This window comes from Salminus brasiliensis, chromosome 7, assembly GCF_030463535.1.
Source record: "Salminus brasiliensis chromosome 7, fSalBra1.hap2, whole genome shotgun sequence".
Classification (NCBI taxonomy): domain Eukaryota; kingdom Metazoa; phylum Chordata; class Actinopteri; order Characiformes; family Bryconidae; genus Salminus; species Salminus brasiliensis.
Genome location: NC_132884.1, coordinates 29702666 through 29824561, shown reverse-complemented (window position 1 = coordinate 29824561; position 121896 = coordinate 29702666). Strand labels below are relative to the sequence as shown.

At 40.0% G+C, this 121896-nt stretch overlaps 12 protein-coding genes across 24 annotated transcripts; 7 read left to right on the top strand and 5 right to left on the bottom strand.

The window, feature by feature from the left end:
- The first annotated feature begins 2869 nt into the window (after nt 1-2869).
- Nucleotides 2870-10445, top strand: slc2a11a (solute carrier family 2 member 11a). Of its 2 annotated transcripts, XM_072683095.1 has the most exons (12): nt 2870-3013; nt 3728-3826; nt 3915-4075; nt 4314-4438; nt 4536-4665; nt 4977-5125; nt 5322-5509; nt 6683-6793; nt 7128-7229; nt 8029-8104; nt 8943-9070; nt 9259-10445. In XM_072683095.1, exons 1-12 carry the CDS (start codon nt 2975-2977, stop codon nt 9475-9477), a joined length of 1527 nt encoding a protein of 508 aa, XP_072539196.1. In that variant the 5' UTR covers nt 2870-2974; the 3' UTR covers nt 9478-10445. The 2 variants fall into 2 exon arrangements, with proteins under 2 accessions (XP_072539196.1, XP_072539197.1); XM_072683096.1 differs by lacking the exon at nt 6683-6793.
- A 256-nt stretch (nt 10446-10701) lies between these two features.
- Nucleotides 10702-23140, bottom strand: patz1 (POZ/BTB and AT hook containing zinc finger 1). Of its 4 annotated transcripts, none has more exons than XM_072684543.1 (6): nt 21464-23139; nt 20783-20846; nt 20507-20678; nt 19929-20090; nt 17793-18005; nt 10702-13737 (listed from the first exon to the last, which is right to left on the bottom strand). In XM_072684543.1, exons 1-6 carry the CDS (start codon nt 22879-22881, stop codon nt 13280-13282), a joined length of 2487 nt encoding a protein of 828 aa, XP_072540644.1. In that variant the 5' UTR covers nt 22882-23139; the 3' UTR covers nt 10702-13279. The 4 variants fall into 4 exon arrangements, with proteins under 4 accessions (XP_072540644.1, XP_072540645.1, XP_072540646.1 ...); XM_072684546.1 differs by having other exon boundaries at nt 13599-13729; nt 21464-23140; XM_072684544.1 differs by lacking the exon at nt 19929-20090.
- A 1074-nt stretch (nt 23141-24214) lies between these two features.
- eif4enif1 (eukaryotic translation initiation factor 4E nuclear import factor 1) lies at nt 24215-34831 on the bottom strand. 7 transcript variants are annotated; one of them, XM_072684537.1, is made up of 19 exons: nt 34076-34831; nt 33210-33365; nt 32714-32787; nt 32458-32582; nt 32070-32338; nt 31706-31904; nt 31445-31605; nt 30650-30788; nt 30386-30559; nt 30013-30290; nt 28293-28373; nt 27967-28153; nt 27288-27373; nt 27071-27201; nt 26900-26975; nt 26223-26343; nt 25760-26095; nt 25428-25589; nt 24215-25327 (listed from the first exon to the last, which is right to left on the bottom strand). In XM_072684537.1, the coding sequence occupies exons 2-19, from the start codon at nt 33306-33308 to the stop codon at nt 25131-25133; spliced, it is 2895 nt and encodes a 964-aa protein (XP_072540638.1). In that variant the 5' UTR covers nt 33309-33365; nt 34076-34831; the 3' UTR covers nt 24215-25130. The 7 variants fall into 7 exon arrangements, with proteins under 7 accessions (XP_072540638.1, XP_072540637.1, XP_072540643.1 ...); XM_072684536.1 differs by having other exon boundaries at nt 33210-33362; XM_072684542.1 differs by having other exon boundaries at nt 30058-30290; nt 33210-33362.
- Nucleotides 25385-53405, top strand: sfi1 (SFI1 centrin binding protein). 3 transcript variants are annotated; one of them, XM_072684535.1, is made up of 32 exons: nt 25385-25618; nt 35947-36104; nt 36298-36369; nt 36495-36605; nt 36874-36968; nt 37192-37309; nt 38102-38204; nt 38829-38985; nt 40131-40292; nt 41432-41502; nt 41767-41859; nt 42352-42449; nt 43087-43153; nt 43409-43539; nt 43793-43874; nt 44581-44759; nt 44855-44930; nt 45271-45366; nt 45519-45595; nt 46003-46105; nt 46243-46339; nt 46843-47003; nt 47100-47174; nt 47372-47446; nt 49080-49256; nt 49374-49624; nt 49915-50010; nt 50795-51041; nt 51232-51307; nt 51435-51585; nt 51709-51811; nt 52969-53405. In XM_072684535.1, exons 2-32 carry the CDS (start codon nt 35965-35967, stop codon nt 53074-53076), a joined length of 3648 nt encoding a protein of 1215 aa, XP_072540636.1. In that variant the 5' UTR covers nt 25385-25618; nt 35947-35964; the 3' UTR covers nt 53077-53405. The 3 variants fall into 3 exon arrangements, with proteins under 3 accessions (XP_072540636.1, XP_072540635.1, XP_072540633.1); XM_072684534.1 differs by lacking the exon at nt 25385-25618 and adding an exon at nt 35463-35672 and having other exon boundaries at nt 51235-51307; XM_072684532.1 differs by lacking the exon at nt 25385-25618 and adding an exon at nt 35463-35672.
- A 347-nt stretch (nt 53406-53752) lies between these two features.
- On the top strand, nt 53753-63502 carry sxph (saxiphilin). Its single transcript, XM_072683094.1, has 17 exons — nt 53753-53860; nt 54934-55097; nt 55283-55382; nt 56446-56625; nt 57140-57302; nt 58275-58339; nt 58742-58899; nt 59007-59193; nt 59332-59480; nt 60129-60219; nt 60331-60381; nt 61069-61251; nt 61407-61554; nt 61655-61737; nt 62553-62737; nt 62981-63167; nt 63373-63502. The coding sequence occupies exons 1-17, from the start codon at nt 53806-53808 to the stop codon at nt 63414-63416; spliced, it is 2193 nt and encodes a 730-aa protein (XP_072539195.1). The 5' UTR covers nt 53753-53805; the 3' UTR covers nt 63417-63502.
- Nucleotides 63503-63710: 208 nt separating this feature from the next.
- Nucleotides 63711-69286, top strand: sirt4 (sirtuin 4). Its single transcript, XM_072684530.1, has 4 exons — nt 63711-63757; nt 65178-65650; nt 65960-66254; nt 67995-69286. Exons 1-4 carry the CDS (start codon nt 63743-63745, stop codon nt 68145-68147), a joined length of 936 nt encoding a protein of 311 aa, XP_072540631.1. The 5' UTR covers nt 63711-63742; the 3' UTR covers nt 68148-69286.
- Nucleotides 68440-70915, bottom strand: c7h1orf74 (chromosome 7 C1orf74 homolog). The gene has a single exon (XM_072684531.1). The coding sequence runs from the start codon at nt 70629-70631 to the stop codon at nt 69837-69839; it is 795 nt and encodes a 264-aa protein (XP_072540632.1). The 5' UTR covers nt 70632-70915; the 3' UTR covers nt 68440-69836.
- A 932-nt stretch (nt 70916-71847) lies between these two features.
- rft1 (RFT1 homolog) lies at nt 71848-77961 on the top strand. The gene is made up of 13 exons (XM_072684528.1): nt 71848-72122; nt 72237-72322; nt 72424-72543; nt 73984-74173; nt 74285-74386; nt 74475-74609; nt 75472-75550; nt 75633-75683; nt 75774-75904; nt 75996-76140; nt 77141-77246; nt 77345-77594; nt 77685-77961. Exons 1-13 carry the CDS (start codon nt 72060-72062, stop codon nt 77847-77849), a joined length of 1623 nt encoding a protein of 540 aa, XP_072540629.1. The 5' UTR covers nt 71848-72059; the 3' UTR covers nt 77850-77961.
- Nucleotides 77962-78955: 994 nt separating this feature from the next.
- mustn1a (musculoskeletal, embryonic nuclear protein 1a) lies at nt 78956-80874 on the top strand. The gene is made up of 3 exons (XM_072684529.1): nt 78956-79308; nt 79385-79517; nt 80689-80874. The coding sequence occupies exons 1-3, from the start codon at nt 79300-79302 to the stop codon at nt 80775-80777; spliced, it is 231 nt and encodes a 76-aa protein (XP_072540630.1). The 5' UTR covers nt 78956-79299; the 3' UTR covers nt 80778-80874.
- A 429-nt stretch (nt 80875-81303) lies between these two features.
- ruvbl1 (RuvB-like AAA ATPase 1) lies at nt 81304-86344 on the bottom strand. Its single transcript, XM_072683093.1, has 11 exons — nt 86091-86344; nt 85275-85361; nt 85016-85148; nt 83788-83939; nt 83595-83684; nt 82757-82906; nt 82573-82636; nt 82268-82466; nt 82030-82132; nt 81855-81946; nt 81304-81664 (listed from the first exon to the last, which is right to left on the bottom strand). The coding sequence occupies exons 1-11, from the start codon at nt 86229-86231 to the stop codon at nt 81505-81507; spliced, it is 1371 nt and encodes a 456-aa protein (XP_072539194.1). The 5' UTR covers nt 86232-86344; the 3' UTR covers nt 81304-81504.
- A 236-nt stretch (nt 86345-86580) lies between these two features.
- On the top strand, nt 86581-94639 carry eefsec (eukaryotic elongation factor, selenocysteine-tRNA-specific). The gene is made up of 7 exons (XM_072683092.1): nt 86581-87499; nt 89615-89822; nt 90165-90261; nt 90782-90946; nt 91528-92157; nt 93445-93601; nt 94265-94639. Exons 1-7 carry the CDS (start codon nt 87184-87186, stop codon nt 94444-94446), a joined length of 1755 nt encoding a protein of 584 aa, XP_072539193.1. The 5' UTR covers nt 86581-87183; the 3' UTR covers nt 94447-94639.
- A 15316-nt stretch (nt 94640-109955) lies between these two features.
- Nucleotides 109956-120044, bottom strand: gata2b (GATA binding protein 2b). The gene is made up of 5 exons (XM_072683091.1): nt 119363-120044; nt 117817-118143; nt 115924-116069; nt 111226-111351; nt 109956-111032 (listed from the first exon to the last, which is right to left on the bottom strand). Exons 1-5 carry the CDS (start codon nt 119613-119615, stop codon nt 110790-110792), a joined length of 1095 nt encoding a protein of 364 aa, XP_072539192.1. The 5' UTR covers nt 119616-120044; the 3' UTR covers nt 109956-110789.
- Between the last annotated feature and the right edge of the window lie 1852 nt (nt 120045-121896).

Genomic DNA, 121896 nt, shown 5'->3' with positions numbered 1-121896 from the left:
GAAATCTCAACTGTTACTGTTAACCTTTAGGCCAGTCTAATCCAAGCTAAGACAACTATGTGATCTAAACGTTCCTATATTTGGTGAATCCCCCAGTCTGGAAGGCTCCAGGTAGCTGCTACTGAACTTGGCACATCCACTTCTGCTCTATTCCTGGCCTTGGCATTATCTGTGTGTTACATGGGGCAAGCAGTTTACGATCCACCTCTGCAGGTTAGGAGTGTCACTAAACCCACTTTCTTTATTTGTAGTTGTATCTGATTAGAGTTAGAATTGGATATAGCCAACTTGTTTTCTGTTACATATAAATGTAACATAAGAACTACATGTAGCCTAGCCTATATGTTCTATAAAAGCCCTCATTACAGAAAACAACCAAAGGTAAGAGCAATTTTCTCAGTTATTTGATAAATTAGTTACATTAGTTAATTATTAATTAGTCAATTTCTGTATTCAATTCTAATGTCACACAGAAAGTTTGGAACAGTACTAAGTCTACCCAGGAATGGACAATCTCAAGAGCAAAGCATAAAAACCATCTTGGACATGACAGAAAATGCCAGGTGATGATCAACCATCAGAAAAGCATGAAGCAAGAATGGGATATATGGTGCAAGAATGGGACCTATGTCAGAAAAGCATGGTAGAAAACAGTGGAGTATATAAATACACATAGTAGATCATCTTGGGTCTGGAACAATGTGTTATGGAGAGATGAATCTAAAATAAAGCATTCTGGCAAACATTTGCCCTGTGTTTGGTGAAACCCAACACTGCTTTTCCAAGTGAAAACTTTATACCTGTAAATCATGGTCATGGTTGTGTGATGGTTTGGGGATGCTTTGCTGCATCAGGACCTGGACACCTTTGTGGTAACTATTAATTCTTCTCAGTGTCAGAGAATTCTACAAGAACATTTTAGGTAATCTGCTGAAGCTTACACACAGTTGGGTCATGCAAAAAGACAATGATCCAAAGATCCAAAGCACAGAAACAAGTCAAATTACGGATTTTAATTGTTAAAATGAGCCTAGAGTTGAGAAAATGTCAGGTGCACAGTTCATGCTCAAAGCCCCATAACTGTCACTGAGCAGTTCTGGTAGGAGGAGTGGGCCGGCATACTGAGACACCTATTAACAACTACACAGAGTGTTGGTTGTAGTTATTGGTGCTATTGAAAGAAAGGGGGCAATCACTTCTTCACAAAGGGGAACCCTGTTATGCATTATAAAGTTTTGGTTTGAGATGTAACATCTTTCAGTGTTTGATAATGTTCAAATTAAGGAATTCAGACAGAAGGCGAACTATATGCCACTCTATGTGTATTAGAAGTTGAAATGAAAGTGGGTGTGATTAATTTCCTGAACTTCTGTCATTTGAACCTTATGAATCCAAGTTTTTTGTTTTGTTTTTTAGTTTTGGGACATAGGACGGAACGGGAGTCCCAAGTCTTTTTTATTAGCCTTGGACCTTCAGTGCAAAACTAAGGATAGACACTTTAGACACAAAATATATCTCCCTGTTATTTATCCAGTTTGGTCGTGTGAAAACCAATATTACCACAATGTGCATCTCTAAACCCGGCCTAAAATCAGTCTGGAATCCAACATATAAACAAACACAGGCCTACAGTATATCTGAGGGGATATGATTTATTAGTACAGTTGCAGATTTGTCACAGTAAATCTCTCCTGCCACCTACTGGCTAAACAAATACACTGCAAAACTATTTGCAAAAATAACATTGCAGGGTAAATTCCTGCCTTTCTGTATTTAGTTACCTGTGTAATGCACAGTAGAACACGTAGAGTAACTACTGAACTAAATACACATGATCATGTAACATATTAATGGGTCTAATACTTTCAGTTACTGATTTAAGCTGCATCTAATTTGCATCTGTGCTTTATCAGTCCTCATGGGCAGAGGCAGGCTGTAATCTATTACATATCCACACATCCACTTCCATTTACTTAAGTGAAAGTTGTGTATAGTTCTAAGTTGATTAAAAGTATTATCATTAATAAAATATGAATATTTTATTTGTGTATTAATGAGGATATGGATGAAGAATGTCTTTTTATTTAGTTCTAATCCCTTTACATATATTTCTTATCCTTTTTTAGTTTAATTCTGATGTCCTGATTTGCTGGTGCTCACTTTAGAGCTTTAGCATTTTATTTCAGACCAAAATGGACCCCAGAAAGAAGAGGATAGTGCCTGACGAAAATCAGCTCCTGTGCTGATAGATGCTGAACTTAAGTTCCACTGCAATTCTGAATGCTATTCATTACTAGAGGTGTTTTGTGGGCCACATTTTTTTGGAAGGTACTTACTTATTTACTTACACATTATATAAAAGCAACTATTGTTACAATAATATATATTATTATATAAAAAAAATAATATAATAAAATGTTTTAAATTAAATGATTGTGATTCCCTGTATAGTCCATGGTCAAGTTCTCAGGTCAAGGCTTTATCATTACATTTGAAATCCAAGGCATTCTGGGTATTACCTGTATTAAACTTTAATTCTTGATGTCCTACAGCTTTCTTCATTAGAACCAGTAGTAATGAGTCTACCTCTGCATGGGGTTTAACACAAGAACAAATCACGAGGCTCGGTCCGGAGACAGGCTATGATGTCAGTAAGGTCAGTGTAAAACTAAGCTGCACTTCTGGGAACTGTTGAAGACTGGTGTGAAGACTACATATAAATGCCATCTTTACCACTTGGAGATGGAGTTGATGATCAACAGCAAGGCTACTTATTACGCTCTATCACACACCTAACTCTACATGCTCTCTACTTTTCCCCCTCCCTCTCTCTCTTTCACCCACTCTCACTCACTCACACACACACACACACACAGGCTCTCAAAAAGAGTCGAGTTGCAGTGCTGGATCTGCGCTTAGCTTGTTTTTGTTGGTGGTTCATTTTCTTGCTCCAGAAAGTGCTAGTCAGTCCAGCATGAGCTCGCATTGGCAGGAAAGTGCCAAAGAAGAGAAGGTGAGTCAAGGCAAAAGATGTATCTTGTAGTTTACAATTTGATTACATTTTAAGTCAAAACAATAATATATGCATAGATATACTTATATATTTGTTCAAAAGAACACAATGTACCATTTGCTTCTCTTACTCTTAATTGCTCTCTTACTTTTTCAGGTCTTAGCATTACTGAAAAACAGCCAGCTGCTTAATCTCATGTGGCCTAACTCAAACACATTTTGGGATTATTACATTGCAAAAGTTTTTAATACCTATCAATCTGTTAATAAGGTCACTGAAGGAGAGCTATTCACGTGTTCTTACTCTGTAGACCACTCAGGGCTGTGTTCCACACAGTTTACAGTGTTATAGTCATAGTGTGTTTAAATGGTACATGGTGTTGTAATGGCCAAGTAATACTGGCAGGAATGATCAAGCTTCTGAAAACCATGAATTTCGCAAATCACGCTGGTTGTTTTTCTATATTCTGTTGCTGTCATGCAAACCTTCTTAGCTTTTGATGGAAGTCAGTGTAAACACATTTTGAAGCATTTATATTATATATAATCATGAACACACATTTTGGCACAATGTATAGAATAACTGTCTGATCAAATTTTGTCAATTAAAAAAATTTTGTTTTTTTACGCGACAGCAGCGATATATATGGTTTTTGTGTTCTATTAATCTATTCTGGTTAATAGATGATTGCCACTCCTGTGTGTGTGTGTACAGGGCCACATTGGCACTCTGGCTTTAATGGTAGCTTCCGCTGCGGTGGGCGGAACAGTACAATATGGCTATAACCTGGCCATTATGAACGCACCTACTGTTGTAAGTAAGAGGCTGTTTGTATTTGTATGTTTTTGTATGTATACTATTTGAATGTCATATGAGCATCTTTTCATTGCTGTATTTGCAGTACATTCAGAACTTCATAAATGAGACGTTTCAGGAGCGCTGGGCAATACAGTTAGAGGTGTATGAGGTCACGCTAATATGGACCTTCATAGTCTCTGTCTTCTCACTGGGTGGCCTTACAGGGGCCTTGCTGGCCGGGCCCATGTCCATCCACTTTGGGAGGTACAGCTTCTACCTGTGTTTCAGAAGTAATTGCATTTTATATAGCTGAATATTGTGGATGCATTGTGCTTTGTAAGTTTTCCACGCTGGTGGTACGTACCTGTATTGTTTTTTTATCCTGTATGAGCTGAAATGAATTAGCTTTCATCTGACTGCATATTTTATAATAAGGAACGTGCAGCTTCCACACTTCCGTGTATTGCTCTAATAAACACTTTATTGCTGTCTTATTTTTAAGAAAGAAGACTTTGTTGCTGAACAATGTTTTTCTAATGTCAAGTGCACTGTTGGCTGTGACAAGTCGTGAAGCTCGCTCGTTTGAAATGATCATCATCTCCAGATTTCTGGTTGGCATCAATGCAGGTATATAGAATAGAAACCTAAATCTAATCTAGTCATACACTTACAATATGGAACAACAGGAAAATGCATCATGTAAGCAACTGCTGTTTGATTGCAGGTATCAGTATGAATGTGCAGCCAATGTATTTTGGTGAAAGTGCACCAAAACACTTACGAGGGGCTGTGTCCCTGTCCTCTGCTGTCTTCACCTCTTTTGGGTTGGTTGTGGGACAAGTGGTGGGTCTGAGGTGGGTCCAGAAAACAGGATAAACACTTATTGCACATATAAACATATAAATAGCTTTTTAATTGTTTACATTTTCCCAGGTGCCTAAGGTATTATCACAGTGTTTCTAATGTTGTAATTTAAATTAAATGAAAGGCTCAGAGAGAAATTCTCAGAGAACTAGTACTGGGAGCAGTAATCAGTGACAGAGCTGTAATGAATTTACTCAAGTTGATCCTTTTGTCCTTTAAAGCTAAATCTCAAGTTTCAAAGTGCATAACTGATCATCTTCAATATAATGCAGGAAACAGTGTCTTTTGCATCTTTTTATAGGGAATTGTTGGGTTGTGAGGCATGCTGGCCGTATTTGTTAGCCAGTAATGCCGTGCCTGGATTTATCCAGCTCCTCACATTGCCATGGTTTCCTGAGAGCCCCCGGTACCTTCTCATTGACCGTGGAGACAAGGATGCCTGCCTAAAGGGTAAAAGACTCAAGATTTGCATCAGTTAAAAGTTCAGTAAAAGTCAGAGAGTTACATCTTAGTCTAATGCACTAAACTGTATGTAATGTGTATGCATTCCATGTTCCATGAAGTACACACTTACCATTCACTAGACTTCAGGGACTTGAAATAAGTTTGAACCATATGCTGAAGCTGTGTGCTGTTTGTCTGGCAGCATTGAGGCAGTTGCGAGGCTGTGAGGTGCAGAGAGCGGAGCTGGATGAGATGCTGCAGGAAAAGGCTGAGGCTGAGGGCAGGAGAGCTCAGCAGCCCTGGGAGCTTTTCTCCGACCACACTATTCGTTGGCAACTCATCTCTGTCGCAGTGCTTAGTAGTGCCATGCAGTTGTGTGGCAACGACTCCGTGAGTGAGCCCAGTTCTCAACTAGCACTAGAGACTGAGAGTAAGGCAATAATGATAAATGCAATAACTGAGGTTTGGGGGGATGACCACATCTGAAAGTCCTCTGTCTTACACAATATTCAAAAGTATTCAGGCACCCCTTCTAATTAGTGAATTTAGCTCCTTTAGGGAGCACCTGTTACTGACACAGGGAATCAGTTGCACCTAGACAGCTTGTAAAATCTCCATAGAAATATTCAATGGGGAGTGGGACACTGTGGAGCAGATGCACATGAGCCTCACCAGGACCTGTGTTGAGCTGTGGAACAGCGGAACTCTGGAGTAATGGAGCTCCGTCCAATACATTGAGATGATTTTAGGATAAGTTGCTTTTGTGATCCAGAGCTAATCATCCAAACGCCAGTGCTGGAGGGGAAAATAGATTTTGATATTAAAAATTCTTTGGAAAACTTCTCCTCAATCAACACGATATGTGGAGAGTGTGGTCTGAACTCGCAAACCTAGGATGAGGCTAGAAATAATGGTTCATAGCATGTCATAACAGGGTTTTTTCTTACAGTGTAAATGTTTGTCTAGTAGTTTGTACAGTAATCTGGCACTGTTCTTAAAAAAAAGCAAAACCTGCAGGGAACAATTGTGTTGCACAATAGGACTTCACTCTTTATTCTGATGAATACAAAGAAGATCCATACATATTTTCTTCCAGTTGTAGTTCTTGGGTAGTTTGTAGTTTGATTGGTGTACTGTAAATGTATAAGGTCATTTGAATTATTAATGTTTTTTTTTAATTCTGTGTAATAGTCAGACGTCCTGCGGGAGGCTGTGAAATTTGAGATCTGGCATTAATATTTTATGAGTATTTTACAGTTCTCTAATATTTCTGAGAACTACATGAGAATACACCTCAAGTGTGACTGAAAAATCAAGAGACATAATGTTTCTTAATGCAAAACTCAATATTTAAACATTAAGTGATATTCTGACCTGCTGAGTAATTCAAAGCCCCACTGGCCTGTTACAAAAGACATAAGCAAAAGACAAGTGACTGATAATTAACTACATACAGACCACGGCATAAGCAGTGGGTGACCCAGTAAGCTGTGCAGAGAGTATAAATGGTAGGTAGGCATTTGGAGACGAAAAATTACACACACTTCATCCTTCTTTCCACAGATTTACTTCTATGCATCCTACATATTTCAAGAAGCAGGTATATCTGCTGAGCACACCCAGTATGTGACCATTGGCACTGGCACATGTGAATTCACTGCCTGCATTCTGTGTGTAAGTGTTTAACAGGAGTTAATCGGCTCTCGTGTTACGTAACTGTCCTTTTGAAGGGAAAAAAGGCAACTCCTGAAGAGCCTTGATTTCTGGCATGTGTGATTTCATTAAACCCAAATGTTAGACCGATTAATCAAAGCTAGACAAGACTTGCAGTTTCCCATGCCAAGTTTGTACATTTTACAGGGTCTCTAGGCTGCCACATTTAAAAGGTAGTTGTTGTGAGAAACAAGGTTGTTTAGTGCTGAATTTCAGGTTGGAGATTATATGGTATAGTTTCTTTGCATTTTCCTGTGTGTGTGTGTGTGTGTGTGTGTGTGTGTGTGTGTTTCAGAACTTGTTGATAGAACGGCAAGGCAGAAGACTGCTTTTGATGGGAGGTTACGCACTCATGACAGGCTGGGCTATAGTCTTCACTGTGGCTCTTTCATTTCAGGTATGCATTATTAAACCTAGATACAAAAGACTGTAAGCAGGACATTGCCCTTATCCGTACCAACACTCACCTACACACACACACACACACACACACACACACACACACACAGAGATGAAAAATTTGTGGTATCATGAATATACTGTAATACCATGCTCTGAGTGGTCACATTTCCAAGTACTTTAAGGGTTTGCTGCTGTGACTTCATACATACAGTATGCAACTGAATGTACACTGTTCACCCAAAGCCTTATGCTTAATCTTATAAACTCCACTGAACCACCTGGAATTAAAACCAGGTTTGAACCACTCGCTCCAATAACTTCAGAATATCTCAGCCGACTCATTGTTGTCCCTATAATTGCCAAATAATAATACAAGTAACAAAAGTCACTGAAATAAATGTCCAGTCTGGGTGTCTACATTTGTGCAGCCAGTCCAATAATCTTACAGAACTAGAAGCATTTTGCAAAAATGAATGGGTGAATATGTCCCAAACAAAAACTAAACAAGCATTATATTTTCATATAACTTTGTGTGCTTCATTAGAAGTTAGTTAGAGGAATGTTTGTTCCTCTAAATACTTTTGAACTAATCCAAATAGGTAGTGTGGGTCTTAAAATTCTTATTTAGTAGAAAATATTATTTTCGGATAGTTGATTGTTATTCATTTTGTTAGATGTGTGAGCTAGTGTTAATATATTTAGGTATGGAAACTAATGTACGAAACCAACAAAAGTGGTATTTCATAGCAAAGATTAGCAGGTATTTAGTATTTCTCATTTTTATTTGATCCTAGAATGTAGTGCACTGGATGCCTTTCCTGAGCATGGCTTGTGTCTTCACCTACATCCTCAGCTTTGGGATGGGGCCAGGTGAGTCCAACTTAATAAAACGCTACATGTCACAAATGTTTGTTTATTATAATAATAATAATAATAATAATAACAACAATAATAATAATGCAATCCACAATTAAATGTTCTATAAATGCACTATTCTATACCAGTTTAAGGGTTCTTCCTTTAAGATTTACATTATTCTTTTTTAAATGGCCCTTATCATGTTTTAGTTTTTTTTTTGTAATCCACTTATAAAGTGATTTTAGATCCAAACCCGACTGTAATTAAATTTTACATGACAATTTTACAAATTCTCTTTAGCCCTAAGAAGTAAACAGGCTGCTTTGGTCTTTCATTTAACAACATTCCTTATTACGTTAATGTACATGGGTGGGCCTAAAGGTGAATGTTGGTTTTTGTGACAAAAACAATGAATTTAGTTTTATTATTAAAGTTTTATTTTCCATATCTCAGACATATACATTTAACATTTTAATGTAACTTGGGAATGAATGCAACCTTTCACAATATTTTCATACAAAATTTAACTATTTTTAATTATAAAAAATCAGGATATAGTCCCTTTAAAATGTTTTTTTACACACACACACAACACACACATGTCATTTACACAAACATATTTTATCGTGCAGTAAATTGCACTATTCTAAAAACAGACTAACAAGTCAGATGTTATTAATGCAATAAAAAATCTGCTCCTTGTTTTACTGGAGCTTGTCAGGAAAGTGTGTTAAATGCATTTATTAAAGCCATTCATTGAGACTGCTGCTGTGCTAGCCAATATATGGCAGTCACAGTATTACTATTCAGAAATGGTATGTTATGATAATAGGGTTAATTCTCTTCACAGCTGGAGTGACTGGAATTCTCCCTACAGAGATATTTAACCAGACAGCCCGGCCTGCTGCCTATATGATAGCTGGTTCCCTAATGTGGCTTAATCTCTTCATTATTGGAATGATATTCCCTTTTCTTGTGGTGAGAACACATCATATTAAATGCAACTAGTAGCCTATATCATACAAATATATTAACCTAGGCAGTCTAAGCATCATTACACAAAATCAAGTGTCAGTATAGAGATTATCTGAATATCATTGTTTTCTTTGAAAATCTGTTATTTCTGTTAATTGTAATTCATTTCCCTCTGTGTGTGTCACTAACAGAAGGGACTAGGCCAGTACTGCTTTGTTCCGTTCGGCACTGTCTGCCTGATCACAGCACTGTATATTGGATTTGTTCTACCAGAGACTAAAGGCAAGACGCTATCCACGATCACAAACGAGTTCAACAGGCTCAATTTTCGTGACAGGGAGATGACAGACCCAAAGACAAAACAAGCTCATTACCAGCTAGGTGAAGTATGTCACTCTACAGCCTTATAGATAGCTACATTTAGGAATCCTGGACACTTACACTTTTGGGCTTTTCTGCTGGAGAGTGAGAGAGCATCAAACGTGGTCATATACAGTGCTCAAAGGTAGTCCTGGGACAACTCTCTTGTCGTTTTTTTTTCATCTGTTTGTTAGTTTAATTTGTTAATGAATTTAAAAGCTTTATTATATGTTGTCAATTAATACTCTGGGTCCAACTGAAAAATGAAAAACTAGAGCACTTTTACCTAACCCCCAATTTTGCTGCGAATAACAATTTGAGATACTAACACATTGCAAACATATCACGTTCAAACCAGAAGTCTCCAGTGGTACTCTTGGAAAGCCACCATCCAACACACCTGACGTAAACTTGATTTTGATTTGAAAAAGAAGGAGGTATGGGAAACAAAATACAACCCCAATAAAATACTAAATACTAACTTATGGAAAAGAGAGATTAGTATTTGAGCCACTAACATTTAAGTACTTTTATTTTCTTACTATTCCAGTTCAGTGAATACAGAGCTAACTGGTTTAGTTAGTAAAGCTGCTTGTTCTGACTCTTCTCATTTGAAATTGTGCAGTAATAAATAATCAGGATTCAGTGTGTGCCAAGACTACTTTTGAGAACCGTACACTTTCTGTGATGGGCTACAATCTGTTTGTTGAAAAGGAATCTGAAGACTGTGGTTTGAGGTGTAAAAACTGGATCTATGCTACAGAAATAAAAGGTCAATGTTTTTTATATTGATTTAGAAAGGGACAACCGAATGCTAGAAGGCGTTTAAATGTGTGGTGTTCTGATTTGGGCATCTAGAGCTTTTCTACAGACATGCCTTTTCCTTGATGTTTTACAGACATTTCTTTTGAAGTACTTTTGTACATTTCTTCTCTGAAGAATTCTGTTTTCTAGTACAACTGTATTTGATTTTTATTATATTTTCCCTACAGAGTGATTATTTGTAGTACCTTTGAATTAAACAATAAAATGATTTAACATTTACTTACAAATAACAAAAAAATAACAAATATTTTCACTCCAATGTGACTGTATGCGAGTCATTAGATTAACCTTTGAAACTGGAACTGTTGGCCTGGTGGTGGTGATATAAGCACAGAGCCAAATTCTCTATAGTCTGCTGAAGTGCATGTAGATGTAATGCTCATTGGGCTGTGAGTAAAAGGGCATGGTGGATAAAGAACCAGGATAAAGAAAAGGGACTAAAAAGAACATTTTCTCAAATACAATTTTATTTTATACTCATCTCTGTAGCAAATAAACAGAGACACAAAACAGTGTACAAAAACAAACATCAATAGAAAAGTATGCCTATATCCAAATGTCCAAAAATCAATGAAATTCTAGACATAAATCGCAAAGAAACAACTTCTTCGTCAGAGAACAAAGATAGAATCCCAAACATACATACAAATGTACATTTTGTTCTATGTGCATGTCTTTGTACAAAAGTGTCAATGCAAGTCACTTTGTCTGTGTACACAGTTGTTCTTAAGACGGTCCTTATAATGACAGATTTTCCTACCCATCGCAGTTCACAATCAGTACTGGGAAGGCACTTAGCAACATACGAATATACAAAAATGTAAGCAGAATTTGCACGCACACACACACACACACAAAAGAAAAACAGTGACTGAGGAAAGAAAAACACTTCCAGTGATAATGTGCCACACACACATAGAACATGAGACAACTAATCGGCATATTAAATCATTAAGCACTGCATCCTCCCCCAGGCCCACTTCCATTTGTCAAATAAATAAAAGGTTGAATGCACTCAATTCAGCCTGATAGGGCTGGAGTCGGGAGACATGAACTGAAAATGAAGTACTGATGATCTCTAGACTGTGAGATTCATTTTCATTTAATAAACAATCAGCTGGAAGGGGTCAAGGTAAATAGTAATAGCAATTTACTAAAATGCTTTTGTGAAAGGAACCTCTTCTCTATAGCTTACAAGAGAGAATGCAAATACAGAAATGAAATGCAAAACCAACAACTGTCTACCTTCTCAGATTACACATTAATTTATAAGCTAGTGTAGAAACAAAAACCATCAGGGGGGAAAAACCAACAAACAAACAAACAAAAACAACAGCAGTGTATATATTTTATATATTAGTAGTGACTGTCGCACAAACAACTTGTATCCCCAAGTCATTTAGGAGTATTTCTATTAGTCTATTAAATTTAAAGAAACCACCAGATTCTAATTATGTCAAAAAGTGAAAAAAAAAAGCCAAACATGGAAATACAAGGTTTCTGTGTGACAGTGACAATATTAAATATAAATAAACCAATGACCAAACTTTCTACACAGGGTATGTTACATTAGAAAGTCATTATTAGTAAGAGTGACGTAGTTACGTTCCCCTTATTGACCTTATCTCTTTCAAACACCTTGCAGCAGACCGTCTAATGACCTGTAATTACTGACCAGATACACATGCTCACAGTACTGGTATACTGCTAGTCCCTGGGGGGGGGGGGGGGGGGGGGGGTGCATAAAAGGAACAATTTCGATATGAAACAACAATGGCATACTGACATGACAATGATTGAAACGCACACAAAATCTGTTTATATGAGAACACACCCCAGAACTTGCACAAATGAAACTAAAAAAACAAAGAGTGGAGATTTGCCGGTACCAACTTAATACAACTTAGGCTCTTTGTCCGAAACGTTCCCACCCCCCTCTCTCTCTTTCTCTCTCTCTCTCTCTCTCAATACAAACATCCACTCCTCCAAGAAGGCCAAGGAAAAGTTATATACAAGGACCCCATTCACATAGATTAAACAAACTAACAATATTGGCCACAGATATATATACACATTTGTTACGTGTGTGAACATTATACACATATCATGATAGGAACTCTTTAAGTTAAGCAGGAATGTATTGAACCTCATAGGAAAAAAAATCTGATATATTAAAAAAAGCCCTCTGATTATATTACATTCTGAAGATAAAGAGACCTGGTGCACATCAATCAAGCACTCTTTCTCTCACACACACACACACACACACACACACACTCTTGCTGGCCTCCTGTCATATAGTTCAAAGACAAAATAGCACAGCACAGATCCAAATCTGAATGACTTTATAGAACCCATTTCATAAAGGAGACTGGGACACTAATATCAATAAGTTAATAAAATATACTCTTCATTTCTTGCAATATCTTACAGTCATACCTGAAATTGGTCCCTGCTGAATATTCAAAACTCACATGCACTGTTGTGTAACTCAAAACAATCCATCTGGCAAGAATCTACAACGCAAACTAAAATGATTCGATTTAAGTGATTCATGATTATCAAACTTAAAATGTGTACACACTCAGACAGGCAGGGCCATTAATTTTTTTTTTTTTTTTTGCCCACTAATGATCAGCCTCGGCAGCTGAAAGGTTGTCACACAAATTCTGTTTCTGACCAAAAAAGAAAAGAGAAAAAAGAAGCAGACTTTAATTGCTAATACTTTTGTCTAATGGCCTACGTTACCAGTGGCCTGACTTTATCTGGTACACCATTACAAACTATGACAAAGAATTCAGTGAAATGGAAAAGCTGATTAGCTGTATCACACCAACAGGAAAATAGAATGGAATACATCTTGGCAAACGTGTTCAAACTGTTCAAAGTGACAAAAACCAAGTTCACGGTAAGAAACGCAAAAGACAAAGTAGTCTACAATGACACTGATGATGAAAGGTAGGATTGCAGTAACTCTCAAATTTGTGGCAGTCCAGAAAGAAAAAATGTAGCTTTCTCACTACAGAGTCACTTGTCTCCTAAACCCATAGCACTGCTCCCAACCTCAGAGTCCACTAATGAAGAGGCAAAAGCTGACTGGACGATCTGAAACCCGAACGACTCGAGCAGCGACATGTTCTGTTGGGGCGAAAAGGGCGAGCCCAGATCCCCAAGGCTGGATCCTGTCCTGCCGTGTTTCTTATGCACCCGCTGGTGGTGCTTGTTGAGGTAAGACTTTGTGCGGAAGGTCTGGCCACAATCGCCGCAAGCAAACTTCTTCTCTGGGTCCGTTTTTTGCTTGGAACCGCATGGTGTTGCCGCTGGGCCATCAGCCTCCCCGTTAAAGATCAGAGAGGTCACCTCTAGTTCCTCACCTTCAGCCTTATGCTCGGGCTTCAGCTCCGTCCCGTTAGAGAGTTCCCCAAACGCAGTGTCTGAACCATCAGAATCCTGATGGAGGCATTTCCCAGCATTCTCCTGCCCGTCTGAGGTAAACACAGAGTGGGAAGGGGAAGGGCGAGTCATGATAAATGAGAAGAGGCAGAAGAGGATAGGGAAAGAGAAGAAGAACCTCACATTAGGCCAGACATACACATCAACTTACAGATCAACTGACATCTACATGTTTCCTCAGACCAGAACTTGCCACAATAGTTACTGGTGGAGAATGGTGAATGACTGTGAATTATCCTGGGATGGAAGTCTTCTCATTTGTATCATATATACAAACATGATGTTAGTTACTTAAATCAATCCCTTTACCTTTAAAACCCATAACACATATCTCCAAAACAGCAACTCTACAGGAGAGACTTTTGATGTAAGTCAATGTAAAAAATATTTGGAGCATTTTTACAGTGATTATAATATTTTCTCACTCTGTAAACTTGGTGGTGTGTTTGATGTAGAAAAATAAAAGTGGACAGAAATGAACATTGTTTCCTTGGACAGCAGCAATGGGAAGCTTGTAGATTTTCCTGTGATCCGCATTGGCCAACGATCACACTAGAAATGCTGATGAGCAGATAGTGGCCAGCCAATTGATATTTTCAAAAGCAACAGCATTTTAGCAGAGGCGCTAATCCAGAACTTTTCAACAAGGTGGTCACAGAAAACATCCCTAACCAGGACTAGAACCTAAAGACACGTCTTAAATCAAGTCATGATTGCCTTTTTAAACATTAATATGTGACTCAAACCGTCTCAAAACAGTCTCAAGCAAACCTGTGAATGTAGTATCTAGTGGGTAGACACGCTTTAATATATTACATCATCTGTGATTTTTAACAACATAAACAGAAGGCCACCGTATATACACTATATGCTTAAATGTTTGTGGACACCCCTTCAACACCTTGAAGTTGCACCCATTGCTGACACCGATGTGGAAATGCGTGCACGCAGAGCTGGGGGGCTACAGGTCCAAACACGGCAGAACCTCAGTCTCATTTCACCTTTCTGTTTCTCTTAACACCAGTCGCTCGAATTTGCTCTCTCATTTATCAATATTCATGTCAGTCAACCACAGCTACACTGAGCAAGTGGGCTACAGAACCAATTTCAGTCGGTGTACCTCCAACACCAGACGTTCAATCTGAATCCTTCTCGTCTTGATGTTCATAAACGGGGTTTCAGTCAGCCAGACTTGAATTTGTTCTGTGGTGAGCAGATTGTTATGTTGCTAATTAAGCTTCAGAGCGGTTTAACATTTGTTCCTGTCAGATTTATGACCATTTTGATATGGTATGATGGTTTATTTATTAGGGCTGCAACTAACGATTATTTTAATAATCGATTAATCTATCGATTTTTTTTATTAATTACTTGGATTAAAAATACATTTCCATGTCTTTATTTAAAAATAGAACATTACATAACAGACCAAATAAGTGCGTACAATAAAAGATTAAATTCTTTTTTTTTCATAAATTAAAAATAAAAATTATAAATAAGAAAGAAAAATAAGTGCATTGCTGATGCAAACACTGCACTGTTTGGGAGTGAGGAGTGAGACAGGATGAATTGCTTGTAGTTTGTATGTAGTGTCTTCACTCTTCTTCTTAAAACTTGAAGCTTAATCATTAATTACCACCACTGTGTACAAGTTACATGTTTTTATAAAGCACATTTAAACACTGCTGAAGCAAATTAAACTGACAAAGTAACACACACACACACACACACACAAACACACACACACACAATCACTGTCCAGTTAACAAGCAAAAAAACAGCATGTGTCGTGCTGTGCCGGTTCACATAGTGAGTGCACCGTTACATTTCCTCACTTCAAAACAGAACAAACAAAGAATATTGACTGTGCTCCCATAGTTTAGAGGATTTAAGCCAAACCTTCTTTTCTGCATCGGCCAGGTTTCATTTTTTTTGGAATGTATTTACTTCTTCCTTTTAAACTTATTTTGAGAGATTACGTCTCCGCTTCGGCTCGCTCTGTTCAACCCGCTCTTATTTATTTTTTCCAGAGTAGACGAAGTGCCGCAAGTGACGTATGCGGATATGACAAGGCAAGTAACACATAAAACGTGCAACACAACGAATCGATAATGAAATTTGTTCCAAACACTTTTAATAATCGATTATTTTATCAACTTCTTGTTGCAACCCTAATATTTATCAAATTATATATATATATATACAGTGGGGAGAACAAGTATTTGATACACTGCTGATTTTTCAGGTTTTCCCACTTGCAAAGCATGTAGAAGACTGTAATTTTTATCATAGGTACTCTTCAACTGTGAGTGATGGAATCTAAAACAAAAATCCAGAAAAATACATTGTATGATTTTTAAATAATTAATTTCCATTTTATTGTGGGAAATAAGTATTTGATCATCTATCAACCAGTAAGAATTTTGGCTCTCACAGACATGTTACTTCTTCTTTAAGAAGCCCTCCTGTTCTCCACTCATTACCTGTATTAACTGCACCTGTTTGAACTCGTTACCTGTATAAAAGACACCTGTCCACACACTCAATCAGTCAGACTCCAGCATCTCCACAATGCCCAAGACCAGAGAGCTTTGTAAGGACATCAGGGATAAAATTGTAGACCTGCACAAGGCTGGGATGGGCTACAGGACAATAGGCAAGCAGCTTGGTGAGAAGGCAACAACTGTTGGTGCAATTATTAGAAAATGGAAGAAATGCAAAATAACGGATAATCTCCCTCGGTCTGGGGCGCCATGCAAGATCTCACCTCGTGGAGCATCAATGATCTTGAGGAAGGTGAGGAATGAGCCCAGAATTACACGGCAGGACCTGGTCAATGACCTGAATAGAGCTGGGACCACAGTCTCAAAGAAAACAATCAGTAACACTCTACGCCGTCAAGGATTAAAATCCTGCAGTGCACGCAAGGTGCCCTTCCTCAAGCCAACGCATGTCAAAGCCCGTCTGAAGTTTGCAAATGACCATCTGAATGATCCAGAGGAGGAATGGGAGAAGGTCATGTGGTCTGATGAGACAAAAATAGAACTTTTTGGTTTAAACTCCACTCGTCATGTTTGGAGGAAGAAGAATGATGAGTACAACCCCAAGAACACCATCCCAACCGTGAAGCATGGCGGTGGAAACATCATTCTTTGGGGATGCTTTTCTGCAAAGGGGACAGGACGACTGCACCGTATTGTGGGAAGGATGGATGGGGCCATGTATCGTGAGATTTTGGCCAACAACCTCCTTCCCTCAGTAAGAGCACTGAAGATGGGTCGTGGCTGGGTCTTCCAGCATGATATCGACCCAAAACACACAGCCAGGGCAACTAAAGAGTGGCTCCGTAGGAAACATCTTAAGGTCCTGGAGTGGCCTAGCCAGTCTCCAGACCTGAATCCAATAGAAAATCTTTGGAGGGAGCTTAAAGTCCGTGTGGCCCAGCGACAGCCACGAAACCTGAAGGCTCTGGAGGAGATCTGTATGGAGGAGTGGGCCAAAATCCCTGCTGCAGTGTGTGCAAACCTTGTCAAGAACTACAGGAAACGTCTCATCTCTGTAATTGCAAACAAAGGTTTCTGTACCAAATATTAAGTTTCTTTTTCTGGTGTATCAAATACTTATTTCCCACAATAAAATGGAAATTAATTATTTATAAATCATACAATGTATTTTTCTGGATTTTTGTTTTAGATTCCATCACTCACAGTTGAAGAGTACCTATGATAAAAATTACAGTCTTCTACATGCTTTGCAAGTGGGAAAACCTGAAAAATCAGCAGTGTATCAAATACTTGTTCTCCCCACTGTATATAAAAAAGAGAATACCCCTCAACCGTGTATCCAAAGTTATAAATGTTGCATTTATATCACACTCCTCTGGTCACATGGCACAGGACATACTGGAATGTATTTGCAGTCTAAGTGTGAATGCACCTAAGAAACTGGCAACTTGTTATATTTCTGGTTTCCATTTAAAACATTTCACTCAAATAACTCATTCATTAGATGCAGCAGCCTACATTTTCTGTTGTGTAAGCAACATTTGTCTTGTCCCACGCCCACCCTCCAGCCGGCCCATACTGACCTGCGAGAGGCCCATGCAGTGGGAAGCCTGGTGCTCCAGCAGAGCGGCACTCCCAGAAATAGGGAGTCGTCCCTGGCTTGCCAAGGAGCAACTCAGGCTGCAAACCAAGAGCAGGAGGGCCTGGCTGGGGGAGAACCGGAGGCCCAGAAAGGCCCCGAAATGACCCCTCTGTCTCAGGAAAGGTAACCAGGAGCCGACGACTGGTGCAAAGATCTACACCATCAACAACCACCCCAACAATGGAGAGAGGAGGTGAGGGGTAGAGAGAGAAGGAGAGACAGAGAGGCCGGGGGTGGGGGGTGGGTTGCAGTCAGTACAGTCAGAATGATGATTAACTTCACATCAGCTCATGTGCTCATCAAAGCTTGAATGCCGTACCCCTTTGAGTACAATTCATGCTCAGCCTGAGCAAGATCATCACAGGTGAATGAATCTTTTTCCTTCATTACTTGCCAAGCCTGCAGACGTATTGTTGGAGCCCAACATAAGGAACTGAAGTGATGACTGTTGTACTGATGTAAAGTTAATAACTCAATTCTGATGTTTTCTTTCATTCTACCTTCAAATCTACCACCAACAAATCTAAATAATAAATAGAACCACACCAACACGTATGTCCCACATCAGAACCTTCGCCAGTATTGTAAAACAAACTTGTGCAATTTTGGTGAAGGTGTGGGGTTCACCTAAATAAAAACTGGCAATTCTGACTAATATGTTGTAACAGTGCTGCAGAACTAACTTTTCTTTCTCTAAGCTAACCATTTTCATCTTTTCACCACTAATGTTTATACACATCACATATCATGACACATAGGAAATCCTTGTCCCTAAAAAATTCTCAACATCAACAATGTAAGGTATTTAGCCACATGGCGCATTATAAAAACAACCAATTGAGTCTAACTTCTTCCTCTCTAATGTCCTCTCAGCATACCCCAACAACAGGCTGCTGGTTTCAATGGCAATAATTGTTTGAAAAAAGGTCCATTGAATCCCCCCCCAAAAAATATGACAAAAGACGTAGGCCTACACTGGCACATGCATTAATGGACTTTGCTGAGGAAATATTTGTTTAGCCAGCATGAGATGGAAATGACAGAAAGCAACAGACAGAATTGCCATGCTAACGTGAACAGCAATATACAGGGTCGGCTTCCATACTACACAAAACTGGTAGGGCTGCAACTATGATGCATTCTTTACACTGTGGAAAAAGCAACCAATGACATTCATTTCTGAATTGAAGATATGAAATTTCAGGTAAAGGGCATTTGTGTTACTGTACTTAAGTTCAAGTTTAAACTAATAATATAAGACAAACTGGGCTTCGAATTACGACATTGCAGCCTTACTTGAATGTGCACTTTGACTTTATACAGCACAAGCCAACTGCAGTGGTACATGTGGATACATGCAGTGTAGGCAGACCGGTCAGCCAGCTTTTATCAGCTGTTCCAAAATATTGTCCATGTTCCGAGGTCCCAGTCAAGCCTATACAGCAGGCTTTCAGTTGTACAATCAGACCTTTTTCACATTTTCATTGAAAAACTGACTGAATTTGGAACTTTTGTAGTACATTTCACCGAAATATAAAAAGTGCCTTCTGCATGACTGCCAGAATATTTGTTAGCCTCAAATACAAATAACTCAAAGAAACTTTGGCTTCACAGACTTTCTCTATATCTGACAGAATGTTGTGATGTCATCCCATCAAATGAATAGAGCTTCCAAATTTCCAAATATGCAACTGTTTGGAACAATGCTCCAATCAATCCATTAAAATGATCTAATATCCCTGCTAAAAAGCAACAACAAAAAACATTGCCTGGTCTGCTCAAGCTGGTTGATCAGCTCAGCTCCTGACCAGAGCCGGAGTTCCTGAGTGTAACTAAAATCCAGCTTTATACTATGCAACTGTATATGCAAAATCTGAGGCAGATGATTGTGACCATTTTGTGTCTTTAAAACAAAAGAGGGATGGAATTAGGCTGCACTGACAAATTAGCACAACAGTATGGTCCATGTATGTATGAGTGTTTGAGTGTGTTTACACAAGCAGATGCAGTATTTAGCAGCAGGGTGAAAGAGCGAGCGAGCGAGCAACAAGGACGCTGTGGAGAGAGGCTTGCTTGCCTTCCACTGCGCACTGGCGTCCTGAGTGGTAGGGGGCGCCGTTGTGTGTCTGCGGCCCATTGGCACGCGGCTCTAGGAACTGGTGAGCTGTGGAGGGAGGGAGCATGGACGAGCCGTGGTGCGTTTTTACATGTACCTTTAGGTAGGACGCAGTTGAAAAACCTGAGACCATTGGAGGAGCAAAAAGCAAAACAAAGGAAAGAAGAAAAAATACAACAAGTAGAGATTTGTTTTACATCCAAAATGAGAATCTCTTATTTTCTAGGAGATTATGATGTAAAAGATGAACTCCACTTAAACGAGGTCACAACTGAGCGAGCAATCCAAACGTATGTATCCGCTTGTAAGCGTCCTAGACCTTGAAGCCATCATTCAGTCAGGACAGTATGATTGTCTTGAGTCAGAAGCATTCTTGTTAATTAATCAAATTGATACCAATTGCTAGTAACATCTTCATATATATATATATGTGTATAAATTCTGACAAATGTCAAACTATTGAGAAGTGATAAGATTTTTTTTTTAAGAAAGCGAATACCTTAAAAAGTGCAAATTTAGTTGCGATTATGAGAGTTTACCTTTATTGCATATGCTGCAGTAGTTGTGAGGTCCTTCGCTGTGTTTTTTCAGGTGGTCCGTCATGTAGGCAGCCCGTAAGAACTTTCCACACACTTGGCATGGTATTTTATCCTCATGGCAGGCAAGGTGTGACCTTAGACGATCCCTTGTTGCAAATGATGCATTGCAAATCTGGGAAAACGGCATGAGAAAATACATGACATCTCCACTACTTTACATTTACACAAATAAAGTCACACTTTATACTTGTCAAGCAGTGGGTCCATGTTTCTCACCTGGCATTTATGAGGTCTTTCTGTGGTGTGTACCTGTTTTATATGTCCATTAAGATGATCTGGCCTGCAGGAAACACACACCTGAGTCACTAATTGCAAACACACATTAAACCGCTCACAAACCAACCCCATCACAACTGAACCTACATACCCATTTTCCAACCTAAATTTCTCTATTGTTGTGCTTCATTCGAAAGCTGCCAGGACTGAACACTATATGTAAATATCTATTAAATATAACAGTTATAATTCACCAAAGGGAAAGAGTGGAGCTAAACTGCTGTATATAGAAATGTGCAGGTGCATCACAACTAGCGGTTTTACAACTTCCACTTCTGAACTAGGTGGATTGGGAGTAAACCATAAGGTTTGAAAGTTGTTCACATTAAATTCTTATTTCATAAAAATGCAAATGATGTTTATAATATGGGCACGTCCTGATTAAAAGCAATAACTTGTGTATAGTTTAGATAATCTATCCTCCCCTAAGCTATCAGTCTGTCAGACTAGCAGCCTCATTAGGCAAAGTGTAAACAATGCAGTAGTTTTGTTGAGTGTATGTTTAATACAATCCAATAAAGCAAATCCTCTTTTCTTTGACGCTTCTTGCAGCCCAAAGCTTAGACTTCAGCCAACCAGAGCCAGTAAATCAGTTTCAGTGACGGGCAGGACAGGACTCACCTTGAGAACCCCTTCCCGCAGCTCTGGCACACGTACGGTTTCCCCACGGAGCCGTCATGGGAGCGGACGTGGTAAGACATCCTGTCCTTTCGCTTGAAGCGCAAGCCGCACACGGGGCAGGCGTACGGCTTTTCTCCCGAGTGCGACAGCTTGTGCCGGTTCAGGTGGTACACGTCTCTGAAGACTTTCCCGCAGAGTTCACAGCCCACATGCCTCCGCGTCCTCTCCCGCTTGCGGTGGCCGTCGGCGGCGCTGTGCGATGGCAGCCCGTTTTCGTGCGGCCCTACCTGTGCCTGGACCTGTGGGATCACCGCAGGTGCCATGTCCGCGGGGACCAGCTCCCGTCCTCCTACGCCACCGCCACCACCGAACGCTCCGTGCTCCGCCTCGTGGCTCCGCAGCTGCGCGGCGTCTGTAAACATCTTCCCGCAGACCGAGCATGCTAACAGATCTTCGCTTTCGTTAGCAGCGCCGTGGTGGCTGTTGTTGTAGGAGGAGGAAGATGAGGAGGAGGAGGAGGAGGAGACCGCTCCTCCTGCGGCTGCAACTGCTTCTTTCTTCGGTCTCCCCCTGCCTCGTTTGGAGCCCGGAGAACCCTCGCCGTTTACGGGGTTTCCCGAGAGGTGTGGCGGAGACACGGGTAACCTGCTAGCCGGCATAGCCGCGAGGGAGCCGTCGCTAATCGGCGCCGGACCAGCACCAGCACCGCCTCCACCGTCCCTGTCAACAACACACTGTGGCGGCCCATGATCAGCGAACACGGCACCGTTGGCCACGTCTAAATGCGGTGGGTTTGACAGGTCGTTGTTGGCGGCGGTGGCGCGGGGAAAGCTGTGCTCACCTCCTCCTCCCCGCGAAGGAGGGACGAGAATCTGCACGTTGGACTGCTTGATTACCTCCTGGCAGATTTCGATGACGGAGCGCATGAGCAGGAACTTGGCAGCCGTCATGAGCTCCGGGAAGCACTCAAGGCGCACTACGATCCGCGAGGTGTACGCGAAGTCCAGGATGTCGCGGAAAACTTTAGGGCTTATGGTGTGCATCTCCAGCTCCTTGCCCTCGCCGTCGCCCTCCGTCGGACAGCTGAACACCGACTCGAAGTACTCGCTGCACGCCGCCAGCACGGCCTTGTGCGCGGGGAAGCTCTCCTCGCCGACGCGCAGGATCACGTCGCAGAACCTGCCTCCATCTTTTCTCTGGCTGTTGAGGTTGTGGAGCATCTCAGCGCTGTGCTTGCTCACCTGGTATGTGTAGGAGGAATTCCACGGCTGCTCGGTCCTCTCCATACCGCCCGCGTTTAAACAAGGACCACTTAATGCATAGGACAAAACGCAGTGAGATACCCGGCGCCCGAGGTAAAGAGAAATCAAACAAAAAGAGCTATTTTTAACGGCGAGCACCCCTCTCCGCTTTAGCATCTAACATGTTAGCAGGCGAAAAAAATGGCAGCCCCCCAGCTTCCTGTGAACTTTACCCTTTATTTGGAGGGGAGGGGGTATCCGTCCTTGTTTTGTTTTTTTCGCCCTTAGGGAAAAACGAATGGATTAGCTTCGTGTCAGCTCTACACACGCTGGACGTACCTCGCCTGCATTAGCAGGTCGTTCGCTCAGTCGGAATGAAGGTTTATACTTTATGCGTTTTGCACATTGTTCATCTTCCTGGTTTCTAACCCCCCCGCCGGGCCGTTATGAATTCACATCCTTGTTTTCCAGTGAGCCCCCTCCCCCTTTCACACCCCTCCCCCAAAAGAGTACACCACCATTACAGCGAGTGCGCTAAAAGTGTGCGACACGGCAGCACTTTGTCTCCACTTTACACCTCGCCAGGTAACAGTAACTGTTGTATTAGACACTGTCTGGGAAATGTGGGATATTTGACGGTCAGTGGAGCTCATAGGCAGACACAGACTCCGCACCCCCCCCCCCCTCCCGTGAGCTCTATGAGGGAGAAAAACAAACCGACCCCCTCCCTGCCCAGTGCTCCGGGTCTGACACCCAGCTAAAGCCCACCAAATCCTCTCTACACACCGTTCATGTCAACGTGCTAGAAATCCATGGGTTGGCAATATTATGGATCTACAAGCCGCGTTTCCATTTCTTTCAGAGTTTTTCTAAATGTAGTTAGCAGTGCCAAGTATGCTTTAAGAAAAGGGATATAAAAAAAAAAACAAGGCATATAATAAGCAACAATATCTGATTGCTTATTTCAAATTAGGACATAGTAGTTGAAGTGGGTTTCGTTTTTCCTTAATTTAATGCCAAGTAAGAATGGGGCTCAGAAGTAAGATATTATCTGCTGCATTTGCAGTGATCCCAAAAATGGCATTCTCTAACAAATTCCAACCTCCTGGCCAATTTTACAGGGCTTTGGGTTAAGTACCCAAGGGGGGGGGGGGGGGCACACACACAGAGTATAGATGAACCAAAAACCACACCACACCTGTCAGTCCAGTCACTTTCAAGCTCCATTTTTGGGTTTCTGACTGGAAATCTGGCAGCAGGTCTCTACTTTATGAAAATTACAGTGGACCAATTAACTTCTGGGTCACAGATAGGGGAGACTGATATGGCTGAACTGAACAAGACACTGGAGATGAGAACTTCGGTTACTTAGTTTTGCAAGTTGAATAGAAGAAAACCAAGACATAGTTCATTAATAACAGTAACTTCAGTAATAAGATGAAGAATTTTCCCCACAACTCTACACCCAGGACTTTGACCCGCCTCCAAACAAAGAAACATACAAAAAACAAAGTGTGAATAATTTTTTATTGAACTTTTTTTTCTCCTATTTGTGCTTCTTTAAATTAATAGCACATCTCGAATCGAACCCCTGCCACCCTAAAACAAACGTGATTCAGAGCAGTGCTTCAGTGACTATGAAGGGTTTGAGGGAGGAAAAGAAAAAAAAACAAAAACAAAAAAAAAACAAAACAAAAAAGGCACATACACACTGCAGCCCCCCTTGGGCTCAGCTCTAGCAGGTTCCAGCTACTATTGTCCAGCGAGAGGTTCGCCTTATGGATCAGGTGAGCATTGTTCATCTGTCGGCATCACAGTCCAACAAACCAATAATCCGCAGTGCAGCCTATTCCCACCCGGTCAATTCTCGGGGATGAGGAATATGGAACCCCACTTCAGTCAAAAACAGGGTCAGTGAAAGGAAAAGGAGGAACAAAAGGAGAGGGAAAAAAAAATAATAATAATAATAAATCAGTGCCCCATTCTCTGCATTGCAAGCCTTCCCCACAGCAAGACAAGAAAAAGAACCCCCCCAAACAAAAAGCTATGTACAGGGTAAGGAAACATCCATTCCCATAGTCTGTACAATTCTGGCCTATACATTATTTCCTTCCTTACTGCAAATAAACTAAGATTCCAAAAAAAAGCCACAAAAAAAAAAAAAAAAAAAAAAAAAAAAAAACCCACCCTACATTACTTGATAGGACAATAGTGACAGGGAAAACCGCCATTTCCCTTTTTTCTCTCTCAACTTGTAGGCCTTTTCACAACTTCCATCAACTGCAAGGTTTGACAGTATGTAAAATACACAGGGCTCTGTCATCTGTACATTAAAGTAGAAATTAAAGTTCACATTTTTACCAAACTAAACAGGACAGTGGGGAAGGGAAGTCTTGCTTTACTTGACGATTGGTTGCAGGATGAGGTCACTGGCGGAACTCCAGTTCATCAACACTGATTACTTTAGCTGAAGGCATAGAAGGAAGAGGCTGCTGCAACACATCAGATCCAAACCACTTGGCCAGGCCTAGAGGTGGGCTCCCCCCTCTCCGCTGGGAATGGTTTGCTCGATGAGTGCCGTGGCTTTGCGATTGGGGTGATCCAGTTGTCCCCGTGTGCAGACCTACAGAAACAAAGGAGTCTTAAAATGGCAATTATGCTCACCACCCCCTACCCCCTCCATTTAAAAAAAAACCCCATCCCACACGACCACACACACTTACTTGGTCTTTGCTGCTGCATGACTGCCAACTGCATGTGTGTCGCAGGAGCTCTTGGGGAGATCAGGGGATGCCCTGTAGTGCCTAGTGGATACAGATGCTGGCCTAAGAGAGCTGGGGGCAGACCTTGTAACTGGGACAAATCAACAGTCTGAGGGAACACTCCTGTCAAGAGAATCAAATATCAACTTAAGGTACGAGTACAAAAAAAAAAAAAAAAAAAAACCCAGGTCAAAAACAACAACACATTAGCCAGTTATAAACTGTACATACCATACAAAACACAGTCTAATTCATACATAAGAACAATGACATTTAAGAAAAGATTTGCAAACCTGTTTGCAACAATGCAGGTCCAAGCTGCTGAGGCTGTATGCCCTGAGCAAGCATCCTTTGTACCACACTGGGATGCAGCTGTGGTGGTGGAGGCCTCACTATAGGAACATGAGACAAAAGGGGCACTGGGTAAATCGGTCTGGGGAAGGTGGAAGAGGCGCCTGGGGACAGCATGGTAGGAGTGTGGTGCCCAGTAGTGGAGCTTGGCCTGGGCCGCTCTGCTTCTTTAGAGTGGCGATTCTGTGTAGACACTGGAGTAGAACAGGCTTTTACTCCACCTGTCTGGGATCCACTGCCATCTACGCCTTCAAGGAAGGAGCTAGGGGATGGAGTTTCTTTTTTAACCCCAAAAAGAAATAAATAAAAATGTTACCATCCATTCATTTAAAGAGGGAAATGGTACAAACCTGCAATATCCACAGAATCAAGTCAACAAGTGTCAACCCAGAGTAGGAATCTTACCCTCTTGCGAGTTAGCCGTATCCTCTTTACTCCCTGGTCGGCTTGTTGGCTCATCTTTACTTTTCTCCTTTGACTCATACATTTTTCTTATTACTGAGGTGGGAGTAAATGATGGGGACAGCTGCAGAAGACAATGGTTAAGTCAGTTCAAAAGTAGTGCTCCAATTTAGCATAATTCAACATAAGGACAGCAAAAGTATTCAAATATAACTCAAAACTGTTTTCTGAACACAGTCTGGAGGCATGCTTAACTTCGCTTAAGCTGGTTAGAGTCGGACTACGGCAAGTGCAAATGATACAGGAGTGAGATCTACCCCCTTTATTCATATTAGTGGTGTGGGAAAATTCCCAGTTAACTGGAGGGCGACAGTTCATGGTGGCTAGGACACTGTTAGTTGTAGGAAATGTGCATGGAAGCATATCAACATGCTAATGTTTGCAAACGATATGCTGTACAAACTACCCTTTACATAAATTAAAAACAAGCTGAAAAGCATTCAGTACATGTTTACTCCAACAAAGAATTAAATTTTGTCTAATTTAATGAGCAAACACTGCAGTCATCTAAAACTCTGTCCAGAAGTGTCCAGAAAAGCAGCATAGGAAAGTCAGTACATATAAAGCATAGTTCAAACAGTACATATATTTTGGCCAAGCTGCCATCACAGTTAACTCACCATACTAGTGACAGCAGTGACAGGTGAATTCCTGCCAGGTGGGTGGGGACCAGGAGATCGGTTCAGCCTTGGCTGTCTATAAAAGACCAAAAATACATCAACGACTTAAGGGTTTCTACAGAACTTTAAAAAATGCCCATCTTCTCAGCAAATACCACATTAATGCTGTACCTGTTCCGGTAAGCTTTATCATGACTGTGTTTACTGTAGCCTTGTTGGTACGAATGGCGAGCATGTACTGCCAGATCCTGCTGAAACATCAAGGCATCCAGCTCTGCCTGGTCCAAAGATAGTGCCCTTAACTGAAACGGTGTTAAATGTTTTAAAAAGAAACACATTTTAAAGTCAGCAACATACAGATTGCCCAAGAATTTTTTTAAAGCTTTGCCTGTTGTGGAGTGGGTCCAGGACTTATGGCTCGGTGCATTTCAGGAATCTGATCGCCCAGTATCTGCTGTGGACCAACATGGAACCCTAATTGGAAGGGGGAAGGACAAAAAAAAAAAAAAAAAAAAAAAAAGCAGTTGTTTAGTCCTGGCCAGTGCTTACTTCAATTTTTAATCCCAATGTGACCAATTATACATCAATAGTTAACAGACAGCAACAGCCATTGGTTCAGAGTGTGTACACAGATTTGTTTTAAAGAAACCAGGAGCCGAACAGTCAGGTTAGTCAGACTGGGTCACAAGTTACTAAACAAATCAGTCTATAATGAGATTTTACAGCACATTTTACCCTGTGTGGCTGTATCACACAAACAAAGACTGGATCAGAACTGTTATTGGCTGACAAAGTACCCTGGGAGCCAAAAACACATCTATAGTGAAGTACAGCTTAGTAAAAATTAAGGTCTTGACACTTTGTGTCAAGGCTGTGTGCGCGCCAACATGCAATCTCCACATGTCAATTTTTAAACCACAAATGTTTCCATTGTCCTACAGCAACATTTAAACACAGTAACTTTTAACAAGCTATGCATCAGCAGCTTTGGTGTTTTGTTTTTACTCATTGCATAATTCATTCCTAAGGTTAACAATTTTCATGAAACGTGAGCCCAACACTTATACCTGTTCCAGGCTGCATGCAACCTGCATAGAAGTCTTGAATGGGTGGTCTCTGTGTGAACAGAGGGGATGAAGAGCCACGGTGGTGCAATAAGCCTGGGACAGGAGCAGGTGGGGCATCAGTACTCGCCAACAGACCACTAAAGAGTGGAGATCCTGCCCGTGGAGCACCCTGAACACCCAATAGCTCCTACAACAGAGAACATGTTGCAAAAGAAACATGTTGCATCATTCAGTTACCATAAACTGAAAGTTTATGAAGCCAAATTATTTGCTTGAGACAGTGTGCTTTAGGGAAGCTAAAGTGGTCAGATAAAACTAAAAATCACCTGGAAGATGTTTTTCTGTGGAGCAGGTACCTGAGCCTCAGATATGGGGCTTAGGATCACAGAATCTGCCACCTGCTGCAGCTACACAAAGAAAGGAAGCAGAGTCAGATATTCAACGGAGTCTAGCATAAACTCAGTGATGCACCCCAGTGATGAAGAAAAGAAAGTCATTGACATCACGTCAAACTCAAAACTCCAACTGTGCAGAGAACTAGTGAGAGCAATGTCAAACCTCTACCTCTCAAACCAGGCTTACACATGCACTCCAATAATGATGCAAAATTTTATTCAGCACTGTGTGACACTACTGCCTGAAGGAGTTGGCAGTGCATACAGAGCATCCTTTGGAGTCTGCTTTTCCTCATGTTCATTGCTTGGGTAACCAATACTTGATATGTAACTCACTTCATAATTATTTTGCAGACAGTAAGCTGTAGCCTGTTTTGCTCTGTTGATTGTCTGGTAACTCAAAGCATTTGTGCATGTATGGACATCCTAGTGAGATGATCAAACCAAGTGCCTTCCAGCTTGGCTATAGCCACCAATAAGTAAACATGAACACTTTCAAACATCTGACGCCACACTCCTCAATTTCTGGATTCTGCATTACAATTAAACTGCCTCAAGTCTAGCTTCAACACACCCAGAGAAACTGGATTACTGCTGGGGAATAAAGCAAAACAAGTCAATTATTATACGTGGGTTTGTACATCATAATGTTCCCATTGCCCTTAAAAAGGCAACCAAAGAGTCTAAGAAAACAAAACCTTGTCACTGTATAAAGTGTTTAAAACCAGTTTGTTAGGTAGCTTTGGGGAACGGACTTTCTATACTAAATGATCCCTGACTGAGTAACGGGCTGGACGAAGTGGCTCGGTGCAACTGGTTGCCACATAGCACAGTACAGACAGACCATGTGTGGTTTTTTAAATATAGATAGCTTATGCTAAACAATAAGAACACCCAAGTCATGACTAATGCAAAAAGCATGTCACTAGACCAGGTAAAAATGATTTTCCTGTTAGGTTAGCAACAAGTCAACAGGTACTTTTGGCATTGTGTAGCAGCTCTCCAAATTAACCCATCATTTAAAGCTCACTACAGATATTCAGGTACATTCCTTACTTTGGATTTTGAGATTTAAATTAAAACCAAGACCAGTTTGAATATTACTGTCACCTGTTAGATAAATGACCAACTTGCTCCCATAGACAGAACATGGTCCAATTCACCCACAAATGGCCTCAATGAAAATCTGTCTGATGTTTGATACAGTAAAGTGGCATTACCACCCTGTTCCACACAATCCTGTCCAACTGTGTGTAACAGCTGCTGAAAATCTGAGAGCTGGCTGAGTGGGCATAAATGGGTGGTGGGACCACAAAAAAAAAAAAAGTTTTAATTAAACTGGCAAAAGGTTCACTTTTAGCAAAACACACAGCAAAAATACCATCTCCAGAAATGAACGCAACTCAACAGCACAGTACAAATTTATGCCCATCATTAATCCAATCCAGGAGAATTCGGAATTAGGAGTCTACCAAGTGCCTTTAAGGCCATAAAGGAAGCAGCATTCTGTCTCTCAAATACACTTACCTGGCACCAGTAGAGAGAGACACACCCCTTTACCTGACAGAGCAGCACATGCTGAGCAGTACATGCTGACTTTTACATGATCATGCAAGCCGGCACATATGATCACGTAAGCCTTCACACTTACGCTGCTGCTTCCGGCCTTAGGGTGGGTGGGCAACGTTCCACTTGCCTTCATACTGCTGACCAGCTTATTGAAGGCAGACATATCAGGATCTCGAGGACGGGGTTTGACCCCAGAACCTCCTGTAAGAGCCTGTTCCAGATGTTCAGCCATGAACGGCGTCCCACCCCCTTGATTCTGCTGCTGCTGCCGGGGGGGTTGCTGAGGGTGCTCCGAACGAACATTAAGTCCCTTTAAGCCAACTTCCACCTCCTCCAAAGATAACACCACCCCAGAATTAGCTAGAACAGTTTATAAAATAAACACAGCATTAGGTTTCCTGTTAAGTCAGCATAAGAAAAGTAACATTTCTGATTATTGGACAGATCTGACTCACTGCTTTCCTTCAGACGGGCTTTGTTAGCATTCAAGCTGGACAGAAGAGGTTTTAGGTCAACCTTGGCTTTATGGAGCAGCTCCAAGATGTCCACTTTATCTTTGCGCTCAGTTGAAATGGGGGTAAAGTAGGGTGTAGGACCTTGACTAGGAGAGCTACTGCGTGGATCTACACCTGACACAAAACACAAATTGTATTACAATTGCAAAAACCTAGCAAACAGCACATATGCATGCAAGGGGTTCAAGGTCTGTATTCAGTCACCTGCTAGTCTCTCCAGCTCTTCATGTGGGGTGGAACGCAAGCTGCTGGAACGGCTACCAGAAGGACTCTGATTACTGGAGAACCAGCGGCTGAAACGGCTGGCTGTAACTGACCCTTCACTGAGCACATCTTCAATCATCTGAAAGATACAAAAAAAAAAAAAAAAAAAAAAAAAAAAAAAAAAAACCCACAAAAGACTTAGCACTTCAGCATAAAGAAAAATAGTCAAGAAAGGGTGGGGGAGGTGGGGTGAGGATGACACTTACATGATGATTCTTGCAGGCTGTATAGAGCAATGAGGGCAAATGGCGAGTGGGATTTTGGGAAAGGGGGAACTCATAACCGTGGACACAAAGGTTCACATCACCCAAACAACAAAAATCAGTTAACTGCATCTTTTATGGAGTCCACAGACATCACAGAAGCTTCTACAGCTTTTTGAGCAGTTAGAACTTGCATTCAAATTACACCTAACCTGGATCAGTGATGGGCATAAATTTGTATTACAACCTTAATCTACCAAGACATCCTCAACTTCCAACACAAACAGTTCTGAACCAAAACAAGTCATCGTACTTTCAAATCACAGTAGTATGACAGTTCAATGTCAACAACAAAAGCAGAAAAGCAAAGTAGTTGCACAAGTACACCGAGCATCCCACAGTGTCAGGTGGTCTGTGAGTGAGAAATCCCCAACTGAGAGGCCTCAGATGTGCCCAGTTCATGTACGTGTTTGCTTCAGCCATTCACTAGACCCCCAACACCCCCAAGCATGCAGTGCTCCCCATATCTTACCGAAGCCAGGCCAGGCATTGTCTTCTCAAGATTGAAGAACTCATTGAAGTCAAACTCTCCAGCTGTTTGTTCAGGCAGAACTTCAGAACGAGGAACCTCCTGATCAGCCCCTGTTTCTTGAACCAATTGTGGCTCCTCAGGAAGACCACCATTACATTCAACTGAAAGACAAGACCCATTTCAAAAGTTTGTCCCAAAAAAAAAAAAAACAAACAAAAAACACACATTAACAGGAAGAGGAAATCCAAATACTTCACATGCCTTCTTTCACCGATTCAGTCCTCTTTCTGGAGCGCTTAGGTCTCCGCTTGTCATCCTCTAGAAGCTTATCGTCAAAGCCAATGAGTTCAATGGTCTCCGATTGGCTGGTGGGTCCACCAGAAAACCATTCAGGCTCCTCCTCAACATAAGAGTCATTTCTTCTTCGCTCACTAAACACTCTTTTGTCTCCAAAGTCTCTCTGTAACAAAGATGTAATAGTTACATTAAGTAACTATTTAACCTACACCAAACTAATTCAGACCCTGCAAAAATTGTCCAATTACTGCAGTCTCTTCAAATCACAGAAAGAGCATCTCATCGGCATGCATAAGGTCAACTCATGCATGAGAACAATTCTTAATACCCTGAATCTCTTGTCCTTGAAGTCACGTTCTCGCTCACGTTCCTTATCCACTCGAGCATCCCTCTCAAACCCACGTGCCGCCATAATGCGGCCACTTCCGATACGCCGTGTACCTCCCAGACGGAGGGACTCATTCTCCTTGTTCTCAAGGGGACTGATGGGACGCCGAACAATGGAGGTGGGTGCCACTTGGCAGCCACCTCCAAAACTACGGCGCTGTGGACTAAGAACAACCTCCAAATCATCCTCTTTTAAACGCTCCCTTGGGTCTAAAAGGAAAATTATGTATAGAAAACATGAAAGATTCAGTTTGAAGGTTAATGCTTAAGAAATTGTCATGTTCTTCACACAATTATACAGTGCAGCAGTCCCACTGTGGAAAAGTTACCTGCAATTCTGCGTTTTAAAGACACTCTATCTTCAGCATAGTCTCTCTTGTATCCATCTACTGGGGAGCTGCGCTCTGAGGGGTAGAGTGAAGCATGCCACTTTTCAGGATCCCACACACCATCACTACAAAATAGAAATGACAAATTAGTACTTTTAAGGTCTTTGCAGCCTGCAGCCAGTCACATGCAGCAACACTTCAGATCAATCTGACATTAAGCCAAGTAAGTACAGGTAACAATCACATAAAAGATCACCTGTCATATTTCTCCGACAGACACTCTGGTCTCTCATTAGAGATTGGCAACTCTTTGATTTCCAACAGCTCTTCCTGTTATGAGAAAAAAAGAAAGCCCAACTTTGACTACAGTAGCCTCCCTGTTTAGGAATGCATAAAATGAAACCATCTGACAACCATGAAAGACTGAGACTTCAATTTCATCAATAACTCAAATCAATATTTATTGTACTATGGAAGAAAATGTTGTTTACATGATGCCTAGATACCAAGTAAGCATCCATGCTTTATTTATTTTACTGTACACAATCCCTAAACAAGTTAAATTTCTCAGTAAGACTAAGACAGGCAGATTAAGCTCCTGACACTATTGTAACAGCATCAGCATTGACTTATGCACATGTACTCCTACATTTATTAGGACGCCATTTATGGAGGTAATGACTGGACAGCACAGGCAACAATAAAACGTTAGTTTTCTATTTGGAGATTAAGCAGCATATTACAGCTCTGACCTTGGTGTATCGGTAAGCAGAGGTTACTACAGAATCCTTCACTGTGTGCCCTGTATTATCGCCATTTTCCTGATCCTCTATACAGGCATCTTTCTCCATGACTGAAGCAAGAGGCCAAACCAATGGTATATCTTCTTTTGACACTCCAAACACCTGCTGACAAAAAATCCAGGCATTAGTCAGCTGTCACTACTGAAAGACAAAAAAAGATCTTAAATAAACCAAAGAGACATCATTCTGGAAGAGCAGCTGTCAATGTGAACATACTGCCAACCTAGGTGAAGACCTTAAGCTTTGAACAGTTTCTTGGTCTTTCAAGAAAAGGGAACATAAACGTTGCTTGACAAATTAGTGACGTATGCAGTTACAGATCCAAACTGTTTACAACAGATTTTGTCAAACCAAGGTAATCGAGTTTCTAATAGACTGACTCTCTAGACAGTTAAGAGTATTAGATACCATTACCAAGCACCTTTTTGGGGCCAGAAATGTTTCATGGTTAATATAATCGGACTAGTACGTTACCACAAGTCGTCAAAGGACCAGGCCAGACAAATGAGGCACTGCTCAGTATATGAGGTGTGGATATTTGTCTGAATTGCGCAGACAGTAACTATTTAGATTTGATCACAGCTTAAATCGCTGCTATCGTTTTATTCTTGTTAAATATTACCAGTTAAATGATCTAAGCGCCAGTGTTTCACCGGCCGGGAATTAGCAACAATTAGCGATAGCTAGCAGCCAAAGGCTAACTGACCGGATTAGTTATGATACAACACCGCAACAACAACACTACTACTACTACTACTACTACTAGCACTACACACGCTCATTGCCTTCTATTCGAATTAACGCACTTAACTTACCTGATTCTAGAAAAATGTATATACACACACACAGGCTTCTCCCTTCTTCCTCGGATGCTATAGCTAGCTACTTAGCTAGCTTGCTAGCCTGCTCAACTTTTGTACGGGACTTCGAGCGAACTGACGTGTTTTCAGGCGATTCAACTGGATGCGGATGCAATTACCTGGTTAATATTCATTTTAAGTGAGACAGTTAGGGGTGTTTTTACACTTTCCCGATACTTAAATGGCGATCCCAGGCTAGGTCTAAAAGCTAAAAATGAACGTTTACGATAGCCGGTAAAGGAGCTCCCAGCCAAGCTGGCTAAACGCTCACCAAACCGACAGTCAACAAACGCTTAGTGTTTGGCCAAAGCAGCGATTTCGTTCAACTTCCCAATTCTTCTAGTATATAGACCCAAACTTAACATTGGGGAAAAGCAACCAGAACTTCTCACGCAATATCGTCCCAGTGTTTGGATCTTTGCTCGCAAGCCGTAGAGAAAAGACAGCACAAAGCTAGCGCTAGTCAGCTAAGCCAGCTAACTGGCTAACTACGCTAAATGATTATTACTCTCTACTAAACAAAAAACGGCTTAAATCACTAAAGAAAGACAGAAAATCCACGTTAATTTCCCTCCGGACAATGAGCTAAAATCCGCGATGCAGACTAACTGCGAATACAACTAACCTCTATGTACTTTGTAATAAACTCTCACACACATACAAACACACACTCTCTCTCTGTGTCGGGGCTCCCGACGCTCAGCGGCGAATTTCTCCAGATCACTACAGGCGCTGATTGAAGCCCCAATCAAGGATTATATAGTGACCACTGCCGCCTTCGTTACAATGGAAAACACAAACGAATCTTATTTTTAATCGTACTTCTGAATTTAAGCAAACAAAACACGTTTAAATATTAGTTAAAACGTTGCTTTGCAATTAGGAATAAGTACAATTCCAAAGTGGGACGTCTAATTCTGTCAGGCAATACACTGGCCTCCTATTTTCAACCAGCGCCGTTTTTTGCAGGCACATACACACTACACACGCTATACACACTTAAACACGTACACGTTTATGTGTATTTATATGTCACACTGTAGCTCTCGAAACTTATATATATAATGTAGTGTCATTTTGGAGCATTTCTAGTGGTCCATTCATTATGAAATTTGGCATTCATGGCACAATATAAAGGACAACTAACTAAGTTTCAAGTTTAGAAAAAAAAATAAAAACGTGAAACTTGGAACCACGAATTATTATATAGTAGTAATATGTTATGATATGTTATAAGGTGTAAACTGGAGAAGTGGAGGCAGCTCCAGCAGCGCTTTTACTTTGACATCCCAGCAGCGGACGTTGTCCTCACGCGGCAGTTACGGTTTGTTGTTGGTGGGGAACGATAGCCGAGTCCAGTTGTGAAAATGGATGTCTGTTAGTTTAGCAGTCAGAACAGTTAATGAAGCTTAACAAAACATTTTTTACAGTTGGTAAATTATAGTAGCAAAGTGCACATAATCATTTATTTCCGTTGTAATTCATGTAATGTAAATGTCAGATGTCAGAAAAGTGGTTGACGAACGCTGGCTATCAGTTTTTGGAAGTCGAGGTACCTTCAGTCTTCCAGCTAGAAAACACAGCTGTGACTTTAACAAAGTTTCAGGATCGCTAACACACACCTGTCGAAACTAAGTAGTTAAAGTTACGGGGTTAATATAAGCCACTTTATCTTAGTTATGTAAATAATAGACAACTCTTAATATCTGATGTTAGCCAACAGTTTAATTGGGGATACGCCGATGTGGGGATTCTAGGGTGAGGATCTGTAAATATAGATAAGATTATAATATCAGCGTATAATGTTTGTGTTTTTCTTTTCACAGCCGAATAAGACAAGGATTATGCACACAGCAGGGCCACAACCTGGAAAACCGGGTTCTTCTGGGAAGAGGCAGATGCGCCACACTTCCATCCGCAAGATCACCTATCGAGTCGGATACACCTGGAACAGAGGTGGACGACTGAAAGAGCTCAGGATACGGTCAGAGACCACAAATAAACCAGAGCATCCAACAAAACTGTGTATTTTCAAAGTGATAACTTTATGACATTTTGACGTAATATATTAAATTCAGGTAGCATATTGAATTTGTATAGATGTATTAATATATAGGTTATGGCTATGGTAAATTTGTGGGTGCCAAAACTAATATTCCTTCATACTTTCTATTTAGACATCTTGCACGGAAGTTTCTTTACCTCTGGATTCAGAAAACATTCGGGAGAGTCACTATATCGCGAGCCAGGTTCAGTGCAGGACTTTGCCCTATTGTATAAACTGCAACAATTGCTTATGCCATCAAACTATCACAATGCAGTTAATCCTGTATAAAAAAATCTAATAGTTTTAAAGTGTCCTTTTTCCATCCAGATCTTACTACAGGAAGGTGGTCTTGAAGAAGGTTCTAAGGGCCTGGAAAGATGAGTGGTGGCATGCCAGAAAAGAATGGACCCTGACTATTAGAGCAGACTGCCACTATAAGTGAGTAATGCAAAGAAGAATACAACAAGAATACATGTGTACAGTCTGCCATTATTGACTCATTTTGTAATTAACATTTTGTAGCTATCATTTAGATGAACCACATGGCTAATTGATCTGATTACATTTAGAGAATTAAGATATCCAGATGTTCATTGTAAATGAATCGACACATTGAACATTAATAACTTAAGAATGGATTCATTCTAATGTCATCAGTATGGAGTTCATGCTAAATGGAATTTGTTTGGAAATCTACACTTTGCAGGTATGTCCAGTACAGTAAAGTATATCAAGCCTGGCGTGAATATATATCAGCTCGGAAAGAACAGAAACGGAGGCTCCAGCTCGCCACTATCTTTAGTATGGAAAATAAGTACACATTTCCTTTCCTTCCAAACTAATTCAGCATGTTTTTTTTTTAATTTACCTAAAATTAATTTCACATTTGAGTAAGATTTTAGTAAAACTGACTGAATAGGGACTTAAGAGTATTTGAATTCAACAGGGCATTACTGAATACAGCACCCCATTGCTATAGTGTTTTGTTTCTTTGTATACAGTGTAGTCTTGTGGTGTGTTTCAGTGGAGCGGCGTAGGTTGCGCGTTGTGTGGGACGGATGGGAGCTGTATGTGGAGATGCAACGGTTAAAGTGCAGGATGCATGAAACAGCCATGAAGCACCAGAGACTTATTACTTCTAGGTGAGCTTCACATATTTCCTAATGTCTAAGTGCACATTACATGCTTTATTGCTCAATTCTGCTTTTTTCCCCTGAAGTCCAGTCTTTCTGCTCTGACAGTTTACATTTGTGTTGTGACCAGTATTTGTCTTTAGTGAGAACTGACCTCTATTTTGAAAGACCCACACACGCATTTTCACATCAGTAGTGTTCTACATTATATGTTTGTGGACACCCAGTTCGATTAATACATTCAAATACTTCAAATTGCACCCATTGGTGTACAGAATTATAGCCAATAGAATAGGACTCTCTGCAGCAGATAAACATGAACCTGTTGGCACCATGCCTAATGCTAGGTGTGGCCTGGACAGGTATAAAGCCCTCCATCAGTGAGTTGTGGAGCAGTAAAACTGTGTTTTCCTCAAGGTTGGTGCTTCATCCAGTACTTTTAGGGATAAGGTAGGGTAGTGATAATCCAACATCCTGACCTCAAAGCTCTTGTTGTTAAATGCAAATCCTCACAGCAGTGCTCCAAAATCTAGTAGAAAGCCTTCTCAGGACAGTTGAGACAGTTACTTTAACAAAAAACAAATGGTTTCAAATGAAACATTGAATGAGCAGAGTGTCCCAGTACTTCTGTCCTTATAGTGTATGTTTGACTCACAGGTCAACATAAGGCACTAATGTAATAGACCACATTGTAATAGTAAACAGAAAAAACACTTTAACCTGTTAATGTAAACACAGCTAAAATTGAACATAAATTAGTCTGAGTAATGCAGAGGTCTTTCTTTGTGTGTTCTGTGCTAGGTGGGTGTGGACTGTGTGGCAGATGGCTTTACAACACCGCTATGCACAACATCACCAAGAGGACCTAGCCCTGCAGCACTGGGCTACCAATTTACAGAGCAGAGTAAGTGTGTGTGAGACTGCAAAGAAAGAGTAAAATTGTTCTAAAAATGTTCTCTTACACTCTAAACAAAATGACTTGTAACAATAGAGAAACCTGTACAACAAAACATTTTTAGATATTCAATATAGAACCATTTAAAAAACATCATTTTCACAAATGCGAAGAACTTTTTAACCAGACATGGAGCAATATATGCCTCCAGTTTAAAAGAGAAATGGAGATGCATGTTTTTCATTGGACAGCAGGGATATAAAGGTAAAGGATAAAGGTGCACGTATTCGTCACTGTACAGTGTGGACTGTACAGCGAAATGTGTCCTCCGCATTTAACCCATCTGGTAGTGAACACACTCACACACACACACGTGTTAGGGGCAGTGAGTACACACACACACCCAGAGCGGTGGGCAGCCAACTCCAGCGCCCGGGGAGCAGAGAGGGTAAAGGGCCTTGCTCAAGGGCCCAACAGTGGCAGCTTGCCGAGCCCGGGAATCGAACCCACAACCCTGTTATCGATATCCCGGCGCTCTAACCGCTGAGCCACCACTGCCCCAGTTTATGCCATGTTTGTGCAGCATTTTATTACAGAATTCATGGAATTTCATGTATATGTATGTTTTTACAGGCGTGGCTGCAATGGAAGAGGAGGAACACTCAGGCATGTAGACTGAGAGAAAATGATGCTAGAGCTCATTTTCATTACACCCAAAGACTCCAGAAATGTGTTTTAAAAGGCTGGATCACACACACTCAACACAAACGAGAAAAATATCAGACAAAAGGTAACAGATTTTTCTTTTGTTTGAGGCTTATATAAAATTATTAATACAACTCATAAACTCTAATTAGCTTTGAGTGCTCAGAGAAGACTTGAGAGCAAAGTTTTTATTAGGTGCATTAGCATCCTCTACTGAAATCAAAGAGTGTTTTATCTGATGTCTGAATTGCATTGGTATATTCACATTAACAAATGCACAGTGCCTTAAAATGATCAAATGCTCATTCCAAATGTGATATGGATTGCCTATATAAGCCTTAGCGTATTTTGTGGTAATATAATGTATCTTCTTCTTAACCTAAAAAGTTTTATATTTTTAAGATCTACTTCAATCTTATGATATTACTCAACTTTTGCATTTAATTATGTAATATTGTTTTCAGAGAAGCTGTTTATGAGCATTTGTAAATGCTCCAGTTTTTTTCATACCCAATTTGTGAGTATTACCATTAGAATAAATATAAACAAATGTAAATCCAAAAGTCAGTAGGCGGGACTGCGTATCAGTAAAGTTATTGATATATTGATTAGAAGAATACAGAATGCAGGTCAGATTGCAGTTCACCTTTACTTTATTTGCATTTATTCTAATGTTAAGGTTTGTTTGGTGTTTTATTTATTTATTTTTACAAACAATTGTTTATCACCCAGAGAAAGAGCTTTACAGATGATGTTTGCACCAGACTGTAGATGCATGGGGTGTCCCATTTGGACATACAATTATAATGAATTGAATTCCTTGTAGAGAAGTATTGCCAAAGTAAAGACTCACTGGAGCAGATAAACATGAATTTATTGGCACCATTCTGAATGTCAGGCATTAGGTAACATTGAACTGTGGAGCAGTGGAACTTTGTTCTCTGGAATGATGGTTCTTCATCCAGTATTTTTGGGATAAGTTGGGGATGAGGTGGGGTGGTGATCATCCAACATCCTGACCTTACTAATGCTCTTGTCACTAAATGCAATCAAATCCTCACAGCAATGCTCCAGAATGCTCCCCAGATAGTAGAGACTTACTCCAACAAAAGCAGGATGAGCTGATAAACAGTTTTCCAACTTCATGGGTTGATGGGAACCATATAAATGCACAATAGTTGCCAGGAGGTCTTGCCATATAAACATTTGTAATTTTTTCTTGTGTTGCAGCTGTTTCTGGAAATGTGTGGTGTCACTCTGTGATCAGGAGGCACTGGGATGTGTGGCGCAGGGCTTTGATGTGCAGACAGGCTGAGAGAGACCAGGGACAGATTGCAGACAGTCTAGCACAGCGTGTCACTCAGCGCTGGGCTTTTACTCGCTGGAGAGTCTGTATCCTTGCATACATTTAGTTATAGAGAATCTGCACACTACACAAGTAGCTGATCTTACAGCTTTTTACAAACAAATGTTTTGGCTTTAAGAGTGATTTAAAATTGGTTATTGTTTACTGTTTTTGTTTTGTTTATTGGTTGTTTATTTGTTTATTGTTGGCTTTAAGATTGTTTGTGTCAGACAGGCTGGTTTGACTATGTCTAGATATTCTGTGATTTTCTGCACAACTGTCTCTATAGTTTCCTTAGAATGGTGCAACAAAGAAATCATGCAGTGAGCAACAATTCTGTGAACAGAAGCCTTGTTGATAAGAGGTCAATAGAGAATGGCCAGAGTGGTCAGAGTTGACAGAAAGGATACCGTAACTCAGAAAACCACTCTGTAAAGTTGTCATAAGCACAAAAAAGCGTTTCAGAATTCACAACACATCAAACCTCGAGGTGGGTGGGCTTCTGTTAACCAGAAACAGAATACTGAGGGTACAGAGGACACAGGTTCACGAAAACTGGACAGTTGAAGACTGAAAAACATAGTCTGGTCTGATGAATCTCGATTTAGGCACACCGATGTTAGGATCTGAATTTGGTATCAGCAATATGAATCCATTTGACCCATTTGCCTTGTGTTAACAGTCCAGGCTGGTGGAGGTGTTGCAATGGTGTGGGGAAGGTTTTTGGGGGCCTGTTGATACCAATCAATCATCATTTAAATGGCACCTTATCAAGTACTTAAATTGTTTCTGCATGTGGACAATTTACCCATATTCTATTGGTTACTTCAAAAATGATAATGCACCATGTCATAAAGCAAATGTCATCTCAAACTGGTTTCATTAACATGCCACACATGCCAGTTCAGTGATCTTAGTGTTTTTTCCAGTCACCGAATCCAATAGAACACATTTGTTAAGGCAGAACAGGAAATTCACAGCATGAATGTATTCCTGAAAAATCTACTGGAATTGTATCATGTCAAGATGTAATCATGTCAACATGGACCACAAAAAGTTTTCCAACACCTAATGGAATCCATGCCACAAAGAGTTATGGGATTAGTATTTTTTTTAATGTGTATGTGTATATTGAAAATTGTATGTACTTTCTCAGTACACCATACATTCCTGATGAAATCTATAGATGTTCAGATGTGCTCTGAGATGGCTGACAAAGAACAGACTGCCATTCAACACCAGCAACTTCGGCTGCTGGTATGTAATTATGGCTATTGAGGTGTGCAACATTTTGGCAACATTTTTGTAGCTCAGGTGTCAGCAGTTTGATCAGCAAAGAGCAATTATGACTGAATTATTCTAGTCAACCCAGAATACACCAGATTCTACAGTTTGTCTTGGTTTTCAAACCACTGATTAGTTATATAAGGTTATATAAAGTAATGCCCTTTTGCAGAACAGATTGGTGACCCCAGCTATAAAGCCTTGATTCAAACTTATATAATTTCTCTTGTTTTCCAGCATGTGGGATTTAAAGGCTTGACCTTAAATGTCACTCACTGTAAAACTCATCGAATCAACAAGAACATTAGTGTCCAGAACCATCGGAACACGGTAAAAGTAACAGACATGGACACATTGTACATGAGGGTGGGCAGTGTGGCGATATTTGTTATTATTATGATACAAGCAATACTATTGAGGAGTCAGTGCATAAAGACCTGACCAACTATGCATTTCATTACAGAGAGTGTAACTAGTGCTGTTTATTTAGATGAAGTGCAGTTTGAAAATAAATCACTGCATTAATTTATTTTAGTATTTTTCCCAACTGTGTTTAATAAAATGTCATTTCTGATGCATTTTGTCTGCATGTCAAAATATTGCAATAAATGTGTGTCGTAAAATTGTCTTTAAATATTGTGATATAATATTTTTTGCCATATCACCCACCCCTCCTTGTAAGATAAGCTAATCCTTTATTAGTCCCACAGTAGGGAAATTTACAGTGTCACAGCAGCAATTAAATATACAATAATGTACAGTAAAATGCTATTACTGTTGTTCATGGTGTACATTGCTTAGTTGACTTTGGTGTCCTTCTAGGTGATGATGAAATATTGGAAGTTTTGGCAGCAGCGATTGGAGAAGATTGAAGAGAAGAGTTTTCTGCCCCAGATGACTGTAGCACTGAACTATCACAGGTCCATAAACAATATTTAACAATGATATTTCTTAAAATATCTGCCCTTACATGTAAGTGTTTTATATGTTTTAGGTGTTGTATTTGCTGAAATGAGCATCATGTTAAGTTAATGTCTCATTATTTTTTAGACATGTAAATTATGATTCTAACTGTGGTGAACGCACAGTGTCTGAAAAGCATCAGTTTCTAAATGTAGCATGACTTTGCCATTTAAATTTGGCAGACCTTTCATTTGCTTGAAAATGGAAATTAAAATATTCCACTGAAAGACAAACCTATTTCATGATTAGGCTCAATTCAGGATCTTAGAATCTTAGATCTGTGAGAATATACACTGTATTAGAAGTGGTGTCCACAGATATTTGGACATACAGTGTATCTTCTTTTATTAGTTAATATCCATGATTTCTTTCATCTTGGAGGAGGAGCCCAATCCTGGTCCAGGTGACCCCTTACCCTGCAGAGGTTAACTCCCCACTTAATCTAACAAGCTTGATCTAGTTAATAAAGACCCTCAGGAGCATCTGGATATAAGAGGCATGTGTTGGATCATAAATGTCCAGAGTAGAAAGATCTCCAGGACCAGGATTTGCCACCTCTTCCCTGAATTTTGAGAAGTTACTGTTTATCTCTAGAGTTTCAGTGCTGAGGATTCATCTACAGCAATGGAGGCAGCGCTGCAAAGAGCACAAACATATGAAGGTACCTCATCTGATTGACGTCATCAGATTTCAGCTTTAATCGCACATGCACTCGCACAGAGAGCCCATCATTGCACTCATTACAGGATTTCAGATGTCTCAATGATTCTGTACATGCTGCACTGTAATTAATTTGATTTAGTATTTAGTATCATTCAGTAGTAAGGTTGGCATCAGCATAAATGATTAACCTTTGCTTGTTTTATTGTGTTGATTGTGTGTGTGTGTGTGTGTGCTCATGTGCATATGTGTACAGGATCTGCAGCTGCAAGCTGACTCTTGCTTTGCCAGACGTGTTCTTCCTCAGTGTATGGCCTCCTGGATTGAGTTTACAGAACAAAGAACAGAGCACAGGAAGAGGAAAGAGACAGCTGAGCTGTTTCACCAGTGAGTCTCTAACCTATAGTACAGTGATGTGTTTGAGTGTGTGGATCTGCCCTAAAAAGAGCATGTCTATGTGGAGGTACCTATTATTATGTAGTAACTGCTCATCTAGCGTGTTGTTTGCAAGATACACACGGTCATGAGCACAACAAGCCTTTTACACCAGCATCTGGGAGTAAATGTATTTCATGCCCATTGCTGAAAGAGAAAGTTTGTGGGGTTTACACAATGCACTGAGCTCTAGTTGTTTGTGTAGACAGCAGGTGTACAGCTGGACTTTTTATACCTGGTGGGGACGTTGCATAGATCACAGAGACCAGAGACTGGCGGAGAGGACGGTAAAGGATCAATACATGCAGAGACACATACAAAATATTTTTTCTTTCCTCTCTCTATCGTTCCCTCTCTCTCTTTTTTGATCTTCCCCTCTCTTTGTCTTTCTCTGTCTTTCCATCTCTATCTCTCTCTCTTTCTCTATCTCATCTCCTTCACTCTCTCATTCCATCTCTCTCAAGCTCTCTTTGTTACTGTCTTTCCATCTCTCTCTTTCCCTTTTGCTCTCTCTCTTTTACTCTCTCTCGTTCTCTCTCTCACGCTCTCTTTCTCTCTCTCTTACTCTCTCTTACTGTCTCTCTTTTACTTGCTCTTACTCTGTCTCTATTTTACTCTTTCTTACTCTCTCTCTCTCTCTCACTTTTACTCTCTTACTCTGCCTCTCTTACTCTCTCTTACTCTGTCTTTATTTTTCTCTCTCTTCCTCATTCTCTCTCTCTCTCTCTCACACACACACACACACACACACACACACACACACTGTGTTAGATTAGATTGACAGAATTGTCAAGTAAAATTTCACCTAGTTAGAATGTGATGTCATTCATAAGATATAAGAATTATTAGGAATGTTGATGATGTTTATGTAGTTTGGTTGCTGAACAATCAGGAATCTCTCTTAGAATATGTACTTACAGGCATGCATGCACAGACACACACACTCCCTCAGACTTTCACTTATTATTTAACTTAGTTATTTGTTTCTTTCAGGCTGTGTTGCATGCAGAGCAAGCGTGTGTGTCCCGTGCCTGGTCTAAGTGGCTGTGCCGGGTTTTGCAGCAGAGAGAGGACAGGCTGAAACAAACACAAGCTCAATCACTTTACACACACACAATTCTGCACAAGACTCTGCATCAGTGGAGGCACAATGTCAATGCTATACAGAGCAGGTACTGAAATCATGGCCATCAGTAAGTTTATTGTAGTGACGCAATGGGTGTGAATGCCTGAAATGAACTGTGTGTGTGTGTGTGTGTGTTCTCAGTCAGAAGCAGTTTGAGCAGGCAGAGATTCATCATGGCCAGAGGTGCATGCGAGGAGCTCTGAATTGCTGGCGTGAGGTATGATCGACTAGGCCTTGCATGTACTATTCAGAGTACTGGTTGTGCTTCACAGGGTAACATTCTGATAAGGCGGTGTAATGATATACTCTGCCCATGATTCAATTTGATTCACACTACTGGGTTTGTGGTTAGATATTCTTACAGTTATTTTTGTTATAAAAATGATAACTGTATCCAGTCGTTGCATAATGTTGCATATTGTCTTGGAAGCATTATTACATCTCCACTGTTGCAGTGCAACACACTCACTGGTCACACTCACTGAAAATGCTGCAGCTGTTTAGAATTGCAGCACATCTTGTGGGTGATTGTGGATGTTTTTTGTGATTTGTGTTAGTATGTAGAACACAGAAGACAGAAGACCAGACGATTGGCGCTGATTGATGAGCACTATGAAAGAAGATTGCTCAAACACACACTACAGTCATGGAAGGTGGAGTATTCATCTACCAAGAGATACACTATATGGACAAATGTATTGGGACACCTGCTTATTCGCTGTTTCTTCCAAAATGAAGGGAATTAATGCTAAATTATCATTTTATGTGTGTGTATGGTTTGGTTTATATATGTGTATGCGTACAGCAACATTATGTGCAGACCCAGCAGATCAACCAGTGCGTGGAGAGCCGCTACCAGCAACATCAGCAGCAACTGGCCAGGTATTCAGCTAAGACAGCACTGCTGCTGTTTCCAGTTTTTATTGGTATTATTGTCCACATGTTCTTTGCCGGGCTGCACGGTGGCACCACAGGTAGTGCGTGTGTGGCACAGCTTCAGGGGCATGGGGTTCTGGGTTTGATTCTGTCTCTGGCCACTGTCTGTGTGGAGTTTGGTGTGTCCTCCCTATGTCTGTGCGGGTTTCCTCCAGGTTTCCTCTTGCCTCCCACAAACACACGTGAATTGGCCATGCTTAATTGCCTGTGTGTGTGTGAGTAATTGGTTGTGTGTGTGGTGCCCTGCCAGTGATCCCAGGTAGGCTTCTGACCCACTGCAACACTAACCAGAATGGATGCATGTATTGTTTTTATGTTAAACATTCCCCTGCCTGTGAATTTGTGCACTGCAGAAGGATGCTGCGTTTATGGAGGAGGAATGTGAGTCTGGCAGTAGAAGAAAGGGAGAAAGAGAGGAGAACGAAGTGTCATTATCAACACTGTCTATTGTCAAAGGTGCTCTCGACTTGTTTGTGCATCCCTGGATTTGTGTGTTGAAAGCAACACATTCATCATATTGTATCACATATTTGGGTTACTGAATGAAAGTGAAAAGTTGGACCATATTTGAAGTGATTTTGTTTCGTGCACAGGTGCTGTCGGCATGGCGTCAGAGGACAACACATGTAATGGTGCACCATCACCAGCAGGGGGAGGCACTGAGAGAAGCTCAACTTCACATGGACAAAGGTATTGGTGTTCAATTAAATCTTTCATTGTCTGTAGATGTTGCGGTAGTTGTGCTACACTAACACATTTGGGTAAAAAAAGTGTTTTCATTTGATTTCAGTTCTGTATTGATGAATCTGCTTTCTAACTGTTTGTTTTCATGTCTAAAAAAAGTTTTAAAAAAATATAGAAAAAATATAAAGAATATTATATAGTACATATCACACAGTTAACAGTGCTTTACATAAATAAAAGCAAAATAAATTAAAATCTAAAAAATTCTGATCATGATATAGTATAACTTCACAAATTAACTCAAGGGTATCAACTAACAATTCAGAAATTACATTTTCACAGAATGTCTCTGATTATTTCGTTGATGTGTAAGAAATAACAGTATTTTATCTCACTGTATCTCACTGGCAATAACTTCAGGTTAATGTGCTTGGGTCTTCTCAGTTTGCTTTCTGAAACCATGAAACAGTGTTGGTGTTAGAACTGTGGGTACGTGTGTTCTGTGGCAGTGCGGGTGCTGTCAGTTCTTAGGAGGTGGAGACAGCGACAGATTGAGGTGAGAGAAGAAAGACTGTCTCTGGAGAAAGCCTGTAAACATCACCAGTCTGTCCTGCTGAGAAAAAGCTTCAGAGCCTGGATCATCAGTAACTACCAGCATAAACACTATCAGGTGGCTATCAGTCCCTTGGAACTGCAATTCTGGTTCTTACTAGTTTCTTGATTGCTCTGTTTGTTGGTGTTTAATATGTACATGTATGTCTATTAGGTTATGAAGAACAGGAGCAGTGAGCTGAACAGACTGAAAGTGTGTCAGCGCTTTTTCATCTGCTGGAAAGCACAGGTGAGTAAGAGATCAGCTTTGGACAATCCTTTTTTATTTGCTTTGGTTGAACTGGAGTCAAGTCTAGCTCTTGTTTTGACTGTGTCTGTCTGTCTGTCTGTCTGTCTGTCTGTCTGTCTGTCTGTGTGTGTGTGTGTGCATGCTCGTGTGGGTGTCATTTGTTTGTTTGTTTGTTTGTTTGTTTTTTATACCCACAGCTACAGAGCAAGAGAAGAGAGGCAGAGCTGACAGTGATGGCCCTCTGGCACTGGTCTCTGAACCTTCAGGCCAAGGTAGTGTCTGACTCGTAATAGAGCTGATATGCAGTTCCTTGCATTGTTTACTTTAGTTCAGTGCAGTATGTGAAATTAGAAATAAAAAAACATTGTACTCTCAGTTTTCATAGTGTGGCACTTGTATCATGAAGATGTCTCAATATATATAGTAAAATTATATTTTTGCTGCATTACACAAGCTACTTTAAAGGCCCTGACCGTGATTTGAAAACATATTTGAAAAAACAGTGTAGTGTAGTATATAAAAAATAAATAAATATTTTTTAAAATGTACCAATCACTCCCCAGTTCGTGTTTTTGTTTAACAATGGCATTATATACTTCTAAATCTACACTATCTGTCTAAATGTTTGTGGACACCCCTTCTAATCAATGCATTCAGCTATATTAAGTTGCACCCATCCCTGACACAGATGTGCAAATGCACATACACAGCTTGTCTAGTCCCTGTAAAGAGGTATTGCCAATAGAATAGATTAAACTCTCTGGAGCAGATAAACATGAACTGATTGGCACCATGAGTAATGTCAGGCGTAGGCTAGAGAGGTATAAAGCCCCCCAGCATTGAACTGTGGAGTAATGGAACTGTGTTCTCTGAAATTATGGTGCTCCATCCAATACTTTTGGGTTGAGTTGGGTGGAGTAATTATAATTCAACATTCTGAACTCCAAAATCTAGCACAAAGCCTTCCCTGGACAGCAGAGAGCGTTACTCCAAGAAAAGCAGGATAATCTATTTTTTTAACCCTTGATTTCAGGAAAAACAATGAATGAGCATGCGTCCCAAAACCTTTCTCCATATAGTGTATCTTCCTATTCAGTCTAGAATAGTTATCCTCACCCATTCACATTGATGTTAGTGTTTTACTCTGGATCACTTTACATGGCACAATACAGGGCAGTCAATCATGTTTACATTGTATAAATGTATCTTAAAGGCACAGTAAAAAAAACAGAGCCTAATTAATTCTTAAGGATAAACAGTGGCTGGAAAATCATGTAAAAATTAATAATGGCTGTTGCATAAAGCCAAACATGTTCTGGTAAATAAAAGCACAGTCCCGAAGTCCTAAGATAATAAAGAACACTAAATAATAGCTATTTAAAATATGGGTCTTTATTATGCATAGGATATAATATAAAGTACTACAGTTGTTTTTTTACAGAGTACTACAGAATGTTTTTGCCACAAGTAAACAAAAATACAGTAAACAAATAACAAGAATGTCTCATTTTGAAGAAAGCAGTTTATCTTGTGAACTTTGAAAAAATAAAGCTTGGTTCTAGACTTCTCCTTGATGCTCCCAGCCAGCACATGGATGTGTTCAATTCCATCACCAGCTCACCTTATTTAACATCAGTAAGCACTGATTTGCCAAACCTGGTGTTGAATGATAACCATGAATAATACAAGACCCACATGAAAAGAGCTTTGGAGCTGTTTTAATGAACACAGTGATGCAAAATTACTACTTTTTGAGTGCAAGTTATTTGTATTGATTCCAATGTGGGCGGTTTTTACTGAACTAATAAACATCTACTAACCAACAACAACTACATCTAACCATGCCGCATTATAATACAGACTGCATTAAACACATAGTTTGTGTGTGTGTGTTTGGGAATTTAGGTGCTCTGTGAGTGGAGACAGTGGGTTGCTGAGCGCCAGAGGAAACAGAAACGTCTAGCTGTAGCAGCTCAGTTCTACAGAGATGAACTGATGCGCGAGGGTGTCACCCACATCCTCACATATACAGCACACATGAACTCTTTCTCCTCAAACATGGCCCTGCACAGTCACGAACAGGTGGGCATGTGTGTTTTGTATGTTGCAGCTGCTACCACTATCAAGTTCGTATTGCTGCAATACATTTTAAAGTGGAATGAAGAAATTAAATGTGAAATGTGAATTTTGTATGCATAGAGTTCTCGGAAGTTACAGGCAGTGGTGAGGAGGTGTGCCTTACGTTGGAAGCAGCAGGCATTATGTAAGCATTCTAGAGCCAGGGAGCTGGAAAATAAAGGCGATAAGCCTCCTAAAAAGAGTGTGTCCTTCTGCCTGCCTGAAGAGTATACCCATGAACACACCCATGACCACACACACCCCCTCCTCAACCACCCGGTCCACTACCAAAGAGCTGAGCAGAGGGCAGGAAAGTGCATTATGAACAAACTGTGAGTAAAAAATAAACAATATTTGTGATACTTATTGAACTAGTTTATTAATAAAAGTGTTAAAATTATTTGATTACTGAACTCCTACAGCTGTACCTGCCAGACAAACAGCCTTAGTGGTGTAAATAAAGAGTATTTTGCCTTCATATTTTTCTGTGATTTCATGTGTTTAGGTTAGGTGTTTTTCTGATGGTGATCTCCATCATATCCTGTATGTAGTTGAGAACCTGTGACTTTTGCCATTATTGGTTCTATGCTCATGATGATGGTCTTCTGATTTAAACCTATAGGTTGCAAGTTCAAGCTTCTAGGCTGCAACCACGAAGGCCTGGTGATCTTTTACACTCTCCAGTTAAAGAACTGCTTCAGCACCACCAGCCTAGCAGGTACAATCATCCAGCCAGTTAATCTCAGATTAACACAGATGTTTAATTCAGAATATTTGTTTCATGCATATAAAACTAAATTTGTTCATTTCCGATTTTTTGAACATTTCAAATGTTAGCCAGGTTTACAGTTAAGCTGTTGTAAAAACACTTTTGGGTTTACAAAGCAATTTTTTATGTTGAGCAACTTCTTACTGATGTTCTATTTTTTATATATATATATATATATATATATATATATATATATATATATATATATTCACTGTGAAAACATGATCAGGAGGCTTAAAGATTTTGTTCCAGTCTATTCTTGGTCTGAATTTACTTCGACAGCCTGATCTGTCCATGTTGGCAATTGACTAATTTTTGAATGATTTGTAAATGAACAGTGGTGTCTGGATTTCTTCCCAGACTTCTATGCATCTAAACTTCCTTTCTGAAGCCCTCAGATAGCTCTTTGGATCTTTGGAAATGTATTTTAATAATTTAAAAACATTTCTTTCGTTTTATACCCATTAAGCATTTAGATATAGGAATAAATGCATGGGGTGTCCAATTTATTCACACATAACTATATAATTTATTTTAAAAATGTGTTTCCATCTTCCATCTAGACTTTACAGTTTAACTAGTTGAATTGAATGTAAAATGTAATGTGAAGGGAATTATTTACATTCCTTCAACTTACCCTTTGCCCATGTTTTTTTATCTATTTGGATTCAATTAAACACCAGCAAATTCTGGAAAATAAAACATCTCACCATCTGTTCTTTTGTTACTCCAGTGTTCCGAGGCTTCCTTTGGGTCAGACTGATCCCATGTCTTCATCATTACCTGCACCGTCCACCCAGCCACAGCCTCCTGTCCCTCTCCTTTCTGTCCCATGCCAGCTTCCTGTTCTGACTGTTAAACCTCCAGTCCCAGACCACAGGCCTTGTTCTGCTGGAAATACTACCATGCCATCCAGCACTGAGAAACAGGGGGAACTGCTACCACCTTCTTCATTTACAACATCAAAAACACAGATCAAGGTGAACACTGCACAGATTCTGGTTAACAGTTTTTTTTGGTTTGCAATTTTAGGAGTAAAATATGTTGTTGTTCTCATGTAAAGAAGCAGTAATCTCTAAAAGACAGAACATTTCTTTACTAATGTTTGTCTTCTCCACTTTTTCTCTCTGGTTTTCTCCTTTTTTTCTCCATTCTATCTCCCTAATGAAGCAGACAAGTCCAAGGCACCAAGATCCCGCGCTCCTCACCCCACATGATTTCAATCCCCATAAACTACCTAATCAAAGTAAATAAACACACACACACAATTAATGTATAATACCAAGATACCAACTTCGGAGTACCAACTTTGGAGTAAAGTTGAAGGATGGTGGACTCCGTGATGAAAAGTATTGTTCTGAATTATCCTGTAGGTATGAGTGGGAGACTTTCTATGGATTATGATGAAGAAGAAGCGAGTGTGCATGTGCTGGAAACCTGCAACCCATCTGAAACTCTGACCAAAGAACTACTTGATATCAGATTGGACCTGCAGAGATACCAGCAAGACAGAAATCAGCTGCAGTATGTGTGCCTGTCCCTCCGCACAGCTGGAAAATTCACTTTGTTCTGATTCCAAAAGTTCAAAACCACTCACAAATCAAAGACTGGGGTAAAAGAGGTCTGCTTGTCTGTCTTTGTGCACAGGATGTGGCGTAAGCTTCAGAAGGTGATGAGAAATTGGCTCAAGACTACAGGCAGTGATGGAGATGCTGAGGAAAGGCAGAGCATAATTCAGGAATTAAATGAGGTGTCTCTTTATGCTTTGCTTCCTTTTACTCTCAGATCATCCTACAGTTACTGGATAAGTATTCATATGTGTGTACTGTGGCATGCAAAAGCTTGGGTAACCCTCTAAAAGTTATATTACTGTAGTAACAGAGTAAATTAGAAATAGTACAAAGTAAAGTAAGAAGTAAATAGAATATAAACTGATCTCCAAAAAGCATATAGTTTAAACATTATAAGCAAATTTAGTGTTTCTTTTTCGTACAATTAATAAAAGGGACGATGCAAATAAAAAGCTTTGGCATTTCAAGAGATTAAGCTTTCAGACAATATTTATCAAGGTGTCAAACTTGAATTTGCTTGTTATTGCTATGGCCTGTTCGCCATTGCTAGGACAGCCCCAGTAATGCAAATGTTAAAGCTTTATAAATACTTAAACATTGGGTCCTCACAATCCGCAACCATGGGCTCCTCTAAGCAGCTGCCTAATACTCTGAAAAGGAAACTAATTGATGCACACAATTCAATAATTCAACAAAATACCTGCAAATTCTGAAAACATCACAGCATTTCTAAAAATAAAAAAGTGAATATGAAAAAAGCTTCTACAGCAGAATAATGATCCTAAGCACTCCGCAAAATCTACGCTGAACTAAAAGAGGCGCAAGCTGAAGGTTTGCCAGTCCACCAACCTAAACATTATTGATGTTTCATAGACCTCAAAAAAGCAGTGCATACAAGATGGCCCAATGATCTCACACAACTAGAATCTAGGGGCAAAAATCCCCAAACTTGCCATCTCATAATTAAAATTAATTGTCGAGTGAAATTTTAATTTTGGAATTCTTTTGTAAGAACTTGTTTTCTTTAAGGCTATGAGATAGAAGTGTTGTAAAAGTAAAACAGGTGAACTCTTTAGAAGGCGAGAAATGGTTCTGTAGGTGCAGCACTTACATAAGCAGAATGAGAATAAATGAGACCCTTCTGGTTTACGTTTGACGCACATTCTTTTGGAACCGTAAATCTGTCCCTGTGAAAAGCAGCTGTATTTCACTGTTGTGGGTGAATAGGGCACATTGCCCAGTCAACCAGTATTTTTTGCCTTTGCCTTTAGCTGTCAGTAGTTACAGCTCTGATTGATTCAAATAAATTAAGTTTGTTTTGTTTGTTTTTTTACAGCTGGAGAGTCGTATTTCTGCTCTGTCTGGGAAATTGACTGAACAGAAGCCCACTATGATCTGCCATGCTGCGAGGGTCAGCAGCATAGAAAGCCAGTTGCTGAAATAAAAGCTTAAAACATAGAATTCATGCAGTTAAGCCATCTTTAACAGTTTATTTAAACCTGTAGCTGTTCACCTTCAGATCCACATTAAGTGAAGTATATTCTAGGGGTTGTGTGCCTGTGTCTGTGTCTGTGTCTGTGTCTGTGTCTGTGTCTGTGTCTGTGCCTGTGCCTGTGTGTGTGTGTGTAACAGTTGAATCTCATGAAAATGTTCAGAATGTGTGGGAATATCCCTAAATGTTGATTATTCTGAGATGTGTTTTATAAATTTTTTCCACAATAGTCATGTTGCCATTTATTTATTTGTAATAAAAAATCATGTTATATGTTTGTAGATCTTTGTGAAGTGCTTGATTACCTTTTTAACAAGTTTGAGAACCATTCTGTTCCTGACTATCAGCTGCTGGCAGAGCTGAAGGCTTGGTGTTGGAATGCATATTGTTTTTTTATAATACATTTTTGGACATTGAAATACATCACATTGCTGATGCACTGGCTTGTGGAAACAGTAATGAAAACTGCACACAGTATGAGTTGTCTGGAAACGTCAGTGTGACCGAGTTCTGCAGTAATTCTTTCCATATGCGCTCAGGCCCAAGAACTTTCACTATGAAAACACTTACTTATTGCCCAACAGTTTGGAGAGTGAGCCCAGACCAAGCACAGACAGCCAGGCTGCTCTCTTTTTCGTTAGTTAGCTTGCTGCAGGATCTTTCTTACCAGATCATGCCATTATGAAGGGGACATGTGGACTTCTCATCATTTTCTATGTCTGTACAGCCACTTGGGGTAAGTATGCAGTTGTCACTGCAATGAAACTGGCAGGACTGTACCTTTACTTATTACTTATTATTACTTGTTTAATGTATGTACCTATAGACCTAGACCTGCTTTTTGTGGACTTGATGGAGGAAAATAGATAACAGATATAGTTATTTTACAGTACCTCTGTAGAAAGAATATGCAGTGAGTCTTCTTCTAAAAAATGTTAATCTGTGAGTCTGTCTACTCATTGAAACTCGAAGCTTACCTTTTAGAAAGCCCTGTGTTCTTCTAAGGTTAGCATTTGGCTGTAGTCTTGGACTAAACTGCATTATCAGTGTTTTGATAATCTGGGTCTGGGAATCTGACCTTGCATGTCCAAATGTATTACCTCATCACTCACTCACTCAGCATGTGTAGTTATTTCATTGTCAATAACCTGGGATGTTTTTGAGCAGCCATGGATGAGTCTGAGGTGACTGTGCCAATGGCAGGCATAGTCTAGAGGGGTATAAAGCCCTCCAAAATGTGGGCTGAGGAGCAGTGGAACTGCATTCTCTGGAGTGATCAAGCATCATATCCTTCAGGTTGAGTTAAAGGGTTTGTGATCCAGAACATCAGTACATCTGACCATACAATTGTTTATATGGCTGAATACAATCAACCTTTTTAAAAGAGTAGAGAATGTTACTGCAGCAAATGAATTTGTCCTCCTTTTGCTCAGATTTCAGTTTGGTTTGCAGGTAGCTCAATACATTTGAACACATAGGGCAGATCTGATCTAGTTATAGTTTCCTTAGGGATCCAACTCTTTTACAAAATAAAGGTGCAACAAAGGGTTCTTTGAGTGATCTCATAGAAGAACCATTTTTGGTTCCAAATGTTTGTAAAAGAGACATGTGAGAACCTTGTAAAGGTTAAAAGAAGTGGTTCTTTACACTTACATCTCTTTCACAAAATAAATGAATAAAAAATAGTTATTTATGAAGCCAAACATGGCTCTTCTATGGAACCCTAGTTTGTCAATCCAGTTTATAGTGTCCTGGAAATTCAACATGGGTATTATTCAGCTGTTGCATATGTGTGGGTGTTCCACACAGGTAAGAAGATGCGCTGGTGTACAGTATCCGAAGCAGAGCAGAGGAAGTGTGCAGACCTGGCTAAAGCACTAGTAGCTGTTTTACCTCCTGTTGCAGTCACAGCCTTTGCACGACTGTCCTGTGTAAAAGCTTACAGCACAGCAGACTGCATCAATAGGATACGGGTGGGTTTCTATTTTAATACACTCTTTTTATACTACAGAATGCTATACTATAGTCATATTTTGTAACATCACCTATAGTTAACAAGCTCGCTTAGTACCCTTAGATCTAGTTCTGAGGTGGCCATGATGGTGATGTCTCAGCAGGTCCTAAATGTAAAGCATTGGCTCATCTCTCTTCCTATCAGGCTAATAAAGCTGACCTGGTCACTCTGGACGCAGGAGAGGTTTACTCCGCAGTAAAGCAGTTTGGTCTCATGGCAGTCGCCAAAGAGGTCTATACTGATGGTAAGAAAGACACTTACCATCTTTTGTAGCAATTTCATTGACTGGGTTTGGAATGTCTACCGACCTTGCCCACACAGATTCACTATGTATGTATACATTTACAGACCGTAGCACACCTGATACTGCACAATTTTTCATCCACCCTTTATTCATCATTGGTCAGTTTTGACCACAGGACCAGACATGTTGACCAGACAAGAATGCAGTAACACTGAAACTAAAAGGACATCACTACAGAAGCCATTTCTGTCCGAGCGAAAAACATTGCAGCCCATCTCAAGTTTGCCTAAGACCACCTGTTTGTTCCATAATGCTTGTGGTCAGGTGAGACAAAAGTGGAACTTTTTGGAAGTCATGCACACTGATCAGTTTGGAGGGGGAGGGGTGACACTGTACACCAAAATGTCATGCCAACTATAAAGCATGGTGGAGGGAGAATCATGGTTTGGGCCTGCTTTGCTGCCTCAGAGCACTGATTCCTTGTAATCATTAGGAGAACAAAATAATTTAAAGGGGTATTAAATATTTTACAGAAGAGAGTAAGGGTAGCGGCCCATGTCTTTAAAAAAGAGATGTTGGGTAATGCAACAAGACAATGAGGCAAGTAAATTAACTAAAGCATGGAAGAAGAAGAATTGTGTTTTGGAATGGCCAGAGGCTTAACCTCAGCCTTATTGAGATGCTGTAGGACTGTGCACACAAAAATATTAAAATATCCAAAATTTCTCCTCAATGTTGTGCAAACCTAATTTGCAGCTACAGGAAACGTTTGGTAGCTGTGACTGCTGCTAAACAAGGATCTACAGGTTAATAAATTTGAAAATTCACTTTCTTTTTCTAGCCTGCACCGTGAATATTTACTCTGTGTGCTCAATAAAAGACACGAACAGTACAACTGTTTGCGTGTTGTTAGTTATATTATTTGGATTGTGTTTGTCTATAATTGTTGCTTGGATAATGACCAGACTGTATTTCATTAGTAATCAATGCAGAAATCCAGGTACTTTTAGAGAGTTTTTCCTGCATGCTTGTTACTCTGCATTATTCACATGCTCTTTTTCAGGTGGCTGTGTTCTGGCTGTGGCAGTGGTGAGGAGCTCTAGCTCATTAGACATCCGCTCCCTGCAGGGAATAAGGAGCTGTCACAGTGGAGCTCGATGGACTGCAGGCTGGAGTCTGCCTTTAGGGCACCTTCTTTCCCGCAACTACCTACACTGGGCTGAGGAACAGCCTCTCAGTCAGGGTAATTAGTTGAGACCGTTATGTAGAAAGGTTGGACAACTGGCCTCACCTTAAAGGTCTCCCATTATTTGTCTCTAAATTCCTATTGTGATTTGCAATTCATTTTTACATGACCCTTTTAGAATTTGTGTCTTTGTAACACAAATAACTATATGAAAATGAATCTTGAAGGGTGTAAACAAAATGCTGCCACTCCTTACAAATTATATTTTACTTCCCGACAGTAATTAGCAATTGTTTAATCATGTCTCCCACATCCTCCATCCTATTATCTGCTACATTAACAACACACCCTATCCCTTAACATAAAGTGGCCAGACAGCTCTAGGCTGAAAGGGTGCCTATAAATGCGTTCATGGTTGTAAAATCAATACGATGATGAATCCAAAGCAGGGTTGTTGGGTTGTTTTAGCTTGTATAGATGTTTACTGTATTGACTGAGGATTGTTCTCAGTATAGAAAAATCCACTTTTTGATATGGGCTGTATAATCTAAAAATGTCTGTCTTTTGTCAGCGGTTAGTGCCTTCTTCAGTGCCAGCTGTGTGCCTGGAGCAGCTGCCATGGCACTCAGCCTGTGTTCCCAGTGCAGGGGTCAAAAGTCATTTAACCCCCAGAAAAACTTCCACTGTGAGACTTCTCACAGTGAACCTTTCTACAACAATCAAGGGGCGCTCAGGTAATGATTACAAATGTAATAAATATGTGACTAAAAATGTAACCAGTAACAGAATCTTTAGACCAGTTATTATAATCTGATCGCGTTTCTAATTGTGTTTGACACCTACCTTAGTAAAGCATTGAGCTGTTGAGCAGTGGAACTGTGTTCTCTGGAATAATGGTGCTCTGTCCAATATTTTTGGGATGAGTTGGGGTGGTGATCATCCAGTATTCTGACCCCACTAACACTGTTGTCACTGAATTCAATCAAATCCTCAGTGCAAAATCTAGTAGAGGCCTTCCCTGGACAGTACAGACAGTTACACCAACAAGCAGGATAAGCTCTTTTTGTAAGAAACACTGAATGAGCAAGTGTCCCAATACTTTTGTTCTTATAGTAAACCCATATAGTACTTTGTTTTTGTAATCAAATTATGTAATCTGTCGATAAAAAAACAGTGAACATATAAACTTATTGTCGCCGGCATGCAAAAACCTTTCCATTTTTGCCCAGTTTTTCACTTGAATCCGACAGTTGTTCCTTACATTTGCAGCAAACTTTCCCCTGTAAAGTTGTTGTTTTGAAGCTACATGGTTTTTGTGTGACAGCAACAATATATATATACTTATAAACATATGTGCTGTGTACACATAAGCGCTGTGTGTGTAATCTGAATCAGTGTTTATAGCATCTGTTGTGCCAGTTCAAGCACCTTGCTCACACAACAACAAAAGGCACAAAAAGCAAAAACACTACCATTGACTACTAGTTCCTGTAGACTATAGGATTCAAAGGATTGTGCAACATGTTATTAGATATATTTGCCTAATAAACTGGCAATTTTGTGTTAACTGCACAAAGTCTCCCATTCTAGATCTTGATGATGTTTAAAAATAATTGCATTGTCTACAGGGAGACCTTCCTGGGTAGTCAGTTCTGCTATTCCCCCATTTGTAATGCCTTCGCTCCCACTCTTTCTGTTTCTCTCAGGTGCCTAAAAGCTGGAGCAGGAGAAGTGGCTTTTGTGGATCATACAGCTCTGGACAGCATAGATGGTTAACACAATATCTGCTTATTGTTATGTTATGTTATGGTCCTGGTCTTTTTTGCTGCTTCATCTGGTTGCTGATGAGCTTGGTCACTTCACAGACTCTTACTAAAATGATTATTACTAACACAGACTACTCAGTTGTAGACATTATTCACCATTATTCACATTAATCAGTTCTTTTCAGTAAGGGGGGGACCTTGAGGGGAACCAAGGTAGCAAGGTTTTTGGTAGAACAAAACACAAACACAACCAAATCAATAAGAATCTCTCTCTCTCTCTCTCTCTCTCTCTCTCTCTCTCTCTCTCTCTCTCTCTCTTTCATATGAGAGAGATATGAGAAAGATATTCCCCCTTTAATGCTGGTCAGTAACAGTTGCCCCTGTTGTCTCCTATTTTCTCACTACAGACAGTGAGAAGGATGAGTACAGGTTACTGTGTACAGATGGGACTCGCGCTCCACTCAGCAAGTACCAGAAGTGCAATCTCGGGCGTGGCCCTGGTAGAGGCGTAGTCACGCGGCTGAATAACCGCAAGACTGCCCGCAAGTTCCTAGCAGCTTCTCAGGTAACATCTCCTCCAGTCAGTGTGCACTGAATTTAATTGCCAAATGGTCTCTTTTTATTCTCCTCATCCTTTTCAGTGTCTTTCTAACAGTTCAATCTGTTTATTAGATGGTGTTTGGCTGGAGGGGGAGAGAACGTCAGCGGTTCCAGCTTTTTAATTCATCAGTTTACGGCATGACTGACTTGCTCTTTAGCGACGTGACAGACAAACTGTCGATCCTGCAAGAAGACATGGACATCAGTCAAGTTCTGGGACTGGACTATGTGGCTTTGCTCAAGGGCCTTGGACATGAAGGTACTTCCTAACCCAACCTGCTGTGTCTGTAGATGGCATATATGATGCAATTATGTGTGAAAACATTTTCATACACATTTATTTTTATCTCTCCTTCGGTTATCATTATAACATTTTTGTGTATGTGTGTGTGGTTAGGCAGTTCACTGGAGGACAGTGTGGTGAGGTGGTGCTGTATTAGTTATGCTGAACAGAAGAAGTGTGAGCAGTGGGCTCTCAGCATTAAATCAGATCCTCTGGTGTGTGTGAGAGCCTCATCCATGAGTGACTGCATCGAGAAGATCAAGGTCCAGTATAACAAAGCTAGCTGTGGGCTAATGTAGCTGACTAAACTTAATTGCTTGAACATATGTGGAACCATTAGAGTAATTTATTGAGCATTAAGAGAACTCCCTTTCGTATTTCAAGTGTGATACTACACTATGTAACTGGTGAAGATGGCAGAACAACATGTCTCTTTCACTGCTGAATTGTATTTCTCAGCTTGTCCTATTGCCTATAAGCATGTTCTTTAATAAAAGCTCAGCACAAATTATACTTCCCGACAGCAGGCCAAGGAACAAGAAATACAGATTCTTAGATAATGCTGCTTTATGCACTAACTATCCACAATATATGGTCGGAAGAGCATGTTGTGAGGCAAGTTATAAAAAATATATATAAGAAGAAGAATTTTTATTATTTATTTAAAAAAACATTGTCACCACAAATGACCACACATGCTTAGCAACACTTTTAAGCCAGTCAGACTGTGTAGTCTGAACGTCCTGTTGTGGCTTATACTTCTGTACATCACTGTAACATCACTGCTCTGTGTTCTGTCCTTTATAGAGATGCCCAGAGTCACATGCTGAGATGGTATTCAGTACTGTTTATTATTATAATCAGATGAAGCACACAATCAGTTGACGTTTATCCCTTCTGTTAACTTACAGAGGGACGAAGTAGATGCTGTGTCACTGGATGCTACACACACTTTTATCGCTGGGAAGTGTGGCCTTGTACCTGTAGTGACCGAATACTATGGTAAACAAAATCCCATGTACAGTGTGGATTCCCTGTTGATTTTGTGCAGGTTTATGATATCTTTCATATATATTTTTTTGATATTGTGTTCTCGACTATTCTGTCTATAAGGTGATAAGTGTGAATTCACTCAAGGAGAAGAAGGCCATTTTGAGACTAAAGGTAAATGGTGAGAGTGAACCCATGTACTAGATAACAGCATTTTTTACATGTAGTACTTCTGAAGGAGAAGTACTACATTACTTTCGGGAGTGGGGCTTTCGGGAGTGGGGTGGATCCTAGCACACAGGCCTGGGCCATGTGTAAAACCTGCTGATGTATTACGCCCAGGGTCTAAAGAATTTAAAACCTCTAGTCTAAAAGCTTTTGCACTAAAAGATACAATATTGCACAAAATGTGCTGTTCAGAACTGCTTTTATTACAGAAATAGTGGACATGTGATATTCTACTAGAAACAAAATCATTCATTCATTTCAGCTAGAAATTAGCTACCCTTTAAGTGGTGCCATCATTCACATTTCAAACACATAAGACAGTAGATATTGCGTACATTGTGTCCTGTGATATCTGGCACCAAGACATTAGCAGCAGATCCTTAAAGTCCTGCTGGTCCCAAAGCTATGACAGTTTGGCCTTTTGTGCAAAAAAGAGGGGCGGTTTAGATCTTTAGACTTAGACATTTTTCCTGCTTTCAACAAATCAACTTCAAGAACTGACTATTCACTAGCTGCCTAATATTTCCACCCCTTGACAGGTGCCATTGTAACAAGGTAATCAATGTTTTTCACAGTTTTAATGTTATGGCTATTGATGTACAAGATGATAGAATGTCCTTTTTGACCCTGTAGACTTGCCATCAGTGTATGGTGTGGCAGTGGTACGGCGCTCTAGCAGAAATGTATATTTTGGTAATATGGGTGGTCGACGTTCCTGCCATGGACACATGTACAGTCCTGCTGGTTGGGTACTGCCTGCCAAACACACACTGAGCACTGAACATAACAACAGTGCCTCCTGTGAACCAGATAAAGGTACTACAGTTTTTTATAGGTCATCAATTATATATTATATTATCACTATATTAATTGTATATAAAGTATTTATTTTATGGAAATGTCTTTCAGAATAACTAATGTGGTGTAATTTAAGTGTTCTGTTAAGCTGGTGATGTGTCTGTTTTATTCAGTCTACACTGAGGTGTTTTGGAAGGGCTGTTTGCCAGGAGGTCAGGGCAACCTGTGTAAAGTGTGCTTAGGTGGGACCGAAGAAGCTGCCACCAAACGCTGCTCTGACAACCACAATGAACGCTATTATGGAAACATGGGAGCACTGAGGTGAGAGAACACTGTTGTTTATCATGCCCCTCCACACAGTCACGCTCACAGCACCATCCATGTCTGCTAGAATTACGTTATAATGCTTACTCTGTTTTAGGTGTCTGGTTGGAGACCCAAGTGGGAAAAGCTATGGAGATGTTGCATTTATAGAACACCACAACTTGGAGAGTAATATCAAATGTAAGTCGGACTGTGATAGTAAAAGGTGGCATACAACAGTTTGCTACAGGTTGATTGCTTCTGGTGATCCCATTCCCCCCTAGTTTCTCAAAGTTGTACTCATAAATGGTTCTTAATAGTTCTCAAAAAACACTGTTATGTATAAACATTCAAAGAAGAATGCTTTATTTCCAAAAGTGTGTAGACACTTGGTAATCCAAGGGGGTTTAAAACACTGTTGTGAGGATTGAATGGCATTCAGCCATCCTAGAGAATTAGCAATGTTAAATAATAAGCATCACAAACACCACTCTAAATCATCCCAAAGGTACTGGATCACTCCAGAGAATGCAATTCTACTGCTTTACAGTCCAATGCTTGGGGCTTTGAATGTCTACTCTTGGTATGAGCCCTGAGTTTTGCCTGTAAACACTGCATTTGTTGTTTAACAAGAATAAACCTACACGAAGACCAGAGAATTGTCTATGAAACACAAGCAGTTAGAATCTGAGAAAAGGAAGAAGCCATTGCATAAGCATTTGGTATAGACAATGTGACCAGACATCAACCCAGTTAAGCTTGCAATTAAGCTCCTAAAGTAGAGACTGAAGTGATTCATAGTAGTTACTCTGCAATAAGCCTCAAGATTATTAACTGAATAATACATCTGGATTTGTAAGGGGTTAAACATATTGTCATGCTCATTTGTGCTCATTTTGCCCTTTAAATTGTGAGACATTTGGACCAGTATAAATTTCAAGGTTTTGTCGCGACAGCAAGAGTTTAGTTGCCATCAATTCTCCATTTATATAATTCTCATAATGTTTAATGTGCAGATCTGAACAGTAGTGGCTGGGCCGAGGGTTGGCTTGTCTGGGATTTTGAGCTGTTGTGTGGGGATGGAGGGCGGGCTGCGCTGACAGAATGGAAGAGCTGTAACCTGGGAGCCATCCCACCCAGCACTGTGATGACACGGCCCGTACTCACCGCTCGCATCTACGACTTCCTCATGAAGTCACAGGTCTCGACATTAAGTTCTTAATTCCATTAAGAGTTCTATAACGAAGGCCTCATGCATATTAATTGATGGTTTCTGCAGATACCAAACAATAATAATATAATAACATTGCCTACACCATAATAATATAATATAATAAACTAATATAATATGCAGGCCTCAACTATTAAACATGATCTAGTTGCTTTCTGAAGTTTCTGAAAACCTGAGTGTAAAAAACAGTGATCTTTGATTTTCTTCCTCTAGGAAGCCACTGCAGCCCGTCCAGATTCTGAGTTTCACATGTTTGAGTCTCAGCAGTATGGTGAAAGTGACCTGCTCTTTAAAGATGCTACACAGTGTCTGGTCCACACCAGCCATAAAGACTACCGCTCTATATTGGGAGAGGAGTTTTATTCACAGGCAGAAAGCATCTTTAACTGCACACATTCAGGTGTGACCACAACCACACACACATTCTTCTAGATCTTCTAGATATTGCTTGATGAATATTAGCATTACCTTTTTGTGATTAAATTATGATACTTGATCAATGTATTACTGTAAACATATCCCTGTGTGTGATGTATATAACATTGTGTAAGCGGTTATTATTATTATTATTATTATTATAATTATTATTTATGTTTATTTAACAGACATTCTGAAGTTCTGCAACCAAGACGTGTGCAGCATATTCTGAACAACCGGAAGACAGGATGTGGCATCCTGTATATATGTATATTTTTAATCTGTCTGCTGCTTAATAAATTACTCCTATTCTTGTGATCTTGACTGTTGTTATGCATTTACGGCCTTAAAAATGACAAATAATCCTAAAACAATCGACTTCAGTAGTGATTTTGTAGGATCTCCATCTGCCTGTATCCAGTATTTGTTCACAAACTGTAAAATGCTACAGTACTACATTTCCCAGAATGCACACGCAGTTTCTGAGGCGGAAATGACGTCTACGACCTGATCCATCAGTCCCAAGCAATAGACGCCGTGTAGGAGAGTGTGTGGATAATGTTCCCAGTTTCGGTAAGTTTTTAAACTTCAGCTCACTGCTGTGACAGACACGCAGTATAATATTAACAGACATTAAACGACGTCAATGGTAAGATTCCTGTTGGATTTTTTTAAATGTCATTTGCATTTTTAAAAGGTTAGGCAGTGCGGTTTACTGCTGTATGTCAAGCAGGCTGGACGTCGCGAGTTATGGAAACAGTCAGTGTGCAGTGCTGTTATGTCGTGTAGTCTGGGTCTCGGACTTCAACGCGAAGAGAAAGAAGATAGCTACCTCACTGCTGAGCTGTGCTAACTGGGATTTAGCACATCATAGTGAGGACGTTGTCTTCGTTTTGTAATTGTCTTCTCACCTTAAATTGTACAGCAGTGACATTCTGGCGTCTCAGGCTGCAGCATGATTTAAGGTGGAACGAGAGATTCTCCCAAGAAGCCAACTTCAGCCTCCTCACTAACTGATGTGACTCTTAAGGGCTTTCTTTACACTAATCATTCACCAAAACAGGAATTTCTTTAGATTGGATCTAAAGTCCACACGATTGTGTTGTGTTGAAGTTGTATTGTTGTAAATGAACTGAAATCCTGTAGGACTTTTGTCTTATGATTCACATTTTGTGTGCTTCCACCCATCTGTCACATTAAGAGAAATGAAGCTTATTTTATTAAAGCCCATTTTGGGACATGTTAATCAAAGCTGTGAATATTTTACTCATTACTCATACAATCAAATTAGAACACCCCATGAAAACCTCTGTCTTTTTGAATATATAAAAAAATCTGGACATTTAATCTTCACTTGAACAATATTGAGAGATGGTAGTAATATAACTAAGCAGAACTGAAGAAATGTTATTAAAATACTTTGTAAAATGTAATGAAGAAAAATACTATTTTCTTGTGAGGAAAGAGTTAGTACACCTCCACATTCATTAGTACTTCAAATGCCTAAAAGTCAAATCAGGTGCCCCACATTAGCTGCAGATGATTAGAACATCGTTAGAGAGGATTTTGGAGGATCCGGTCTTATCCGGTTAAACCTCAGACATTTAGTCTGGTTTGCTCTTGATTGGTAAAGTGAGTGCTGAGATCCAAATAGCTTTCTGAGAACTTCACTGTAAAGTGCTGTATTTGCATTGCATTCATAGGGTTTATATATAAAATCAACATTGTAGTGTTTTCTTCTGATTATGACTTTGACAGGCTATGGCCTGAGGACTATTGTAATGTTTATAAGATGAATACATGATATTTCCAGACCAGCTGTACAGTATTCACATTTCTAGATTCAGGGGGTAATCTCACATTAATCTTGTTCATTTAAAGGGAGACTCTTCAGAAACATCTCATTTTTTATCAGACTACCATTAGGGTAAGCAGAAAACCATGTCTATACATGATTTCTTTAAGCACAGTCTAATATCCAGTGTGCTTCCAGGTGCTACCATCATGGCGATCTCTGCCTGTGTGTGTGGCAGTACGAAGGCGGGCCTCTTCAGCTCCTCGTTTTGTTCCAGCCAGCAGCTCAGTTGACAGGAGCACATTGGAGCAGCTCCAGACATTTGTATCGCAAGCCTCACGTCTCTTTGTGATGACTGGCGCAGGACTGTCCACTGAGTCTGGAATCCCTGACTATCGTTCAGAGGGTGTTGGGTTGTACGCACGGACAGACCGCCGGCCCATGCAGCACACAGAGTTTGTGCGCAGCGCTAAAGCCCGGCAGCGCTATTGGGCCAGGAACTATGTGGGGTGGCCACAGTTCTCATCCCACCTGCCCAATTCAGCTCACTATGCCCTGAGGGACTGGGAGAGGAAAGGCAAAGTTCATTGGCTTGTCACTCAGAACGTCGATGCCTTGCATTCAAAGGCAGGACACCAGGGGCTGACCGAGCTGCACGGCTGTTCCCACAGGTAAGAGAGAATATATGTCAATATACAGCTTTATGCTGTTCATAACTTTGCCTTTTACATAAGACAGTCAACTGAGCTTTCTTGTCTTAAAAGCAGACAGGATGGTAGATACTACCTCTAACAAACTAGGTAATAAAGGCCTTCAAGTTATCTGAATATTAGAGCTAGATGGATTGATGAGAGCTAAACTCTCCACGACCAGGATTGGACACGCCGTCCTTATTCAGCACCTGTCAAAAGTCTTTCTTTACTTTTAAACATGGTTTTTAACTAGTGTTTGGACATAATCACTGTTTGTGTATATGCCAGGGTGATGTGTCTGGGATGTGGTCAGCAGACTGCCCGTGAGGAGTTGCAGAATCGTTTTGCTGCTCTGAACCCTGGCTGGGAAGTGAGTGCAGGGGCAGTGGCACCGGACGGAGACGTACTGCTGGAGGATGAGCAGGTGCTGCACTTCAGGGTACCTGCGTGCCAGGCCTGTGGTGGCATCCTCAAACCCCAAGTAACGTTTTTCGGTGATACAGTGGATCGTGCGACTGTGCAGTTTGTGCATGACAAGCTGGCTGAGTGCGATGCTCTGCTTGTGGCTGGATCCTCACTACAGGTGAGCACTGATGGCAATTACTCAGTAAGGTTGTAAGTCTCTGACCACAAAATGAGTCTCTCTTATGCTTCTGGAGCCAAATGATTGAGTGCATTAAGAAATCTCAGATTTCTTCAGTTTGATTTGACACATTTCACTTGTTCGACCAACAGTATAAGCTATACAAGGCAGCCTGAAGGACTTAAAGGAATAATTTGGTGAAAATTCAGATTAGCATTACCTATGGCTGGCTTACCCCAGATGCAGACATGTTTGATATTTAATATCGTGTATTCAAACTGTCAGCAACTAGCTAGTTAATTGTACTTTTATTTATCATGTTGTGTTGAGCTGAGGGTCGCATTAACAGACACTCTACAAACTTTTTGCTTTTTGCTTATATCCGTGTGTCTGATATAAGTATAATGGGGCCAATGTGATCTAATTAGTTGTTAGCCAGCCAGCTAATTTTAGCTAATAATCGATTATTAAAAGTGTTGGCAACAAATTTGTAGAGGCGTAATCTTCAAAATAAGTTTAACATCAAGAAGTAAATACGTTCCAAAAAATTAAACATGACCAACGCTGAAAAGAAGGTTCAGCTTAAATCCTCAAAAATGTGTGGAAGCACTTCGCTTCCACACTCTGTGTGTTACTTTTATTATCAGTTTAATTCACTTAAGCAGTGTTTTAAATGTGCTTTATAAAAACATGTAACTTGTACACAATGGTGGTAATTAATGATTAGGCTTCAAGTTTTAAGTAGGAGTGAAGACACTACCGACAAACTACAGGCAATTCATCCTGTCTCTCTCCAATACAGTGTAGTGTTTGCATCAGCAATGCACTTATTTTCTCTATTATTTAATTATTTTATTTTTAATTTAGGAATACATTTGATTTAATTTAATTTAATTCTTTTTTTTCTTTTATTATTGAATTATTGTACACACTTTGCTCTGTTATTCATTGTTCTATTTTAAAATAAAGACATGGAAATGTATTTTTAATCAGATTCGTCGATTAATAGGAAAAGTTAGAATTAGTTGCAGCCCTACTTCGTAGAATTTTTCTTGGCCAGCGCTCTCACCAAATTTATTTTCTGGTCTGGACCGAGTCCAAATATTTTTTAAAGCATTATTTTGAATCTCTTGCAGGAGATCAAGGGTTGAACTATATTGGAGTAGCTTCAGTACATCCCAGCAGCAAACAGAGCTAAGCTCCAGTTTTGTAATTTGCTGAAAATGTAAATAAAATACATGAACTTCACTTTTTGAGCAATGAAAGGGGGAAAATCAGATTTGCTTTAGGTCCTTTAGGTTGTGCTGTAAACTTAAAGGTGGTCTGAGACACTTGTTCTGGGAAAAGGGGGCGGCTCTACCAAGTGAGGAGGCATGTCTGGCTCCTCCTCTGGTCTCTACTGTGCAGACTTGGGTTGCAAATTTGACAACATGGTGGACAAATTTGGCTCCTATCTTGTGAAATGAAAGGGAATGCAACCACAGTATAGCGGTAAACCATTGGTATCAAACACTGGACTTAGACTAAACTTCATCTGTGTAAATAAATTCCCAAAAACATTCTCATTATATTTTTTTAACAAACCATTCCTTTGCCATTCTTTAAAACGTATAAAACTTGTGTATTCGGATGCTTTTGGATTATTTATTACTATAGTTTTACTATGACTATTTGTCTGATTATCAGTTTTCATACTGTCTAGTCGGTGCTTTACTAAGGCTGTTCTGCTGTTTTGTTCAGGTGTATTCTGGGTATCGTTTCCTATTAGCAGCCAACGAGAAACAAATACCAGTGGCCATTCTGAACATTGGTGCCACAAGAGCTGACCACCTTGCTCAGCTAAAAGTGAGTGCCCGCTGCGGAGAGGTGCTACCAACCCTCAATCCTAGCTGAGACAAGGAAAGAGATGGATTTTTGCTCCTGCCTCTGAAGTCTTGCTTCACTCAACCAGTACACTATTAAAAAAAATAAAGGGTGATGGGGGCATGCTATAGTAACGGCAGTGATTCTATATAGAACCACAACAACTTGGCATCATTTGGATGCTTGAATGGTTCATTGCCTGACTGACAGGTTCTTTACATTGGTGGAAAACATTTAGTAGATGGCTCTATATAGCACCACAAAGAGTCCCACTATAATGTGTCAAACTGTGTTTTTCAGTTCTAGACTGTCTGTCAAGAGACTCTACCTCAATGAAATTAACAAAAGACACTTTAAAGCTGTTAAATGACTCAGTCTTCTTTATGTGGCTGATCTGTTAATGATAAATGTGTTTTAATGGTTTTATTTAATGAAAATATATAAGTGGGACAGAATTAGGGATGAAAAATTGGGACAGTTAAGTTTGAGGGTTGTTCATGAAGACATATGTTTGGAAATTACAACATGTCAGCAAATTCTATAATGACTTTATAAAAAGTTACTGTTTTATGAATGGTGATTTTATTTGTCTCTCAGGGTAACATCAAGGTAACATCAGAAATAAAAGCATTGTTAGGCTTTGGTAGAATTGTTAACCTGTTTATTGTCTGTTACCTGAAAGATCTACTGATTGGTCTGTTCATTTTGACGTGTATTTATTGTATTTATTATTGTTTAATCAAAAATACATCAAGTTTAACAGTTAAATTTGGTGTCATTCACTTTCATCCCCTGTGAGGTCCCTATTTGCATTTTAAGAGGATTCTTTATTCCCTAAATACACAATCTCTACAGCATATACTAGGGAATGTGGGGACTTGTCTGCTCTGTATTATATATTATTATTATGTACATTTATATAATATGTATAGAAATTAAACATTAAAAACATATACAGTGTATTTTTAATGCTGATATGTGATATAGAGAAGATTCCACATACTTTTATTAGTCCTGCTTAAAAAATTTAACATTTTACATAGGGATTCACTGACGTGGGAGTTGTGTGCTTGTTATTTTTCATGTACATATCTGCTGATGCAGATTCATAGACATTTTTAAAATGCTGAAAATGGGACTTGACTAGCATTACAGAGAAATTGAACATGTATGGTAAGAAATGCACAAAAATGAATAAAATGCAGGCAGTGGCCCAGTGCCACTTAAACATTTTTTCTAGAGTTAAATAAATGAAAGGTATAATCAAATATCAAACTAAAATATAGGCCAAATGTATTTCTTTTTTGTTTACACAATTGTCAATGCATTCTTCGCACAATGTGTGTCCCTAATATTAAGACACTTTCCATCTGATTAATGCTATTAGAGCCTTATTAAAGAACTGAACATCACTTAGAAATATTTTCTAATTTTTAAAACTACTTTTAAACTTGTATGTCTTTTTTTCCCCACTTATGGCCCAATTTTCCACATTTTATGTTTACACAACCATTTTCCAACTTCACTTAATCCCTTAAAGTAAACAGGTAGTTTTTATTACTGTGCCTTCAAGTCACATAAGCTAAATGACGTCTGTTCTGACTGGCTGCCCTATATTGTACCTCATCCAAGCACTCAGAGCTTGAAACACTTATATGAACTGCAACATGAATTGGCGATGCTAATCTGTGGCAGGCAGAATAGACATATGTAAAGCACTCACAGAGCTACAGAGGGCAAAATGACAGTTTCCTTTGAAAAACTGAAATCAGCCAAAACTGCCTGCTTGCTAAATCTGTCTCTTAATAGCGCAGTCCATCGTTGTATATGAGTGTAGACATCTGACCACAGTATCTCAGGAACACTGAATGAGTAAAGACAACTGCTGTGCCTTCTCTCACCTGCCTGCCAGCAAACCCAAACCTTACTGACCACGAGGGGTGTCATTCTTAGACAGTTCTCAAAACCCTGGCTCTGGTCAAACCAATAAGAAGCAGGATATCCCAGAAGAATCCCAAACAGAGTGCACAGGTTCCACTGACCATACATCTCCTCAGGTAACACAGAGACTGAAGAACGAGTGTCCACTTTGCCCATAAAGAACTCTAAAATGGCTTTGGCCATCTCCTCAGTTCTGCTCTCCATGTCACTAATGGTGGGCTGCTCTCTCCAGGGACACACGTCCACAGTGATGAGGCTTCTTTTTTGGAGCAGTTCTGCCAGGTGTGACTTCATCAGCTCAGAGTTCACAACCAGACTGTTTCCATCAATGGAGACTACCTGCAGTGCTGTGGCCAGCAGTCCGTTCTCCTGTAGATGGTTTAAATACTGCAGGAGTTGTTCTGCAGATGCAGCATTGCTGTCATACAAGAGAGCTGGTTTAAGGCCCAGGTCCACTGCCAGCATCTGAATAGCGACATCTAGGCATGATGATGAAGAAAGTCGTTTCTTCTTCTTTCCACTGCACAGAAACCTCTGGGCAGTTGAGATAAAGATGTCTGCGGAACTCACCATATTTATCCTCTGTCCAGAACCAGTTATAGACACAAATGATCTAAATGTCCTCCACTGTGAGCTCAGTCAGATAGCTGCTCCTGTCATGAACACACGTTTGTAGTAACGAGGCTTCATTAACGCAGCTCTGAGCAGAAATATACTGAAACGGTGAGCAACGTAGTACAACGTTACACGTAAGCACGGGACCAGAAAAAGCTGAATAAATATTAAAATCTACTTTAACAGTTTTTTAATGACAAGAAAAGGCCTAGCCACCTATATTTTGACTCCAAGCACTAGGTCGCATGTTTCCCGTTTAAAAGTTTTCAGCGCGTCACTGTAGCGACATGTCAAAATAAAAGTCCCATAGCGTTAAGCTAAAATACAGTCCAGTGCCAGAGCTCCCCAGCTCCGACCGAGTGTAGCTCCACTACTGTTGTCAAGCTGCACTTATACAACAATTTATATCAACATTTATTCATAGCTGAACTGATGAGATTGACTATACAAAAGGTCAATGTAGAGTAATGGAAGATGGTTCATGCTAGTAAACTATAGCATGTTTCCAGTGATGATCAAAGAAACCAATGGTTTAGAAAAAATGTTTTTATTATTCAATAATTACCAGTGAGCCTACATATGAGTTCACATGAATTGAGTTTTGTTGATAAAGGTACATTGTGGTAGTAAAAATAATATAAATAAAAATACGCATGATTTACATTGACCAAAGCATTAGGCCACCTATCTGTAATAAGTTGTTGCTGGGTTTAGTAGGTGTGATGGACTCATGTTTTAGAGGCATAAAATGCTCTGGACGCCTGGTTTCTATCACCACCAGGCTCCAATGGCGCATTTCACATCAAACCATTTTAAATAACTTTGTTTACAGATTACCAGTTGGTGGAATTCCCTTTAAAGTCTATATTAATGATGAATGCATGATAATTAATGATGGATGTTTTATTCATCTCTGTAGTGAACATTTTAAGTCATTGCTGGACATTAAATCACAGACAGACAGATCAAAAGAGCTACTCATGACATTACCATCAATGCAACAACACTCTAAAAAGGATTGGTGAAGTGTAGGTCATAACAGCGACTACAGTTCACACATATGCAAACTATAATACCCTTAATATTTGTGTGTTTAATGTTTTATACAACGGATTTCAGTGTAGCACACGTTTTCTGTGCACTTTTATTATGAAAGACTGTGGCAGTATGTCTTGGTGAACAGGAAGTATGCCGTGTAAGCAGCTAGCCTGTATGCTGTATCAGCAGTGTTATATAGATTTGTATAATCGCTGCTGAACTAGCAGGGCATGTATTGATGTGTACGATGACAGATAACCGGAAACATCCATAATTTCAGGCGGTTTCTGTCCGTGGAGGTTTAGCTGCTTTAATTCGTGGATAGCTGAGCGCACGGTGAAGATCACCATGGGCTCGGAGGAGGTGCTTAAGAGTGCTTCAACTCTTGCATCTTACAACGTCCTGCTGCAGGTCAGCTACTGTCCCGCTGTGTTATTGTATATGTCTGTAAACAGGCCTTGGCATAGCAGTAAGCTTAACATGACATGACACGACTCGTGCTTTTTGTTCTGATGCTGGTTTCAGGTGATGTTCCGCCTACTTACCTTCTTCCTGAACGCGTTTACTCTGCGCTTCGTGTCTAAGGAGTTAATAGGGGTGGTGAACGTCAGGTGTGTTTGCAGTACATGCTGGGCTTATCTACTTACCTGTGGTTATTGCTTGTGATGTGTCTGTATTGTGAGACTCACTGCAAACTGCGTTTATGCTGTAGGTTGATGCTGCTCTACACCACGCTGGTGTTTCTGTCCAGAGAAGCGTTCAGGAGGGCGTGTCTGAGCGGCGAGGGGGCGGGGCGTAACTGGAGACAAGTCATCAACCTGTTGTGGTTCACGTAAGTCGTTTAGTCGTGATTTCGTGGCGCTTTTTAGAGCAGGCATTGTCACGAAGCAGCTGTTACAGAAGTGCAGATGTCTATTGTGTTTTAAGACAAGATTCAACATTTTAAAGTATGTGGAATTCCATAGCAATAAATAAATAATAGTAAAATGAAATGAAAAGGTAAATATAAAAAAATAAATATACAAAATCTGTCTTTTATGAATGAATGAATGAATTATGTCAGTAACACGACGGGTGACTTGAAATAAGCCTAAAATAATAAGCCTAAAATGCTAACTTTCACTTCTCCAAATACAATGAGCTTGGTGATTAGCTAAGTATGAGGAAAATTGGGAAAGACCCCATTAGATGAAGTTCAATTAAACTAAGGCTTTTTTAGTTATTTATTTATTAATTTATTGATTAATTATTATTTATTGTCTGAATCATTCCTCTATGTTATTGAAAATGCAAATGGTGTATTTATTTTAGGTTGTGCACACTGTCATTAACAGTGGTAGTGAGTGTTGTTTTCTCTCTCAGGTGAGAGTGATGGACAGGGTGGGGTTGCAGGTGGGGGGGGCATGCCATATTATTTTAGGTAATATTTGGTAACATTTTCCTGATACTGATACTCACTGGCGTAGCCAGATTTAGAGGCAGCTAAAAGTTCCAACACTGTGGGCAGTTGTGGCTCAGCGGTTAGAGCGCTGGGCTATCGATAACAGGGTTGTGGGTTCGATTTCCGGGCTCGGCAAGCTGCCGCTGTTGGGCCCTTGAGCAAGGCCCTTTACCCTCTCTGCTCCCTGGGCGCTGGAGTTGGCTGCCCACCGCTCAGGGTTTGTGTGTTCTCACTGCCCCTAGGTTACTAGTGTGTGTGTGTGGGTTAAATTGGCAAGCTGCCACTGCCACTGTTGGGCCCTTGAGCTTTACCCTCTCTGCTCCCCGGGCGCTGGAGTTGGCTGCCCACCGCTCTGGGTATGTGTGTACTCACTGCCCCTAGATCACTAGTGTGAGTGTGTGTTCACTACCACAGATGGGTTAAATGCGGAGGACACATTTCACTGTGCAGTGCACACTGTACAGTGACAAATACGTGCACCTTTACCTTTAAATGCAGAGGACACATTTCACTGTACCTTTACTTCGATCAAAGTTTATAGCTTTTTTTTTATGATATGATCATGCTTAATATGTCCAGCATAAACTAACCAGGTTAAAAAAGGATTCAGTTCGATTTCAAGTTTTCTCCAGAGTCCCAACGGTGAGGATGGCATAATGAAGTATAGCAGCAGTAGCACATTTGTGTTCTGCAGTGGAATCTTATCACATAGCAAGCAGGACTATGAGTAAGACTAAAAACAGAAATAGTGCATTAAGCATAGTATTGTCTTTGGATGTCTGTCTGAGCTGTGTGAATATGCTTGACTCTCTTACTCATTTTTGCTCCCAGGTTGCCACTAGGCTGTCTCTGGGGAGGGTTACTGGTATGTGTGTGGTGGTGGCTCCTCCAGGCTCCAGATCCTGAGACTGTTCCACATTATGTCCCTGCGGTGGGACTCTTCTGCCTGGCTGCTCTTACGGAGTTGCTGGCCGAGCCACTCTGGGTCCTTGCACATGCACACATGCTCGTCCGCTTAAAGGCAAGCGAGACTGACAATCTTTGCTTTCATCTGTAGTGAATTTGGCAAGAGCCATAAAACCTGCATATGTATAATAAAAGTTGAAGGGCTCATTTATCATCTTTTTAACAGGTGGTTGCGGAAAGCCTAGCAATGATTGCTAAGTGTCTTGTTACTGTTGTGCTGGTGGTCTCTGCGCCTAAGTGGGGTCTCTATATATTCTCTGCTGCCCAGGTGAGAGTGAAAATGAATATAGGTTGTGTGGGTTTATTTCCATTATCTTGCTAGATCTGAATCTTGGTAACCTTGTGTGTGTTTGTAGTGTGTGTATGCAGGGTTCCTACTTCTCTGTTACATCATGTACTTCCTGCATTTCCTTGGGTCAAAGGAAGCCGAGAGGAAGGCCTTTCCACTACATCATGTTTCTCAGCTGTTGCCCACCAGAAGGAATGGACAGGTGACAGTTAGTTTCTGATCAGAGATGATCTTTTTTTCAGCAGCAGCAATTTTTCCAACTATACCTTCAAAGAATGAAACAACAAAAGTTTAGAACAGAGTTAGCACAAAATCATTGTACTGTAAAAAAAGTTTTTTTATGCAGTTGAAAAATATTTGGTGAGCCTTCACTTTTTAGCACCCTGTAACAATACATACTGTTACTAAATAATACACACTTTCTAAAAGTATCTCATTAAGTAGGGGAAAGTGAGGAACAACCTAATATTTTTTGCTAAATAATTTAGGAAGTATGTGAGCAAGATTAATGCTCTGCTACAAATGAAAACATAACTTTGTTTCCAGCATATTTGTTTATTATCAAGCTGAATGAGCGCAGTTCTTCACCTCAGAGGTAGGGTTATTTGTAAACGGCTGTAACAGCAGAATCTAGTAGAATGCCTTCCCTGGACTATTGATGCATGTAAACCTTAGATGTAACTTAGCAGTGACTCTTAGAAATATCTGTCTTATTGCTGTCCAAATATAAAATTCACAGATGGCGGTGCTGTAGTAATACGAGAAGATGACACGTGTCAGCACGTTTATGTAAATTTGTTTAACTATAGGAAATATTTATGTTACATTTTATCTTGTGTTAGGTTGTGCTACACTGACCTCTATTTAGGCAAACAATGTAACTGTAACTGTCTTACCTTTAAGTTGAACTAATACTACCCCCAAATAAGTCTAAAAAGCCACTGCCCTGAAGTGCATGTTATTTTGACTTGGATAAATTAAAAATGATACAATTATAAGAATTACTCCAAGATAAATGCTGTCAGCTGATTGATGCTTGTATGTGTGTATATGTGTGTGTGTAGCCTCTGATAGACTGGAAGCTTGCCACACTTACTTGGAGTTTCTTCAAACAGTCTTTCCTCAAACAGATACTAACAGAAGGTAACATACACTTACTTTGCCTATATGTTATGAGTGTTTTCCTAGATTTCTAAAAGGGCTTTGTTTTAAATATATTCTACAGGTGAGCGCTATGTAATGACCTTTCTGAATGTGCTTAACTTTGGAGACCAGGGTGAGTGAATTAATCATAATAAAAAGCAACTTTATATCACATATATTCTGTACATTAGACTTAATTTCTCTGTTTGTGTGTTTTCTCTAGGAGTGTATGATATAGTAAACAATCTTGGCTCGATGGTGGCTCGCTTTCTGTTTCTGCCCATTGAGGAGAGTTTCTATGTGTTCTTCGCTAAAGTCTTAGAGCGAGGGCAGGATGCCCGGCATCAAAAGCAGGTCAGGACAACCAATCACACGCCTGCCTTCAGCCCTGAAATCAATTAGATTTGAGCTCGGATGGCAGTAATGAACAGTATTTGGTCCACAGGAGGAGGTTTCCATAGCAGCAGATGTCCTTGAATGTCTGCTGAAGCTGGTTCTCCTGATCGGTCTGATAATCACTGCATTTGGTTACTCCTATTCTCACCTGGCCCTGGATATGTACGGAGGGGAACTTCTGAGCAGTGGTACAGGTAAAGTAAAAAAAAGCATTTGAACCCCTAATATTTTTAAACACAGAATGACCTCTTCAACAATATACCTATATAATGCATAAAAAGGGGCCCAGGAGAAACACAACAAAACAACATGACAAAAAACACAACAATGTAATTGACATTTTATGTGTTTATTAAAAAAAAAAAGTATTCAACATGCAGTCCCACTGTATGGAAAAGATATCCCCCCTTCGTTTCGATATCTGTAATACCCCCCTAGCAGCAATAACTGATAACAAATGCTTTCTGTAGTTGCCAATTAATGCGATGGCCCACTCTGACATTGTGAGATGGACTTGCATGTTTGCTTTGGGCTGTGTCTTAATGCATAGCCCATCTCTGCTGTTAAGTGTGGTCGGTATATATTCTGTACAGAAGTTATGTATATTACAGTCAATTACTTTTTACAGCACTTCCATCATATTTGTGTTATTTTAGAACAATATCTGCAACTAAATTGTTTTTATATTATTAAAAAACACTAATTTTAAACTTTTTACTTTTTATTTCAGGTATTCTGAAAATGATACTTGGTATCCGTTCTTATAGTTTCATACATTTAATTGCTGCTTTTTCTATTTGAAAGTTTCTTCTATATTTCACAACAAAATGGGGAGTTTATTACAGCAGCTATGATATGCACTCATATGGCAATTGACACTATCCACAATTTGTAACATAAACACTTCTAAAATTCAGATATTGAACGTACCTGGATTGAAATGACAGAAAACATATATTTCTGTAGTTACAAATACAGGAAATTAATAAAACTTGGTCCTTTTAATGCAGTAGGCCAGCTTCACCTAAACAGTGAAGTTGTAAGTATCCAGTTCAAAACTAATCAAAATACCTCACTGATCTCAACAGATTCCAATCAATTATATAGTATCATTGTGCATTGTTTTGTTTATTGTGACATTAAGTTTACTTATGTGTGTGTGTGTGTGTGTGTGTGTGTGTGTGTGTGTTTAAGGGCCTTCTCTTTTACGGTGCTACAGTTTCTACGTACTGCTTTTAGCCATCAACGGCGTGACGGAGTGTTTCGTTTTTGCTGCTATGAGCAAGGAGGAGGTAGACAGGTGTGTTGTGTGTAAATTATGGAATTGCTGATGTTTTATTTGTCACCTTTGTCTGCACACTTCAGCTGCAGTAATGCATCATTTTTGTATGCTTGCAGATATAACCTGGTGATGCTGGCACTGTCTGCATCCTTCCTGCTGCTCTCCTATTGGCTGACATGGCTTTTGGGGGGTGTGGGCTTCATCCTGGCAAACTGCTGTAACATGGGTCTGCGAATCATGCACAGTTTAATTTACATACACCGTTACTTCCAGTACAGTGGCCACACCCCTCTGACTGGGCTCCGCCCACATCCTGCTCTGCTAATCACCCTTGCGATAAGCTCAGTCATTACAGCCTTCTCAGAGGTAAGGAGATAAATAGAAAGCAGTTATGTGTGTGTGTGTGTTATGTAAGATCAGTGCTTCTGATTTGCTTTTCTTTTGTGTGTATTTCAGAGTATGTTCTGCTGTGATAGCGGCTGGTTGCTGAAACTGGTTCACGTTGCCACTGGAGCACTTTGTTTACTAGTTGTGGTCACTGTTGTGTTTCTTACAGAAACAGGACTTGTTCAGTTTATCAAAAATCAGCTGCTTCCAAAATACAGCAAAAAACACACATGATTGCACATGTGAGTGCTGTTCAGTTATGGACCAAATACTGCCTTGTTTAATTTAGGCAATACTGTCAATACTGTACTGGTAATCTATAAACTTTCTTTGAATTTTTGGTTAAGGCTGGTCAAGTTTTTTTTTATTGTTTTATTTTTTTACCTTAAAATACATTCAACACAGTCTGGCACCCAATGATTCTAGGTTTGTTCCAGACCCACCACAATCTTGTCCAGGATCAGAAGATGTATGGATGGATGGACATTCAACACGCCTAACAGAAGTCTCTCTTTACAGCCAATCAGATTAGATATTTAATAATGTGTTCTGGTATTTGACTTTTTTATAACATTTTATTGTTGTTTTTTCCACAATCAGATAACCAAAGGCAGGAAACTGTGCTTCTCCCTGTGTAAGATAATAGAATTCCTTTCCTTTTTGATAAGCTCTTCGGTATTAAGGATACACCTCGAAGTAACACACAGTTATTGCAATGAATAAAACAATTGGTTTTGTGATGTTGGAGTGGTTACACTTTAAATTAGTATGAAAGACTGATGTTTCATTTCCTTATTAATGAGGTGACCGTAATAATATACTCAAGAAATGCCACTATGCCAGTGGACTATGATCCAACAATCACTGGTTTGAATCCCGGGGTCATGCTTCTTGCCAACAGCAGCCGGAGTCAGAGAGAGCACAATTGGCTTTTCGCTCTTAGAGGTGGGTTGATGGCACTTTCTCCCCACATCACTTATCAGTGTGATGTTGATCAACACAGGCGTCTGTTAGCTGTTATATTAGAGCTGGGGAGCTGTATATTTTATAAGCTTTAGCAAGATTCTTCACACACACACCTGATTTACACAAATGGTTCCATAAAGAATCATGCACTGAAAAGGGTTTAGGGAGCCCAACACAGTTCTACTATGACATTATGCAAAGAACATCTTTGCCATCTTGATTTTAAATAGTGTACAGTCGCCATTTCAGTAGAATGAGACAATCACCAGAGTGCAGGCTGCGCACTGCCCTAAAAACAAGACAAATTAAAAACATGTGGTGCATTAAAACACACACACACACTCTCTCACAACTTCAGAGAGCAGTCCAGGAGCCCTAGCTCACATGCACACATCAGATCACAACAGTGTGTCATTGCTGGACTGAAGGAACCAGCTGGAACAAGGAGACGTCACCCTGTCATTATCACATACATCACCGTGAGAATGGAGGGAAAAGACAAAGAGAGCAAGGAGGAGGAGTAAAAGAGTGACTCATGCCCTGGCAAACAGAATTATGGTCCCCTAGGGTTTGTGTATGTGTATGTGTGGACCAGCCTTTGGAACGGAAGAGGGTGTGTATGCACTAACAGAGGAAAAGAGACTTCCAACTACAAGCTGCAGGGCTGCAGTGAAAGTTTTGGATTAATCCAGCATTCAGAAGATCCTGAACAGCAAGCATGTCAAAGGTATGTGAAAGCAACTTAAGAAATAAGGAAAGAACCCTGCAGCAGAGAAGGAATAGTAATCTTCCTTTCTCTCCAGCCACAGGAGGAAGAAGAGGAGGGGAGGATGAAGAGACCAGAGGTAAAAGATGAAGACCTGATCCGGGCGAGGGATAAGCTGGCTTTTGGAACAGAAGTGAAGAGTAAGACGTTTGAGGTGATGGAGGAATGCGGTGAGTTCAGCAACAACCTTCTGATCTCTGCAACATAGGCTTTACAAAGTGTTTCTATGTGTGTGTGTGTGTGTGTGTGTGTGTGTGTGTGTGTGTGTGTGTGTGTGTGTGTGTGTGTATGGCCAGTGCTGGTATGTGCAAGTCACTGAGGGCCTTGCAGTTTTGGAGTAAATTTAGAGCTGAACTACTTGTCTGAAGGGATTTGAACTGTGTGTGTCTGTGTGAGCAGTTGGTCTTGCTGGTGTTTCCACTCCAAATAAAGTAGCACAGGCCCTGAAGTCTGGGACACATGGACAAATACACTCTGGGGAGTGACAAATGTGTGTTTATGTAACAATCTCTAGACTAGCCACTCATCCACCTCAAAGTAGACCAATTATTGTCACTTAACTGTTTAACTCTCAAGAGTTAAATACATTATCAAGTCACGGATAACAGAAATTCCAAATGACATGTGCATTAATTATATTCCATTACCCTAAAAAGTGACATCCTGAAGTTTGAGTTTTAAGGTTGCAATGTTTTTGCAACAGATCTTTTGCATAGGATTTTTTTACCTCACCCTAACAGTGGGGTAAGATGACCCAGTGAGTATGTTGATCTACCATTTATGCAGAAAGCATCCATCAATTCTGTCACAGCTGTTCTGTGACAGCTGGAAAGAAGCACATTGGGACATTATTACATAATTATAGAACTGAAACACTGTTTTGCTTATCAGAACAGATCCTTATTGCCAGGTATATCACCATTATTTCACACAAAATGTATCCAAGATGGTAAATGGTATGTGTTGCTGATCTGCATTTGTTTACAAATGTGTATGTAATGTACAGCCAATGCACAGGCCTGAACTGAAATTATGTAAAGGTCCTATATTTTTAATGTTAAACCAAAATGTGGAAAACACTGCCACCACTGACAAGCATTGAAAGGTTTAGCTACCTGGTGTAGATACTGTTAAAACTAGGCTAATTTTACATCTGGCTCAGTTTTCCTTTCTGAGAGGGCAACTGGGAAATGCACAAATTCGCTCAGCTTATCCCTCTCTAAACAACATTTATAACTCAGGAAGCTGATCCACTTTAGTGTAATTTGTGTGTAATTTAATGTTAATGTTTGTTTTGGATCTCTCTGTTCTGTTAATGTTTTTTTTTTCTTTATCCTTTAGAACGGGCCGGAAAAGTCGCTCCATCCGTGTTTAGTAACGTTCGATCCGGAGCAGAGACTGTCTTCAGCAAACCCAGTAGGAGAAAGTAGAGCAAACAAGCACGGAACCCACAGGTCTACAGATTCACACTATGGACCTCTTATACTATAATGGGTAAAAATGTTCAATAAAAGTGTGTTTAAGTCATGTTGGATGAGCTGAGTCATTGACAGCTGAGGTTGTTCTGGTGTAATGATACATTTTCCAGTTTGATTTTTGAGGTCAAGATTTGATTCAATTATTTGTATTAAAAATGTTTTGCTTGCACTTTATACATTAAATTATTTATATTTATTTATGAAGTTTTTGTTAAAGGATTGGCATGGCAGTATTCTATTTCTTTAATATATATGTGTATATATATATTAAAGAAATAGAATACTGCCATGCCAATCCTTTAACAAAAACGTCAATAATCACATAACAAATGTGCAATTAAAATACATTAGCACACTTTTTTTTCTTTCTTTTAAATGGAGGTTGAGGTGTAAGATTATGAAGGTCACATATGAAACACATGATTAGAAAGCAGTAATAAGTTTATTTAAATTTCATACATTGCTTTTCACATTTAACAAAACCAAAACATTAACAGTATGTAAAAATCTTCTGCTCAAAAGCTAGGCAAGAAATAATTCTTCCACCAAAAAAAAAAAAAAAAGTGATAAAGGAACAAACAGGTGAGTTAAAGAGAAACTCCAAAGGCATAAGTTGTTCTTATTTAACCAAAAAAAAAAAAGGTCCAGGCCCAGTAGCTGAATGGGTTGAATTGAAGAGTTATTTCATGAACTTGGTGTGCTGGTCCTGTAGTATCTTCGCTGAGGACTTGGCATCATAGAAGAGCTCATTTATTTCTTCCACCTGCTCTCTCTCTACTCCTTCCTTACCCTGAACTCTTGCCAGCAAATTGGCTGGAGTCAGGAGCTGAACAGCATACCTGCGCATACACAAACACATACATACCTCAAATAACCAATGATTTAATGTGTTATGACCTGCTTTGAGCAGACAGACTATACAAAATGCTATCAGTCGTTTATAAGACCTAACCTGCAATGGGTCTTTTTACAGGATGACACATTATAGCGTATTGGAATACTGAATAAATATATGACTGTATTACTTACCTGAGGGTTGTCTTGGTGCCAATCTCTCCTAAGTGACTTAAAGCATCCTCACTAATGTTAATGCCTTCTATCTGAGCTCGGATTTTAATGATCTGCAAAGAGACACAAAAGTTAGTGTGTTAGTGTGCAGAGAGGTAAATGTATCCCTTTGTCTCCGTTTCTGGCACACATTCACCTGTTTCATTTCTTGTGGGGTATAGAGCATGGTTCTGATGATCATGACTCTATCAAGTAGGTCGAGTGGGATTCCATGAGGAGAGCTGATGTCCTCCGTTCCCCTGAAAAAGGCAACAATCAAAACAATTGATCCACTTGTCTAATCAGACTGAACATGCAGAATACATACATTTCACTTCTCTGCAAATATCCTTCCTAATGAAGGTGTGTAGAATTAGATTAGGAACACTTCCTACCTAATGAGGCAGTTTCCTCGGTTGGATGCGAACACTACGATGGGTGCAATAGAACTCTCCAGAGCTCTGTGCAGGTATGTAAAACACTCTATGTCGAGCATGTGAACCTCATCAACGAACAGAACACCTGGCACCAGCTCTGCCACTCCTTGATCTATGTACCTGTTCACCACCTTATTGATCTCCCCTCGCAGCTTATCTAAAAAAACACACAAATAGTTCATATGAAATACTGAATGTAGCTTTCACTCATATGAAAGCAGCTTAACAGTTTTTTTTTTTGTGTTCTAAAGACCATTTCATACCTGTGATTTCAGTCTTCTTGGGTTTCATAAGCTGACCCATCATAGAAAGGATGTCTTGGCCTCCCTGTCACACACAGCAAGAATAGAAGACACTATGATATGCACTAATCATAAGCATGTTTGACTTTAAAGTAAAAAAAAAAAAAAATGCTTTGTTCTACAGTTATTGATTTTGTGTGTGTACCTGAGGTCGGGCATTAGCAACATCCAAGTCATGTAGCGTAACATCTTGTATAATCTCTTTCTTCTTGTGCACATCTCCTTTGGGCAGAGGCACGTATTCTTCTGCCTCCAAATCAAATTCTGTTGCAAATGTGTCACATCGGCCCTGCCTCTGTGGACCAATAACAAACAGAATGACTGCAGCTGTAATCATTCAGCAGACATACATAGACAGGGCATAGCAGTATTGATGGGCACTGTATTAAGTTGATAACATCAAAAATTGAATTGAAAAAAAAGGATTGAACCTTTTTAAACAAGCTCTAATGCTGATAGTGTATTTCTTCATGTGGGGTATTAGAGTGCTTCAACAGTTTCAGAATGTCCATCTTACGTGATTTCTTTTAAAATTCTAATTTAAAATCTTTTTAAACAAAAATTAATATTGGAGACTGGGTATCAGAAAACAACAGGAGGCACCATATCGCCTCCATTTACTAATCCATTAATAAGACGAACACAGAGACTTTTGAAAGATCAGACACATTAGCTATACCCTCCAATTGTGCTTAACTCCTAAAGTACTTCATCAGCACTGATCTCAGTCTTCTTAAGAAAGGATCTTTAGAAAGAAAGTACTGTTGAAGGTGATGCTAGGAGCCTTCATGGAATGGCGCCACAATGTGTTTGTGTGCTTGTGTGTATAGCAAGCATGAAAGACCTGTCAGCACTATGAAATACAGTCTTGTCTTTAATCCTTTGCCAGATGGCCTGCCCACCTGTACTGACTAAAGGATACATCAACACACCAAACCCACAAGTGTGCAAGACACAGAGCAATAGCTTGTGTGTGTCCTTACCTTGACTGCACCACTGTTGGCTTCAATGTAGATGACATCACCAACCTCCACCCTTTCCTTCTGCAAGCTCTCATAGATACTGGGATCAAGCTATGGCACAAAGAAACAGAACACATGGTATATGTATCAGTCATGGCCATCTCTTGTTTTTACACAGAGCTACATTTTTTATTTTTTTATTTTATTTTTTTACCTTCAGCTGTTTAGTGCCTTTCCCTGTCTTCAGGCCAATGATGACATGACTGACAGTTTTCCCATATCCACCCATTGGATTTTCTGTTTCACATGGTGTCAACTCTGTCACCTCACCTTCATATACTTCTTTTGTCTCCTTAATTCGCAGACCTACACACACAACATTTAAGTAAAATAAACGAATATGATGAAAAATCACAGTGAACACATATTTTAATCAATGCACTTAGTACAGCAGTTGAATGTTATACACAATGTGTTAGTAACACAGTAGCTTTGCAGATCACACAGTAACCACTGTTTCACCTGTGTATTGCCAGCTGGTGTCAAGTAACTGTGTGTGTGCATGCCACGTGCCAAAAGCAAAGGGCAAATGTCGAGGGTATGCTGACAGCAGTACAATGGACCCTCTCTGGTCTCACACAGTATCTCTCTTTTGAGAATAGGCTGTAAAGTAGACCTCCTTCTTAGTCCATTTCCTCTTCTATGACAAGTTACATCAACACACACTCATACTGACATACACACACATACAGGGTTGTGTGGAAGGTTTATGCATAAGAGAAAATGTGTAAAAGATATTTAAATCTAGCTAACATGAACATTAAAAAGTAAATACAAACAAACAATAACTTGTTAGCTTTAGTGGGAATGAAGAGAGAGAATTTTTGTATAACAGTTGGGTGTTAACTAAATAGCTCTAAATGTAAATTTCAAGTAAAGTATTTAAGGATATCCAAGCTAGGTATTAGATGGTAACTGTAATCGCAGTTCCTAATTAAAATGCAAGTTCAATTTCTCTTTATTAATACAAAACTCTTCAAAGAGTCAGGGTCAATTGTTTGCTTAATTAAGTATTGAAACTATTGGAAGTTAATTTTGAATTGTTTAAATCCACAAGTCGCAGTACTACAAAAGGTAGAGAGAAGGCAGGAACCAAAATTGTCCTCTTCCAAACAAACATGTATGGCTTCACTGAAACCAATGCATTTGTCTCACTATAGACTGTGTTTTTTGTTTATTTACATTGATCTTAATGCAAGAGTGTTATTACAGGCGAAACCACAGTTACTGCTGAGATCCATTGTTTTAAAGCATTTACGAACACAATACTGTATTCTAATATTATCCATTAGTTCTCCTGCAGACAGGAGCTTTATCCCAGTGTAATCCTTCATCAGCTAGTTATGTTTTTTGTAACCAAATGTATTATTATGGGGACTCACCAATAGCTCTCCTGAAGTTCTCCATCAATACTTCTGTCTTTTTGATCTCTGAGGAGTACACTTCACTGCCCACCATTGGGCAGAATGGCACCTTATTTCCCAACTCCTGAGCCATGGCCAATGCTAGAGCAGTCTGTTAGGCATAAATAGTTTGTTAACATTCATACAATTATTAAACCAACCAAGTAGCAACATGTGATTCACCAAGACATGCTACTTATTGGCGTGTGCAAAGCCAGACATGAAACACTGTAGATACCTTTCCAGTTCCAGGTGGCCCTGCCAGTAAGACAGCTCGGCCAGCCATCTTTTTAGAGCGAATCAGCTCCACAATGATACCACAGGCCTGAAAAATATCATTTTATTTCAGAATACACTACCAACTGGTCACAGAAATACATATAGGTGTATCAAAGAAGCAGACACAGACACAGCAGACTCATATTGGTCTATGTCAGATTAGCAAATGTGTTGTGTAGTGTATTATTGTGTAACATATGAAGTAAATATATAAAGCGAAGTTAGGAAAGCAATAATGTCTATATCAATATCATGGTTTATGCTAACACATAAGCATATACACAATGCATATACTGGGATTATAGCCACCTGGATTAACATTAAATATAAAATAATACTTCATTATTAACAATATATGCTAGAATTCATTAACTAGTTAATTGCAGATATTTTAGGATAATTAACCCATATTTACTTAATCATTCACATTGTAGTAAAAAAGACAATCTAATTCGAATATAAAATGTTGTAAAAAATCTGATATCGACTTTTTAAAGTAATTTAAAGCAATTACTGGTCGATACCGATATGATACCGTGCATCTCTAGTTACAGTATGGGAGCAAGTGTCACACATATTAGCTAGCGCCAACTAACCCAACATAAGTGCTATTACAATTTAGCTAGCTATCCTATATAACTCTGGGTGAGTTCTCTCATTCATTTAGTCGCGTTTCTCTAGGCAAAGTTACCTATTTAGCTATCCAACCTCAGCCAGTTACCACAGCTCCCATTAGTAAGTTAGCTAACACTAGCTAACGTAGCCAGCTAGTTACCTCTCTGGCGGCCTCCTGGCCCACCAGGCCAGACGCAGTCTGCTTAGCATTGCCGGCTTCGTCCAGCCCAAGCCCTTTCACGTGGCTGTGAGAAGCGATGCGCTGGGTCTTCGTTGTGCTTTTCACCTCCTCGATCTTCATGGCTCTTTTCTCTTATTTTCAAAGTTCAAGTAAAAGCTCTTCAGCTCTTAACAACGGTGTTCTGCTTTCGCCGTTGAAATCGGCGCGACTACAAACACGGGGGACCGCGTTTCCATGCGGGTTACCAAGGAGATTTAGGGAAGTGACCGCCTCCGCCAATAAGCCTGACATCTTTCTTGATCGCTATTGGTTAAGAGTATTCCGATCTGCTCGCTTATTGGACATCGCCGATGTCAACGCTCATTCTATCCGCCCCTTTTCCGCTTGTGTCCGAGTTTGAACGACCGTGGAGAAACAATAGCGATGTTCTGTGCGCTTCATTCTGTAGCTATATTTCACTCCGGATTAACTTCAGCGAGCCCAAACAATCGTTCAGAAGTAGTTAATGTATACATTTTCAAACGTACTAGAGCCAGAATTTGTCATTTTTTTTATTTTTACTTAAGCATAGCCCCTCAATATCTAGCCTCTGAATCCTTCGAGATGTTTCTGTATAAACCTGCAGTCTTGTTGATTTATGCGTAAACACAGTTATTCGGCTGTTATGTTATTTTATATTATGCTATTTATTTATGTTTTGACGTTTGTTGCAGGAGATCAGTAACAGCACACGGGTCTAACTCTCGTTTGGAACCCTGAGTCCCTGAATCATGTTTAGTAGGTGGTAGTGTTTTTTTGGCGACGCAGGAAGTGCATCTGTCAAATGATATGGCACACTTCTAGAGGGACTAGATCTGAGTTAATTCAGAGAGAAATGACTATTTTTTGCTGTCTGTAAAGTGCTTGGGTTAAGCTGTATCCGACTGTAAGATCTCAGTTTCTCTACTGTATAACTTTTGTGTGTGAAATTAGCTGAAAGTGCAACGTCATTCTTAGACCAAAGTCCACTAGTTCCCTACTGGTCTAGCCCTCTTCCTCTGCTTTGTTTGGGAGAGCTCTATAATTCCTACACATGGCAGATCCGACCGCTAATGTTGGGGACTGCCTCCCCCAAATCCTGAACTTCAATGTGGGTGTCCTGGGCCATGTGGACAGCGGGAAGACGTCTCTGGCCCGGGCTCTGAGCAGCACCGCATCCACCGCCGCATTCGACAAGAACCCCCAGTCCAAAGAGCGAGGCATCACCCTCGATCTGGGGTTCAGCGCCTTCACCGTCCCTTTACCGGAGCACCTCAGAGAGGCCTGCGGGGAGAGACCGTACCACAGCCTGCAGTTCACACTGGTGGACTGTCCGGGACATGCCTCTCTCATTCGGACCATAATTGGAGGTGAGCTGTGTGTGTGAGCTGTTCTGTCGGATGCTTTTATTTGGTTCTTTGCAGAGGAAGGTAGTAACTAACTACTGGAGAATGCACCATGATCTAAGACTCATATCGGCGTTGACAGTTGATATTTGATGAGAAATTTAAGTGACATTGGACTGTTGTGATAAAATGTCTGCAATTTATTAATATTACTGCCGTTGTAACTCTTTACAGATAAACGTTCATTTTTCTGTAATGCAAATTTCTATGGGAAATGCACACATATCAGCATCGATCCATATAGAGCCACATGCTAGTCAGATCTGCCCATGTGTTTAGCAAGAGCTTGAGCTACAGATCAGGAAAAATCAAGGAAAGAAAAGAAAGAAAGTACTACAGTTTCTAAGACCATGCAGTTCCAGTTAAGATCAGAAGGTGGCGGGATTGGTGCTTAAAATGAGCAGAGATCTTCTGTATGTAAATATGTGGGTTTCTAATAACACCACTGTAATACAATATCACAAAAAGCAATGACTGCAAAAGGACCATTTTTGCAGACCTAACCTGGGCCCCTTTAAAGTAAGAGATATCGTTACATACACCAAATATATGCCAAATATTGAGCAAGTCCTCCCCCTTTTCCGCCAAAACAGTCCTAACCTGTAAGGGCACAGACTCTACTAGACTTCTAAAGGCATGCTGTGGTATCTGGCACCAAGCTAGCAGTAGCAGATCCTTTATTCCTGAAAGTTGCAAAGTGAGGCCTTCAATAGATAGGACATGTTTGTTCAGCACATCTCACAGATATTTGAATGGATTGAGATCTGGAGAATTTGGAGGCCAAGTCAACACCTCAAACTTGTTACTGTGTTCCTTAAAGATTCTGCAACCATTTTGCAGTGTGGCAGGATGCATTATCCTCTTGAAAGAGGCCACTGCCATCAAGAAAAACTGTGACCATTAAGGGGTGGACTTGGTCAGCAACAATTGTTTATTTACATATCAAAATAACACCCACATGAATGGCAGGACCCAAAGATTTCTAGCAGAACATTGGCCAAAGCATCACACTGCCTCCGCAGGTTTGCCTTCTTCTCATTTCACGTCCTAAGAAAGTAACACATAGCACCCAGACAGCCACGTGATGCAAAAGAAAATGTGTTCATCAGACCAGACCACCTTCTTCCATTGTTCCATGGTTCAGTTCTGATGCTCACGTGCCCATTGTAGGTGCTTCTGGTGGGGGACACAGGTCAGCATGGTTCTGTCTGAACCAGTGTTAACTTTTTGAGCAGTTTGAGCTACAGTAGCTTATCTGTTAAATAGAACAACACAGGCCTTTCTACGTGCATCAGTGAGTCGTGGCCGCCCATGACAGTCACAGGTTGATAAATTCTGACCACTGCAGACCGGGAACATTCCACAAGAGCTGCTGGTTTAGAGATGCTGTGATCCAGTCATCTGGCCATCACAATTTGGCCCTTCTCAAAATGTTTGCTGATTATTTTATGCCATCCACTTCCAGGTGCCATTGTAATGTCATAATCAGTGTTATTTACATCACCTGACAGTGGTCATAATGTTAAAGGTGATCGGTGTTGATACTTCAGTCCTCTTGACAGGAGATACAAGTGGTCTTGACAGTGATTAACTGATTTAGCATGGGCTCTGCCCTGGTCTTCTGCACAGCTGTTTTAATGTTTAGAGGGGTTGTCAGACAGGCTGGTTTCCCTGTATCCATACTCACCCCGTTTCAGAGGCCCTGTGGTTGCGGAGGGGGTGCTTAGAGGGAAGTAGAATCTTCCGAGGTCTTACTTAACTAGCACTAAATGTATTTAGAGAAAGAGGGGAATGGAGGGAGGGGGAAGTGAGAGGAGAAGGTTAAGACCACTTACAAGGATGTAGTGTGTGTTTGGGGGGCACATGTGGTTGATTAAGGCGGAAGGCTGGTGTTTAAGGTTCCAGCTAAACTTCCTCCCTCCCCCTGAGGGAACGCTCAGTAAAGAATGTGTGCCAGGGAGAAAAAGGAAAGACATAACAACTCTATTTCTCTCTCCTTGTTTGTTTCCCTCTTTTTTTTGCTTATTCAATACATTTGATCTTGTCTTAAATATGTGTTTGTGTATGTGTATGTTTTAGGTGCTCAGATTATTGATCTGATGCTGTTAGTGGTGGACGTGGTAAAGGGCATGCAGACGCAGACTGCAGAATGTCTCCTCATTGGTCAGCTCACCTGCTCCCGTATGATTGTCATCCTCAATAAAACCGACCTGTTGCCTAGTGACAAGAAACAGAGTGCCATCGATAAAATGACCAAGAGGATGCACAAAACTTTGGAGAACACAAGGTGATGTTTTCACAAATTTTGCATTTTGTAACTGTGTTCTATGCAACAATGGTGGTCCGTTTAATACTTTTGGGGTGAGGTGGGGTGGCATGAGGTAGTTTCCAACCACTTTAGAGCAGCTGTTTTTAAACATTATTAGTGGTTATGCATTATTAATGCTGCAGTTGTGTATTCCAGATTTGTAGTATTTTGCCATATGGCTCACCCGTACCTGACTTCCACCTAAACTTTGCTATATGACAGTAAACAAATTCATAATGCTCAGGAACACTTCCATGCTGTTAGCATGATTTGCCTTATTAAATCTGCATGCTCATAGATGCACTGTTTTTGTTTGGTTAGGTTTAAAGGTTGCCCTGTCATTGCTGTGGCAGCAAAGCCAGGGGGACCGGACGCTCCAGACACAGAGGAAGGACATGGAATTACTGCGCTTATAGAGGTTAGGCTATTACATTTGTTTTGGTTTTGCTTGTCTGCATTTTATTATATTCCAGAATAGGGCTGGGCGGAATGGTTAAAATACCATATCACAATATTTAAAGACATTTTTCATGATGCACAATATTAATCACAATGCATTTAATCACAGACTAAATACATTAGTAGCAGCAGGTTCTTAAAACTACTACTATTCAGATACTGATTGTCCTGTACTGGGTACAGTGATTTTTATTCAACATCTGCTGCACTTCATTTAATTAAACCAGTCTACGTAAACTGTTTGATGAATCGTGCAGTTGTTTTTTAAGCGCTTACAATATTATTAGAAAAGCATATTGTGTATCACAATACGCTAAAATAACGCCATGCCCAGCTCTACTCCAAAATTCAGCTTCTTACTGCGCATATCTCAACTAACCTGAATCTGGTGTATTGGGACCTGGGCTGAATTGAACCTCAGAATAGACTATGTCACGTTATATATGTGTGTGTTTTGTCTGGTGTGTGTGTGTGTTCAGTTGCTGAAGGCTCAGGCATTCCTGCCTCATAGAGACCCTTCTGGCTCCCTTCTGATGGCTGTGGATCACTGTTTCTCCATCCGTGGCCAGGGAACAGTCATTACAGGCACCATTCTGCAGGGGGCGCTGCGGGTCAATGACACCCTCGAGATACCTGCACTTAAGGTACACAAGCACATGCTGCACATCTATATTACTTGCATCAAAGATTGCAGTTTGACTCATGTTTCAGATTTTTTTTGAAAAATTATCAACGTAATTTTTGAAAATTTGATAGATCTGTGTGAAATCATGTAGGGGTATGTGGACTTTTTAAACTCATTGTTTACTTTGGGAGGCTTAGTTACACCAGTGTGAGTAATTAGAAATTAATATTCCTAACTAATATTGGGAAGTAATTCTGTGACTTAAATACACATGCACAAATCAATTTAATCAATTGAAATCAGTTAAAATGACCTCCTCCTCAACTTCCCAACTCATCCTAAAAGTATGAAGCACCGTCATTCCAGGGAACACAGTTCCACTGCTCCACAGCTCAGTTCTCAGTTACTTCTGTACAGGAACCAGACAAGCTGTTTGTGTGCATTAGCACATCTGTGTCAGCAATGGATGCAACTAAAAGAACCCTAAGAAAAAGAATGCATTAATTGGGGTGTCCACAAACATTTGGACACATCAAGTATGTGCAATGTGTTTTTGTTTGTTGGCACTTAAACCTTTTCTTATGCGTTGTCCTTTTGTAGGTGACCCGGAAGGTGAAGTCAGTACAGATGTTCCGTAAGCCAGTTCCTAGTGCGATACAAGGAGATCGGGTTGGTGTGTGTGTGACACAGTTTGACCCAAAACTGCTGGAACGTGGTGTGGTGTGCACACCTGGCTCCTTACGAACTCTTCATGCTGCCATTATTTCTGTGCACAAGATCGAATACTACCGTGGTGCACTTGGCAGTCGTTCAAAGTTCCACATCACCGTTGGACATGGAACCGTCATGGCGCGTGTGTCGTTCTTCAGCAGGGCGTCTCACAGCGTCCAGTCTGGAGCCTCAGATGGAAGTCCTTCAGAGCAGGGAATGGACTCTTTCTCTTTTGACTGGGAGTTTCATCATCAGGAGGAGTTTTTGAGCACTCAGGGGGAAGCTGAGGGGCAGGTACCACAGCAGTGGGCTTTACTGGAGTTTGAGCAGCCGGTCACATGTCCACCACACTGTTTGGTGATTGGCTCCCGGCTGGACTCTGACATACACGCTAACACGTGTAGGCTTGCGTTTCATGGAAAGCTGTTGGAGGGCTTTGAAGACAAGAACTACACAGAGACTGCACTACCAAAGCTCAAGATTAGTAAAGACAAGCATAAAGAGGGAGCAGTGGAACGGGTAACAATCCTCTACCCAACACAGACACATACAACTGCTATGAAACATGACCTCTGGCTGAATTAAAGCAATGGTTTTCAACTGTGGTCCTGATGATCCACCAACTTGCACAGGTTCAAGTGGTTTATGCATTAACACACCTGATCCAGCTCATCAGGTAATGAGCATAGTCTCTCTGAGCTGGATCTGTTGTGTTGGGGCACTTTAATCTGTAAATCTTAATTTTTAATCTTAAAACAGGCAGGTGTTGAAAATCACTGCACTAAAAACATAGGTGTGTGAATAAGCAAGCTTACAGATTTGCTCTTATACTCAAATGCCAGTTAACCAAGCCTTTTCCGGTGTCTAATGTTTGTTTTTTTAGTTTTGTGCTGAAAGTTGACAATAATATAATAAACTGTAAATGTTAATACATATACATATACTTTCTATCAGTTACAATTACAATCAATAATGGTTCAAAACCAAAGAAGAAAAGTCTGACACCAATCATGCTTTGGCTAACTAACTACATTTGGGGTGAAAAAGAAAATATTGTGTAAATCTTTCCTTTAAAATCATTTGATATATTATGTTGGTTGAAAATAGTTGTCTACAGTTTGTAATTACTCAAAGTGTAGACGCCATAGTAACATATAATGTGCTAATAACACTTTAATGCCCTAAATTACTAAGGGTACACAGGTGATTTTTAAAAGAGTTCTTCACACTTACATATCTCTATTACAAATATGTTTCTTTATGGAACCAAAACTAGGTCTTGGAGTTACTCAAAGAAGTATTTGTAGTGCCTTTCTTTTAAACATTTTTGTCCTTTCAAACTGCCTTTAAGATGATAGAAATCCAGATGCTACAGTGGAGCTACAGTGGAGGAGCTGGACCCATTGACTGTATATATTATATATAATATATACCAGTCATTGATGGGAACATTTTGCCACTGTTGCTCTCACTGGACTTTGCTGAAAATTGGAAACTCTGTTCATGTGAACTCTGCATTCAGATGAAGATAATGATGTCACTAAGTTATTAAAAGTAATAGGTGCAATCTTATATTATTGACACATGTAATGCAGGTATATTGGAATGCACTGCTTTTTTAAATGAAAAAAAAAATTCAATTTTAAATTTAAGCAACTAATATGACAAATATAATTTATCATAATTAACTACACAATGCAGACTGCAAGTTGTAGGAAGTGACCTGCTTACATTGCCTCAGATTCTCTATGAAATGATCAGTTGTCTTTGCGGCTTTTTAACTGTAGTTTATTTTCCTGTGGTCAGGTGACGGACGACTACACTGTGATTGGCAGAAATCTGTTTAAGAAAGAGACCAACCTTCAGCTGTTTGTGGGATTAAAGGTCACACTTTCGTCAGGAGAAACGGGGACCATTGAAGGCGGCTTTGGACAGAGCGGCAAAATCAAGATTAGAGTGCCAGGTATGCAATACACTCAAATACGGGAAACACAAAGTCTAGAGATGCATCAACACATTACACTCTTTAGACATTTTTAATAAATATTCATCTTTTGAGATGCAGGGTATTAATTGTTCACCCTTGGCTGCAGTAACAGTGTCTGTTCCTCTAGGAAGGCTTTATGTTTGGTACTGCAGTGAGGATTTGATGTCATTTGGCCACAGGGCCTCACTATTAGTGGATGATTAGTTCTTGATCTTAAACAGCACTCTGATATATCCCAAAAGTATCGAATGGAGAACACAGTTCCACTTCTCCATGTCCCAGTGGAGGATTTTTTTTCCTTTTTAGATGACATTTGCCATTGGGTATGGTGACTTTAGCTCCATAGTGTCCCTTTATATTGCCAATGCTTTTCTAGAAGGGGTGTGTGGATACTTTTGGACATCTAGTATATTCAATACTTATATATTAATTACCTATATACTCATATAGATTAAATACTTTGGGCACTTCAGATTTAAACCATTTGCAAAGTACGCTTTAAAAATCATAAAAATTGTCCTAATTGTCCTGTCAGAGATCTGAGCTGTTTCAACTTGGTAATAAAAAACAGTTTTTGGTATTTTGCTAATAAATATATTTTTCTCTGTCTTTCTCTTCTTTCTCTTCTTTTCCCACCAGAGGGACTGAAAGAAGAAACGAAGCAGCTACTTTCCTCTTCATCCAAGAAAAAAGGAAAGGGTGGGACCAAAAATGAGCCGACCAAAGAGGAAGAAGCCAAGGCAGACTCTCAGCCAATCGCCATCCACCTGAACTTCAAAAGATATGTCTACGATCCCCATAAAAAGATGGTGCAGTCCTGATTCTAACAACACTAACTATTCTTGAGAGCTTGAGTGAGTTCTGGTTGGCCAGGTGAGGTACTGAATGTGTGGTTGTGAGAGGTTGCAGGAGCTCTGTGCGTGTCATCCCCTGGTTTGTATTCTATTACTTTGCACGATCTTCCTGTAATAAAATACTCAACACTGGAAATAAAGACCTCTGCTTGTGAAACAATCCCTAAACATAGATGTCCTTTTTCATTCCAGTCCCCTGATGCATGGAAAGGAAAATGGAATGCTTTCACTTTGGTTCTGCTTTCTGGGTGCAGCCTGAGACATCTTCAGCAGAGAGACATTCTCTAGCCATGTTTTAGACATAGTTCATTTATTGTGTTTAGGCACCCCTTCTAATGAATGTATTCAGCTCATTTAAATGGCACCCTTTACTGACACAGCTAGTCTAGTCGCTGTAGACAAGTATTTCCAATAGAATAGGACTCTCTGGAGCAGATAACCATGAACCTATTGGCACCACGGGCTAGAGGGGTATAAAGGGGTATAAAGGTATAAAGTGTTCCCCAGAATGATTGTGCTCCACCCAATACTTCTGGGAGGAGTTGGGGAGTGGAAAATGAGGTGGGGTAATTATCATATCATCAACTTCCTGACTTCACCAATGCTCTTGTCACTGAATGCAACCAAAACCTCACAGCAATGCTCCAAAATCTTGTAGAAAGTCTTCCCTGTACAGTTACTCCAACAAAAGCAGGATAGGAACTCTTTTTCTAATACCCTTGACTTTGGGAATAATCAATACTCGAGCAGGTATCCCAATACTTGTGTCCATTTAGCTACTGTTTTCCCATTTATGTCACATAGTGTTAGTGTTACAAACCAGGTAAGCAGGTAAAATAAAATAATAATAATAATATATATATATATATATATATATATATTCAATTCAGAGTCAAAAAATATTTTTATTCAGGTTTAGAAAGACTTTTTATTTAGTCAGAATTTCATTCGCTAAGTGTTGCTAGAATCACAATGCTCTGTGTGAGGCCCCTCGGTCAGAGGTCCATGCAGTTAGAATGCTAGCTAACTCCACAGCAAAGAAGAATATCTTGCCTAATTACATTTGAAGCACACTATACTGTACAATTTACAGTAGATTTACAGAGATTGAGTGGCTCCTTTTCCATTACTCAGCCTTGAACCTGTTTGTGCTGGTTTATGTTGTCAGCATCAGTCAAGCCATAGCTTCCTGTGTCATGTTAACATGTTTGGTAGCATTTAACTCTGTAGTTTGGGATATTTTACATAAATTGCCTCTAGGATGAATCCCACAACCGCTATGACATTTTCATCCTCACACTCTTTTCATTGTTCTCCATGTTGCTTGACTAGTTTGCATAGCTATTCCTGCCTTTGTATTCCAACTTGGAGCAACCTTCAGGCAAATGACCTTAAAAACACAGACACACGTGTGTACATGGCAACTGTCTTTAAACTTCCGTGTTTGTCTTTTACAGACTTGGGTAGAAACAAAGCACTTATTGACTAAGTGAGAACTGCCTACAGTGTGTATATATATATGTATACATATATGCAAACATAAGAAACTCCTGCCTGTGGCTCATTCATGCTTTGACTATCAAACTATCTGTCAGAGTTAGATTTACTTTTTGCTGGAGCTTACAATAACTGCTCTGTGCATCTGTTCAAATAATGCTGTGAGCAACAAGTGCAAATTTGACATCCTGGATTCCCCACCTGCAAAATGTACTGCTCTTACTACAAATAATAGTAATGTTTTATTTTCTAAGTTCAATACAGTACCATGCGAATAACCAATGATTTTTATTCTGAGTAATTTAAGGTCCTTTTTTTTATAAAAGGGTGTGGGACAGAGTGACAGTGGTTGTTTGAGTCTTATCTGGCTTTCATGTGGGTTCACAGAAGGCACATGTTTCTTATTTCTTTACTATATATAAATATATTTCTATAAACATAGATGTATATGCTATAAGTGCAAGTATTATAGAATTTAAATGATGTAAAATATAAAAAATATTTTATTACATCATTTATTTTGGTATCTTCTTCAGTCACCTCCCTTCCCCCACTCACCTCTCATCCACATGATTCTCATTCTAGTCATCACATTTTTAATAGTGACATGTAAATTAGAAGGGATTGGAGCAGAGTTGAATCTCTTGCATTAATTACAACAGGAAAAGGAGACTAAACACTGCAGGGCATCACAACTGTGTGTATATGTGTGTGTATGTGTGTGTGTGTGGCCTTTTTGTAAAGAAATACTTTTGTTGGATGATTATACCATGACCAGTCTTACATACTTGCATACTCTGAGGGCTGAGAGCGCTCGGTGTTTCTGCCAATTTCCTGTCAGTCTTTACAACTGTTACACTGTTACAGACTGCACTACAATAACTGTGAGTGCTGTACAGCTCCCACTGGACTGATCTCTCTCGCTCTCTCTCTCTCTCTCTCTCTCTCTCTCTCTCTCTCTCTCTCTCTCTCTCTCTCTCTCTCTCTCTCTCTCTCTCTCTCTCTCTCTCTCTCTCTCTCTCTCTCTCTCTCTCTCTCTCTCTCTCTCTCTCTCTGTGTCTTACTCACTTTTACACACACTTTCTATCACTCATATTCTCTTCTACTCTCACTAACTGTCCATGCTCTCTCTCTCACTCTCACACACATTTTATTCTTCATTTTGCATTCTGCAACTGTCTCTCTCTCTCTCTCTCTCTCTCTCTCTGTCTGTCAGATAGGGATCTCTGTCAGATTCTGTTTAGATGGAGTTGTTTTGTGGTATGTGTGTCGGCCTTTGATACGACAGCTTGAGTCTGTTAACCTCTGTAATCGGGGTCCTTCATCAAAGGGGATCTGCACGGAGTGCCTTTTTAAAATTCATAAAGGAGTAGAAAGAGGGGGGGGGGGGGGGGGGGTGAATGAGGGAAAAGGTCCAGTGAGGGAATGAAAACAGAACATGTCCTATGAGAAAAAGGCTGCTGATTGGCTCCTACCTTACCCCTGACCCCTGGTTGACTCTTACATAAAACTTGAGTGAGGTAGGGTCCCATTCTCTGTATGGGCCGTCATTAACATTAGCGGTATCAGCTCCATCAAGGCTGTTTTTTTTGTGTGTGGGTGTGTGTGTGTGTGTGTGTGTGTGTGTGTGTGTGTGTGTGTGTGTGTGTGTGTGTGAGAGAGAGAGAGAGAGAGAGAGAGAGAGAGAGAGAGAGATGTAATTATTGTTTGATTAGAGAGAATGTAGTTGCTGTAGGCTCAGCACTTAAAGCTGCAGGTATATAGTTTCTCTTTCTGTGGTGGGTAAAGTACACAAAGGCTGTACTTTAGTATCAGGAAAAGGTTTGTTCTCAGAGTAAAAATTGATTAGTTAAGAGATTTGGCTTTTTCTTGTGAGGGAGGGCACCAAATAAAAAAATAATGTCTGAAGCATTGCTGTGATAGGGGGAGTCCTAGTGAGTGGGTGGGTTTATTGGCTAATCTAAAATTGTGGAGAAATTGTTTACAAAAAAAATCATAATCCACCAGCTCTCTTAGCACACAAGTGTGTTTGGTGCTCTTCTTTTTGATTAAAAAAACTGCACTTAGTAAACTACTGTACAAATCTATCAGAAACCTTCTATGAGTATTTACAACTAGGTAAATTGAACAGGTACTCTCAGCATTTATTCATGTTCTTATCTGCTTCTGCCTTCTGGTCAGGGTCACAGTAGGTCTGGAGCCTACCCGGAATCACTGGGCACAAGGTAGTAATACTTCCTGAACAGGGCACCAGTCAACTGCAAGCCCACACAAGCCCATTCAGGCACACCTAGGGGCAATTTGGCATAGCCAGTTCACCTACTGTGTGTTTTTGGGTAAAATCCCACGCAGACACAGGGAGAACACAGCTCAGACACAACAAACGCCTCACAGACAGAGACCGAAATCCCTGAAACTGCAACCCTTCGCCCCTGTATCAGTATCAATGGGTATCGATATTGGATCGATTTCAGCAGAAAATGCTGTATCAGATCCTGAAGGGGTAAAAAGAATTTAGTTCGATAATTAAAAATTCGATAAGAAAATCATCATACCATCTCTACACCCAGCAAGTAGTTGAGGACTAGCTGACGAGCTGAATCAGATTTCAAAGCTTTAGAAAATGAAATTATAGCGTACTTTTCATTCATATGCACATTCATAGCCCGATCATGTCAAAGATATTTACATGTGATCATTTTGCTGTGCATAAGGCGCTGTTTTCTGGGGGAGGGGGCCGCATTGTCTGATTGCCTGAAAGGTGGCTCCTTCTCACACACATGAGCGGTTTTGAGGGAAAATATAATCCCAGTTCAAAGGAAAAGATTCCACAGATTATCTTAATTTATGGAGAAATATAGAAATATGATTTATGTCTGTCTTTGTGTTTCTTTTTTCGGATGGCAGTTTAGTGTTCGACAGTTTCTGCATGTTCACACACTTTTATTTACTTCCTTATTTCCCCCCAGAGCAATTTAAACCACTGCAAATCTAGACATAATAAGAGATATGATAAATATCTAATTCATATCAATTTTGTAGTCAGATTGCAAGCCTCTTTTGGAACTTCCCAAATTAATGTACATTATAGTGTAAAAACATCCACATGTAGTGTGGGAAATAAAAACTGTGAAGTGCAGTTGTGGTGTGTGTACCTGTTTATTGAAGTCATCTGCCTGTGTTACATGATATGATCAATATAGAACAATGTGTGCAAAGAGCTTATGTCTGTTTTGGTTTAGTTTATAGTATGAACATGAAACAAAAACATTTTACAAAACCCAGCCAGTAAAAAAATCTCAATGGTTCCTTATGAAATCCCCCTTCTCACATAACCAGTCCCCGTGTGCTGGACAGAAGTCATCCATTGCTCTTTTCAGACTGACAACTTGCCACTTTCAATGAATCAGTCAGTTTCTCAATGACGCAACAATGTCAATGAATCAATCTATGGATCAGTTTGCCAATTCGAAACAGCTCTACTTCAGTCATTAAATCATTAAGCCTCTGTTGACTGCTCAGGGTGCACTCTACCTGGCCTCTGTGTGGTTGTTCTGAACAAATGCACTTAAGCCATCAAATGTTTGGGGACACTTCTTTTTTCAAACCACAATATTCTCTTTTTCAGTTTCCAATAGGTCAACACGATCCCTAGGTTTATTCTGAGGGAAAACATCATTGTGACAGTACTAACTTGGGAATAAAGCCATTGTATCCCCTTATTGTGATATAAGCACTCATCAGCTGAAGTATGAACTATGGCAGATGCTCTTTTCCAGAGTGACATATAGATGTATGTTACATCTACTTATATATGTCAGAGGCAGATGAATGTAGTGTGTAGTGTCCTGTCAAAGGTTTTGTTCCTTATAGTGTAGTGAGTTTTTTCTTTTTTTTTTTGCTCAGACAGGGAATTAAACCCCAGATGTTTCTCTTTTTCCAGTTGTTTGCTGTACATTCTAAATAATCAGGCACTTACCTCAAATGTTCTACAGTTTCTACAGCGCAATACCTAGAACAAAATTAAAATAAAAATATTTATAGTACTCAACCAGCAGGTGCAAAATTATTAATTATTTATTCAATGCCAGGCGTGGGCTAGAGGGGTATGAGCTGTGGTGCAGCAGAAGTGTGTTCTCTAAAGCGATGGGGCTCCATCCAATACTTTTAGAGTTGGGGTTGAGATGGACTGACCTTACTAATGGGCAGTTGAGACAGTAGAGTTACTCCAACAAAACCAGGATACACATTTTTTAAATATTTTGATTTCAGAAGAAACAATGAATGAGCAGGTGTCTCAATACTTTTGTCCATATAATGTATGTATCTCACTGCACACACATGTGCATGTATACACACACGCATCTAATGTTTCCTTCCTTTAAGCGCAGGTTTTGTTGTCTAGGTAGATTTAATGGGTAATAAACACTCTTATTTCATAAAGCTTTAGCCTCACAAAACCACAGTCGTGTAACCCTAATTCACCAGAGAGTTCAGAGAGCCTTTGTTCCAGTCTATTCTCTCTATCCCCGTCCCTTTCTGCAACATTCTCTCCATGTCAAACTTTGTTCATTCACACCTGGTCTTTACATTTCCTTTGTCCTGGTCTTTACATTCACGCAGCCTTTAGACGTTTTGGTTCATTCTCTTTGTTCTTTGTTTTCTTTCCAGGTCAGTTAGTGTTCTGAGCATCAGCATCCCAATGCTGCATCGAAGATACACAGGTGTGGCAATCAGTGTGTGGGTGTGGATGTATGTATTATTGGAGTTCAGTTCATTTTTTCGAAGACTGACACCTGACAGATTTCAAATGTGAAAAAAACATCCATAGATGCCTTGTGCTGCTGGTAAGAGCATCTTTTGTGTGTATCCATGGTGGCTCTGTGTGGTGGTTCATCTAGAAATAAGAAGGTCACTGGTTCAAATCCCAGCTTCAGACTGTAGACTGATTTTTTTCTAATGAAGGTTTTCAGCTACTTAAGGTTGCACCCTTTGTTGACACAGATGTGCAAATGCACACACAGCTTACAGCTTCCCATCTAGTCCATGTAGAGACATATTACAAACAGAATAGGACTCTCTGGAGCAGATTTACATTTACATTTATGGCATTTAGCTGACGCTCTTATCCAGAGCGACTGACAAGGTCACACGTATTACAGATGTGGGCCAATGTAGTGTTAGGAGTCTTGCCCAAGGACTCTTATTGGTGTAGCGCAGCATAGTCACCCAGACTGGGAATCGAACCCCAGTCTCCTACATGGTGTGGTAGCTCACTGACAGCTAGTGGTGTTATCTGTTGCGCCACACCACCAGATAAACATGTCTACCTACAGCCACCATGCCTGTTGCCAGCTATAGTCGATGGGTTATACCCCTATAAAGCTGTGAAGGAGAGGAACTGTATTCTCTGGAATGATGGTGCTTCATCCAATATTTTTGGCATTAGATGGGGTGGAGATTTCTCAATGTTTTGACCTTACCTCCTCTTATGTCGCCGAATGCAATCAAACAAAGACACTATATAAATATCCTTGATTTCAGAAGAAACAGGGAATGTGCAGGTGTCCCAATACTTTTGTCCATATAGTGTATATGCAGGCCATAAAAAAACTTTTCTTTGCCATACGAGTATTTTACCATCATCAACATTTTTAACAGTATTATTTTAGACAATAAATAAAATGACTAGATTCATCGTAGACATTGCGAACCCTGGTTCCCATCATAACCACTGTAAATAAATGTATGCCAGTACGTTTCTCAACAATGAACCAAATCATTTTACTTTGTCTACATCTCAGCCACTGAATCATGCAGTAATTTTGAATATAGTAGTACCTCCCTGTTAACTCCGGCACTTATCATGCCCACCTGATTTAGATTGATTTCACTGTAAAATAATCTTGGAGCTCACTTTCATTCTTGTGGTCTGTAGTGCTGTATGCAGTACAGACCCTGTACAGAACAGCAGGGTCAGAGTGTAACATGCACGCGCACACACACACACACATTCTCAAGCTTGTCAATCTAATAACACAGTGAGCTAAAAGCCTGCTGTATCCGTTAGTAATGAGACTAACAGCATTAGTGGGCTTTCTGTCTTATCTCTAAACGATAAACAGAGCGATCTATTCAATTACAGCTATTCAATTAGAGCCCTTCTCTAAACAAACAATTATCAGAGTGTAAGAGCTGGACACTTATGGAGAGAGATACTTCGTCTATGTGGGTGTCTGTATGTGTCAGAGACAAATTATATGCTATACGCCATATGTTTGTGGACACCCCTTGAAATAAATGCATTCAGCTACTTTATGTTACACCCATTGCTGATACATAGATAAAAATAATGGCACCAGTGGACAGAAGCTCTTTTTGACTCATAAAATATGTACAAATAAAATGTCATGAGCTACACTTTTTTATAATGAGATCTTGTTCCCATTCTTTTATTCATTAATTCATCTTATTTGCTTCTTCCTAGCCAGACTCATGGTTGGTCCACAGCATATATGGAATCCCAGACAACCATGAAAATGCTCTAACTTCTAAGACTGAACTTAGGAGATGTGGAAATCAGATTTCTGCAGAAGAATGTGATACTCCTGAAAAAGAATGGCAGCTGTAATAAAGGCACGGGATGGACACTCTAAGTACTGAACAAGGGTGTTTAGTTGTTGAGGCCTGTGTAATTTTCTGCTGAGTATGTTTTCTGGGAGTAAAAAGGCATGATGTATATGGAATCTGTTCTAAAGAGTGTGTATGTGCTTAATGACCTGTATTAGTCAGATAATATCAGCACATTATTGTAATAGAGTGGAAAGTGAGAAACCAGATACACCCATAAGCAACTTCTCCCGTGCGTTCACTCTCTTGCTCACTCTCTCTGCCACCAACAACCTCAGCAGAAGAGTTGTTAAAAAAAACAACTAGGCCATATTTTACTCAAGCGGTTACAATAGCGTTAGGTTTCACCAAAGGGATCCACACACACACACACAGACAGTGGAGTATAGTGACTATACAGAGTGTATATAGGGAATTTGGCGGTTGCACTATGTACTCTAACCAGGTCTTTATCTAAAGCAACAAGACCTGCCTGTCACTCAATACAGCCCTCGGGTCACTGCAGTGATGGCAGTCCATTCTACTCATAAGCCTGTAGAATTTTCTTCTCAATGCTGGGTGCTCTATACCCCTCTAGCCCATTCCTGACATTAGGCATGGTGCCAATTGATTCATGTTTACCTTTTCCAGAGAGTCCTATTGTATTGGCAATATTTCTTTACAGGGACTAGACACGCTGTGCGTGTGCATTTGCACATCTACAGTGGGTGCAACCTCAAGTAGCTGAATGCATTCATTAGAAGGGGTGTCCACAAACATTTGGACCCATATACTATATATGCTGTTGTAGAATAAAATAACAATTGTAGATATGACAAGTGGCCTTGTTAATTGCTTATGTACCTGTGTGTGTGTGTGTGTGTGTGCATGTGTGTGTGTGTTTGAATATCTTCCTGCTACTCTCTGGTTTTGTCTTATTTCCTCCCCCTCCACACATTTTGCAAATATTTGTCTGTCAGCCAGCTTATCTTAAATCAGGGGCTTGCCCTCCCCCTCTGCTCCATTTTTTTCTTTTCTGCTTCTCTGCAGCTGTGTGTTTTAATACACTTATACACTTTATTACACTGTTAATACATGTATGTAATATGTTACTAGGTTGTGAAACATACATTAATTCTCATACATAGTTTTAGGATAAAATAGATAATTTATTCAGATAAATATATTTTATTTGTGTGTGTGAATCCACACTCTGCACAACTTTAGCCCTGGGGAATTAACTCCCAAACACATGGCAGTTAGTCTGCTTAGAGAGATTGACTGATCTATCTTAATACTGTACCGTAGTTTTTACTTTTTGTTACGTAATGAATGCATGTAACTGAGTGAAGCTGAATCAGCTGTGTTTTCTTCGAATATAGCAAAAGTTGTCAGATTTACTTTTTTGTTTGCATATTGTTTTACTATACTACCGTCCCCTGCGCATGTATCTTCCTTAAACTTTTTAGTTAACTAGGGCTGGGTGTGTGAACGAAAATGTGTATCACGGTATTTTACTAGCAACACATTACTGCTAAGCATTTGTGCTGTTTGTGATGTGTCTAAATTACACAGCTCTAAATTTTGGCCTGTGCTTTTTTGTTGTATAATGGTATTAGGGTATGTAAGAAACACAGACTATAGGATGCATCTTAAACAGTTTACCAAATGAACCAGCATAATGCCTAGCAGTACATTAAACAATACTAAACTGAAGAAGCAATGCTTAAAAATGATTAGTTCAGTTGGCCAATTTTTATTCCAAGTCAGCATTTCTTTCATTGATTTTGGCAGATCTATGTTGTGGCTGTGAATCCTTAATAGATTTCATGTGATTGAAGTGGGCAACTAATTTTTTATTTTGGAGTTTAGTCCATTACTGAGCAAATAACCTTGTTTATGATACAACAAAAATGTGTGAAATGTACAATTGTGTTTCAGTGTATCACAAAAAGCATATTGCCCAGCCTGAATCCTTGGTATATATTTTTCACTCAACCCCATGTTCACAGACCCCATTATTAACTGTGCAGAATACTAAGTAAAGTTGAACTGAAGTGAGGCAGGGCAGTGAGGGGGGCAGTGAATAGTCCAACAAATACTGACAGGGTGAAATTTGAACACTATCCAGAAATCAAGTGAACAGTGCACTAATATGTATGTGTAAACGGTGACCTCCCTCCTGCCTCCGGCCTACTTTCTTCCTTCTAACATTTCCCTCAGGACAAAACCACCAGAACAAGGGAAAGAAAAGAAGGAGTGAAGGGAAGAAGGAGGAGAAGGAAGGTGACAGAGAGAGATAGCATATCTGTCACCCTGTCCCAAAAGACTTGCAACAGAATACACACATGAACACCCACATTCTCTCGTTCTCCCACACCACACACACACACACACAGACAACCACAGACGTTCACCTCATCACACCACACAAACTGTCCCTGGGGAGGGGAACTGAGCGTTTACAGTTGGCGTTTGCTGTTTGAAAGGAGTGATTGTTTGGAAACAGAGCTATGAATTCATTTACCAGCCCAACAGGAAGATAAAGGAAAGAAGAGAGAAAGCGAAAGAAAGGGAGAAGAAAGCAAGTGAATGTACTCCGAGATGGGAGGGTTTGTGTGTCCCAGTTTTCAGTCAGGCATAAGTAAACATACACCTTTCGGGGCAGACCTTGTAAACACGGTAGACCTTTCGAGGCTTAGACTACACAAAACCTCTGAAGGGGTCCTGCGGTATCTGGCACCAGGATATTAGCAGCAGATTCCTTAAGTCCTGTAAGTTCTGAGATGGGGCCTTCATCGCTGGATCGCTTCAACGAGGTGCCCATGACCCTGTTGCTGGTCTTTCCTTAAAACACTTTTGGTAGGTACTGACCACTGCATACCGGGAACACCCCACAAGACCTGCATGATGTTTTGGAGATGTTCTGACCCAGTCGTCTAGGCATCACAATTTGGCCCTAGTCAAAGTGGCTCCGATCCTTATGCTTTTTTCCTGATTTTAACACATCGCCTCCAAGAACTGGCCGTTCACTTGCTGCCCAGTATGTTAGGATAATAGGATAACTGACAGGGACCCAAAAAATGTATTCAATGAGTATTTTGGCAGAATTATTAGAGTTGTGGGGCCCAGTCTAATATCTTTTAATTGGACCCAAAATCCCTGACTGTGCCCCTGAATCCAGTATCAACAACATAATATTCTCCCAAAGTTGCCATCATGTTTTAACATTCTCCAGCTTTGACAGGGCTTTCACTGGTGGTCTGAGTGTATGTACATTTTGGGGACATCTTGGGATTTTAATATTGGCCCAAATTAATTTGGTTATGCCAGATTTTCTTTTGATGGAGGATACAACCTCAACCTTTTTGTCGGTTCCATGTGCTGACCTCACTGTGTATGTTGTACTTAGTTGAATATAATAAGCTGGCCCAGTGTGGAGCTGCAATTGGCTGCCAGGAGTATTGCTTTAGGCTTGATTTTCAAGCAAACATATCAAATTTCTCCAATTTCCAATTGCACAAAAGTTTGAGCACATTGTTCTATAGCTGTGTTTCTCACACTGATTCTCAGAAACCCCGGCAGTTCATATTTTTTCCTCAAAGATCTGCTTTGTCTTGGCGGGGCTCCCTGAGGACTAGTTTAAAAACCACTCCTCTAGAGGCCTTTGCTTTGGCTCAGAGCACCTGTACCACCAAAGATCAGAAAAATCTACCATATCCTGTATGCTGTTGGGATAAAATGTTGCATTTATTTATTTTAAATGTATTTTTTTTAAATGTTATACATAACTTGAAACACCAACTGGCCTTTATCGTGTGTGAAAGAGTGACAGACTATCTATCCACAAGATCAAGGCACTGCTCATGTAGACATGGTTTAGCAAGGTTTGGCGAGGTCTGCATGGACTTTATCATCTCACTCACATTTTTGTATTGTATAGCTTGATGCCATATTTACCTTTTTTCTCTTAATTCAGTTATACTGTTGTTTTTATTTGTGTTTTGCTTTTTATTGTTATTATCCGGTGTCGACCAGGGGAGGATGGGTTCCCCTTTTGAGTCTTGGTTCCCCTCAAGGTTTCTTCCTCTCGACCCGAGGGAGTTTTTTTTCCTTACCACTGTTGCCACTAGCTTGCTCTAAAGAGGCTTTGTGACATTGTATATACATTTTGATTGAGGTTAGATATTGTATGTATATGATGTAGATTAAGTAATTTGGCCTCCCCAGCCAATAGACAGAACACTCCATATAATCTACACTATCTTCCTTCTGGGTAATGATTATAGTGTTTCTGTAGTGTTTTTTTTTTATTTGCAGTATTGATAAGTAATTTCAGTTGACTGCAACAGTGTACAGTTTTATATTATCACAGTGCAAAACTAGCGTTTTTTGCTTAGGTCGTTGCTTTTGATAGAAAGAAAGATACAATTTGGTGAATTTATTTTGGAAATTGGGTTTAAGGTTTTGAAATAAAGCCTACAATTAAGATACTGTGTATTATATAGAGAGATATAAGAATATACATAAATTGTATACTCTGACTTCAGATGGCGTATTTCATATTAACTTTACATATAAACCTAATGCATCCTTACCACGTAGTGAAAAAACACTTGAATTACATGTAGGGTGACAAAGAGAAGTCAAGTCAAGTCAAGTTAAGTGGGTTTTATTGTCATTTCAACTACATACAGAGTACACAGTGAAAGGAAACAACGTTCCTCCAGGACCATGGTGCAACATAGACACAGTGCATACAGAACACCAGTGCAACACAGTACAAGTGCAGACAGACAATACAACACAATACAGACAGAGAACAATAAATAATTGGGGGTAGTGTGCAAATTATGCAGTGTGCAATAAATATTGAGTCCAGTGAGATTTATTCATTTCTATTTCTGGAAGGTGTAAGAGCACCTTGTTTTCCGATAAGGGTAACCTTCTCACCAAAACAAAGAATGCAAATGAAGTAGAAACACAGAGAGGACTTTAGACTTTCTGACCCGGCTGCGGCACCTGTGACCCTCGTACTCTTACGCTCAGCACCTGCTTGCCTCCACACCTGAGTAGAGAATCACTCTCTCTTTCAGCTTTATCTTATCTCCCCATTTTCACTTATCCCTCTGGAGCCTGCTGCTTCATTCATTCCTTTAATCCACTCAGCATGCTGACAACATCTCAGGCTCTTAGGCGTGTGCACAGTTCACAATGACGTGTGTGGCTTTTGGATGTCTGTGTGAGTGAATGTTGAGTGTGTGTATGCGTGTGTGTGTGCTTGTGTGTGAAATTCAGTAGAATTCTGTAGAATAACAGAACGAGTCAATTAGGCTCAAGCACATGAATTTCACAGTGATTCAATCTCAGTATTTTTCACATAAACAGAGGAACTATTACAAAAACAGTTCATCAATCACAGTTTGCATTTTTATGGTTGAAAATATGAAGAGATTTCAATTTTGGCAAATAAGCCAACAAAAAGTGCATAGTTCACTCTTAAATTAGGGATCTTTAAATGTTCTATATGTAACACTAACCACTCAAAGAACTATTTGGATTTAAATGTTTTTTGTCTGTTTAAAGGGTTCTTCAGATGGGTGGAAAATGTTTTGTTGGTGGTTCTGTGTAGAACCTGGATGCAGAGCCGCAGTTTCAGGCCAGCTACATTCAGCACATGCACTGAAATGGCTAGGCACCTCAAAATCAGAGATAATAAGGCCTAAGAACTTAATTAACTGAAATAATTATCAGCAGAAAATATCGCCAAGTTATCCTTGAATTTAACCCTTATTCAAAGTTTAAAGTGGGTTTTAATAATGTGTGGGTATTTTGTAAACACCTATTCATGTGGAGCCTTAAACTGAGCATAATACTGAAATAATTAAGATATTGCTCATGCGTTCAGTGCCACTGGCCTGAAACTGCTGCATTGAAACAGCTGGTGTGAAAGTGCAGCTTTGTGGCTCTGCAGTCAGACCCTAGTTTCACCATTATTATAAATCAAATAAATCTTTTTGCTTAGTGTAGTATTACAAATTATTTTTCACAGAATAAAATCTTGGTTAAATCCTCACCTTATGTATTAAAGTTCTTTAGAATTAGGAGGGAAGGTATAATATTTCATCATAATTCAAGTATTTTAGCAACAATAGAAAATGCTCTATAAGGGTCTATAAGGTATTGGGACACCTGCTCATGTATTGATTCTCCAGAAATCAAGTGTATTAAAAAAATAGTAAATAGGGACTAATCAAGTTGTATGTGTGCATTTGCACATCTGTTGTCAGAAATGGGTGCCAATTAACATTGCTGGGTGCATTTATTAGATGAGGTGTTCACAAGCATTTGGACACATAGTGTAGTAATGTGTAAATAGTGTGCCGTAACTATATATAGGTTTATGGTTATATTATGTGCCTTGAGAGTTGATTGTCACTTTATACATACAACACATTACAGATATTCCTTTTATTATAACTTTTACCAGACATTTTTTACAATCCAATGTCCAACAGCCATGCTCATTATTGTCCATTATCCATAATTGTGTATTTGTTTATTCCAAATGTTTGAATGCTAGTATGTTTACAAGTTATTTTCTTAAGATTGTGTTTTTTTTTTATATTGTGTGTTTATGTATGAGTGTGGGGACACATGATGACTACTGTTGCATTCAACACAATTCATGCACAATACCACCTCAGAACACATGCCAGCAGAGGAGAAAAATAACTGTTCTGCATTGTTCTCAGACATGTCAGGATATAAAGTGTAAATCCAGCATTTTCTCTCTGGTGACTCTCAATTATCAGGTTAAGACACAGAGAAGGGTGACAGGTAGATGACCAGCCAGGGTCACAGTAAGGACCTAAAAAGAGGTTAAATCTGAGGTACCTGGATTGCTGCTTTATGTAATTGGGTCTACAGGCATAAGACTAGAAGTTATTAATGGAGAAAGCTTTTCTGGGTGGAGCAGAAAATACGGCAGCATAAGGAAGAATGTTTAGCAATGCAGAACATTTACAGTTTGTCCACATACAGACTACACTGATATGTGAGTTCTAATAAAGTAAAAGGTGCTTGAAATGATTCTTTGAGAATTGCCATAAAAGAAACACTTGTTTCCAAATAGCTTGTAATAGAGATGTGTGGCTGTAAAGAACATTTAATTCATGTGCAGGGTCTGTTCCTAAACCTTCTTAAACACATTTCTCTTATAAACATGGTTCTATAGCATCGCTCAGAAAACATTGGAAGCACCTTTCTTTTTAACAGTGTATAATAAACAACATATTACTGTCAGACAAAACAAAAACCTTGTATCTCCATTTTTTAAATTTTTGACATAATGTGAATCTGGCAGTTATTCTTTATATTAAAACAGAATTTATTGATGAACAGACCAATATAAATGCTCCAAAATGACATTGAATCTTTTTTTACATCCATTGAAAGTTAAGGATTCTTCTTTCTCCTGGAAAGTTGCTGTTTTGGATTTTTGTGTGAGTGATAAAACACGATCTCCATACAATGTGTTGACCATTGAGGCTAACATTGAGATTGAGAAGAACATTGAGAGTAGAAAAAAGAAGTATAAAGTTGTCATCCTACCTACCTTTATTTTTGTGCATGAATGAAATGAATGTCACAAATAAATAAGCAAATGATTAATACAGAATTCTTAGACTCACTGTCAAACCTGACATCCATCCAACTACCAATCACTTTCACAATCACATTTTCACTGAATAGAAGGCTCATAATTTCCAAATGGCCAGAATGTGCTCTGGCAGATGCCCAGTGCACCCTGTAAATGTCTGCAGCACAGTGGTCAAGGGCAAATGTTGTAACAGACTAAACACACCTCCATTTTAAAATGCACAGTAATTATAATATATGAGGAATAACTGCTACCAAATGCCCAGTTAATGCATAGCAAAACCCCTTGAATTTTATGAACTGTATTGCTGGAGTTTCGAGGATAAAGTGCAATTTATTACACAGTCAGGCATCAATGATGTAAAAATGTTCAAAACTGAAACCATCATTCAGTTAAATAGTCTGTCCAAAACCTTTAAAAAGCCCCTTAAAAATGTGAGTCTGCATGCAAGAGTGTGTGTGTTTGTTTGTGTGTGTGAATGTGTGTGTGTGTATGTGTGAGTGTGTTCACTTGCACTAATGTGGAACATGGCTTCTAAACATCAGCCCATGGCAGTAACCAAGCTAGTGTGGTGGGTGTGGCCAAAAGCTGGATGTAAATCCATGGGCGGAGTGATGGTGAAGGGGTGTGACATGTTGCTAATGTGGTTAAAGGTCAGTGGTTTCTCCTGCATGACACTGGTCAGATGCTGAGAGTTCTCGCCTCTCCTTCGTTTGGATTTGCTGGACATTTTCCTGTTTCTTGTCTGAATTCCTTCCTTCTTCATAGTAAGAGGACGGTTCATCTGAGAAATAACCACAAATCATCAGAACTTTATGTATGTGTGTCTCTTTATGTATTTACTTTAGAGTGACAATCATTTTTTCATCAATTAATTAGATGTGCAGTGGGTAGTAAGGCTATCACTGTATGTTCACACACACACCTATAATAGCACTGTCATCAGGCATGTAGTAGAGGCCGAAAGTGACACTTACATTGTGCAGTTTGTAGTAAAGGCCACAGGCGTTGCAAACAGGCTCTCCATTGGCGTTACGTCTCCACAGCGTGGTGGTGCCTGTCTGGCAGTTAGCACAGCAAGTACCTGCTCGCCTGGCTGCAGACTGCAAACATACAGAAGCATATAAAATGTGTGACAATCAATAATGTGTTTTTACATATTTACTGTATGTCAGGTTATTGATTACTGGAAGGGCCTAAAAAATAAAAGCAACAGTTTGTTTTACACTACATTAGTCTGACTTGAATGTTATATACAGTACTGTGGAAATACACAGATTAGCCATAACATTAGCACCACTGACAGGTGAAGTGAAAAACATTGATTATCTTCATCTACAGTGAAATCTGTCAAAAGGTGGGATATGTCAGGCAAGTAAACAGTCAGATCTTGAAGGTGATGTGTTAAAAGCAGCAAAAATGGGCAAGGATCTGAGCCACTTTGACAAGGACAACTCTGTGATGGCTAGACAACTGGGTCAGAGCATCTCCAAAACAGCAGGCAGGTCTGGATTCCAGTATGCAGTGTCCAGTACCTACCGAAAGTGGTCCAGGATAGAACAACCAGGGATTCGGCAAAAGGGGCACGTGCCGCAAGGCTCATTGATATAATCCATGAAGCCCCCACCTCACAATTTACATGACTTAAAAGATCTGTTGCTAATGTCTTGGATACCACAGATACCACAAGATGCCTTCAGAGGTCTTGTGGAGCCCATGCCTCTACAAGATATGTTGTGGCAGCAAAAGGGGGACCTACTTAATATTAGGCAGGTGGTTCTAATGTACCATATGTAATGCATTATATGACATACCAATGAATTCAAACACACGTTAACATAGTAAAAAAAAGATCAAATATATGTTTTTAAAACTAGTTGATGTTCTGGTAGCTGGTTAGATTTCTCCTTGTTGGCCAAATGTATAGCATATGTTTGTCTTAATTCATCACCAGCACCCTAATTTACCTTAATGAATCCATCAGAAGTAATGTAATGTAAGAAATATTTTAAATATTTACATAAAACAAATATAGAAATAGACATATTGTGTTCACATTTTCTTTTTATTTTGTGGTTTAAAAAAAAAACTTTTTACTGATCATCAGACATAGAACTGTATTGATTTTACCACACTTTTAGTGCCTTTTACGGCTAGCCCCGTCCATCAGTAGCAAATAAACATATCTACAGGGTCAATTATTACTCACATAAATATTTGCACTTACTCAGTTTGAACTGTACCTGAAACAGTTTGTGCTGGAAACAAAGATCTTTTGTGAAAACAGTGGCATGCCTGGCCAAAATATTACTGTATGTTACTGTGAATAGCTAAGCAGGTAAACAGATGACCTGATTTCCAAAAAGCACTCTGCATGGTCAGTACTTAGTATTAGACCATGTGCCACTGGCTGCAATACAAGCATGATCAATCCACCTCCATTCTTAACAGTTAAATAGGTGTTCTTTTAATGAAATTTTGTACTTCTTTTTTTGCTCATTGCTGTGAATTACTCATTATCTGAGTAATTACTCAGATGAAGATTACTGGAGTATTACTGCAGGTGTTGCTGCACCCCTGCTCCAGAGTCTGCTAAATCTTTCTGAAGGTCCTTTGCAGCCAAATGGAGGTTCTGATTGAATTTCTAGCAATCCTGCTTAAAATTCTTTATAAGCGTTTTCTTGTTCTTCCAGACTTGTTAACTGACAGGTTTTCACCACAAGTTACAGGCAGATTGCTGACTGCTGGGGCACAGTTTAAGGAGTCAGAGTATGTATAAAGCTTTGACATTTGCCACAACTCTGAGCCCTAATAAGCCTTTTAAAGTCCCTAAGCTTAATCAAAGTAAGAACTCAAATCTCTTGAGGTGCTCAAACCTTTGGTTAAAAACATATTTTTAAGGTATTTTATGTTCCTTTTCCACACTTCAACAACAGTCCCTACTCCTTTGTGTTTCCTGTAAATTTGCCGAGTGAACCTACAAAGAGCCCCTTAGTCTACCCCTTTCCTCCCAACCTTTACGTTTCCCTTGCACGCTGTTTGGTCTACGTCTCCTAAAGAACAACGCTACTTCACTCTCCCAGTAATGTTTTCCCCACTCGTATTCCGACAAGACCCGCCCCCGTGTGCGCTGGGATTGGCTAATAGGATCCTGCCATCGGCTTTATGATTGGCTGGTCGTTCACACTTCTCAGAAGTCCTCCGTCCGAGTATAAGCTAGCAGCCAATCGTACCATAGAGAGACACGAAGCGACGGAAAACGGGTGGTGGAAAAAAACAACCCCAGGGAGGAAGCGCGTTCTCGTGGGTCCCACTTTGCTATCGGTACCGAACAGACATCCGGGGTCAGGAAACAAGTGGGCCGGCCCGTGTGCGTCTGCGGGAGAACCGCAAATATACGAGCTGGAGAGAGCGCACAGCACAGCAGGGTGAACTCTAAGAAAACACCTGAGAGGCAAGAATAAGTGGAACGGGATACAAAGGGCTGCTTCCTGTGATTTCAGATATGATGTTCTGTAGCATTGGGAGGGTTTATTTATTTAGATCTAAACTAATAAGACATTTTACAAAACCCTTGTGTCCAGTGAAAGTTCATGCTATGCTAGTTTTAAAAATGATAGTTTTTTAAAAATATTATTATTAAGTTAAGGTACATTCTTGGTGAGGAATTCTGCAGGAAACAGGTTAATCCTCCAGGGTGTTATCCTATGACATGTCCACATTTACCTACAGTCTGACATGACCTTAATATCACCAAATAGCACCTGGATGCTATTTTATAATAATATCGCTGTTCCTTTGTCATGTACTAAAAACACTTTGCAGTTGATCCGCCTTTGTGGAAGTAACTGTCTAGACTGTCGAGGGAAGGCTTTCTACTAGATTCTAGAGCATTGCTGTGAGGATTTGATTGTGTTCAGCGACAAGAGGTCAGGATGTTGGATGATAACCATCCCCAATTCCCCAACTCATCCCACAAATATTGAATGTAGCACCATTGTTCCAGAGAACACAGTTCCACTGCTCCAGACCTCAATGCTGAGGTGCTTTATACCCCTCTAGCCCACACCTGGCATTAGGCATGGTTCCAGTAGGAAAGGGAGAGGGGAAGTCAGGACAATTCTAAGGGCCTATGACTGACAGGGTCCCTAACAATGTATTAGTTAAAGAGTATTTTGGCATAATTCATCTGCTCCAGAGAGTCCTAGTGCCTGGTAGGTACTATAGGAATACTATGTCTCAGATTGATAACTGAATGAAAAGCCTAGAGTTAAAAGAAAAGGTAGCTTTACATAAAGTTACCATTTTAACCATACAGCATGTATGGCAGCACCAGTGAATAGCAGCTACAATAAAAACAATAAAATAAAAATAAAACAACCAGAATCTTATGAGCTTCCACTTTATGTACAACTATCAGAGACAGAACCTCATTGTTATTATTTATTATTAATCCACCAGAAAGAAAACATTTCTAACATTTCTGTTCAGAAAGCTAATGTTTCTACTTAAGGCTTTTGTTACAGTATCTAGCACAAAGGGCTGTTGTTCCAATAATGTATCAAACACACTGATCTGTGGTCTGGCTAAATGACAGACAGAGTTGATGGCTGAGTGAATGCAGTGGAACAAACAGTTCTGTAAGAATCAGAATGAATTTCAGCAGTAAAGTAAAGGCCATCAATTGGTAGGCAACAGCCAGGCTGTTAGCAGCACTTGAATGCACACTGATGGTTCCATGCATGACCCACCTTTAAATGTAACTTACAATAACAATCAGTCAAACATGTGAGCGTTCATGAGGCCTGCTTCTTTAGACTTGCACTCAAACAATGCTGATAGACTTACTTGTGTGGTTTCTGACACTGTATGACACACTGATACATACAGAAATAGTCACCTTGGAGCTTCCTGCATATTTTCTGTAAGATTGTTTCCTTTGTTGAATATGGGGATTGTGTTCTGCCATAGTATTAATTTAGCGATGACCTTGCTTATTTAATTTTTTGATCCTGCTTTTAGTCTTTAGTTTCTAGTGCAGTGGCTAATGGCCAACATGAAGAAAGTTTAATAATTACTGTACTCTTCTCATTTATTTAGAATTCATGAAATGTGAATGCTGTGGGAAGTGAGGAATCAATATGGTCATTATGTCTGCTTTTAGTTTAGTATCCTAGTGAAAGTGTGCCAATAATACAGCAAATATACATGTCAATCTCATAGGCCTCTTAGGGAAGCTGCTGGTATCTGATGTCTGATCAGGTTTACACTTATGGATTCTAATTGATTCTAATTCATTACTTGCTATTTAAGCCTGTTGACACGGCCATGGAAACTCAATGGTCCATGAATAGTGATCCTCTCTCCTCCTGCCTGTCTCTCTCTTCCTATTTCTCTCTCCCTCTTTATTGCCCTCAGTCTCTTCAGCCTGCTTCCTATCTGTGTGTGTAATTCAAGTAAATGTTCATTCAGAAACAACAATGGCAGTGTAAAACACCACTCCTGAAAGAAGTCTCACAGTTTCTGACCTTGATCAACCTTTTTTTCTTCTTCTTCAGTTTAGCACTGATCACAGATGAAATGCAGATATTAAATGTTTATGTTTAAGTTTAAGTTAAGTAAAAAATGAATAGATTTTTATATCTATTTCTGTGTGTTTATAGTGTAAGACTTACCAGCCGGCGTTTGGGTCTGATGAGAGGTCTGTTCTGGCCGTTCATCTTGTGGTATAGACCACAAGCATTACACAAGTAATGACCTGTGCCGTCCCGCCGCCACAAAGGAGTGGAAGTAGCCCCACAATTAACACACTCTCGTCCCTCTGAAATATGCACACACACACACACACACAGTAGAGATTAGATAAGTTATTCAGACATCAGGACACTAATCTAGAAGATGTAGTTGCGATAAATTAAACAAGACAAATGACTCATGTTTACTCTGCAGAAATACAAAGAGAATAATATGGGTGTTTTTACTAGCAGATCACCAAAAAGACACACTTAGCATTATAAGTTGACGTAAGTAGATATTTTGTGTAAGGTTTTGTACACCAACATGGATGTTTAATTTAAATGAAGTTTATGGCATTTCTGACACTCCTATCCAGGATTACTCATATTACAGAGGTGGGCCAATGTAGTGTTAGGAGTCTTGCCCAAGAACTCTTATTGGTGTTGCGCAGCATAGTCACCCAGACCAGGAATCGAACCCCAGTCTCCCACATGGTGTGGTAGCTCACTGGTAGGTAGTGGTGTTATCTGTTTTGCAACACACCAACCTCTATGTCCCAACGTCCCAACACTCTTCAAAGTAAAAGGTTCCTAAATGGTTCTTGGCTTGGATGTTCAGCTGTACTAAAAACATTAACAAGTTTCTCAACACTCACACAACTCTATTAGAAACATAGTTTTGTAAAGCTTTGGTTCCTTATAGGGAACCAAAAGTGTTTTTCTACAGCATGAATCCAATCAACACTTTTCCCAACACACCTTTCCACAAAATATAGGTGCCCAGTTTTGAACTACATTTTAGACCTGACACTTTACTCAAGCTTTGTTTTTTGTAAAATAATGTTTTGCATCTACGTTTACATGAGTTTGAGGTTACCTGTATTTAAACAACCTGCCCCATGTGCATAGATTGGCTGATATTTCGACAGACCGTTTGGGAGAATGAACAGTCAGACTTGGTGAAGGTGGCCGGGACTGTCACAAAACGAGGGGGAAAATAACTAACCGTTACGGAAAGGACTAATTTACAATTCCAACAAAGTTCAAGAAATCCTAAGAGAAACAAGTTTACTGTGAATTGAAATTTCTTACATGTCAAGACTTATGTAAGATAACAACCCTACTGTTTCCAGAAAATCTGTCAGTTAGTCTAAATATTTAACACATTTTGTTAATTGATGTAAAGGTTCTTCACACTTCTGCATTTCTGTACCAAACATGGTTCTTTATGGAAATAAAAGTGGTTCTTTAATGGCCTCTGTAAAAACAAACAAATAAAAAAAACAGAAAAAACAACCAAAAACAATATTAAGTAAAGTATAGTTCAAAACAATAGCTCTATTACCCAAGCAGAAATAAATACAGATATTAAAAACAGCTCCAGTACAAGGTATGGAGACCACAAAATATCCTCAAGTACTGAGTTCCCTATACAACTGCAGTGGAACTATCCAGCATCAATCAGTATAGAAACTGAAGTTTTTCTGTGCTACACTTTTATTTGTTTGTTTTCATCACTTTGACCTAATATACAGCGATAAAGCTGGGAATGCGAGAGATCTGGGCAACAGCAAAGTTGATGCTTAACCAACAGAACAAAAATAAAAAATGAACCGTTAAAGAAATTAGTAGCCTAAATAAATGCCTAAATAAATTAAGGGAGAAAATGTATTTATTTCATCTTAATTTTTCTGTGTAGAAGTAAATTTTATTGTTATTTTAAAATACGTCTAAAACTACAACTAAATCCACGGTGTACATAATGCATAGGGGTGAGTAATTCCGCGTGTCTATTGAGTGTATGGAGTGTCTGTAGAGACCCCGTTTACGCACCAGAGCTCGCTCGATGTTTATTCCTGGCTGATAGTCTGTCAGCTCTCTCTGGGCTGTAATAGCCGCACGCGCGCTCGCTCGGGCCGTAGCTGTCCGTGTCCAGACCGTCCAGCAGAGTCGTTGAGGCTGTGTCGGTGGGCGTTGTTGGGGGCAGGCGGCAGGGCTGCGGGCACGAGGCCGGGAACACCGGACACGACTTAGAGAAAGAAGAAGTCCAGGGAGCAGCGTGCTGGGGCGCAGAAGGAGCCGGTCTCGAGCTCTCCATCCAGGAGAAAGGCGGAGTGTGGAGGACGGGGGGTCTGTACAGAGAGCCACCGGTCAGACGAGCTGTAAAAAATAAAATGAATCGCTAAGTATTTGCACATGTAAAAATGTTTTGCAGTGATTGGATCTGCAGAAGAGTTTATTGAGTTTAATGAGGCTCAACGTTCCTGCACAGCATCTAAACTACAGAGAATTCAGGTGCAATTAGAAATGATCTAATATGAACGTTAAGATAGCAGATTTTGTTCGAGATTCTAAATATCAAGATCTGTATACGATTCTATATATAAATCTACAATCTGATGCAAAAATATGTCGATTTTTAAGTGAAAGTAAATAACATCCTCTGCAAGGAAACAAACTTGAATATGTTCATTTCTGTACATATAAGAGCACTATTCCTCTATGTGTTCTGAATGTATTTAATTTTATATGCCATTACTTTTACACATGCCACATTTTGGCACAATAATAATAATAATAATAATAATAATAATAATAATAATAATAATTAGAATAATAATAATGCGTGCAATTTAACTAGAGGTGCCCAATCCTTTGCAAAGGACTGCAATATAAAAATGTATCTTAAGTAAGCTTGAATTAGGCCTATCTAAACGTGAGTACATATAAACTGTATCAATGCTGTATTTTAATAGGATATATTCTTACGCAAAAGTTTGGGCACCCCTGGTCAAAGGACACATTGTGTTAATTTGAAGTGAAAATAACTGAACAAATCTTCTACTGGGAACAAACTGTAAGTGGAGTTTTGTTGCATTTTAGAAAACAATTCCATTTTATTTTCTGAATTTAGAATATTCGAAAAATAAACGGTAACACATTTAATGTGCCATTATTTGCGCACACGCCACATCCAATGTTTTGTAAATTTAATATGTTAAACGAAGTGAATAAACAATAACTATGTCTTTAGAATTTGCCGAAGTGTGTAGATTATATGCACTTATTTACACTTAGAAAATCAGCAAAACGTAAATTGACCAGTGGTACACAAACTTTTGCCTAACTGTATAACAATGAAAATGTAAAATATAAATTGACAAAACAAATGGTCAAATTATGACACAAACGTTGCTTATATCAACACATGGGTCATTCAAAATAACGCGATAACTGATTATTAATTAATCTGTGGGGATTTCATATGGTTAAATTCGTCGCTTTAAAGATATGAGAGGAGATCTGATTGAAGATTTCATATTAAACCTTTTCTTTGTTTCTTTCTTCGTTTTTTTCATCTGCTCGCTCAGCCGCCTACCTGGTGCGGGACTGTAGGCCGCGCGCGCTCGGTAGTGTGTCTGAGGCGCGTGCGCGTGGTAGTACGGGTTTCCCTGAGGCTCTGCGGGGCTGAGGAACATGTCCAGCTCCTCCGGAGGCAGCAGGGGTCCTTGCTGCTCCGGGTACGCCAGGCCATGGTGTCCCGGGTGGGCGTGGCGCGTGGTGGCGTCCGGGCAATCCAGCGCGCTCTGACAATGATGAGGGTGCGCGTGCATCATCCAGCGGGGCTCCATCCGCAGCTTCAGTGCTGTAACGCGGGGGAACGCGCGCGAGGAAGCCGGTAAGGTCTCTCCAGGATCATCGGCTTATAACTCGAGTTGCTCTCGCGCCCGAAGCGCACGCCCTTCACTTGAGTGAGGTCTTGGAAGAAAAGAAAAAAAAAAACAAGCAAAAAGGGACACTGTTAGGTTGTTTCTAGGGGGAGGGAGTTTGCTCGGAGTCCGCGTGCCGGGCGCGTGTCGTGCGGGTTTCCCTCGCAGTAGGCTCGTGCTGGTTGGAGAGAGGTGTGCGTACAGGAGACTTCACTCTCCATTGGGCAAACAAGCAAGGGTCCACATGTTCACTCCGGGCGCGTAACCGTGACAGTGCGCGTGTACAATGATGAGTTGCTTTTAGAAATAAAAGCGCACCTTTACGCGCGCGCCGGTCTCCTTGTCCAGCAAGCTGTGTGTGGGGGTGTGTTTGTACGTTGAGCACGGCTCTGGGTTTAAGAGAGCAGGAGGGCGGGCTGCGGTCTCCAACACTGAGCACCTCCAGCCAATCACACTCTTCTCTGAGCTGCGTCTGACACGTGAAGAGCAGGTGCGCGCGGGATCAGGAGCAGAGCATTATACACTGAGCTTATGGAGGTGGTGATGGGGGGGTCATCATATTACAGACTGTGAGGGGCGGGAGAGGTAAAGGGGCATCTAGGGCGCACGCCTATTATTTAAGACTGGTCGAATTTGCCTAATTAATTAGGCCTAATTGAATACACTGTATCTCCATAATTTAAGCTTATTGGGGTTTTGTCCCCATTTGTGCTGTAGTAGCAGTCTGTTTTTTACTTTGCAGTGAACATTGCTGCGAGGATTTGACTGCATTCTGCTACAGGAGCATCAGTGAGGTCAGGTATTGATGTTGGATGAACGTTGTTCTATAATCAAAGATATCAATAAAGCGTATGTTCCTCATTTGCTACAGTAATGGCCTCCACACTTCCGGAAAGAATCATTGTTGTGGGGATGTAACTGCATTTAGCCACAAAAGCATTAGTGAGGTCAGGTCCTGATTTTGGATGATTAGTTCTGATTCACAAATGCCACTCCAGCTCACCCCAAAAGTATTGAATGGAGCTCCTTCACTCTGGAACTGCTTTTTCTGTTGCTGCATGTTGGGCATAGGGACTTCAGGCTCATGTGAGCTTGCTCCAGAGCATCCCATTTAATTGCCAATGCGATTATTAAGCTGTGTACAGTTTAACACCTGTGTCAGCAGTGCATGTAGAGGAAGGTATGAAATTATTCATTTGAATATGTAAAGGTACATGTAAAAGGCCTATTCCAATTTTTACTGTAAAAATAAATAAGAAAATTATGTCAAAAAGTATGTCAGTATTTAAGGTGGTTAGTGTCTGTGATACTTAGATATGCACTTTCCACTTAATAAATACAGCATTCTAGTACAGGGGTGGGCAATGTCAGTCTAGGAGGGCCAGAGTTCTGCACAGTTTTTTGCCTTTTTGCCTGCTCAAATATTCCTGATTTGACTTACCTGTTAATTGCCAGGTTTAGTTGGTCTGTTGGAGCAAAGAAATCAACTGTACTGGACTCTGGCCCCCATTGCCCATCCCTGATCTAGTATTTTATAGTAGTTTGTTACTGTATACTGTTGTATACTCTTTTGGTTATATTGCAAATTGCTGTGGAAAGTGGCAACCATATTGCTGTTGCTCTCACACAGTGCACTCCATTAAATCCATCACAATAGAAATGGGCTAATTTTAGTCCCTCAAACCAGAGGCATCTCAGAGCTTCAACATTTAGTCCTAGATCTTTCAAAATAGCACAAACATTAATAGGTTGGTATTTGAGGAACTGATGTGGTTCAATGACTCATTGTTTTGGTTGTTTTTAGTTCTTGAGGTTGCAGATTCCAAATTCTGTAAACCGACAAGAAAAGACAAGAAAAAAAGAATGATTTTAAGCCTGAAACTGCAAAGAAAAGATGCAAAAGAAGTCCAGTGTTTAGGTGGGGATTATTGAGATATAGTGTACATAAATGAATGCCTTCAAACTTTTGAAGTTTCTGATAAAATTCTAGGATTATAATCTCAAGATTAATCTACCAATTGTTTTTCTGTTCTGGAACCTTGTTGTCTTTTTTGTTTAATCTCAGTTCTCCTGAGTGTGTATCGCTTCTGCCCCCTCTTCCAGTACTTCTTTAGATTCAGCTTGGGTTCCTGTAGATTATAGTACTGCAATATCAAAACCATTCCTTAATGGTTCTTAATGGAGAGGACTGATATGTCCTCTG

Coding starts and splice junctions, on each gene's coding strand:
- slc2a11a (XM_072683095.1), top strand. CDS start 2,975: ATGAGCTCGCATTGGCAGGAAAGTGCCAAAGAAGAGAAG. Junction 3,014..3,727: donor AAAGTGCCAAAGAAGAGAAG/GTGAGTCAAGGC, acceptor GTGTGTGTACAG/GGCCACATTGGCACTCTGGC. Junction 7,230..8,028: donor CTGTGGCTCTTTCATTTCAG/GTATGCATTATT, acceptor ATTTGATCCTAG/AATGTAGTGCACTGGATGCC.
- patz1 (XM_072684543.1), bottom strand. CDS start 22,881: ATGCTAAAGCGGAGAGGGGTGCTCGCCGTTAAAAATAGCTCTTTTTGT. Junction 20,679..20,782: donor AAAGACCTCATAAATGCCAG/GTGAGAAACATG, acceptor CCGTTTTCCCAG/ATTTGCAATGCATCATTTGC. Junction 13,738..17,792: donor ACTGCATGGGCCTCTCGCAG/GTCAGTATGGGC, acceptor TGTTTACCTCAG/ACGGGCAGGAGAATGCTGGG.
- eif4enif1 (XM_072684537.1), bottom strand. CDS start 33,308: ATGGAGAAAGATGCCTGTATAGAGGATCAGGAAAATGGCGATAATACA. Junction 26,976..27,070: donor GATAAAGCTTACCGGAACAG/GTACAGCATTAA, acceptor GGTCTTTTATAG/ACAGCCAAGGCTGAACCGAT. Junction 26,344..26,899: donor TCACTGCTGTCACTAGTATG/GTGAGTTAACTG, acceptor TGTCTTCTGCAG/CTGTCCCCATCATTTACTCC.
- sfi1 (XM_072684532.1), top strand. CDS start 35,622: ATGTCAGAAAAGTGGTTGACGAACGCTGGCTATCAGTTTTTGGAAGTC. Junction 36,105..36,297: donor CTGAAAGAGCTCAGGATACG/GTCAGAGACCAC, acceptor CTTTCTATTTAG/ACATCTTGCACGGAAGTTTC. Junction 47,004..47,099: donor ACCAGCATAAACACTATCAG/GTGGCTATCAGT, acceptor TATGTCTATTAG/GTTATGAAGAACAGGAGCAG.
- sxph (XM_072683094.1), top strand. CDS start 53,806: ATGAAGGGGACATGTGGACTTCTCATCATTTTCTATGTCTGTACAGCC. Junction 58,900..59,006: donor AGTTCCTAGCAGCTTCTCAG/GTAACATCTCCT, acceptor TCTGTTTATTAG/ATGGTGTTTGGCTGGAGGGG. Junction 59,194..59,331: donor CAAGGGCCTTGGACATGAAG/GTACTTCCTAAC, acceptor GTGTGTGGTTAG/GCAGTTCACTGGAGGACAGT.
- sirt4 (XM_072684530.1), top strand. Junction 65,651..65,959: donor CTGCACGGCTGTTCCCACAG/GTAAGAGAGAAT, acceptor TGTATATGCCAG/GGTGATGTGTCTGGGATGTG. Junction 66,255..67,994: donor TGGCTGGATCCTCACTACAG/GTGAGCACTGAT, acceptor TGTTTTGTTCAG/GTGTATTCTGGGTATCGTTT.
- c7h1orf74 (XM_072684531.1), bottom strand. CDS start 70,631: ATGGTGAGTTCCGCAGACATCTTTATCTCAACTGCCCAGAGGTTTCTG.
- rft1 (XM_072684528.1), top strand. CDS start 72,060: ATGGGCTCGGAGGAGGTGCTTAAGAGTGCTTCAACTCTTGCATCTTAC. Junction 75,684..75,773: donor GCTTAACTTTGGAGACCAGG/GTGAGTGAATTA, acceptor TGTTTTCTCTAG/GAGTGTATGATATAGTAAAC. Junction 77,595..77,684: donor TCATTACAGCCTTCTCAGAG/GTAAGGAGATAA, acceptor TGTGTATTTCAG/AGTATGTTCTGCTGTGATAG.
- mustn1a (XM_072684529.1), top strand. Junction 79,518..80,688: donor TGAGGTGATGGAGGAATGCG/GTGAGTTCAGCA, acceptor TTTATCCTTTAG/AACGGGCCGGAAAAGTCGCT.
- ruvbl1 (XM_072683093.1), bottom strand. CDS start 86,231: ATGAAGATCGAGGAGGTGAAAAGCACAACGAAGACCCAGCGCATCGCT. Junction 85,149..85,274: donor GGCCACCTGGAACTGGAAAG/GTATCTACAGTG, acceptor TATGCCTAACAG/ACTGCTCTAGCATTGGCCAT. Junction 83,685..83,787: donor AAGGCACTAAACAGCTGAAG/GTAAAAAAATAA, acceptor TTTGTGCCATAG/CTTGATCCCAGTATCTATGA.
- eefsec (XM_072683092.1), top strand. CDS start 87,184: ATGGCAGATCCGACCGCTAATGTTGGGGACTGCCTCCCCCAAATCCTG. Junction 90,947..91,527: donor TCGAGATACCTGCACTTAAG/GTACACAAGCAC, acceptor GTCCTTTTGTAG/GTGACCCGGAAGGTGAAGTC. Junction 93,602..94,264: donor AATCAAGATTAGAGTGCCAG/GTATGCAATACA, acceptor TTTTCCCACCAG/AGGGACTGAAAGAAGAAACG.
- gata2b (XM_072683091.1), bottom strand. CDS start 119,615: ATGGAGCCCCGCTGGATGATGCACGCGCACCCTCATCATTGTCAGAGC. Junction 116,070..117,816: donor TAAACATCGAGCGAGCTCTG/GTGCGTAAACGG, acceptor TGCATATTTCAG/AGGGACGAGAGTGTGTTAAT. Junction 111,352..115,923: donor TCAGACCCAAACGCCGGCTG/GTAAGTCTTACA, acceptor GTATGTTTGCAG/TCTGCAGCCAGGCGAGCAGG.